Consider the following 127737-nt stretch of genomic DNA (forward strand, 5'->3'; position numbering starts at 1 on the left):
ACTCTGGTTCCTGTCAGCTGGTGACTCCCTGTGCACCACAAAGCTTTTAATGGTGCTTTAATGAAGAACAGCAGCTTAACAATGCAGAGGCCTCCTGCCAGAGAGTCAGGACAGCACCTTCTTGTAGGTCATGGAGTACAAACATGGTGAATGGACTGCATTTCTATAAGGCTGTCCCAGTCCGTACCCTCTCAGAGCAGCTCCAACCAGTTTACAGCCAATCACAGAGAGGCAGAGGCTCGGGGGGAAGACTCTTGCCCAAGTTTACATCAGGATCAAACCCCCAACCCTTCCATTGGTACACAACCACTCTACATCACAGCCCCAGTCGCCCAAACTGGTATCTGGACACACACACACACACACACACACACACACACACACACACACACACACACACACACACACACACACACACACACACACACACACACACACACACACACACACACACACACACACACACACACACACACACACACACACACACACACACACACACACACACACACACACACACACACACACACACACACACCATGTTCTGATCAGAAGACAAGAAGAGCGGGCTTTGAGGTCAGCCCCAACCCACAGATCAGCTGATAACCCTTCAGAGTGTCCACTGAAGAGGAGATAAAGAAGTCCCGTCTGTCCACCAATGAGACGCTGAGGCTGAGGGTTGATACAGATCTGATGAAGTGAGCGGTGTCAGTATTTGCTCAACACTCAGCAGGAAACCTCCGAGCAGAATGGCTGCAGTGGCAGAGCTCTCCGTCCTGCTGTTTGCTCTCCTCAGCAACATTCACTCTGAAGAACTCATCGTCATCAGACGGGAAAGAGGCTCTCACACCTTCCAGCTCCCAGAGGAGGCCGGCTCCTGCCTGATCTCCAGATCTGTTGGTGAGGAGAAGCTGGTTCTGTGGAACACCTCTGACCTCTGGCCCCAGAACTCCTCAGTACCTGAAGACCTGAAACAACGACTTGTCAGCACGGCCAATACTTCTTCCTACATGATCCAGGACCTGACCCATTCAGACTCCGGCCTGTACCAAGAGGAGTGCTGGACTGAGGGCAAAGTGACTCATGAGAGAAACACCACAGTTACTGTCTGTGGTTCAATACAGAGGACCAGATATGAATTAATGGAAGATGAAGAAACTAAAGAGCTGCCTTGTTATGAGCAGCTGAACACCTAGGACGTCCAGTGGCTCAAACGGGATTATCGATCTGGTCAAGAAAGATGGAGCAGAGTTTTTGGGGACAATACGGCATCAGTGATGGACAACGATAGAGGAAGATACCAAGTGGTGAAAACCACATCAGCTCTACGTATATCCGACGTCTCAACCACTGACCTCGGAGTGTTCACCTGTCTGAAGATGAACCAGCAGCAGTGTGTTAGCAGTCACCGTGTAGAGTATGGGCCGAACACAGAGTATATCTATCACTCAGTGGGAGACAGGGCTGTGTTGCAGTGTCCTGTCACTGGTTTCAGTGAAGACAAGCCTCCATATTGGGAGACTATATTATTTAACCGTATTCAACGCCTACAAAACCACACTGGGTCTTTAGTGGACCAGAACTTCTCTCTGGTGTTCACATCTGTAATGGTAAATCACTCAGGTCGGTACTTCTGTAATACCTTAACTACTGTGAAAATATATGTGCTGTTTGTGTGCCCTAAGCCCCCCCCCCATGCTGTAGAGCTCTTCTCAGTGGGAGAAGAAGTCGCTCTCAGATGCAAAGATTGGGAAAAGGGTCAGGGTCATTTTTGGTTATTTAAGTCGAACCGAACCAAAGGAAGAACCTTTGGTTCGGTTAATCAGATCAGTAACATTGTGCGCAGCGACTCTGATGGGAGATTGGTCATCTCTAATGTCTCTCTGCAAGACACAGGAGAGTACTGGTGTGCAGTTACTGACAGAAATCGTCAGTGTTTCTCTTCAACCAAAACCCTGGTGCAGCACAGAGACCCCTTTGGGGTTCACTCCACCTTCTACGCAGTGAGATGCTCAGTGCTCAGTGTTCTGCTGCTGGTGCTCTGTGTCGCTGTACTCACTGTGACCCTGAGGACCAGAGGACGGGACCCTTAATATGCAGATGTTCATTTCAGTTCCCTCTGTCCTCGTCCTCTCTAATGCAGCGGCTCAGAGACACGATCGAAACTCTGGGTGTTAGACATTCAAGCAGATAAACATCTGAGTTTGATCACAGGAGATAAAGACAGAGAGGGAGATTACAAAAACCAGCGGCTAAATGTTACATCATCATTATTCTAATTATTATTATCAGGGTTCATATTATCATCAGGATTATCATCAGGGTTCATATTATCATCAGGATTATCATCAGGGTTCATATTATCATCAGGATTATTATCAGTGTTCATATTATCATCAGGATTATCATCAGGATTATTATCAGGATTATCATCAGGGTTCATATTATCATCAGGATTATTATCAGGGTTCATATTATCATCAGAATTATTATCAGGGTTCATATTATCATCAGGATTATTATCAGGATTATTATCAGGATTATCATCAGGGTTCATATTATCATCAGGATTATCATCAGGATTATTATCAGGATTATCATCAGGGTTCATATTATCAGTGTTCATATTATCATCAGGATTATCATCAGGGTTCATATTATCATCAGGATTATCATCAGGGTTCATATTATCATCAGGATTATCATCAGGATTATCATCAGGATTATCATCAGGATTATTATCAGGATTATTATCAGTGTTCATATTATCATCAGGATTATCATCAGGATTATCATCAGGATTATCATCAGGGTTCATATTATCATCAGGATTATCATCAGGATTATCATCAGGATTATTATCAGTGTTCATATTATCATCAGGATTATCATCAGGATTATCATCAGGATTATTATCAGGGTTCATATTATCATCAGGATTATCATCAGGATTATCATCAGGATTATTATCAGTGTTCATATTATCATCAGGATTATCATCAGGATTATCATCAGGATTATCATCAGGATTATCATCAGGATTATTATTCTCAGGATTTTGATAGAAAAATGATTTGACGGTTTCAACATTATAAAAAGTGAAACTTAAGATAGCAAATAAAATATCTAAATACTCAATAGTAAAAACGTCTGAATGTTGACGGTTTATTATTTGCAGATGTTATGTTATATTGTAAATATATTTGTATATGTTTTGCAATTCTTGTAAATCAAGGTTATTATAGGGATCAGTGTTTAATTCAAATACATATTGTTAACATTCCAACCTTTAAACATCGCCTGTTTGTTGAATGTTTTTGAACTCATTTATTCTTTACTTTGAGTTTTCCTCATATTTTATTTCATGTAAAGAATTTTGATAATTTTCTGATTTTGTGCATTTATAAGAAGTGTCTCTGTGTGTTATAAAGTGTTCTCATACCTCGGATCTATCAGTAATCAATCATCTGTATAATAAAGCTTACAAATACCCAATAACACCTGGGAGCCCGTCCTTGTTTGATTGTGATTTCTGATTATAATAATTATAAATACACTATATTATTATTCAAAGACTATAATATTCCACATTTATATTCAGAAGTAACATCCACAGAGCTGAGGTACTGAAGAGATGTGTAATCTGGAGCAAACGGGATCCAACCCTCAGTTGGTTAAAGGTTCTAAAGGGTTTGTTCACTGAGGGACGTTTAGTGGCTTCATGGACATCTTTTGGGGATCCAAAACCTGTGAGGCCTGTCCTCAAACACAGATCACTGAGATATGGAAGCCTCACAGAGCGTATGACTGGTGACTCTGGTTCCTGTCAGCTGGTGACTCCCTGTGCACCACAAAGCTTTTAATGGTGCTTTAATGAAGAACAGCAGCTTAACAATGCAGAGGCCTCCTGCCAGAGAGTCAGGACAGCACCTTCTTGTAGGTCATGGAGTACAAACATGGTGAATGGACTGCATTTCTATAAGGCTGTCCCAGTCCGTACCCTCTCAGAGCAGCTCCAACCAGTTTACAGCCAATCACAGAGAGGCAGAGGCTCGGGGGGAAGACTCTTGCCCAAGTTTACATCAGGATCAAACCCCCAACCCTTCCATTGGTACACAACCACTCTACATCACAGCCCCAGTCGCCCAAACTGGTATCTGGACACACACACACACACACACACACACACACACACACACACACACACACACACACACACACACACACACACACACACACACACACACACACACACACACACACACACACACACACACACACACACACACACACACACACACACACACTCTACCCATCAGATCAGTCTCTGTGCAGCAAACTCCAGATATCACCATGTTCTGATCAGAAGACAAGAAGAGCGGGCAACCCACAGATCAGCTGATAACCCTTCAGAGTTTTCACTGAAGAGGAGATAAAGAAGTCCCGTCTGTCCACCAATGACACGCTGAGGCTGAGGGTTGATAAAGAAGTCCCGTCTGTCCACCAATGACACGCTGAGGCTGAGGGTTGATACAGATCTGATGAAGTGAGCGGTGTCAGTGTTTGCTCAACACTCAGCAGGAAACCTCCGAGCAGAATGGCTGCAGTGATCACCTACAATATTCAGCTGTCTGCAAAGTCTAAATGATTTGCCAGCAGCGGTGTAAAGTAACCAGTCAGCCAAGAATGCCCTGATCAGCGCAAAAACCATTTGGTTGGAAAAAAAGGCGTAAGAGGTTCAGCTGCTCCATCCGTGTCTGATTCATGCACTGAGAAACACTTGATGCAACATGTCAGATCTTTACAGTGCATCACTAAATTCATGGCAAAAATCAGTTGACTTCAGACATCAGCTGCTTTGGACTGATCCTTTCATAAGCTGTGCTCACAGTTTAGTGAGGAGCATGGGAGGCCACTGCACTACTACGCTTTTTTACACCTCTGTTTCTTTGCCTCCCAATTTTCTTTCCGTTTTGATTTTGTTTTCAAACTTCAGATTTTTCTCCAAATGCAGACTTTTCTGAATTTCAGATTCTTTCTAAGTTATCACTTTTTCCTAAAACAAAATCAGACTTTTTTTCAAAGTTATCACTTTTCATTTTCTTAATTACGACTTTTATTCTCATTATTCTCACTCCTTCATCGTGTGCCGCTCATCATCTTCTTTTGAACATTCACACTTTTAGTCTCCCAATTCCTTTTCCTTTTGATTTTTCTTTCCAAATTTCAAATATTTTTTCCAAATTAGATTTTCAAACTCTTTTTCAAATGTATCATTTTTTTCCGGAAGGATCTGATATTTTTTTTCAAATTCAACTTTTTGGGAAGCTAACACTCAAACACCGTTGGCCATCGGGAGCAACTCAGGGTTCAGTATCTTGCCCAAGGAGACATCCACATGCTGACTGCACGGGCTGGGATCAAACCAGCAACCTGCTGGTTCAAAGTAGCTAGTAACTCATCTCAGTCAAATAAATGAACTGAATGGGCCTTTAGGCAGGCAAAGGAAAACACAGATATTATGATATTTCTATTTATTAAAAAAGGTTTCAGAGAGAGAGAGACAGAGAGAGAGAGAGAGAGAGACAGTGTGTGAGAGAGAGAGAGAGACACTGAGAGAGAGAGAGGTACAGACAGTGAGAGAGACAGAGAGAGAGAGAGGTACAGATAGTGAGAGAGAGAGAGGTACAGACAGTGAGAGAGACAGAGAGAGAGAGAGGTAGAGACAGTGTGAGAGAGAGAGAGAGAGAGAGAGGTACAGACAGTGAGAGAGAGAGAGAGAGAGGTAGAGACAGTGTGAGAGAGAGAGAGAGAGAGAGAGAGAGGTACAGACAGCGAGAGAGACAGAGAGAGAGAGAGGTAGAGACAGTGTGAGAGAGAGAGAGAGAGAGAGAGAGAGGTACAGACAGTGAGAGAGAGAGAGAGAGGTACAGACAGTGAGAGAGACAGAGAGAGAGAGAGGTAGAGACAGTGTGAGAGAGAGACAGAGAGAGAGAGAGGTAGAGACAGTGAGAGAGACAGAGAGAGAGGTACAGACAGTGAGAGAGAGAGAGAGAGGTACAGACAGTGAGAGAGAGAGAGAGAGAGAGAGAGAGAGAGGTACAGACAGTGTGAGAGAGAGAGAGAGAGGGAGAGGTTCAGACAGTGAGAGAGAGCTAGAGACACTTAGAGAAACACAGAGAGAGAGAGTGGTAGAGACAGTGTGAGAGAGACACACAGAGAGAGAGAGAGAGAGAGACAGAGAGAGAGAGGGAGACACAGAGAGAGAGGGAGTAAATCACACATTAGAGGAATATTTCATAAAGCAGATTGTCTGGTGTTTTCATCACAGTGCAGTCCGTACAGATCAGTCTGAGGTTTCCTCTGGTCAGTCTACAGGTCTCTGCTCGCTGGACGGATTTATTCCACACACATCTGATTCACATTTGAGTTCATCTGGGCGGAACAAATATCCCATAATTCCACAGAATCCCATTTTTCCAGGAATGTGGCTACGATATCCTTCCAAAGGAGCCTGAGAACAGTTTACATTTATAGCAAAGGGTCAACATTTGGAGATTTAGATGACGTGGTGACAAACATGTTCCTGAACCTGCAAAACGTACTTCACTTTAAATACACACAAGGAGATATACAACTAGAGGGTGGCTGTGGCACAGTGGGGTAGTGCGCTGATCTTCAGAGGAGCTAACTAAGCTCAGCTAACCAGTCACTATCTGAAACTCGCCCCACCAACATGAGCGTTAAAGAAACTGAATGAACATCTTTCCCTTATTACTCCTCAACATTGGAGGTTTCAGTGTGTCATGTCAGGTGAAGGCCGCTCACCCTGCGATCTGCTGAGCATCTGCAGGTTGCGGCCCTCCTCCTGCACCTGCAGCTGCAACACCTGCTGCAGCAGCTCCTGCCGCAGCGTCTCCTGCACCAGACCCATCCTCTGCAGCTTCTCCCCGTTCAGACGCAGCAGCGCACGGCCTGCCACACAAACACATGCCGACTTTATAATAGTGTAGCGGTGTACGCCGCCCTCCTCTCCTGTATCTGTGTGATCAGTGGTCACCTGTGATGGCGTGCTGCGAGAACGCCTCCACGTAGGTCAGGTAGTTGTGCGGACAGTGCTTCTTCAGCCATTTACACACATCCTGCTGAGACCACATGACCACGGGCTGGATCAGGCTGGGCTGCGTCGGGCTCGTGTGATATATCCCATAATTATCACGGGAGCGGTACTGCAGACAGAAGAGCAAAGAAGAAGAACATGTATAGGGCTGCGCAGAACGTCTCAAAGCTTCTCCAGATGTTTTACTCATGAACTTTGAAATGTCTCGTCATGTTCTATGAGGATATTTCCCTAAAAATATCATGTGAAGCAGAATATTTCGTTAGATAAAATGATAGGAACACGTTATTTCTGACATGAATAACATCTATCTTTTTATAATGACCGTGAAGTTTAGAGTCAACACCGCTCTTATGTTTGGATCACACGAGTCTCAAACGGATTATTTGGAAAGACATTACATAAAGTTATTCGGACATTAAAGACGGAGCTATAGCCAGCAGCTGTTTAGCTTAGCTTAGCATAAAGACTGGAAACAGGGGGAAACTGCTAGCCTAGCTCTTACATATAAAACCTCCTCTACCTACACCTCTGAAGCTCACGTTAAAATGACAGGTTCAGATACATAAGAAGGGACCCGATCAGCCCTCTGTGAGACCAACAACAGGTTGATAAGTGATTGAAATACATGAGGAATGCGACCATAAGTGCATGCAGATCAAACACTGCATAGATGCTCAACATGCAGCAGCAGCAGAGATGAACAGTGCGGGTGGAGGAGCGGGAGGAGCAGGAGGGGACTGAGATCCAGCTCTTTATTCTTAAAAGACCCAGGATGTGAAACGGTGGAGGACCAATCAAACGGAGCCTTTGATCAGTCAATCAGAGTTTAAAGATTCAGCAGCCTCAGCGCTTCTCCTCCTGCAGGTTTCCTCAGAAGCAGGAAAGTGATGCTTCAAAAAAAACACTAAGAGGAAACTAAAAGCGGAGGTCGTCTTTTTACACTTTTAAAATTCAGCTGAGAAATGCTCTTAAATTACAGTCCCTTTAAGTGTTTTCCTCTATAACCTTTACTTGAATCATCCTTACATCTGCTAATTGTTTCTTGGACTAATTAACTAATTAATATTGTTGTCAATTAAATGTTAGAAAATAGTGAAAAATGTCACAGTTTGAATATTTCTTTGTCAGTTCAAAACACAAAGATATTCACTTGAATTTGATGTCAAACTGAGCCGTACATCTCCATATTTAGAGACTGAAATCACTCATTTATATAATTCTGTCAGAGCAGTTCTACAGCTTTGTGCAAAAAGTTTTAACATGTTTTTGTTTACATGTTGATGATAATCTGAGCACTTCCTCTTAGGGAGATATATCTGTGGTTTAAAATGTGATATACTGATGTACTCTTCAGTCCCTCAACAGCCACGCAGAGCGGAGCGTTTATAAACTGGGGATTTCATTTCCTGCAGAAGATGCCTGTCCTCCCAGCAACGGTCAGACTTTAAAACCAGCACGGCCACTGGTAGACCCACACACACACTCACACAACTGCAGACTAAGACACCACTGCTGTGCAATAACACGTATGTGCAGTGAGCAGATCTTCTTCAAATGGAACTTAAACTACTTCACATTTTTATTGTTATTTAATTCTTTGTGTGCATGCCGTTTTATATATTAGTGTTTATTTTGTTGTATTTTTGTATCTTCACTTTTCCTGTAGCAATTTAAATTGATTAAAACTGAACTGAGTCTCAAACTGTTAATTAAATATATTTGTTTGTTTGCTTGAGTTTCGCACAGGTGAGCACAACACTAGCCTCATCATCAGTATTTAACCCGTCCCCAGATTCCCTTTTAAACCCCCTCAGAGGTAGAGAGTGTTGTAATCCCCTGGCGTTCCTCTGGTCGCCCCCCGATGGGATCTTAAGCGTTATCTCAGGCTGAAGAGGAGCGGCCTCCTCTCCACTCTGCAGGTCACTTCTATTACTTCCAGGTCACTTTCATTATGCTAATTCCAAATCTCTGTTTGGAGAGCCGGGGCTGCAGAGGGGAGGGATGATAACGCACGAGAAATCAGAACCATAGGAAACTGCTTTGCTCTCATGTAGAATTAGTGTCGTGGTATTCTTTTTAAAGGTGTTTAATAATAGGTGTTTATTTAACTGCATTCAGGACGAGAATATCTGATATTGTTGGTGTAATCCCAGTGGCTTAATGGATCATTAAAAGTCTTAAGGAGGTTTCTGTTTCTGTTGTAGTTCATGTTATTGTTGAGCCTACATAAATATTCTCTGTGCAATAACTGCATTTTTATACTCCTGGTTGAGTACTTACTTAATTAAAAGGGTGCAAGGGCATCAGGTTTCCTGCTAAAGTCAGAGTCAATCAGTGCTCCTTATTGTGAATTTAGTCGATTTATTTGTCAACCAGAGTTTAGTCTAAACCAGTATCAGGGTGTCTGCGCCCTCTCTCAAACCAAAATGCAGATTCTCCCCGTAACATATTAAAGTGAGGCCAGGAAACAATCTCTCTGTCGGTCAGAAAGGGTTTACTGAGTCCAGAGATATGGAGATGGGGTCAGATGTCTGGTCAGACGGCAGAGACAGCTTACGGAGAATAAACAGGGGATGGATGTCCGGTGGGTCTGTGGGGGACGAGTGGCAGGCAGCAGGCTGACACTGAGACTGAGATTTCTGATCCTTTCTTTTACTCTCCTTTTTTCTGGAGAGGAAGTAAAGAAACCGGAGCTCTGGATCTATTTGTTGTTGGAGGTGCAATATATGACTCAGCAGCTTTAAGACATCAGAAACTCTGCGCAGCATTTTAGATGTTCATACATGCTGCAGAGGAGCTGCTGCTGTCACAACACACACAGATAATGAGGATCAAAACACACACACAGATAATGAGGATCAAAACACACACACAAACAATCAGAGCACAGAGCGTCCTGACTGCTGACTGCTCTGCCTTTATATTCAAGGTTTGGCTTTTATCGTAATACTTCCTGCTCTGCACTTCCCTCTCTCCTCTGAGTGACACTTATGTGCTGCCTGATTCCTGCCATCTGTGGGACAGTGTGTGAATTAAACCTCTGAATTGGGTCGTTGTGTGCATGCATGTGTTTCATTAACACACAAAGAGGAGCGGTGCTTCTCACACTGTGAAGTAAGTCATCATTGTTTTCACAAGGCAGTAACGTCTCCCAAAAATGCTATTCCTAAAACTGCAAGTCAGTACTTTCCGTATTAACCAATCTGCTTATTTCGAGGACAAAGGGATTCATTGTTTGAACACTAAATTTCATGATCACAATTTCCCTAAAGCCAAAGATAATGAGCAAACAATCCAATACGAGGAATAAAACATGCAGATCCTCATCATTCAGACCCTGGCATTAAAGGGGGCTTGGTATTCTGGCTGGAAACCTGACAAATGATCATTATTTTCTGCAACAATTACTGCATGTACTGCAGTTGAGGAGTAATGAGTGTTTGCTGTGTGCGATCCACACCAACATGCACTAGAATAAACATGCAGAGATCATCGTCTGACTCCGTAAAGTCCCTATTGTTTCATACTGGTGGGATTATTTTAAGAGCATCTTATCAAGTCAATACAAACCTGATCAGCTGTGCAGCCCTACATGCTGGGAGTGTTTTTAAAAGTATGAAACCGCTTCAGTAACATTTCATTTCACATATTGAACTGAAGGACAAACTAGTTTCCCTCCTAAAGATATAATAAAGATGTATTTGTTTAAACATGCAGACAGACAGACAGACAGACAGACAGACAGACAGACAGACAGACAGACAGACAGACAGACAGACAGACAGACAGACAGACAGACAGACAGACAGACAGACAGACAGACAGACAGACAGACAGACAGACAGACAGACAGACAGACAGACGACAGACAGACGTAATGTTCCTCCGACCCAAAACACCCGGCACTACGCTGTGCAGCGCCGAGGACTGAGGGAACAAACAGCGCATTGTGTTCCTGTGTTATCATCCCAGCCCAGCTCAGTCTGCAGCTCCGGCTTCAGCTCATTACTGCTTTAAAGAGGGGGGGGGGGGAGGCCCGAAGACAGAATCTCAGAATCTCACCTGACTCTGTCTCATATTAATGTTTAGCATACAGAGGGTCAGAGGGTCAGAGGGTCAGAGGGTCAGAGGGTCAGAGGGTCGGAGGATCGGAGGATCGGAGGATCGGAGGATCGGAGGATCGGAGGATCGGAGGATCGGAGGCTCGGAGGCTCGGAGTATCGGAGGGTCAGAGGATCGGAGTATCGGAGTATGAGAGGATCAGAGGGTCAAAGGATCAGACGATCAGAGGATCGGAGTATCGGAGGATCAGAGGATCAGAGTATCAGAGGGTCAGAGGCTCAGAGGATCGGAGGATCAGAGTATTGGGGTATCAGAGGATCAGAGGGTCAGAGGATCAGAGGATCAGAGGATCAGAGGGTCAGAGGATCAGAGGATCGGAGGATCAGAGTATCAGAGGATCAGAGGGTCAGAGGATCAGAGGGTCAGAGGATCAGAGGGTCAGAGGATCGGAGTATCGGGGTATCAGAGGATCAGAGGGTCAGAGGGTCAGAGGATCAGAGTATCAGAGGATCAGAGGGTCAGAGGATCGGAGTATCGGAGGATCAGAGTATCGGGGTATCAGAGGGTCAGAGGATCAGAGTATCAGAGGATCAGAGGATCGGAGTATCGGAGGATCAGAGTATCGGGGTATCAGAGGGTCAGAGGATCAGAGGATCAGAGGATCAGAGGATCGGAGTATCGGAGGATCAGAGTATCGGGGTATCGGAGGGTCAGAGGATCGGAGTATCAGAGGGTCAGAGGATCGGAGTATCGGAGGATCAGAGTATTGGGGTATCAGAGGGTCAGAGGATCAGAGGGTCAGAGGGTCCGAGGATCGGAGTATCGGAGTATCAGAGGATCAGAGGGTCAGAGGGTCAGAGGATCAGAGGGTCAGAGGATCGGAGTATCAGAGGGTCAGAGGATCAGAGGATCAGAGGATCAGAGTATCGGGGTATCAGAGGGTCAGAGGATCAGAGGGTCAGAGGATCAGAGGATCAGAGGATCGGAGTATCAGAGGATCAGAGGGTGAGAGAATCAGAGGGTCAGAGGATCAAACGATCAGAGGATCAGCGTATCGGAGCATCGGACTATCGGACTATCGGAATATCAGAGGGTCAGAGGGTCAGAGGATCAGAGTGTGGACCTTTACAGGAGATTCTGTTCTCCATGTTGCAGGACCGCTCTATTTAAAGCTAAAAGCCTGTTAGAGCCCAACCCCCTGCAGGCGGCGAGCGACTTCCTTTCTCTGCTAACAAAGTGTTCATCTGCCACAATGAGGGGAGCTTCTGCTTTCAGACCTTTCAGCCCAGAGAGGTCAGTGAACACCGGGGAGGGATGTTTGCATCGTGTTTATGAGGAATAAGAGAAGGATTCGTGTGTCGTGCATGTGCTCAGAGCTGCAAACAGGATCAATTGCTTTCATCTATTAAATTCATCACCACACTTTGAGTATTTTCTCAAAGCAAAAAAAGCTAATTCTGTGATTTCAGCTTCTTGAACGATACAATCTTCAGTTTCCTTTACTCCGCTATAAGTTGTGCACAAAACACGACAGTTAAGATCTGAATAAAAGTGTGGAGATGACTCGAGGATGAAAATAATAGTTAGTTGCAGCCCTAAGGACTTCCAGCTTTACTTGAGGAGCTTAATCTAGCAGGGATAAAGACGTCCTGCAGAACGAACAGCAGGGGTCATGCTCTCAGTACCTGCAGGGCCTCGGTGCCCGGCTGCTTCAGCAGCTTCACCGTCCGGCCTCCTGCTGACTTCTGCCCGCGGCCGTCGTGCCAGGTTAGATTCCCGCCTGTGCGTCGGCTCAGCTGGTGCTTGAAGTCCTCGGGCAGAGCTCGGTACTCCACGGCTGGCCTGCAGAAACTGAAACTGGATGCTGCTGGAGAGATGAAAGCAGGAGGGATAATGATTACACAGCTGGGTGTACATGCTACAACAATGAGAGCATGAAAGCATGAGACTCACTCCCTCAGCTCTACACGGGGTGAAAAACACGCCTGTTATTCAGGGGTGATGTCACTGTGAAACCTGCTCGGACCTGTTTTACTGAGCAGGTTTGAGGTAACCTTCACAGACACCTGAGCCTGCAGCAGCTGGGGCATTCATGGAGTCAGTGTTCTTTGTGCAGAGTTTGTTTGTGAGATGCCAGGTCCTGTGAGAGGAGAAACTTTTTGCTCATAACGAGGAGGCAGACTTCCAAACTCCTGCACAGCTGGGGTGGGGGGGCTTCAACATCCAGTAATTAAAGAAAGTGTGATCTACAGTAAACAAACTGTTACTGGCAGAAAGCCACGGGTCATTACTGATTCATGCGCCAGATTGGAAGAATGTTTGAAGCATGTTTGAAGCCATGTGTGCAGCTGTGTTTGTTAGCCCGCCTCGCTAGATCTCATAAACTGAGAAGAAGAGGATTTGAAAAGAGGACAACACGAGAGCAGGGGACAGGGAGATGAAAGAGTGTTTTCTCTCACTCCACATCCGAGGATCTCGACCCACTGAGAGCCGAGCCAAGTCCTGCAATCACCAAGGCAAACCAGCAGCATTATGAATAAAACCCTGAGTCCCATCTTTGGTTTCTCTGAGCTGAAACCCCCCCAGGCTGCTGCTGTACCCACAAACGTACCCTTTTCCCAGATTAAACACATTTAATTAACACCACTTGTCAGGCCCAGCTCTTTCCTTCCATGGGAGGAAAACAGTCCTCATTAGCTTGCACGCATATAAATTGCAAGCACCGAAAATAAAACCCTCCCCTGCTCAGAGACGCTGTGAGCAACCTCCCGCAGGCAACATGTTTCACTTGGTATTTTGGTGGAATCTGCTCTGTGGATCACTTTACATTTCACTCAGGCTTTTACCCAAAGTGACCTTAAATAAGTGCGATCAACCATGAGGCTCCACATTTAGAATCCTGTGAGTGCATTAGCTTCAAGTAAGCAGTCAGCTGTAAGTGCATTCAACAGGAGGCAGAGCATACCCTGCACCAGCTTTCACTAAGAGTAATGCATCCCTGATCCAGATCAAGATGCAGATCAGGGATGACTCGACCCATGTAGAGAAACTCAAATGGAGAAACTGACCACAACAGCAGTCAGCTCCTGACTGGGTCGCTGTCCGTTTCAGCACCCGGTCTCTTGACCACCAGCAGACCCCCCCCCCCCCCCCTGTCTAAACCTGATCTCTGTGCATACAGCTGAGTTTAAAGAGCTAGTTCTGGTTCCCTGGTGTAGAAGTATTGTCATGTGTTAACCTCACCCTGTGTCCTCGCTCCTGACAGCAGGCTTTTAGTCAACAGACCACTAACCCCCTGGGCTAACCGGTCTCACGAGGATCGAGTTAAACCAACAAGCTCGACGACGGACTTTCTCCCTTTCGAGGAGAATTTAGACCAATTTATTATAATTGAATATCCAGAGAGTAGCTTACCGTCCACAGCCATGACGGTGTTTCCGTGTCGGGTTCAGTGAGAGTCTGCCATGTCTCCGGTGACCCCGGGCAGCGGCTCGTGCTGCCCGCCTCTCCGCGCTTTGTTTACCGGGAAAAGTTTCAGAGGAGCGGCGGGAGGGACGACGCTCCCCGGACAGCCGGTGAAACGCGATAAAAATTAGCTCCCGTGTGTTTGTCGGTGTCTGTGTGTGGGGGGGAATGTTCCCGAGCAGCTGAACGACTGGTTCCACTGGCTCCCGGCGAGAACGCGCGCTCGTTCACGTGTAATTGTGCGTGCGTGTGTGTGTGTGTTGTGAGAATGGGACGCGCGGCTTCTTCTCAAGAGCAGCCCGGGCTCAGAGTGCAGCTCCGGGCCTGTAATTACAGCAGAGCGGAAGAAAAGGGCTTCTCATCACTGCACCATCAAGAAAGAGGGCTCTGTGTGTGTGTGTGTGTGTGTGTGTGTGTGTGTGTGTGTGTGTGTGTGTGTGTGTGTGTGTGTGTGTGTGTGTGTGTGTGTGTGTGTGTGTGTGTGTGTGTGTGTGTGTGTGTGTTGTGTGTTGCTCACAGCTGCACTTTTTATTTACCCACTTATTTGATCGCTTTCACTTCTAATGAACATGTGTTCTGTTTACTGCCTCCTGAACCACATGTGATTGGCCCAGCTGTTACCACGTGTTAAAGTAGCTTGCGGTAGATCACCCATCATATGTGTGTATTGATTCAACAGTAAAAAGGCACCACTGAAACTACAAAGCAATGGTTTTTGTCTTTTCCCTCGCTCCTCTTCTGTAATTGAGCCACTATGATCCTGATGGTAGAAAGACATGGCCATCACCAGCACACCACACTCCAGGCTGGTTTGGTTCAGAGACCCATAGTGGCAGGAAAGTACATCTTGTTCAAATGAGAAATGCTGCCATTAATCCAGCCTGAATTTTCAGCAACAGAAATTCACATTGGACATACAGTTAGGTCCATATATATTTGGACACTGACAGAAGTGTTGTTTGTTGTTCTACCTGTTTACTGAAACATATTCCAATTATAGTTATATAATACACACAAAGTGCAGACTCTCATCTTTCATCTGAGGGTATCCACATTCAAAGGCTATTTCATGGGCAGGTGAGGGCAATTCCTCGTTATGTCATCATCAATTAAGCCGATAAAAGGCCTGGAGTTGATTTGAGGTGTGGTGCTTGCATTTGGAAGATGTTGCTCAGAAGACAACATGCGGTCAAAGGATCTCTCATGCAGGTGCAACAAGCCATCCTGAAGCTGCGAAAAAAGGAAACACCCATCTGAGAAACTGCTGCAGTATTAGGAGTGGCAAAATGTGCAGTTTGGTACATCCTGAGAAAGAAAGAAAGCTCTGGTGAACTCAGCAGCGCACAAAGACCTGGAGGTCCACGGAAGACAACAGTGGGGGATGATGGCAGAATCATTTCCATGGTGAAGAGAACCCCCTTCACAGCCAACCAGGTGAAGAGCACTCTCCAGGAGGAAGGTGTATCAATGTCCAAGTCTACCAGAAAGAGAGGACTGCATGAAAGTAAACAGAGGGTTCACTGCCCGGTGCGAGCCACTCATAAGAGTCAAGAATAGAAAGGCTAGATTGGACTTTGCTAACAAACAGTGGCACCGGGTCACTAGTGTTTATTGATGATGTGACACCGGACAGAAGCAGCCGGATGAATTCTGAGGTATTCAGAGACATACTGTCTGCTCAAATCCAGCCAATTGATTGGGTGGCGTTTCATAATACAGATGGACAATGGGGGCAATGGAGAGGAAGGGAGAGGATGGGAGAGGAAGGAGAGGATGGAGAGGAAGGGAGAGGATGGAGAGGATGGGAGAGGATGGAGAGGATGGGAGAGGAAGGAGAGGATGGGAGAGGAAGGAGAGGATGGAGAGGAAGGGAGAGGATGGGAAAGGATGGAGAGGATGGGAGAGGAAGGAGAGGAAGGAGAGGAAGGGAGAGGATGGAGAGGATGGAGAGGATGGAGAGGATGGGAGAGGATGGAGAGGAAGGGAGAGGATGGGAGAGGATGGGAGAGGATGGAGAGGATGGGAGAGGAAGGGAGAGGATGGAGAGGAAGGGAGAGGATGGAGAGGATGGAGAGGATGGAGAGGATGGAGAGGAAGGAGAGGAAGGAGAGGATGGGAGAGGATGAAGAGGATGGAGAGGAAGGAGAGGATGGAGAGGGGGGGAGAGGATGGAGAGGATGGAGAGGAAGGAGAGGAAGGAGAGGATGGGAGAGGATGGAGATGGAGGAGAGGAAGGGAGGCGGAGCCCTGCTGTTTTTGGAGTTGCATCATGTGACTGATGTTTATTTGAACTGACTCTGATATTCTGCTGCATTCTCCCAGCATGAAGGCCTCCAACTGGTGATTACTGCCGTACTCGTTTTAAAAACAGCGGTCACAGAAAGCCATCGTAGTGTCTCCCAGTCCCACCACACAGTGACTGCTTTAATTACTGTGGCTGTGCAGACACACTGCAGCTCTGAGCTCCTGTTAAACTTTGAGCATGTTCACATTTGGCCTGGTTAGAGCGCCAGATGAAAGTGAGCGTTAAAATGAATAGTTTCCACAGGAGGGAACATCGAAGAGCCTCGGGTATTAACCCAACGAGGCTTATCTGAGCCTTGTTGTAAGGGTTCACAGAGGAGTTGTTGCTCAGCCGTTGTTTTTATGGTCACTCCATAAATCCATAAATCCTGCCCAGTGTTTTATTTTCAGTCCAAACAGGGAGCATGTAGTACTGCAACACTGCGACCACAGGGCAGAGCCAAGCGCTGTTTGTGCAGTGATAAATTATAACTATTTATGGAAGCATTTGGAAGACTAAACGCAGGTTATTTCTGAAGTGCTGTAGCCAGGAGTGAACACCAGAGGGCAGCGTCCATCTGTGAGTGACTATCACACCACAGGAGCTTAAAACATCCTATAATGTCAAAACCACGGTTTTATAAGATGTGCCGGTTTGTTTGGTATGCATGTTTTTCAAATGTACAGACGATAATAAAGAGTGACACTTCATGAGCATCATATTATAAAAAGTCATAACTTTTAGGATAAAGTGATTTTTGAAGAAATAGAAGAAAATTCCAAAAAGTCGAAATTTGGAGAAAAAAAAACATCTGAAGTTTGAAAAGAAATCAAAAGAAAAAAATTGGGACAAAAATTTAGAATTTTTAAAAGAAGAGGATTAGGGCCCCATGAAGAAGGAGTCAGAATAATGAGAAAACACAGAGGGATGTTTTTCAACGTCGACATTTGGAAAAAGGGCCGATTTTTGAGGACTAGTGATCATTTAAAAAAAGTAATCGGCCGTGTTTAAAATCGACATTAGAAATCAATCTGAAATTAAAAAAATAGAAATAGTCGGAAATTCAAGAAAGTAGAAATTTGGGATAAAATCTGAAGTTTGAAAAGGAAATCAAAAGGAAAAGAACTTCAGAGACAAAAAGTGTGCATTTTTAAAATTAGAGGATTAGGGCCACAGTGTCCAGCAGGGGCTCAGTCAGTAGGGGCTTGGACTGGGAATCGTAGGGTCGCCGGTTCAAGTCCCCGAACAGACTTGAAATATAGAAAGTGGACTGCTACTTGGAGAGGTCCCAGTTCACCTCCTAGGCCCTGCTGTGGGGTCCTTGAGCAAGGCACCCGACATCTCCAATCCCCCCTCCCCATTGCTGCACAATAGCTGCCCACTGCTCCTAGTACTAGGATGGGTTAAATGCAGAGGACCAATTTCACTGTGTGTGCTCTGCTGTGTGCATGTGTGTGACAATAAAGAGGGTTTCATCCTCCGATTCACAAAAAATTATTGGACATTTTTAAAAGTCAACAGGCATCCAAGGGGCTGCATTTACACTGTGTGTGTGTGTGTGTGTGTGTGTGTGTGTGTGTGTGTGTGTGTGTGTGTGTGTGTGTGTGTGTGTGTGTGTGTGTGTGTTTTGTCTCCAGATGTGCACACACTGCCCTCAGTCTGTGGACAGCATACACTCTGAACCTCTGTAAAGTGTGAAGTGTGCCGTGACCTCTGGCTCCCCATGTGCCGCCTAATGACGTTTGCTCCGGCCAACATTTGTCTAATTTGATGACTGAATTCTCAATGTGGTGACAGCTCAGGACGAAACACCAAAACAAAAACAAAATGACTCAAAACTTCAGCCTTAGAACCGCACAATCTTATAGAAAGAGGGAAGATACGAAGTGAAGTATGCAGCTGTGGCAGGGAGCTGTGTGTGCAGGAACCGGGTTTAGGTTTGAGACTAATTACTCCTGTTTGTTCTTTACCATGGCTGTGAACATCTACAGCGGATATAAGCCTCTTCGGACAAACAGACAGAGCTGCAAATTACATCCACACGTTCTGAACCTGCATGTCCTCTGCAGCGTTACAGTTAATGCAACAAAATAAAATCTGCATGGACTTTTTGCGTATGTCAGTTTGAAGCCATAAATAAATCACAGGTCTCATTCCTTCTTAATCCTCAAATTCATAGACTTTTCAAGGGTTTTCCAGGCCCAAACTCTTCATAATTAAATGGATCAACACGTTATATTTAAATGTTTAAAATGAGGACTAGTAGGCCTTACAGAAAATCTAAAATAATTCCTATTCTTGCACGAACATATGTTAACTCAAGCCCTGTCAATAGTCTATTCTTTAATACATTCAAGGCCTTGATTTTGTCTTCACATTCACAGACTTTCCAGGACTTCAATGACCCATGGATGTATTATGTTGCATAATATAGATAACTGCATACATTGGGTCATACTGTGTTCACATTACATCTCCTAGCCTCACGCTGCTGGTTCGGTTCACTTCAGCGCAGCTAATGTATGACCCTCTCCTCCGCTTTGGATCACGCTCCCACTCATCTTTAATCCACACAAGTTCAAACAAATGCTGGAAATGCAAATATTAAATGAGCCAGCACTGTTGGCAAAGCACCGCCAAAGCCCCACAGTCCAGGAACACACACACACACACACACACACACACACACACACACACACACACACACACACACACACACACACACACACACACACACACACACACACACACACACACACACACACACACACACACACACACACACACACACACACACACACACAGTGATGAAAACTAAAGACACACACAAGGAGATTTACAGGCCGGCTCAGAATTTGGACCTCTAGTGTTAAAACTAAACAGGGGAACACAGACGCCCCTCCCCATATGTCGCACAGACCTTCATAGATGGTGTTCTCCACTGTTTTTCATTAAGCTACATTAGCCTCACGCTGATCATAATGTGGAGAAATCCACACACAGCTTAAGTCTGATGTAAGCGTGGTGACGGGCAGGTGAGGCTAAAACAGCTGAGACTGTGTGATGCCATTGAAGGGAAACTCAGGGTGGAGCCGCCTCCGCCCACAGCATAAAGCTGCACTTGTTCCCTGGCAGCATCGAGCCCGAGCCTGTGCTCTGCAACATGTTCCAGCTGATACAATGAGAGCTTGTTTACAAAATCAGGAGGCTAAAAGAGAGCTCGGAGAACATGCAACACATTGAGCGGGGTGTTTCCAGGTATAAGAGGTGGGCCGCGGGACAAACAGGATACAGGAAATGGGCCTGCTTCTTAAAAAGGGTCAATCAAAAGATCCCTGCTACATTACACACACAGTGGGGGGGTTGTTCAGAATGAGGTCACAGCTACAATGGTCACAGCAAAACATCTTTCAAGAATGTGTGGCATTAATGGTCTGCATCAGGACTCCGAGCCAGCAGTAGAAGCGATCCATTCAAAGAGCATTGGTATAACCAGCACACGTACGTGACGGGTAGAGTGAGGCGGATGTTAAAGTGGGGTCTTACTGTCGTCTCTGCTTAAGGTGGAGCTGCTGTAGTTTCAACCGGAAAGATCTAAGTGGTCAGAGGATTATTAATGTGAAAGAACGTTCATTTTTACCTCTGACATGGGGCTGTTTTCTATGTTTCCTTGTCAGGTTGTCAGCAGGATTTCATAAAAACTGCGGACCCGATTCTCATGAAACTTAGTGGATCCAAATCAAGGAGCCTACAAACGCTTTTGGCCCTCAAACTGTTACTTAAATGAAATAATCAGGGAGAGTTGGGGATAATCTTCACATAATAAAGGAACATCTCTACATTATAATTGAATTACATGCGGCTCTGGATACTCAGAAGAGCAGACTGAAAATGAAAGCTAATATGATGAAGGAAAAAGGCCAAAAGGAAAGGCTTAGGGCTCACAAATCGGATGGATCACATGCATCTAACATGGGTCCAACCGTCCTCTAGGTGTAAGGTGCAGCAGTGCTGCAGTGGGAGGTGCAGCTATTGTACAAAGAGCGGTGTTGTGAATGAAAGTGTGTGTGTGTGTGGGGGGGTGCCGCCCCAGCCTTCAACACAGGGCGTTTGTTTTTATTTGTTCCCGCTCCTGGAGGTTTGCTGTTAGCTCTAAACTCAGTCCATGTGTGAAGGGAAAGAGACCAACATGTTCCACAGATTTCCCGTTAGACCAGAGAGCCATCCCATAACCTCAGTGATATATGTTGGGTATGCTACTTCAGTGAAGATGGTCTATATTATAATTGATTAATTGGACTTTATGAAACTAAAAGATCAAACAGACTGTAGTTCCCGCTTCTTAGATTTAGTTTGGACTTACTTATGTGAGGCCCTTGTTCTTCATGTACCACTCCACAATCCTTCTTACTTTCATACAATAGTAGTGAGGTAGTTAAAGTAGCCCCTTAACCTTAGCTAATTTGATAATATGTTGGTGATCATAATCAAATATAGTTAATATTGTCAAACGGGCCACTGAATTAGTCACCTTACTTAAAGTGTAACTTGTGTACCTTTCCTTACTTGACTTTTAAATGCAGGAAATAAGAGTGTGGTATTTCTACTTTTAAAGTAAATTAAAATAGGAATACGTATTCTACCATTACACCTCAGGTTCTGGAAACTGTGGAGCCATTATAAATATCTTAAATATATGTTTCTCTAAAAGAAATGACTTCATATTTATAACATCGACTGAAGGTCTTACATATTATGCTTAAAACGGTAAATCACATCTTCAAATATCCTGATCGCTTCATAACTTCAAAGTAGTTCAAAGGTAAGCGCTTTGTCTGAAGGCACACAGTGTCCACTTCTCATCTTGCATTATTACTTATTTCCACCATTACCCTAAACAAGGTTTTATTTTGGGCCTGGTGTTGTCCACTCTGGATGTGATGTGTTGTTTCCGCTCTGGTTTGCCGTGACGTCACCGTGGGAAAGCCTCTCGTAGGCCTCCGCTCTGACTGGTTGAGAGCGTCCTTCAGAGATGTCTAATAAAAAAATGGAGTTTTTATAAATGTTGAGCACTAGTAATAGCACAAAGTGTGAAGGTGAGGCTGTGTCCCTCCTCCGGTGTCACTCTGGTGTGACTTAGAGGAGGGTGAGTGGGAGGAGATATGCAGATGAGGCCGGCGGGGCCCTATTAGTGGCATCTGAAGTGCAGAGAGCTCACAGTGGACTGTTGTCACTCGAACAGAGCCCACCACACCCACAGCCAGCGCCAGGGTCAGACACACACAGGTTGTACTGCAGAGACTCTGGTCTTTTCATTCAGGAGTTTCTGTGTTTCTGAGGGCTGACAATCCCATAATATCCATTTGGAGTGAATGGAGTGATATATTTAGGGTACTGCTCGACCTTCCCTTGACGGAGGAGTACTTTTTTCTTCTGAGAGATCGTCTTTAGCTCGGTTTGACTCCTTTTACAAAGCTTTTGACAAGGATGCATTTTGTGAGTCCTCTCGTGTTGGTGACTTTATTTTTGTTGCTGATTGAAGCTAAGTTCTACAGACCTCTCCAGTTTAACCAGTACAAAGCTGGGCCCACTCCATACCATGAGCAGGGGAAACCCACCAGCAGACACAAGTAAGTTCAGTCTCCTTTCTCAGAAATCAAGTCTACAACAGTTAGGATGTTTCTTTTATTGAGGAAACTGGAAGTCTAAAACCACCTTTGGTCTCTTCTCTAAGGAACCACTGCGCCTATGTGGTTGAAAAGACGGTGTCCTTCACCGTGCAGGACGGGGCAGCTCCATATGTGAAGGCCGAGTACAACAAGTGTTCCTGGGGTCAAAAATGTCCAACTCTCCAGTGAGTAAACAACACTTCTTCTTGATATTTGTATATATTTGGGATTGACATTACTTCAGGGTGCCGGGGTGAGGTGTGTTTCTGATCGATGCTGGTTGGTCCCTCAGGTATCGTCTGATGTACAAACCGTTGTTCAAGGTGGCTCATAAGACCGTCACAGAGCTGGAGTGGCGTTGCTGTCCTGGATACTCCGGTTATGGCTGCATGGAGGGACATCCGGTTTACCAACAGCCCATGAAAATGATGCCACCGTTTAAGGGCCCACCAATGAAAGGCCCACAGTACAAGGGACCACCAATGAAAGGCCCGCAGTACACAGGTCCCATGTCTAAGGGTCCTATGTTCAAGGGTCCACCTATTAACACCGTCATGAAGGCTAACCCATGGAGTCAGAAAGGGCCTCCCACCGGCAGCTTTAACTACCAAATGCGGCAGTTTGGGCCTCCGAGGACCTCGTCCTACCCAGAAACCTCCTTCGAGCCAGAGTCCATGCCAGAGCACCAAGGGCCAAATCAACCAGAACACGAGGAACCACATCACACAGAACACGAGGAGCCATATCACACAGAACACGAGGAGCCATATCACACAGAACATGAGGAGCCACATCATACTGAGCACACCCAAGAACACGGTCAGGAACATGAGCTTGGCAGACCTGAGGATCACATCGCAGAAGAAGTCCCTGCTCCTCCCTCTGGGGGTGAACAGCCTGAAGGTGAGACCAAAGGCGTGCTCTTGTTCCTAAAAATATACCACAGATATTCTTAATCCTTAGAAAGATATAATGCAATTCTTCTTCTTCATTTATTTATTAAACAGTAAACTGTTGAGTCTGTCTAATGTTAACAGCTTTTCCTTCTCTCTTCAGGCCCGGCTGTAGACAGCGAGACCGAGGAGCGAATATATCGGATGGAGGAGGATGTGCAGCGTCTAGACCAGGGCCTGAAGACCCTGAGCGGGACTGTGAATGGACTGGAAGAAAGTCTCCGAGCCTCGCTGAGAGAGGACGCCAACAGGATGCTGTCGGCTCTGCTCTCCGCTGCCCCCGGTCCAGCTGGCGCCTCCGGTCCGTCCACTGTCGGGTTTGTAGAGATTCCTTTGGGAGGGCCTGAAGCAGAGGGTCTGGATGGCAAAACGGTGTTTCCAGGGCTGACAGAGCTGAACGGGAGGGTGGATGAACTGAGGACGGCACTGCAGGCCAAGACATTAGAGCTGCAGGAACTCAAAGCAACTGTGACAGGACATGACGGAGCCCTGAAGAAGATGTCAGCAGGAGTTATATCAGACTCCACTCCCAGTCTTGACGGAGGTCCGCAGATAGCTATAGAGAACCTGATGGATGGCAAACTGAGTGAAGCCAGGTCGGAAATTCTTGGAGGATTTGAGATACGTGTGAAGAGCGCAGAGGACCGATGTGAGAGAAAGCTGGGGATCTGCGTCGTCAGTGCCAGAGGGAGCAGAGCGAGAGGCAGGAGCAGATGGAGGACGCTCTGGAGGGAAGCAACACAGACCTGAGGTCAGAGCTCAGAAACCTCCACACGCAGATCCAAGGTCTGAAGGCTTCAGGGAACTGCTCCAGTAGAGTGGGTGGGCTGGTTGAACGGGTGCAGAGCCTGGAAACATCAGTGGCAGGCCTCAACCAGTCCCAGGGGCACCTGAGGGTGGAGCTGGGCGGACACAAAGACCACATAGAGGGGATGCTGGAGGGGCGTCTGGGGTATGTGGAGGCCAAGCTCAATGTGACCGGGCAGCTTAAAAACAACAGTTCTGCAAGGAGTGTGTTCCCTGACGCAGGAAAGGGTGTGGAGGCCAGGATGGAGGGTAAGCTGCTGGCTCTGGAGGGCCGTTTAGTGATGGCGTTAGAGGAGCTGGGTAACACCACGTCCCCCGCACAGCTGGAGGGTCATGCTGTTCCTACTCTGGAGACGGAGATGGACTCCATCAGAGAGAGACTGGAAGTGGATGTGGACAGACTGCAGAGGCAACTGAGCAGCCTTGAGATTCGCTGCACCTCTTCCTCTACTAAAACACCGTCTGGCATCCAAGGAGACTCTGCCTCCAATCTATCAGAGGAGCAGAACGTGAAGGAGGCACTGGACATGCAAGGAGACCGTTTAAAGAGGCTCAACGTCACCCTGCAGACCGTCCTGAAGCGTCTGCACCAGCAGGAACAAGCAGAGGGAGATTATCCTGTCCAGGGGGAGCTCACAATCCTCAAGTTCAATGTGCGCTCAGTCAACCACACCCTCAAAGACCTCCAGGACACTCTGGGGACAGTCGTCCATCAGGTGGGACAAGCCAACAGCTCCTGGCAACAGAGCGAAGCGAGTCTGGCCAAGCAGATAAAGGGCGTGGTGCAGCTGGTCGGACATCAGGCCTCCATGCTCGGTGCAGGCGAGCGCAGACTGACCCGGGTTAAAGGGGAGCTGCAGGGGATGAGGAGGCGGCTGGCTGAGGAGGTGCGGGGCTGCCGGAGCACAGCGATGGGGGTCAGGAAAGAGGTGACGGAGGTCGGAGGACGCGTTGCCAGTGTGGAGGACCAGTGTAAGGGCCTGAATTACCTGGCAGAGGACCTAGAGAGGATCAGGGAGGAGCTGGAGAAACAGTCGAGCGGTCTACTGGTGCAAGTCAACGGGACGCTCTCCAGCCACGCTCAGCAGCTGTTGGAGCTCAGGGGGGAAGTCAGAAACTGCACCGCCCAGCTGGAGCCAATGCAACACAGGTCAGAGCCGGAGCTGGTGCGAGGAGACACCTTCGCTTTGAATTAGCTCAGTTCATGCGGACAATATGCTTCAAAATGAATGAAAAAGGGGAAAATACTCTGCAGGTGTAGTGGGGGTCCACTAAAACTCCTTCATTTGAATTGTAAAATACAAAGGTTTTGAACCTGCACTGAAATGAGGACGGTTTTAGTTGATCACAGAATGAAATAAAGACAGAAATGGCAGCTGCACTAACAACACAACATCGTGGTGGATCACAAAGGTGCTAGACTTACCTCTCGTGTTGCTGTTCTGTTTGTTTGTATGACCGGTTGTTTACATGTTTAGGTTTTTGTATTGATTTTTCTTTGTATACACGATATTATGTTTTTATATGGTTTCAGTTCTTGAGTATTCTTTTCTATTCTGATTGTAATTCTGCACCAAATGTTGGTTTAATGTCCAGGAGTTTCAATACTGACAATCAAATAAACAAGTTTCTTTAAAACTCGTGTTTTCTTGGTGAACAGAAGTCCAGAAGAAGTGTTGAATACTTATAGAAAGTGTGTTAAGGACTTGAGAAACTATACGTGTTTAACTTCAGGGATTATGGGTTTTTAGGAGGAAATGATTGGCACAAACATCCTAGAGGTTTCCATTGAAACACATTTCCTAAGAGGTCTTCACCGCAGGAAACAAACACAAATCAATGGAAACAAACAAATGTCCCCATACTAGTCTCCCCTTTCAGAGCGTGGTTAAACTTCCTCCTGTAAAGCAAACCCTGCCCCCCAGGCACTGTACATATGGCAGCCCACTGCTCCTAACACCAGGATGGATCCGATGCAGAGGGTACATTTCCCCCCTGTGGGACCAGTAAGGGTTCCTTCTTCTTAACTTGCCCTCATTATCTATGCGGGGGAAGGCTGTTCCAAAAGGAAATCTTAGTATAGAAAACTTGAAACACTGCATGGTATAATGCACGCTCTTAAGCTGGCTTCCAACCATTTCAATTTGATATATTCTGGGTTCTTGTGAGTGATATTTAAGAAATGGTTGAGCTTTAGTTGATGCAGAGACGAGGAGAAACCACAAGATGGCAACAGAGAAGCATTAATCCGGTAAGGCAGCTTGACACAACTTTAACAATGATCAGGCAGAGTTTAAATTACAGTGAGTCTTCCAATTAGGTATATGGGAACAGCCCTCGCATGCCAGAGGAAATATTCAATTAGTCATAATTGCTAAGGTGAGAAAGACAGAGTAGCAGCAAGAGTAGCATTTAATCCCCCCTCTATAAATCTGCCAGCCCGGCCGACTGAGCTCCTCATTGGACCTAACAATAGGGCGATAGGTGACTTTGCTTATAACCCTCACCTGTCATTTCCCGCTCCCCTGACGGACAAACACCTATTAAAATGACAGCTCTGTGGGAGATGAGCCCACTGCTGCGTGAAAACGCTTTAACCCCAGACATATGGGGAATAACAACCACAGAGACACCAGGGAGGAAGGAGCAGGGCAGGCAGAAAGGAAGGAGACTGTAATGATGCGGGCTCCTGTACAGAAAGGGAGAGCAAGAGGCCTCCTGTGATGGGTGGCAGTCCTTCCATTTCCACAATGGGATTCCTGACTCTATTATCAATTGAAGACCTATTAAATGAAGGCAACGCATAAATATAAAAGCAGTTTCATTCCTCTGGGACTTCAACAGCTCAACTTGTACAAAAAATGTAAATACTGTGACATGATGATGAGCAACATGTGATTTTAAAAACATTGGTATTTAATGTGATTTTACTACAAATCTCCCAATAGTGCTTGACTTTGACTTTGTGTTTAGGGTTAAAATAAATATATTAAATTCCCTAATTTAAAGTTGAATTCATTTTCTAACAAAGCTTAGCTGATAAAGCCCAATAACTTATTTACACAGCCAGCGGGAAATGGACCCTTCATTTTCCCCCTCATCATCAGAAATCTGAGGCTCCTGTTTTTAGGGATGAGCTGCACAGAATACAGCCTCCAGAGAGCTGAGATTTAGACTGTTTTCTTAAAGCATATTCAATCATCAAGAATAATTAACGTACATTTGATTGATTTTGCTAACTTATAACTTAACTTGTGAGACCATATACCTTATGAAGACGGATAAAGACGTTGTGAACACATTCAGATCCCCATTCTACACACAGCCACACAGATAACCGACCACATTGTGTCCCCTCTGCATCCCCCCCGTATGTTCACACCTCAGTCGCGCTCAGACAGCAGCACATTAATCTTCTTTGTTTCCAGGAAGATACTTTAACAGGAAGGGCAGTCAGGGGAGGGGGGGGGGGGTTCTTTGGTAGATGTGTCTCCAGAGTCTCTTTCCTGCTCGATCATGTATCTGAGTCTGATTTGTGCTGCAGCTCACACACTGTCACCGGACCAGGTTTCCACCCCGATGACAGAAGGAGAAGCCGGCAGAGAGACAGAGGACGGAGGACGGAGTAAACAGAGGCTCTGGAAATGTGAATCATCCTATAATGTCCTCTGTGGAAAGTCTGGGGTGGAAGTTTGTCCTCATTACAGTGACGTCCGGACAGCAGACAGTGTGCATTACAGCGGAGGGAGCCCAGGAGACACGGACTTTAAATGAAAGTCTCTTAGGAACGACCTCCAGGATTCAACACTTCTCCAGAAGCAGAAGCTTTGTCCTCCAATCTGAACGAGGGGTTGGGGAAGTTGTACTCAAAACATTCACAAAACATCATGAAATGAACCATTAGGGGATAGTAGGCATTAAATCTTACCTCATCTTGCTGCCAATACCACGCTGCTTTGTGTTTGGAGACATCAGTGGTGAGGGTGCATGGTGCCAGAGCCGAATGATATGTATTGCAAACACTAACGCAGCACGATGCATTGTTGCCGGGTTGTTCTTGATCAAATCTGAAGCAGAATATTTATATTTATGTGTATATAAAAACCTTGATGTCTTTGCTGCGTGACGATCACAGATGGATTATTAAAGGAACTAAACTACAATTTATCTCAAAGTGGAGGGTAGAGTAAGACAAGGGTAGCCGAGAGAGGGGAAATCTTCCACAAAATCTAATGACACACATATCTCTGGACTCATTACACGCTGCGTTGATGTGGAGTGTGTAAGAACAATGTTTTGTCACCTAGCGTTCTAATTTGACCATCCACTCAGTAAATTACCAATGTTTATGTGAGTGATTCATGCAAATCTGCATCAGCATGCATCCCCAGCATCAGAGGGATAAACGCTGCTAGCTGTGGGCACTGGACGGCTGTTAGGAGCACGATGCTCTCAGATTTTCAGCAGGCACTCATTTCCTTCCTGCTGGTTTTAATCAGCGTGAATAAATACATAAAGAATACCTTTTTTGGTGTGCTATTTTCCTTTAAAACCCCTTTAAAACAGCAAAGGGAGAACCCCATTAGGTCGTCTATAACAGCTCTCTAGATGAATCCTGCAACGACAACACAGACCTTTTAGTGCTATTGATTTTCTTACCTCACGTTTGGCTTGGAAATCAATAGACACATTTAAATTGTCACCTCTTCATCTGCGTTTGTGATTGCATAAACGATGCCGCAGACAGGAAATATAACGTAGGGCCCTCTCACTTGTAAAGGCATCTTTTATTTAAGTTCAATTTGCATCCTCACTGGGCCTTTGACCAGTTAAGCTTCGATCCATATAGATGGAAGAAGAAGCTGAATAATCAGGACGTTGATGAGTCGATATATAAAGTCTTTGTGAGTCAGGGTTTCACTGAGGGACCGCTAATGGTGTCAACCAAGAACACAGCAAAGCTAGCATCAGGTTCATTAGTTCTCAGCCTCCGTAAGTGGCTGAAAAGCAGAACTAACAGACCTGTTCTCAGAAAGAGCAGTCGATCAATTTTCATTTGAGTTGAGTTGAATTAAAATGAACCACTCCGTGTTTCCTAAAACTCATCACGATATTCTGATGATTGCTTTCAGCTGGAGGACGGATTGAAGTGCTGGATTACAACTGTTTCCTCCAAACTGTGTCAGAGAGAGTCTAACATTTATACCAGGGCTTTTTTATAGTATAATACAGCATGAGGCGCTGACGCATGTCCGGTCTAAATGAAGCCACGCCCACTTCCAGGTGAACATCCTGCATTAAAATAATCGTCTTAAAGCTGTGAGTCATATATCGCTCCTCCAACAACAAATAGATCCAGAGCTCTGGTTCCTTTACTTCCTCTCCAGAAAAAAGGAGAGTAAAAGAAAGGATCAGAAATCTCAGTCTCAGTGTCAGCCTGCTGCCTGCCACTCGTCCCCCGGCAGACCCACCGGACATCCATCCCCTATTTACTCTCCGTAAGCTGTCTCTGCCGGCTGACCAGACATCTGACCCCATCTCCATATCTCTGGACTCAGTAAACCCTTTCTGACCAACAGAGATATTGTTTTCGGGCAGCACTTTAACATTTTACAGGGAGAATCTGCATTTTGGGGTTTGAGGGAGCAGAGACCCCAGTGAGGGAGCAGAGACCCCAGTGAGGGAGCAGAGACCCTGATACTGGTTTAAACTAAACCCTGATGTCATATAGCAAAAGTGGGTTTTAAGAAGACAGTAGGCCCAATTTGGTTTTTGATCCCATTTCACTTATCAAATGTGTCAGAATGTTGGAGTAGTTCATTAGAGCAACAGCTGCTTTAAAACCAGAGCAGTTTTACTTCACGTGTAAAAGACTCTCATTATTCTTCTTTCATATTATTCAGTGGCAAGAATCCAGCCGCAGCAGTGATTGATATGCAGGCAGATTCATTCTGTAGCCCGGTGACTTGAAACCCTCCCCTCAAAGGAAGGGCTCCGGTAACTGTAGTGTGCAGAATTTCAATTTCAGATCATATTATTCTTACTGGATGGTAGAAAAGCTGCACATACCCATTTATTCAGGCCTAGACCAAACCCTTTATGTGGAAATCAGCAACCATTTGTTAAACTGAACATCATCGTTCATTTGGAGTTGTGCTTTTGTCCATCTGATGAATCTTAGTGTAATGCTTCCTTCGTTTGAGCTCTGATTTTGGTCCCAATCAACTCCTGAGATACCATCTGTGTTTTTAGCTGCTTAATGCTCCAATCCGTCCACCCGTTACACCCTGACTGTGTGCAGTTTGCTGCCGTACAGTGCTTGTTAAGAGTTCTTGGTGCTGGAGGAGAACACACTGTAAGAGCAGTGAGGGTGAACCACAACAGTTGCTGGACTGACAGAAAAACAATGAGCTGATCTCATTATAAACCCCCACAACGCGCAGACATACAGCTCCCTCTTTGAGTCTTACGTGCACATTTGAGAGGGTGTGTTGATGCTTATTATACACGCATGACAACTCAACAAAAGCAGAATCTGCTTCTTCAGGAAATCCTATTGTTATCTGGATGCAGCGCGACATGATGTGGACACACAGCACCATAAATCTGCAGCCAGAGGCACCGTTTGTGCTTTTAACAGTTAATTAGTGCGATGATGACAGAGAACAAAGGTAGGAACAGCTCCAGGAGGCATTTTAAGTGACCACATTTATCCAACGCTATTTAAGTCTACAGTATTTCATGATGCAAGTGCTTACATCATATCTTTAGGGGGGTAAAGGAGCGTTGTATTCATCCCATTCACGAACAAAGCACGAAGCGATTCTTTCGAAGTTGGAGAGGAGGCTTTTGATTAACTGGCATAATATGTGTGTGTGTGTGTGTGTGTGTGTGTGTGTGTGTGTGTGTGTGTGTGTGTGTGTGTGTGTGTGTGTGTGTGTGTGTGTGTGTGTGTTTGTGTGCGTGTGTCCTGTAATGTAATGAATGGAAGTGGAGAGCTGTGTTTGATGTCTCTGAGCTCTGGTGGCACACAGACTAAATAACTCATTTTTCCGTTGTTTGGATGAACTGAAGGAAAGCTATATGCAGTCTAAAGCAGGCGTGATTATACACAATAACCAGGTGAATAAAGCTCCCATCTGTGCACTAAACATGACACTGACATGCAAGGCACATTTCAAGGGCATGGAAACCCCCCCCCCTCGGGTCTTTAACGAGGAAGAACCCTTGAACAGAACCAGCTCTGGGTCGATGATCTGCCTCAACTGGGACACAAAGTACAGCTCCAGTCCTGCAGGAATTTCATCATAAATCAAAGCAAGGTTTCATAAAAATTGAGCGGAAGAGGGCTCCTCTATATCAGAGGTTTAATAAAGCAGGACGGGGGGCTTCCAGCTACATGTATATCACGAACACTGTGACATTAGTTATTACATGAGTCATCAACAGAATATCACGGAGAGCAGACTCAGTGTACGTCTCGGTGTAATTGGATTTCTTATGTTTCTTCCCAAATCTCCCAGTCAGAAAATAACAAAAGCCTTAGGACACATCGTTCTTGTATTTGGAAAAGGAAGTTAAACAGCAAAAAGCTTTATTGGTTTAATTTCTAAAATATAATTATCCACCTACTGGCATCCTATAGGGGTTGAGGGCCGGGGGTTAGTCTCAACCTTTGACCTCCTCTATTTTAAAACTACCAAACAAATTGTTGAAGAGAAATATAATTTAAAGTCCTTACGATACAAATGATGTGCAAATGGATTGATTAGATGAGATTGTGCTGGTGAAATGGAAGGGTTGACCTTCTCTGGGCACTAAAGGAAAAGTCTCCACAGTCATTATTGGATATTTCAGTCTGAACCACGCTGACGGTCTTTGGGAACTGAGGGGAAATAATTGCGCTCATGCTCACGTTTCCTCCCGCTGTGACGACGTCCTTCCTGCTGCCGTCTCCCACTGGGGGGATTTCACACTCCAGCAGACCACTGGCTGTGTGAAGTGTTGGAGCGAGGGCCCTGTGAGGACCAGGCGCCGGTGCAGGGGTCTTCACATGACAGCGCTGCTCTTTGCAGCTTCCTGACAGCCCTGCAGCCCGCGCTCCCTAAAGCAGCTTTCCCTGACCGTCAGTCAGAGCGCGGCTCACTGCAGGGCCGGGACGATAAGGCACCATGACTCAGCGCTTCAGGAGCTGCTCGATGCTTCTTAACAACACGGCATTCACTGTGTGACCAAGGAGGACTCCTTATTTTCTTTAAGCTACTCAGGAAGTTTGAACTGGTTATGAAAAATTCTGAATGTAATACGGACGCCTTTACATAAGCAGACAGGACCTTCAACAGAAAGAGTGGCTATTTTGAGATATTTAAAATGCCTGCAGCTCGGTACATCCCCCCCCCCCACATCAGAGGAATTCATTTACAGCAGGAGGAGCCTAAACATCAGGCTGCATGAAGGAGGACATTATTAAACTCACACACTGTGGCTTTCTGCATCGAGGGTTCTCTGACCGACAACAGCGGTACAGTCTGGAGGTGGATGGTGTTGAAGCAGCGTGGGATTATTGGCGCTCCTTTGGTTAGGGTTCATTCAGTGCTCATGGTTCAGGAGGTTTTTATTGGTAAACGCCGTTCTGCAGGCGCTAACGTTAGCTCAGCTTGTTTCTGAGGACTTCCGATCACTGAAATACTTCATCTGGTGCTAAAAAGCACACAGAGGTAAAAAGTGTAGGTACAAATGTGGCTTGAAATTGGATTAAAAGTCCATTTATGACTTTAGTATTGCTCCAAACATTTCAGATGATGTTAGCCTTCACAGTGCCGGCGCTAAGGGGGGGCATTCGAGGGCCGTGCCCCCCCTAGCGGTCATTGATGCCCCTCCTACCAGCTGTGAAGCATATTCTCGATCTGTCACAATCGACTATAATTGACGCTGAGTTCGAAGTTGCTAAAGAGTTTTTAATGTCACAAAAGCAAGCCAGCTGCTATATCTCAACTGTTACAGGATGTGTATTTTGGGTATTTTGTAAATTGTGTCATTTTTAGTTTCATATCTTTAATATTTGTAATGCTTCTTGGGTAATATTAAGCTGTCTTTGTCTCTGTTCAGGCTGGAACAAAAGCAAATGTCCCCTCTGTGGGACGAATAAAGGTTCTGACTCTGATGGTGCTGTCTCCCATTTCGTCTCCCTGAGCTTTGGAGCTATATCAGGGTCAAAAGTTTTGATCATTCAAAAGAATACCATTTATTTGAAAGGATCGTTGACCCTGGAAACACGGCAGAGGGAGGGCTGTCACTCAGCATGCCACGCTACTCTATGGTAAGCCCCGCCCCCCAAGCAAGAACAGTGTCACAAGTGTGAAATCTAAAACAAAGGTTGCGGACCTGAACCAAAATAATATTCAAATATTTGTCCACATGGGGCGCGGTACAAAAGTAAAGTTCTGGTCGTTGCTTTAACTGGCTGTGGCATTCATTTTAGAATGAAGCACAGCAGAAATATCATTCCCCTGACAAACCATGCGTCAAACGATTTGTGGTTGTTATTGCACACTAACATCATCGTATATTAGCAGCAAGAGAAATCCCTGAGCAGAATAATGAACAAGCCGTTTGATATCCGAGTCCCACCATCACACATTTCATTATCACTTCCACACTGCGAGGTTTCATTTTTGAATCACACACTGCAATAATAATGTTCTCCAATCTAATTCACAGAGAACATCTTCACAATGTTAAAGCGGATCAATACCCCCCTGACAAAACACAGAAGCGTGTTCCCTGTGCTTCATGCTCTGAAGAGCGCCCTCTAATGTGTATTGCATTAATAAATAGATCTCGGCTTCTCTCAATCAGAAAACTGGACTAAGAACAGCCAGTCTTTGACGCTCTGTCTCCCTCCAACACAACCCACCCCTCAACGGCATCGTGCCTGGAAGAAAGAGGCCCTTACTTCCCAGCTCTGAATTAAAGTAAAAGCCAACGTCTCCAGATCAGGCTTTAATTCCGACACACTTTCATACATCTTCTCCACTCTCAAATGTTTACGTTTGTTGAGCTTCTCCGGCAGCAAACGCAAAGAGATTGTGGAGCTCTTCAGCTTCCACAGAGCCTAAAAAGGAGCATATAAAGAGCTGCAGTGATGCATATTTTTGAAGGTGAACACAGAAGTTAACATCACAAAGAATAGGACTTTTCTGTAGTGCAGCAAATTAGATGAGGCTCAAGCCTTGTCCTTCAGCTAATGATTTAAGGGATCAAAGATCCGGCATTGTGCACTGACTGTGAGACCGATCACTGCACCATAGTTAATTAGATATAAAGGGTCATTGTGTAGGTTACAATTTTATGACAGCCAACTCCACTACTGAGAATGGCAAGTTCAGTTTTAGAAACCTAAAGCTGGTTGCTCGTTAGATGATCATTTCAAGAAGACAATGATGAGCCGCGCTGCAGAGAGAAAGCTGCCTGTCAACGTGTTCGTTAAGATAACTGAACAACAGGCTAGTTCTAATAAAACCAGTCCCCTAAATAGACCTGTCCATAACCCTAAACCCATTCTTTAAATCGATGAGAGGGGATGTAATACACTGAGAACCCACTGGACAGAATGACTGGAGAGATTTTAATTGGTTGGACTCCAACAGATTGTCCCGATCAAATTGGGTTAACACCAGCTGATGGAAGCACTGGTTCAGGGGTCCCCCCCCCCCCCCCCCCAGGCATGACTCAATCATGTCATTCACCTTTAAAGGAGGCAACAAATCAAAGTGTAGGGATGGTGGGAAAGTAGTGATGGATAGAAAGGGGGGGAGTTTGATTCAGAGTGACACTCAGAGCTGGCCAGTATTACGCTGATCCCTCTCACTCTCCCTTTCTTCCTCCCTCCCTCTCCCTCTCTCTCCTGATGTTACAGTGGATATTGTTCAGTGCTTCTCCACGTAGATGATGAGTGCATGAGCCGTATTAGAGTCCACCTCTCTGGCTGTGTGCAAGTGTCTTTAGGAGGAGGATGATACCCTAAACCGGACTTTCTCCCCTTTTTCTCTCACTCTCTCTGTCTGTGTGTCTCCTCTCCGGTGTTTCCTGCTCTACACCTGGCCTCCATGAGTTTAACTAAGGACAATCAACCCCTCCCTGGAAGGTAAGTGGCACAGCAGGGGGACTTTTCTGTTTCCAGTAAGAGCTTGATGATGATGCTTTGGTATCATCATCAAGGTCTGATATTTCTTGTTGTATTTCCTGTGCGAAGGTATGGCAGTGTATTCTCACTCGAGTGTCCTTCTGACAGGATAACATCTGGAGTGTTTGCTGAGACTCAGTCAGGGTTCAGACACTGAGACTCTGAAGGGAGAGAGCGGATTGTCTGGCTGCTGATGAAATGAAGGCACAGAAAGCCACTGTGAGGGCTCTCTGTCACTTTAATGACTGTTTTTAGGACTGGATCTCCGGCTGCTTATCACGCTGGGTTTGTCTGCACGTGCGCCTGAATGCATGGACTCCCGTTTCTGTTTACCTATTATCTGTTTGTGACTCCCACCCCCCAACAGAGGATCATCACGTGTGATTATGATGCCAGATTGAGATATGTTTCTGTAGGATGAAACAGGAGGGAGAACGACCTTCATCTGGACCTCTGGGTCAGAGAAGGGATGAAAAACAGCTGTCCATGGGAACACGGTTACCCCTCAGTGACACACAGCTTTACCCCCACCCCCACACCCACACACACACACACACACACACACACACACACACACACACTGTGCTTATGTAATGCGTTGTGTCGGCGATGATAATACGACTTACTACGGTGGCAGTATTGTTTTTATTCATTTATTTTGCATTGTTTGCTGCCTACATCTGAAAGAAGGGTTTAAAACGGAGATATGGTTTGGCATCTTCTACACAATGTTCTGTTCTTTGAGAATCGGAGTGTGGATGGAGTCATGGAGCCTCAAGGACATGTGACGAGCTAATCTTTGTGCGGTTTGATCCAGAACTTTAATGACATATGATGGGAGTCTCAAGTCTCTGACTCAAATTGAGAGGTTTTTTCTAAATCCTGCAAAATCGAGTAAAGCTAGATGCTGATGGATAGCAAAACTACAAACCAAGTCATAGTTGTGTCAGGTTATATAGCTGGACAACTGTGAGAAATATAAAAGCAGATAGTATTAGTATTTAAGTATCGGACTGACTTCTTTGTGCGAGTTAAGCATAAGTACATGTGTTTCACAAATTCAGCTGATATAACCTTGAAGAATATAAAACCTCCATGATCCAATACACACTGCTTCCATACCAGCATTTAGATTCATTGGCACAGAGTGGAGTGGAATCCAGAATCGTTAGATAGTACAAGATTCACATCCCTTCCCCTAAGACTAAATCCTCCTCCATCTCCTTTTCTCTATTCTACTTGTTCTGATTTATTAAAGCTGAGAAAAAGAAGAAGAAGAAGAACCTTTCCTCATCTCCCTCTGGGAGATTCAGTTTCCCCTCACACGGTCAGTATAAAGATGCACATGAACATGCATTATTTGTTATACAAGACACAGTACAAATACACACACAAGCATTTTTGAGAGGCAGCCAGTCGGTGCCGGTGCCAGGGAGCAATTGGGGGTTTGGTGCCTTGCTCAAGGGCACCTTCAGTCCAAAGGCCAAGTCCCTGACTGAGGCAATGGAGCAACTCATCCGAATCCTATTTGGGAGTTGATCTGTCATTGTTTATTCTATTTTGATCCCAATTTGCTTCCAGCTTAAGCCTCATGTTGGAGAATATTAAGCAAGAAAAGCAGAAAAATATCTCCGTAAAACCTGAACAATTCATAAAATGATAACTCTCCGCGGTCATTATGTAAGATGTGTGACTGGAAGCGTGTCCTGCGATGTGTCAAACAGTCGCCACGGGCCACACTTTGTCATACCGCTAAGTCACGGTGTAAATATTGGACTGCGTGGCATTCACTTGTCCCTGTCAGACACTGTCAGACTCAGCGAGGACGAACACACTCCATTTTAATCCAACTAAAGATCTCACCACTCCCTCAGGGACGTGTGTTTTAACCTTTACTGTATGTGACTTATTTAAAATAACAAGCATTCAATCACAAGTCAAACAATGTACCGATGGCAGCCGACATATTATGCATTGCTGCCTCGTGTTGTTTGTGCACCTATAGTGGACAATAAATCTATAAGTGATGATGGCTTGAATAATAATGGTAAACATACAGTTTAAGTGCACAAATAATGAAGATGTTGTTCAATATTGCTTTCTAATGCACCGAGGAACAGATCAGCACCGCTATAGACAGACCTACAGGAAGCCATCATGGTATATGCACTTAGTAAGAAAAACAATCATCTCTGATTTGGTCTAGCTTCCATAAAAGCAACTTGATTACTCTGCTGATTACTTTCTAGATAATCAAAGTCCAAGGGGACGTCTTTAAATGTCATTTTCATCAGTCCAAAGCACGAGATATTCACTTCAATATGAAATAAGACAGAGAAAAGCAGGAAACCACAGAGTTGAGACGCTGAAACTCTGATAGTTTTGCCTGAAAATTACTTCAACAATTTATTGATTATTGATAATAATAGTTTCCTGGGAATCCACTTAGTGTTGCAGCTCCAATGAGACATTAAATTGGGGAAGTTAAAAACATGATTTATAAAAATACTAATAATGTTGAGATATCTTTTTAAAACTACAGTTTGATATTGCTTTGATTACAGAATCAAACACTAGATTCAGGTAAATTATTAAAAGCGATAATAAAATATTTGCTAACATGAAGGAAATGTTGATCTCGAACGATTTCTACCAAATTTTAAAGAGTGAGAAGATCAAACACCACAACACAGTTAAATTACATTTTATTTTCCATTTAACTTACAGCTGTATTCGGCCTAAAGTGAGGGATTCATTTCCCAAAACCACTGTTTGGAAAGATCCATGATAGGACAAAATAACCAAAATTGTTGCAGATATTTTGTCAACAAATCGATGCAACAATTTTATGATTTTCCCTCTGAGCTTCAGGAATGATACTTCAGGTTTCATTAATATGGGTCAGATTTACAGACTGAGGCTATAGATTATCTGCCAGCGGCTGCTTCTTCACACCGTGCCGACACAGTGAGTTTGTAAATGTCAGCGCTAATGAGCTCACGAAGACGTCCGGCCCGCCAGGCGGTAAATGGCTGATCATCTGCTCCGACTACAGCCCTCTCTGACTGACAGCCCTCCTCTCAGTGGCTTCACAGCTCAGTGTTTATGAAACGCTGCAGGGGAACCTGTCACACTGCCATTCGCTAAATACTGCGAAAAACACCTATTTACATTTCAGAAACGGAAGCGCGGCAGGAGGTCATGGCTGCTGGGGGTGAGGGGGATGAAACAATGATGACCGTGATGAGTTCATCACCAGCGGTGGAAAGTCAACAGTGTTATAGGCTGTCTCCCTCTTGCAACAGAAGGAGAGGAAGTTAAAACAAAAGCTGCCAAAAGAATTGTAAAAGAATCCCCAAACTGGGATCAGTAAAAGCGTTTTATACGCAGGCACATATTGAGGTACTTCGCTTTGGTATTTCTATGTTATGCTTCTTTATACTTCTACTCTATGAACATTTCGAAGCACAATATTTGAATATTTACTCACTAGATTTATTGAGCAGATTGTTTACTTTGAAACTATAGTATGAGGTGGTGCTGTGGCGCTGATCTCGTTTATAAGATAAATCAATTATCTCGAGAACATGACGCCCGCATACAAGATGGCGCCGTGGACGTAAACAACAACAATGTGACGTCGGAGCTGTCTCCGTCTGACCAGACATCTAACACCTTCTTCATATTTCTGAACTCATTAGACCCTTTCTGACCAACAGAGAGATTGTTTTCTGGCATCACTTTAACATTTCACGGGGAGAATCTGTATTTTGGTTTGAGGGCACACGCCCCCAGAGAGGGAGCAGAGACCTGATACTGGTTTACACTAAACCTAACATGTTATTATTGAGTAAGAGACCTTGAGAGTAAGAATACTTGTTCCCTTACTTTAATGCCAGGGTTTAACTTGTTTATCCACACTTTGGTATCATTACTTTTACTGAGGTTAAAGATCTGAGTATTTGTCCGCCTCTGTTTATCTACATCATCGTGAGGAGGTCCATGTCTCTGAAGTTGTTTCAAACGGTCCAATTCATCAGCGCAGAGGCTCAGAGACATGGGAGTCACAGATCAGCTCTCTCCTTTCACTCCAATCTGTCACAGTTAAGCTCTGCTCACACTCTGAGGGTCGCCTTCATTTGTTCCTCCGGTCACAGAAACACGCTCCAAACATCCATAGGGCTGCACAGTTAATCAAAATGTCATGGGAATTGGAATAGATTGGTGCAGGAATGAGTCCTCAACTTGAAATGATTCAGCATTTCAGCACCACATGTTCCCTCGTCTGGAAGTCATATGAGATGTCCAAGCCTTATCTTCCCCAACATTAGCCTCCTTTAGCTTAGCGGTGGTGATGTGAAGTCATGTGACTGTGCTGTAGTTCCTTTATAGCCCAACATTAGCCGCCTTTAGCTTAGCGGTGGTGATGTGAAGTCATGTGACCGTGCTGTAGTTCCTCTATAGCCCAACATTAGCCTCCTTTAGCTTAGCGGTGGTGACGTGAAGTCATGTGACCGTGCTGTAGTTCCTTTATAGCCCAACATTAGCCGCCTTTAGCTTAGCGGTGGTGACGTGAAGTCATGTGACCGTGCTGTAGTTCCTTTATAGCCCTACATTAGCCTCCTTTAGCTTAGCGGTGGTGATGTGAAGTCATGTGACCGTGCTGTAGTTCCTTTATAGCCCAACATTAGCCTCCTTTAGCTTAGCGGTGGTGACGTGAAGTCATGTGACTGTGCTGTAGTTCCTATATAGCCCAACATTAGCCGCCTTTAGCTTAGCGGTGGTGACGTGAAGTCATGTGACCGTGCTGCAGTTTCTTTAATGCCTAACGTTAGCTTGTTGATTCTGGAGATTGCATTTATGCTTCAAAAAGTATAAAAATCCGTCTGAACCAAAGTAATAAAGTCTATGTTCTGCATTTTTTCTAAATCACAATCACGCAGACCTAGATACATATTTTCCTTGTGTCGTCATGCATTGTGTCTCAGGCGTTTGTTTGTTAAATTAAACAATGCTGATTCGACCCAGTCTGCTCACTCAGGCTTGGTGGAAGCACTGGAGCTGAAAGGCCAGCGAACTTCAGAGAGAGAGAGCGTCAGTGTACACTGAGCTGAGCAAAACTTTTTCTGATTAATGCAAGCTTTAAATCTTCCAGGCGTGACGGATTCTGTCAAAGTGCTTGCATGAGATAAATACATCTTCTGCACAGATCTGAGTAGTGCAAATGTTTCATTCCTAGGTCTACTTGTGCAGCTATCAGTCTGGAAACATGCACCCAGAAAACTGTCTTCTGAGATCCGATTAAGAATACAGAATGGGCTTTTGCAATGAACTCCGTTGCTGGTTCATGAGATACAACTGGCTGAAACAATTGCAGTCTTTTTAACCCAACAGTTGTAACACATATGAAGATATAAGTAACTCCATAAAGGTCAGAGTTGTCTTTAAGAAAAGTAAAAGTAAGTTATGAAATCTCTGCAGAAACAACACCTAAAGTATTATTATATTCTTGCAGGAGTCGTAGCTTTACTACACTGCATTTGTTATAAATGGTTCCAAATAAACTGAGTGTACTGGGCTTTAGCAAATCTGACAGTAAATATGATTCATTGGTCCCAGAACTCTTCTTCATTGTGCTTACAGTGGAGTTTCTGGATTTGAGTGGCACTATAACGGGTCCTTTCCTGAGCCTCCTCCTCTCAGACTGACTGCTGTGCTGACTGCATAGCAACGAAGCCTCAACCTGACTGACTGAGTCCTTGAGAGTCCGTGCTGCCCAGCCTCTGTTTCTCATTTTACATCTGAATATGGTCCGTATTAACAGACTGTAATAATGTGTCAGGGTAATTTATGACCTCTCCGAAGTTATTAAGCACCTGTCAGCTCAGAATGAACTCCTCATCTCGGCTCATGATTTATTTCTTTCATGTGTCTATAGTGTTGGACGATAGGACTGGAAATACTAAGAACGGTAGAAATGTGTCCAAGGGTAGACATATAGACGGAGTGGTGCAGGAATGAGTCGGCATTAAAACACATCTGGTTCTCTTGTCTTGAGGCTAATTGGTTTTTGGAATAGGTTTTTGGTTAGATGCCTGAAAAAAGGTCTGTGGTTAACACAAGCTGCAGAGATACGGTGGTACCTTTAGTGTTGGCCTACACAAATATGTCCTCCCTGCACCACTCTTATCACTTCCAACGCCGTAATGATTCTCAAGTGAACTATGGATGACTTGAATGAAGCTGCTCTTCAAAGTGACTTGTTTGTGCAGACGAAAAATGAAGAAGAACAAGAAGAAGAAGCAGAAGAAGCAGAAGAAGAAGAACAAGAAGAAGAACAAGAACAAGAAGAAGAAGAAGAAGAAGCAGAAGACAAAGAAGAAGAAGAAGAAGAAGAAGAAGAGTTGTTTTTTATTGTGCTTTATATTACACTGACTCAGAAGTTAGGCTGGTATTTATTTATTAACCATGAAACCTGTAACACATGAAGAACAATAAGCCTTTTGATGGCATTACAAAGTAAATGTCATGAAGTCCAGTATGGTTATTCTAAAGCTGGTTCTATATAGCCTTCATCTTTTTCTTTTCATCAGATGTGAGTGCACGTTGTCTTGTTGTTCTCAAACCCTAAATCTCTCATTTCATTCTCCTGTTGTAAATCCTGAAAGGCACAATCCCTATAATGCTTTCCATCTGTCAATCCTGCTTTGTGTATTTCTACTCAATACGAATTGTCCTCATCTTGTGCTTGGGATTATTTTTCTGACAATTGAAGGATTTTCATTTCTACAGCTGCAGTAGTCTGGAAGACCACATGATGAATGCACTGCAGACAATAAATAACATTTAAGGTGCAATGACAACATGGAGATGTACTGATGTAGTTCAACCCTGCAGTGGGAAATAGCTTTTGCTTACTGTACTGTGACGAGCACTCTCAAACCCACAGAACCCCCCCAGTGAGGTTCACCCTCCAGTGAGGGCGGCTGGCGGTTAAATGTTGATGTTTACTGCCTTTCAGATGGGAAATGCTTCAGACACATCTGCTGTGTTTGCCTCCACCATCTCGAAGGAGCACGACATCATCATGGGCTCCCTCTACAGCGTGTTTTGTGAGTGCACACAACAGACAGGATCCCTCTCCTTCCCCCTGAACCCCCCAAGTGAACGCTCTCTCTCTGTTCACAGGTGTACTGTCCCTCATAGGAAACTGCGTCCTGCTGCTTGTTGCGTATCACAAGCGGTCCACCCTGAAGCCCGCTGAGTTCTTCATCATAAATCTCTCCATCAGTGACCTCGGGATGACGCTCTCTTTATTCCCGTTGGCAATACCATCAGCGTTCATACACAGGTACGCCCCTCCATTACTCTCTTCAAACAATTGTAATCAGCAACTATTTTACTATCAAATTCACCAAGCCTTCCCTGATTGCTTTGCTCTCCTTTTTAATTTCATCATCAAATGATCTGCATAGTTCAACATGGGTTAAAACAAACAAACAAACACAGTAATTGACCCCTTCTGCGGAGCATCCCAATCAACCATAATTGGGCTTCGTGAATCAAAACGAGGTAGAAAACAAAGTGATTACGAGAGGGGGAAATTATTAAATGATAGTAAAATGCAAAGATAGATGTTTGGTTTTATTTCCATAGCAATGATTTCCTGCCGGAGCACAGGAGACGTTTCACTGTGCCAGTAAAGAGGCTCTGGAGCTCTGGCTTTATGCATCCTTGCAGCTGCACATACAGTTTGTGTTTTATGGGATAAAGATTTAAGCCAATTCCAGGAAGAGAGAATGAAAAGGCTGCCAACAAAGGATCGAAAATGTTTTTCTGCCGTCAATCCAAATCCTAAAGAACAGTCTGTTGTTGTTTTGGAGGATGAATATATTTGAGATTTGGGGACCTTGGCGTTTAGGAAATCACTTTGTCCTGATTGGAGCCAAAATAAGATTATTTAGAGACTCCTTCATTTTTAATATTATCAATATTTGTTTATTTTGCACAGGTTTGTAATTGATTATCACCTCCGGCAATTATCATTTGGGTGTGCTTATTTGGTATTTAGTCAATGACAGTGACGGTGAGCTGGCTCAGATATTTGGTCTTGACCTTATGGTCGAGGTTTAGCTATGGTTAGTTTAATTAAACATCGTTAAACTCAACTTCAGCCCAGCTTCTTTCTTTGGAATGCATCACAGCAATGAGCCAAACTTAGGCTCATAGCGGCTTTATTTATTGGGAGCTCAGTCTTCCCTTAAATAATCAGCAGATTAATAAAAAAGGATGTTAGTTATAGTTTTTGTCTCCATTATCTGTCTCTTTTGTCCTCTGTGTACAGGTGGCTGTTTGGAGAGCTCACCTGTCAGCTCTATGCCATGTGTGGAGTTCTGTTTGGTCTCTGCAGCCTGACTAACCTCACGGCCCTCTCCCTGGTGTGCTGCCTTAAAGTCTGCTTCCCTAACCACGGTGAGGGGGTCAAGAGCTGCTCATCATGATACTACAACAGCAAGAGAAACCAAATGACGACAATAACTGCAAAGCTTGTTTTTGTATCTCCCGTCCCTCAGGTAACAAGTTCTCCTCGTCACACGCCCGCCTCCTGGTGGTGGGGGTCTGGTGCTACGCCTCAGTGTTTGCCGTGGGGCCCCTGGCGCAGTGGGGCCGTTACGGTCCTGAACCTTACGGCACAGCCTGCTGCATCGACTGGCGGGCTCCAAACTACGAGCTGTCAGCGCTGTCTTACATCGTCTGCCTCTTCCTGTTCTGCTACACTCTGCCCTGCACCGTCATCTTCCTCTCCTACACCTTCATCCTGCTGACGGTGCGGGGGTCCCGTCAGGCCGTGCAGCAGCATGTGTGTCCCCCTCAGACGAGGACCACCAACGCACACTCTCTCATTGTCAAGGTCAGAGGACGTGTGTGTGTGTCGCTTCAACATGACTGACTAGGTTCTGCAGCTGACATGATTGTAGCAGGATATCGGAGCTCCTTTACTGTGTGTGTGTGTGTGTGTGTGTGTGTGTGTGTGTGTGTGTTGGGCAATCATTTCTCCCATGTTCTCCAATCTCCACTATTTGAATAGGTTTAAACAAAGTACAAATGAACCTGAAAATGTGCACATTACGTCTCTAAGCTCTGTATGCGTCTCTCTGAACGACACACAAACCAACTCACACACAGTTAGAAACAGGTCAGAGGGCCTTGGTTTTACAGTGTCCACAGACAGCAGTTTCCTGGGTGATCCTTCTGACCTTAACTCCTCCCTACGGGGGTCTTTATACCGAATAACCTTCCACCTGTGCTCCCATTATAATGACTAGGACCAGAACTCGTTGCCTCCTGTGACCCGGCGCTGAGGTTGAACAGCATGAGTCCTCAGTAGGGAGGGGGGCTAATGAAAGCTGATAACGGCCCCTCACTCAGCTGATAACGAATGGTGCAGTGTGTGTCCATGAACTGAGTGTGTTTCCTCCCCACAGCTATCAGTAGCAGTGTGTATCGGCTTCCTGGGTGCCTGGACTCCGTATGCCATCGTGGCCATGTGGGCTGCTTTCGGAGATGCCACGCTGGTGCCTCCTGAGGCCTTCGCCATCGCCGCCGTGTGTGCCAAGTCCTCCACCATCTACAACCCTCTGGTCTACCTGCTGTGTAAACCTAACTTTCGGGAGTGTCTGTACAGAGACACGTCTATGATACGAAAGAGGATCTACAGGGGGAGTCCGATGTTAGAACCCAAAGAACGCTTCGCCTCGCAGCAGAAACAGGACGTGAGCCTCTCAACGCGCTTCTCAAACGGACAGCAGGAGAGCTACGGGGCGCTTCTGCACTGCACTGCAGCGCCGGGTCATGTGGACGCACCCCAAAGGACCGCCTGCATCCTGACTGCCTCCCCCTTCAGAGAGGTGTCTGCCAGCTCTCCACCAAACCACAGGCTGAATTCGTCAAGTGGAACTCCTTCTTTCATGAGGCAAACCGGAGAGGACAGGTGCTTGGAAAGATAGAGGGAGCACGGACAGCAGAACCACAAAGGGCCTTCACAGGTTACACTGCCCACAAGACTGTAAGAAGAACAAGACCACAGGCGGGCACGGACCTTTAGTGGAATACTTTTTTAAGGACAACAATAAAGAGCCCCTTTATGGAGGTTCAAGAAATCTGAGAATATTTAAATGTTAGTGTGAAATGTGTTTCCTGTTTGGTTTCAACGTGCAGTAAAGGAATAGAACTGGATGTTGCCGGAGCAAAGTGCGTGACATAACATTTCATTTGCTGATAAACCATGTATTATCCGGGCCAGGACTTCCTCCTCGCTGCGCAGCTTGTCCGATTAACAACTTGAGATGCAAGAGTGGAGTGGAAGTCTCAGCTCTATAAAAAGATGTCTACATACGGGGGCGGATAGATACATGTGAAGCGCATGAAAAGAGGGTTCCAGGATTATATTCATGACAAGAATTTCCTTCTCTTTTCACACGGACTGTTTACCTGCATGCAACCAAAGCCTGCTAGAATGTGATTGGTCTATACTGATCGGACTACAAAAGGACAAAACCAGGACTACAAATTCAATACCAAAACCCTGTCCTGTTGCCTAAAGACTTGGCAATTATTGTGGATATGTAGGTATTAAACCCCCGCCCCCACCCCACAAGCCTGAATATGGATTACGTAACCAGTGGATCCATCATCAGAGTGAAGTCAAACTGACAGCTGCGGTTTTGTGTGAGGAATAATTAGCTGCTTCTTTTGGTGGCTGCTTTAAGCCTCCAGGGGCCGATTATTTAATGCTATAAATAAAGCTTTAGACGGAGTCTTATTTTTACTTTGCTGTAGCCTGTGGCCCCCCCCCCGCCCACACTATTTCATGGAAAGAAGACATTTAAATGTGGACAATTAATTCACATATTTAGGCAAATATTGTGACTGAAAATGAGACTTGTTTGTTGAGAAAAACACATTTTCTTTTAGAATATTCCTTAGGATTCATCTGGATTAAATTAGGATTAATAATAAAGGGGCTTCGCTATACCAAGGTGATAAACCCTCTAATAAGACCAAGAAGAAACGGGGTGTCCAGGCGACTAACACCGAGCTGTGAGAATATTTAAAGCAAGTCAATATTTCCCTCATTGATAATTAAATCACTTCTTTAATGGTTGTGATTTGAATAATTGGACAGACGTTTAAACGCATATTGGATTAAAGTAAATAAATAGTAAAAAGTTATTGAATTAAAGAAACTTTGAAAGAAACGTTTTATTTCTAACTGTGTTTGATCCTTTAAAGGCTGACTGAGTTCCTCTATTTAATTATCTCTGAGTGAGTGTTTCTTTGAAGGCTCTAACTCCAGGGCACACCGGGTTTCAATTCAAAGCCAATCCAATTTTCTACAAAGGAGCGTGTTCACTTTATTGGCGACGCCTCTGTGTGGTCTTTAATTCAAATTCCTGAGAGGAACTTTAGATCACTTTTTGAAACAAAAGCTTTCATGTTTTAGGAGACAAGTCAAACAATAAACACTGCAGGACTTTACAACCTGCACTGAAGGGCAAAGTGTCGAGGTCAAAGTATGAAGGAAACGTAAGCTGATCACTATACTTCACTTTTAGTTTTTAGATATGGGATGCAAACTTACAGAGACCCCACAAAGAGATATTAACAACATACAAATCACACTATTAAGCGTCTTGGAATATGCTTATGACCGCGATATATAACATAAGCAAATTATGCAGTTAAACTCCATCTTTGTTCTGACTCTCTGCCAAACCCTCTGACTTCAGAAAATACAAATCAACACCAAATTGTAAAACGGAAAAGCAATTATAACAATTGTGTGTCGACACCTAATTTATACGCAAAATAATGAGATGTATGTATTGATTTTATTCCCAGTGAAGCTCAGCACAAGTTCCTTCAGAAGGACTGGGTGTATATTCACTCACCCCCCAGCTGCATTAAACAGCTCCTTATGGCTGTTCTCTTTCAACCAATTACATTTCACCACGATCTCCAGCAGCCAATCATCGTGCTGCAGTCAAACTTCAAAATGGTCCTCCTCTCTCCTGCAGTCAGCTGTGATGTCAGGTGTTTATGCTGTGGCCCCCCTCCACCCCACCCACCTCCATTCATCATATCCAGAGCCAGGAGAGCTAACCCAAAGTCCTCATCACATCTCCTCCTTACATCCAGATCTTCAACCTCCTCACCAGTGTCTAAACGCCAAGGGGTGGGGGGTTTCCTATGTACTCACGGCACCTCCTAAGATATACCATATCAGGATAGGGGTCTAATCGCCAAAGATAACTCTCTCCTGATTGAACTTTCCATGAATTCAATTCAATTTGTCTGAACTCAGGAACAAATCTGTTGTTCGGACCGTTCCCTTTTATTCATCCTCTGAATGAATGAGGTGTTTAGGTTGGAGACGTTAATGTGAGAAAGCACACTCTCTCCAGGACTCTTATTTAATGCACTGCTTCCACGCTGTGCAGCTTTTCCACATCGTTGTTCGGCCCCAGCATTGTACGAGGAGCACTTTGAGCAAAATCATGATGACAGCAAAGCTACAGCTGGGGGGGGGGGCAACAATTTGAAGATTATGTGCATGTGCATCTTCACAATGCACACATGAGAAGGAGAGAATCTAAGAACACAGAAATGTGTATTTCAAAGAGTGGACTTCTTATCAGATTCAGCGTAACTCTATCACTCCACACAGAGACGTTTGATGGTCCAGAGCATCAGGACACCATCAAGTGAAATAAAGGGCTGTCCAACTCGATTTAAGGAATTATAATGCAATTTTGTCGAATAAACAACAGACTGTTAAAGTGTATTCATCCAGAAACAATCATGAAAAAGCATCACTTTGAATCTTGTGTTTACCAGAGCCGGGCTCTTGTGTCTTGTAAATGAGTCATTCAGCCTGAAAAAAAGACAGATTGACTAAAGAAATCTTCATCAAAACAACTAATGAGTTTACTAATCAACAAAGAAGGGGCATGTTGGGACAGAATAAACAACCTACAATCTTACATTTTCATTACCCAGGTCAGGGAAACCTAAAATTGGAGTCAAGGTATTGGCAACCATGCTGTTAAATATTTCCAGAGCTAAATTAAATATATATCTGCCGTGCGAGCAGGGAGTCCGGACAAATGTGCATAAATTATTGACTAAAATGCAAAGTACATTTCTTTTTCCAAATGAAATAAGAAAATGTCTGAAGGATGAGCCTTTCACTCAAAAAAGAATTGAGGCTAGCGTTGAGAAGCAGCCAGAGAGAGAATGAAAACAAAACTAACTGATATACGACACACAATATAATCTGAGTTTCTCTAAACCCATAAATCTGAAACAGTGTTCTTTGCCCAGTCTGTGATCACTGGGACTTTTTTGTGTGTGTTTCTTCTGGAGAAAGAGGGCTTTTTTCCATCTGTCTCCCAACAGATGGAAACTTTACAGTCAACACGATTATCAATATTATCCAATGCATGTCTGCCGTCACAGATGGAGTTTATTTAGCACAACAGACAAATAAAGAAAGGCTTCAATTAGCAGCTGCTTCAAAAGATAATGCAGTATCCAGAACATTGCACATCCTCATCCTCATCCTTTAGCTCACTCTCTCTTTTGAAATCCAGACCATGACCTGCCACACCAGCTGTTCTTGTGCAGTCACACGACCCCGGGCTCACAGTTAACGCAGAACACAAATCGTTCTTGGCATAGTAACATTTATCGTCCTGACATCGCTGCCTCGACGGGGACTTCAGGACTATTTGTGTTCTGAAGTATTTTTGTGTGGGGGGTAGAAAGCAAGCAAGCGAAGAAAGTAAGATAGAAAAAGAAGTGTTGAGGCTTTTTCATCCTACCTCTCGGCTGAGAAGTCAGCAGTAAAGTCTGAAAGCTTCACCGTGACGTCGCCCTCCTCCCTGCAGACATCTAAATAGAAGTAGAAATAGAAAATATAGAAATGAATACTTAAACAGGTAATGTATGGGTATGATGCATGTGCTTGGAGTTTTAATGCTCTTGGTCTGGAACTATCAGTCCTAAATAAAAATACAATCAATAGATAAGATAATATTTAATTAATGGATTAATTGTTTTGTTTTTTTGCATGCAAAGTAATTTACAACAACTGCCCTTGGAGCCAAGTAGAAAGAGACAGGAAATCAAAGTCTCGGATACAGTATTTAACATATGTTGATATTATTCAAAGTCATTAGTCGATTATACATACTAGTGAAAGCAGTTACAAAGATTAAAGATTATAACTTGTGGAAAACCTGCCTTTTAGGAAGATTTGTTATTTGGTTGCAATAGATTGTTTACTTTGCGATTGTCTCTAAGCCTCTTCTATAGATTATCTATAAAAGAAGATGAAGGAAGGAAGGTGAAGCTAGGATTAAAACAGTCATTGTTTCTTCCTGATGTTGCTCTGTCTGCGTGTGTCAGTGTGTTCAGGTAGTCTTGCTGTACCAATACCGCCCTCTGCTGCTTACAAAAGGAAGAACATGCCGAACAACTATCAGCCAAACTATTGGAAGAATCGGAGGATGAAACCCTCTTTATTAGTCACACACATGCACACAGCAGAGCACACACAGTGAAATTGGTCCTCTGCATTTAACCCATCCTAGTACTAGGAGCAGTGGGCAGCTATCGTGCAGCGCCCGGGGAGCAACGGGGAGGGGGCATTGGAGATGTCGGATGCCTTGCTCAAGGGCACCACAGCAGGGCCTAGGAGGTGAACTGGGACCTCTCCAAGTAGCAGTCCACTTTCCATATTTCAAGTCTGTTTGGGGACTAGAAACCCTCCTTCCCCTTAAGGTTTGTTTTCATCAATAGGAAGGTTCTGAAAACTCCACTTTTAGATTAGTTGAAGCCCCAACACAACAATAGTATACCTTGTTGTTGCATGTCCATAATCATAATGGTAGCAGGCCACCCCAACTAGCCACTCTGATGTACAGTTTTAAAATAATAGTCAGTTTCAGGTGTTTTTGGAAGCAGTTTCAGCTCTTCCTCTTCTTGTTGTTACAGCTTCTTACAGTTAACGCTTGACCGTTCAGTTTATTTAAACTTTATCTTGGTCGCCTTCAACAATCAAAGCTACTAGGGAATATTGCACTACGGTCATTTATGCGGTTGCACGTAGTGAAACAGGAAGCGGAAGACCTCTGTTTAGATGTACACATACCAGCACTTTCAGCTGGTCATGGCATGTTCGATTATTGTCATTTCACTGCAGTCGTCCATTAAAGCAAGTGAACAAATGGAATGCTGTTCTTATTTAGCTACAAGACACGGTGAAGAGAAACACAACTTTAAACGTGGCTAGCCGTTAGCTACCGTTGGGATTTCACCAAGCCAACCGTCAGATTCAAAACCGTGGTGACGTCAACGGTTCGTTGAGGTGCATTATCTACACAAAATAAAATAATATATTTATTACTTTACCGATTAAAATGGGCGAGTTGTAACGTCTACTAGCCAAAATATGAACAATACAAATACAAACAAATCTCTTTCCGTGGCTTTTTCTGTTTGTTTAGCCGGAAGTGCTGCTTGATTACGTGAGAATTTATAAACTTTATTTACCTGACGTTCTCGCAGGACGTGCACGCTCCAAATGTCAAAACGCGGGCACCTTTAAGCATTGTCCTTAAAAATTAAAACTACATATTTATTGATTCCCACCATTTAATGATATAGAAAATACTCATCCGTAGCTAAAATCCTTCTTCATTTGAATTATTTTCCTTGTTTATGTATTTATTTTTCTGACCGGAAGTCGCTGCTTGGTTACGTGACGTCCTCGCGATGGTGTGCACGCTCCAAATGTCAAAACGCGGCAACTGTAAAGGTAAGGTAAGCTAAAGCTGAATTAACTCAAAAAACGAAATATTGAATATATAGACACGTTTTATTTTTGCCATATTGATTGTTAACTGTCTTTTTAAAATATTTCCAACATTACAACAGCTTTAAAACTAGCCTGCTCTCGCAATTTAGCTGCCACTGATAGCACATAGCTAACGAAATGCTAGCTATCGACTTTGACCGCAAAGTTAATGGCTTACCTTTACTCCAAAATAAAAATAGGACCGAAAGCCTAAAGTCTGACGACTCATTATACTAAAACAAAAGCCCAGTGACCCGACGCACCCTGAAGTTGAGGTTCAGGGACAACTCCAAACTACTACTACTATTTATTTATTAGCTAACGTATTACTGATGACGTCATTCACAACTTGAGGCTTTTGTATGATTCCTCTTTCTATTTAGGTCATCTGTGAAAGATAAAACAGAAGTGGGATTTTGATTTTGGGATAACTAATTGCACTAATTTTAGTCATCATTTACTCAAGTAGTTTTGAGATACTTGTACTTTACGTTTGTATTTCCATGTTATGTTACTCAGTACTTTTACTCCACTACATTTATCTAATACCTTTAGATAGGTACTTTATTGATCCCAATTTGGGACATTTTTGAAAGTTCCTTTACAGATTTGGATTACTGATGGTAAATATAATCTCCCTTAAATCAGACTTTAGTTCACCTGCAGTAAATCCAGCAGCTACCCTGCAGTATACAAAGCCATTCAAACTAGCTGCACCTTTACCAGCTCTGAGAACACTTTAATGATCAATCATTATAAAACATATCAGAGATATTATTCTGAAATGGACCAATCACACAATGACTACTTTTACTGTCGCTACTTTAAGTACATTTAGAGGAGAGTACTTTCTACTTTCACTGGAGGAACATTTAGAATACTTTTACTGTGACAGAGTATTCCTACACTCTGGTACTTCTTCGACCTCTGTTTTTTTGTATGATCCTAGAGTAAACACTTCCTTTTTCGGCTGATATTTACAGGTCATCTGTGATAAATAAAATAAACAGAATAACTGGTCATTGGACTGTGAGCTTTTTACATTGAATAAAAAGCTGACAGCTAATTTCACTTCTATAATTTCAACTATATTAACATTGAATCTATTACACACAATCATTGTGTTTGTCACAGGTGACAGCTGACTTCACTTCTCCATCATGATGTTCTACACTCAACTTTTCACCTCCAAGCGGGGACCCCTGGCCAAAATCTGGCTTGCTGCACATTGGGAAAAGAAGCTCACAAAGGCCCATATATTTGAGTGTAATTTAGAAACAACTATCAGTGACATAATCTCCCCACAGGTAAAAGAGAAAGTCAACAGTGCATCCTATATAATGTGAGTACTGTAATAAACCAATGAGTGCTATCTGAATCTGTTTGTGTTTGCAGATGAATATCGGTTTGCGGACCTCTGGTCACCTGCTCGTTGGTGTGGTCAAGATCTACTCCAGGAAAACCAAGTATCTCCTTGCGGACTGCAGTGATGCCCTGGTTAAAATCCGAATGGCATTCAGGCCAGGTAACACATCCTGCTTGTTTTGTCAGTCAGCAGTTGTTAAAGTTAAAGACACATTAAGGCTCCAAACGGTTTGAAAGGGTTGTGGCTGAATCTGAAATATGAATGGGGGAAAAGAAGTATTGATGAAAACAATCAGCAACACTTCTGATAATCTTTATTTGTTTGAACAATAAAACCTAAAAGAAGACCTAGAGGCTCATAGGATGATTTTAACCTTGATAAACTGCAAATACAAAGACGCAAACATGAAATATTTACTCATTAAAGCATTTTTTCATACAGAAAATGGCAGAAAAATAGCTTTTTAACCACTTGTTGTTCTCTCCACTCACCAGGTCAGACAGATTTGCCTGAGGAGGCGCTTGAGGCAACGGTGAAGGCAATCACTTTGAATGAAAATTTCTCCGAATTTAATACTCAGCTGCCACATCCGAGGTGCCAGGTTTTCCTCTTCCTGACATGTATACAGAGCGGATATGATTTATTTACACAGGATACAGAGTTATAAGGAGTGTATGATGGTGACAAACAGTGTTATTAATTATAGAAACAGGGCTACGCCTCTTGTTAAATATCTGGATCACCTTTTTGTTTTTAGCACTAATGGTTAAGTGTTCTGTTAACGCAATTCTATTTTCCTACTGGGACACCAGTAACATAGATGTTGATGACCACTTCTCACTGAACCAGTGTCGATCAGAGGACATCACGTTGAAAGAGGATTTGGGAAACAACTTTATGAATTTGGTAGATTTTGGTAAGAACGATTTGCCTTGGTTGTTTCGAGCCGAGAAAGTTAAAGCTGATTTTATTCTTTATGTGTTGTTTATTGTTGTATTGAAGCTAGATATATCTTATTCTCCCCTGCCAAAGAGCTCCGCTATCGTCCAAAAACTATTAAAAATGCATAAATCATTCACTGGTCTCATAATTAGGATGACAGTAAAATCTTTATCACACCAAATCCACAGCTGAAAATAGTCCCCAATGAATTGAGGTTACTCACCCTGACAGACTGACGTTAGGAAGCACTACAGTCGCCAGCTTTTCAAGAAAACCGTTTTCAAAATGAAATGATGTATTCATGAACCAGCAGCATTTAATATGCTCGAGGCTGGTTTCCTCAGACGGGATAGGAACGTTTGAACATATGAAGCGTAGTGGTAGTAGAGACCGAGTAGGTTATGGTTCTGTTTGGGATTTGTTGACAATAACGAAAATAAACAACATCATCTCTTACTGACTTCGCACTTCCCCCCCCCCCCCCCCCCCCCCCCCCCCCCCCCCCCTTTGTGTGCTCTGATGTGTAGGAGTAGAGTCCCAGTGCCACAACAGTGGACTGCTGGACATCAGCTTCCAGAGCTTCACTCAACAGGGAGATGCCTTTGGGGATGAGGACAGAGGAGGCGACTTACTCGGTAATGATTGTGAATCGATCAGGAGATATCATACTACAAACTTTTTACAGTATTAGATAAATATAGATAAAATGTCACTACTTATAGAAGACTGAAAAACAGCAGATTAGCCGAAAAGATAAAACAGTTAAATTAAATACAGCGCTCCGGGAGGGGTTATCTTCCAATAAAAAAATGAGACTTTACGAGAATTAAACTCAAAACAGTTTCGGAGATTTTGAAGTCTAAAATGTGCGAGAAAAAACGTGTTTGTTTGTTTTTCGTGTAATGGAGTTGATTCAATTTGCAAACTTAAGTGATGTGATTCCTTGACAACAAAGAAAAACACATTTTCTTGTTAATTTGTGACTTTTATCCCAAAGATAGTTGGGATTTTTCTCGTAGTTTTACTAATTTAAATGAAGTAAATCGGAGGTTTTCCACAGAATAGAATAATGTTTTACCTTCAACTGCCCTAAAACGCTGTCAAAAGACACCAGATCGCCTTTCCCAATTCAGGGACTTAATTCTCCAAGGTCAGCCTTTGAAGAGCAATTATGTCCTAACACGCTTAAAAGGATTTTCCCACAGTGTCCTTGTTAGGAGCCTGAATATGTCATGGATGAAAGAGCGTTGAAGGCAAATAAAATGAAATATATTTGCAGTTAATCTGGTAAAATGTAACGGTCAGCTATTATGTGTGAAATGTCTTCAAATGTGCTCTTTACTCATTTGAAGGCATCCTTACCCCAGTGGTTTTTTCTGCACTTTGTCAGCATTTTAGGAGCAGTAAACTGTGATGTATTAGACGTCACTATGGTAATTTCACAGCTCGCACCATCAGGATTAGTCTCTGTGAGGTCTCGTGTTTGGAGGAAGTAGAAATCCAACCTGCACTTCAGGTCTTTGGAAGATCCAGCCTCTGAATTGTGAAACAAACAATAAATAGCATCCGAGACACAGCCTCCCCTGACTGCTCATTATTTCATACAAATAAAAAGACTCTCTGTGCACTCAGAGTGCAAGAAAAACCAGTGCTGCTACAGATTATAATACTTAACCTATCAACTGTAGACATTTGCCTTTATGTTAACTGTGATTTTTCTTTTGCTATCAAATTGAAGACTTTCTGGCAAACTACAGTGACAACCCTGAGTCACTGGACCTCCTCCCAGAAGAGCCTCAGATCTCCACACTCAAGAATCAACAAGGTGATCATTATGTTGGTCTTCCATTAATGTTCATGGTAACATGGCTCCTACAGGTGCTTGACATCCTCAGAAGTTTGGGAATTTGATGGAAAAGATCGATCAAGGTCTTGAAAGTAGACTACAAGAAAGCTTGAGCCTTGGTTTGAACTACACCCTATTTAGTCCATAGTTTTGATGGAATTGGACCTGAAGTTTGATGTTTAAGAAAGAGTGGGAACCCTGTGATATTTAAAAGTTCAATAATTGTTAGTGCTATGTGTTGTGCAGTGCTTCTGCATTTGTGTAGTACTATGCTATTATTAGTGCTGCATTTATCAGCTGGGAATTGTTTAATGATAGAGCCGCCACATAAGTGGTGTCATTTTCAATCTCAAAACAAACCCGATGTGTTTCCCAGGTTCTGATATAACCGAGGTGGCAACCCCGACTCTGAACGAGATTACGCTGCTGGCTAACCAGGAGGAGGGCTTCGCTCTGGACCCTGTGACAGTAACTCGTAGGCACAACCACACACCTCTAAACTGTGTTCCTGCAACTCAAATACTTTATACAAACCCACCTAAAGCCACTTGCTATTATGCCCCTTTACCACAACGACAAAAAACCTTACTTTTATCTGTCTTTTATCTTCATTTTGAGAGGTTTAATTCAGTTTGTATTCCCGTATAGAGTACTCTTCAGTAGTCGTAGTATTTATCGTCGGAGACAATACACCCGGGTAGACACGCTAAATTTCACCCCTATCCAGTGAAAATATAATGACTACATCAATAAGGATTTAGACAATTACAAAAATGTATTTACTGAGAAACAAAATAATGGGTTCTCCTAAAAGGCTCCGGACTCTACTTACAGAAACAGACATTAGACTTCATGCTGATCGATGTAAAACACACTCTCGAACAAAACTCTAGTCTTTCAACTGTTCCAACTATCACCAACTCCTGTCTGAGGGTTTGAAATACACTGACCAGTTAGAGATATAAAAAAGAAGTGACCATCAAACATTTACCCCTGGTTCCTTTGTGCTGTGAATTTAGTAAAACACCAGAAACAGAGAAAAGTGAACTCTACTGGCAATAAGATGGCAAAGGAATAGAAGTATTAGGGGCTATTTTTTGCAGGTTTTCACCTTTGAAAAACCTGCACACACACACTAATGTGGGTGGAAGAGTGTTACATTTCTGAACACTGCAAGTCGATTCTTCCTCACAGAAACAGGCTTTTTAACTTGCAGAAAAACCAGCACTCTTTTGAGCTTCTGGTTTTTTTCCTTCCAGCAAACTCTGAGAAGAAGAGGGGCAAGAGGAAACGTAGGCTGGTGGTGGACCAGACCAAAGAACTGAGCAACGAGTCGCTGGGAGAGCAGCTCTCCAACAGCTCAGATCTGGTGGCTCCTCTGGACATGGCCCCCCCGACCCGGCAGCTCATGCAGTGGAAGGAGAGCGGGGGGGTGGACAAACTGTTTGAACTGCCGTGTTCCACCATAGCGGCGCCGCAGATAAAGAAGGTAAAAAAAAGAGGAAGAAACACCTGCAAACGTTGGTGTTTTGGCCTCAGACATCTGATCCATCCGGTCTAAATTAAGCCCCACCCACTTTCCGGTGAAGATCCTGGTTCAGAGCGAAGTGGAAATAATAGTGTCTTCACGTCTTAAAGCTGTGAGTCATATATCGCTCCTCCAACAACAAATAAATCCAGAGCTCCGGTTTCTTTACTTCCTCTCCAGAAAAAAAGAGAGTAAAAGAAAGGATCAGAAATCTCAGTCTCAGTGTCAGCCTGCTGCCTGCCACTCGTCCCCCGCAGACCCACCGGACATCCATCCCCTATTTACTCTCCGTAAGCTGTCTCTGCCGTCTGACCAGACATCTGACCCCATCTCCATATCTCTGGACTCGGTAAACCCTTTCTGACCGACAGAGAGATTGTTTCCTGGCAGCACTTTAACATTTTACAGGGAGAATCTGCACTTTGGTTTGAGGGCGCAGAGACCCTGATACTGGTTTATATAAAACCCTGATGTCAAGTAAGAAAGTAACAGAGTTACAGTAATGTATTAGTTTTGGCTGTAACGCAGTAATATAACGCATTACTTCTGAAATATAGGTAATATAATACCCGTTACAATTCTCAGTAACGCAGTTACAACAAATTTTAACCCGAAATGATGTGGTGTTCCGACACCAGAGAAATAATTGTGCCAGTAGAATAGTAACTCGGTAAGCCTGTTTACTATTGGTTAAGAGGGCTGCAGAAACACATTTGCGATTGAGAGCTGCGGGCTCACGATGCAGAGCTCGGATAAAAGGAAAGAGAAAGACAGGAGTGCGTGCAAGCCGAAGCAACAGAAGGTCACTTTCTCTGGGGCTGCATGTTCAGAGACTCGTGGCAGAGTGTTGAAGATCTGCAGCCTCTGTCCTCTGTGGAATCTCCGGCTTTTAGAAAGCTTGTCAGCCAAATCCCCGTTAACACACCAATGACCAGGTGAGCTAACGCTGCATAGAGACTGGTTCCTATCCAGCAGGTCACAGGGCCGTGCAGAGGCTCCACTAACATGTTATTAATGACACACAGAGACGTCATGGTACCGGTATCACATATTATTCAGCCCACTGAAACGGAACATACGTTTAATTTCAGCATACTGCCAGTAGATAGCTTTAATTAATGAGCTGCAGTAAACTACATGTTAGCATTTAAAGCCAAACTTTAGAGGTTATTTTGGTGACAGTAACGCAAAAGTAGTGTAACGCATTACAGTTCAGTGACAGTGATAATGTAATGTACCTTATTACTTTAAGAACACAGGAATAAGTAACATGTACTGGATTACATTTTGGAAGTAACTTGCCCAACACTGGTCATATAGCAATAGTGGGTTTTAAGAAGACAGGAGGCCCAATTAAACGTATAAATAGAAGAAGACGAGTCGGAGGATGAAACCCTCTTTATTGTCACATACAGTGGGGCAAAAAAGTATTTAGTCAGCCACCAATTGTGCAAGTTCTCCCATTTAAAAAGATGAGAGAGGCCTGTAATTTTCATCATAGGTATACCTCAACTATGAGAGACAGAATGAGGGAAAAAAAATCCAGGAAATCACATTGTAGGATTTTTAAAGAATTTATTGGTAAATTCCTCGGTAAAATAAGTATTTGGTCACCTACAAACAAGCAAGAGTTCTGGCTCTCACAGACCTGTAACTTCTTCTTTCAGAGGCTCCTCTGTCCTCCACTCGTTACCTGTATTAATGGCACCTTTTTGAACTCGTTATCAGTATAAAAGACATCTGTCCACAACCTCAAACAGTCATACTCCAAACTCCACTATGGCCAAGACCAAAGAGCTGTCAAAGGAGACCAGAGACAAAATTGTAGACCTGCACCAGGCTGGGAAAACTGAATCTGCAATAGGTAAGCAGCTTGGTGTGAAGAAATCAACTGTGGGAGCAATTATTAGAAAATGGAAGACATACAAGACCACTGCTAATCTCCCTCCATCTGGGGCTCCACGCAAGATCTCACCCCGTGGGGTCAAAATGATCACAAGAACGGTGAGCAAAAATCCCAGAACCACACGGGGGGACCTAGTGAATGACCTGCAGAGAGCTGGGACCAAAGTTACAGAGGCTACCATCAGTAACACACTACGCCGCCAGGGACTTAAATCCTGCAGTTCCAGACGTGTCCCCCTGCTTAAGCCAGTACATGTCCAGGCCCGTCTGAAGTTTGCTAGAGGGCATTTGGATGATCCAGAAGAGGATTGGGAGAATGTCATATGGTCAGATGAAACCAAAATAGAACTTTTTGGTAAAAACTCAACTCGTCGTGTTTGGAGGAGAAAGAATGCAGAGTTGCATCCAAAGAACACCATACCTACTGTGAAGCATGGGGGTGGAAACATCATGCTTTGGGGCTGTTTTTCTGCAAAGGGACCAGGACGACTGACCCGTGTAAAGGAAAGAATGAATGGGGCCATGTATCGTGAGATTTTGAGTGAAAACCTCCTTCCATCAGCAAGGGCACTGAAGATGAAGCGTGGCTGGGTCTTTCAGCATGACAATGATCCCAAACACACCGCCAGGGCAACGAAGGAGTGGCTTCGTAAGAAGCATTTCAAGGTCCTGGAGTGGCCTTGCCAGTCTCCAGATCTCAACCCCATAGAAAATCTTTGGAGGGAGTTGAAAGTCCGTGTTGCCCAGCGACAGCCCCAAAACATCACTGCTTTAGAGGAGATCTGCATGGAGGAATGGGCCAAAATACCAGCAACAGTGTGTGGAAACCTTGTGAAGACTTACATAAAACGTTTGACCTCTGTCATTGCCAACAAAGGGTAAATAACAAAGTATTGAGATGAACTTTTGTTATTGACCAAATACTTATTTTACAGAGGAATTTACCAATTAATTCATTAAATATCAGACAATGTGATTTCCTGGATTTTTTTTTCTCATTCTGTCTCTCATAGTTGAGGTATACCTATGATGAAAATTACAGGCCTCTCTCATCTTTTTAAATGGGAGAACTTGCACAATTGGTGGCTGACTAAATACTTTTTTGCCCCACTGTACATGAACACAACAGAGCACACACAGTGAAATGTGTCCTCTGCATTTAACCCATCCTAGTACTAGAAGCAGTGGGCAGCTATTGTGGAGCAATGGGGAGGGGGGATTGGAGGTGTCCGGTGCCTTGCTCAAGGGCACCACAGCAGGGCCTAGGAGGTGAACTGGGACCTCTCCAAGTAGCAGTCCACTTCCATATTTCAAGTCTGTTCGGGGACTAGAACCGGCGACCCTACGATTCCCAGTCCAAGCCCCTACTGACTGAGCCACTGCTGGAGAAATAGTAGACTACTGCCATCTAATGTAGTTTTTCTTTTGCAGCTCTTTGCCAGGACCATTTTCCAGATGAAACACGTTGTGCATCAGGACGTCGAGGTGATGCGCGAGGATGGACAAGAAGGTAGGAAGTTCAAATCTAATCTCGGTGTGTTTAACATATCATTGGTGTCCTCTGTTCTGCTTCTTTTTTTTAAATATGTGATCTGCTTTATTCTGTGACGTATAGCTCAGAGGGACATCACCACGGACGTCAGTGGCGTATATTCATCGATAGATTTGGAAACAACGCACAACAGGGATCTGACCGACCTCGATCACACGACTGAGAATTACTTGGAGCTCCATGAGGTAAGTAAGGTGACGGGAAGGATATGAACTAATGACATTTTACCGTTCTTTTTACGTTCGGTTTATCATGTGTTTCTTGTGTCTGTCAGGAAGGAAACATGTCAGAGTTCACTCATCCTGAACTTCCGTCAGAAGACTCCATGTTTGTCCATCCGTCCTACCTGCAGCTGGAGACTCAGTCCACCTCCTTCCAAACTCAGGTGCCTGTGAACACACACAGTGACAAAAACAGATGGATTAGATTGGACTTCAACGAAATGCATCCAACCAGAGAGTGCAAAGAAAGGGCATGAGGCTTCAGTCAGATATCAGATCAATGTACATACATGCCTTTTATAAGGTGCAGATTTAGAGCAGATATAAGTGAAATACCATGACTGTGAATGAGTCACAAAGAGTAAATATTACTGGCTTTACCTCTGAAAGTAAGCTAACAATGGCTGGTTATCTAGAGAAACTGCGAGTCTATCAGTGTGCCAGATGGCGAGGCTTGATTTCCCATGATGCCTTGCTAGATAGAATCGGAGGATGAAACCCTCTTTATTATCACATGCATGCACACAGCAGAGCACACACAGTGAAATGTCTCTGTATTTAACCCATCCTAGTACTAGGAGCAGTGGGCAGCTATCGTGCAGCGCCCGGGGAGCAATGGGGAGGGGGGATAGGAGGTGTCCGGTGCCTTGCTCAAGGGCACCACAGCAGTCCACTTCCATATTTCATGTGTGTTTGGGGACTTGAACCGGCGACCCTACGATTCCCAGTCCAAGCCCCTACTGACTGAGACACTGCTGGACTGAGCCACTGCTGCACAAAGGAGGGACTCTTGCTGGAGGTGTTCCCAGCTCCACTGACAGGAAGGTGTTCTTCTCTCTGTACCTGCAGTCTCTGCTGGACAGCCAGGACTTTGAGGAGAGGAAGATGATCAGACACACACAGAAACTCCTGGACACACTGAAAGTAAGGGCCTAAAAATACAGCTTGAGTTACAATTAGAAGCACGGTGTCAGCAACCGTCCCATAATGAGGGCTCCTGGGGATCTAAAAAGCATTCATCTACAAAGTAAGGCCTAACTGGTGTTAACATGTATTCAAACAGTCAATCCAAGCCTTAAAATGCTAAGACACGGAAAGTTTGATTTCTTCATATCTTCTTTTGTGAAGCAGCTATTTAAATATCACAACAGCTGTTTATTTGGATATTTTTAATAAAAAAGGAGGGTTTTTCTAGAGATTACAGTATGAGGGCGCTAACGTCACTTCTGGTCCAAATTCCAGCTACAGGATAGCATTTAAAACAAAAAGCAATCTGACAAAGTAAAGCCTTTGGGTTCCTAGACACATTTCCGCAGTTCTTTCTGGAAAAAGTATGACTTGATTGCAGAGAATATCGAGTTATTTTCTCGTAGCTTTGGAGCTTTTTAAAGTCACAAAATGTTAACGTTTTCTTTGGTTAATGCACAATTTAATTAGTTGTTCCAGATTAATCTCAGAGATTATTCAAATTATCTTCCTGGAAATTAAGGATTTATTATCTGAAAATATTCTAGGTTTTTGGGAAGTTTTTTTCTGAATATTACCCAACTTTCCCCTAGCTCCAATTTGTTATTTTTGACCTCTCATGGCCCCGATACCCGCTGTCCCTCCCCTGCTCTGTTCACCATTGAATGTCAGATACAAAATCTACAGTCACAGTGGACACGGATTAGCAGGTGAGAAGGGCAGAACAGGAAGGATTAGGGAGGATGCTGGGAAATGAAGTGTGTGTGTGTGTGTGTGTGTGTCAGACGCAGAGCAGCATGTCCTCCCGGTTCAGCCTGCAGGCGCTGTGTGAGGGAGGCTCTCGCTTTCAGGCCGCCACCACCTTCTTCTGCCTCCTGCTTCTGAAAAAACAGAAGGCCATCGTGCTGCAGCAGAGCGGGCCGTACCACGACATCATCGCCTCGCCCGGACCCGCTTTCTACGAGCAGTAGACAGAATAAGGTTTGGTAACGACAGAGTCACTGGTACGGTTATCCATCAGACATCCGTTTGTGACTCCTGTCAGTTCCAGGGGTTTACATCTCTCTCCTGGGTCTAAAAGGAAGATCTTGTTTTACCTTACCGTCACACACATCAGTTTGTGCCTCTTGTAAATATCTGTGTTCGTTCTCAGCACCTTTTGTCTGTGATAGATTATCAACTAAATGTGTATATATGGGTTTCACATCCCCAGTATCTTTAGTATTTTTTTATATTAATTTGTGATATTTTAGAATGGAAATGTCCTGCTAAATTTGGGTTTTACACAAGTTCCTCTTCTATTCATTATAAAGGAGTATGCAGGATCTGCTATGCCCCTTCACTCAAACCTCTGAGAGAGAAGACCGTTGGTCTCCATTCGGCGCGTGATCTTACTCCTCGTGAATCTGTTGTAAAATATATTGTATGAAATATTCTTGTTTTTGTTTTCTGCATCTCACTATACGTTCAGTATATTATAAATATGTGAATTGACAACTTATTGACATTGTTTATGGAGTTCATTTTTTACAGTCTTTTCACTTAAATGTTTTTCTGTATTGTAAATAAATTCTGGCCTCTCATTGTTGGACTTCATTGTGTATTTCCAGAGGAGGGAGACGTACTCAGATCTGGTACTCCAGTAAAAGTAGAAGTACTCAGATCTTGTACTTGAGTAAAAGTAGAAGTACTCAGATCTTGTACTCCAGTAAAAGTAGAAGTACTCAGATCTGGTACTTGAGTAAAAGTAGAAGTACTCAGATCTGGTACTTGAGTAAAGTAGAAGTACTCAGATCTTGTACTTGAGTAAAGTAGAAGTACTCAGGTCTTGTACTTGAGTAAAGTAGAAGTACTCAGATCTTGTACTTGAGTAAAGTAGAAGTACTCAGGTCTTGTACTTGAGTAAAGTAGAAGTACTCAGATCTTGTACTTGAGTAAAGTAGAAGTACTCAGGTCTTGTACTTGAGTAAAAGTAGAAGTACTCAGATCTTGTACTCCAGTAAAAGTAGAAGTACTCAGATCTTGTACTTGAGTAAAGTAGAAGTACTCAGATCTGGTACTCCAGTAAAAGTAGAAGTACTCAGATCTTGTACTTGAGTAAAGTAGAAGTAAAATTCTGAACTGTAAGACACAGGTCTGAAAGTACTTAAGTGGTTGTATCTTGTGCAAGAATAGGATTGTGTTTTGAAGTTGGCTCCTTGTATTTTAAAGATTTGGACGAGAACATTCCTTTTAAAGGTCCTCACATTTGAACAGAAAACGATGATTAATAGTCATTAGGACAACACTGAATGCCAAAGCTATTGCAAAATGGAATGACAGAAACATGGGTCTGCAGGTGAGTTCTCTGCAGGTGCCCCGGTAATGACCCTACGGATAAGGGAGAGTGTGCTTTAATGTGTGTGTGTTACATAAGTGAGGAGAAGCTGCTCTGCAGATGCATCAGCAGGAGGTGTCCCAGTTAACGTCCTGCAGGATCAACACATCTCTTACCTCCTCCCTGTCGGAGCACATTACCTCAGCGGTCACACAGACAGCAGTAATGCGTGGATGAAGCGTTATTCCCGGATGCTTGCTGCCCTGCTGTCGCTTTAAGAAGCAGCGGTGCAGCAGCGGTGCAGCAGCCGCATCGCCTCACTCCATCTCCGGCTCCATGGCTGCAGGATGGAGCCTCCTGCCCGGCAGCAGCGGAGCGGCTCCGGCCAGCAACTGTGGCAACTTCCACCTGCCCAGATGGTAAGATTTAATATAAATAAAATGCGTGTGTGATTGATATCCTTAACAACCTTATTCAGGACACGCAGCTCCAGTCAGCCTCTGATGAAAGTCTTGCTTCAGGTGTCTGTGTTATGATGACACTTTGTTATCCAGCCTGCTGTGCGACAGATGAGATCCAGCCTGTTATCTAACCGCAGAATGAAGCTCTCTGAAGGACATATTTACTGAAACACAGCATGCCTCTAAACGCAGCTTTAAGTAGTGTTTTTTATCCGCCTCCACATCCACACTGATACTCACATTACGTAAGGTGATTGCGTATTTCTCACCAATAACGTGATGCACACTTGTTGCGCAGACAGCAGAGGCGAGACTTCCGGTGTCCTAGAATAAGGAAAGAGGGTGAGAAATGAATAAAAAGCATCGGGTGTTTGTGGATGTTAAGAGATGTTTCTGCAGACACTCAGATTCATCCAGCAGCTGTGTGTCTGCAGGTAGAGCTGCATGAAGACTTTCAGGAAGGTGAGAACATTTTGTCCTCCTCTTCCATTGCTGCAAAATTAAAGTCCAATAGTCAAAAACTGTAGGGGTGACAGATTCAATTAAAATGTTCTTTACAGTATACAACCTAAAATGTGCACTTACTGGATGATTCACATGCTAATATCAGTGTACCCTTCAGTGTTGGTGTTGGCTGTACATTTACTCAAGTTCTGCACTTAAGAACAATGTTATGCTACTGTGTACTTTTACTGCACTTCATGTCTTTAAACCCCTTAGTTCCTGTGTAGAGTATTCCTACACTCTGGTACTTCTACTTTACTCAAGTACAAGATCTGAGTACTTCTACTTTACTCAACTACAAGACCTGAGTACTTCTACTTTACTCAAGTACAAGACCTGAGTACTTCTACTTTACTCAAGAACAAGACCTGAGTACTTATACTTTACTCAAGTACAAGACCTGAGTACTTCTACTTTACTCAAGTACAAGACCTGAGTACTTCTACTTTACTCAAGTACAAGACCTGAGTACTTCTACTTTACTCAAGAACAAGATCTGAGTACTTCTACTTTACTCAAGTACAAGACCTGAGTACTTCTACTTTACTCAAGTACAAGACCTGAGTACTTCTACTTTACTCAAGTACAAGATCTGAGTACTTCTACTTTACTCAAGTACAAGACCTGAGTACTTCTACTTTACTCAAGTACAAGACCTGAGTACTTCTACTTTACTCAAGTACAAGATCTGAGTACTTCTACTTTACTCAAGTACAAGACCTGAGTACTTCTACTTTACTCAAGAACAAGATCTGAGTACTTCTACTTTACTCAAGTACAAGACCTGAGTACTTCTACTTTACTCAAGAACAAGATCTGAGTACTTCTACTTTACTCAAGTACAAGACCTGAGTACTTCTACTTTACTCAAGTACAAGACCTGAGTACTTCTACTTTACTCAAGTACAAGATCTGAGTACTTCTACTTTACTCAAGTACAAGACCTGAGTACTTCTACTTTACTCAAGTACAAGACCTGAGTACTTCTACTTTACTCAAGTACAAGATCTGAGTACTTCTACTTTACTCAAGTACAAGACCTGAGTACTTCTACTTTACTCAAGAACAAGATCTGAGTACTTCTACTTTACTCAAGAACAAGACCTGAGTACTTCTACTTTACTCAAGTACAAGACCTGAGTACTTCTACTTTACTCAAGAACAAGATCTGAGTACTTCTACTTTACTCAAGTACAAGACCTGAGTACTTCTACTTTTACTCAAGATCTGAGTACTTCTACTTTTACTCAAGTACAAGATCTGAGTACTTCTACTTTACTCAAGTACAAGACCTGAGTACTTCTACTTTACTCAAGAACAAGATCTGAGTACTTCTACTTTACTCAAGTACAAGACCTGAGTACTTCTACTTTTACTCAAGATCTGAGTACTTCTACTTTTACTCAAGTACAAGATCTGAGTACTTCTACTTTACTCAAGTACAAGACCTGAGTACTTCTACTTTTACTCAAGATCTGAGTACTTCTACTTTTACTCAAGAACAAGATCTGAGTACTTCTACTTTTACTCAAGAACAAGATCTGAGTACTTCTACTTTTACTCAAGTACAAGATCTGAGTACTTCTACTTTACTCAAGTACAAGATCTGAGTACTTCTACTTTACTCAAGTACAAGATCTGAGTACTTCTACTTTTACTCAAGTACAAGATCTGAGTACTGTTCTGACCTCTGTACTTCAGTCTGACAAATAAAGCTCCGTTTCACTGAATCTATATATATATTTTTTCTTTAATCAAAAAGTTTCCTTTTGATATCTTTTCAACGCGGTATTAAAATCCACAAAATCCGTTTTAGTAAGATCAGTCAGAGAGGAAGGAGTTTAAGGCTGATGTTGAAGTACAAATGAAGTGAGAATGAAATAGTGTGAAGATAAGACGCCAAACTTTGGGTCTTTAAACATGTTTTGACCCTTTTTGTCAGCTAACTATATATATATATAAAACTGTGGGATTTAATAGAATAAAAGGATTTGCATTCATTTAATATTTATATAACACCTTTATTTTGAAAGGTCCAGTTAATGATACGTTAGGGTGCTTTGTTGGGACTGTCTACGCTCCTGTAGATATGAGATCTATAACAAAAAGAATCATGAAATCAACTTTGCTTTCTGAACAATAATGCTCCCGTTCAATACCAGCCCCCTCGTGTGTGTGTGTGTGTGTGTGTGTGTGTGTGTGTGTGTGTGTGTGTGTGCAGCTCTGCAGACGTAGCAGCTGCACTGACTGTCTCTTTGTGTCCCGCAGAAAGGACCCTTTATCTGCTGCTGGCCTACGTCTCTTTTTACTGGGTTTCATTATTGAGACTCACAGCAGAAGGACAGTGATGGTCTCACGCAGTGGACCACACGTTAAAGGAAGACAGTCATGATTTAGATCAGTGCTTCTCAAACCGGGGTATGTGAGCACTCTGGAGGTGGTTGAGGTGGTTCAGCAGTAAGGAGGAGGCCGAGGGGCAGACCCAGGACCAGCTGGAGGGGTTACATCTCCACGCTGGTCTAGGATTCCCTCAGTCAGAGCTGGCTGATGTGGGTCAGGAAAGGGAAGTTTGGGGCCCTCTGCTGGAACTACTTCCTCCCTGACCTGACTCTGGATGAGGGGTAGAAGATGGAGATAGTGCATGATGACCAAAAACTGTTCAATTCAGTGACGATCCAAACGGTACCAACGACTTGTTTTAGATTTAGAAACACAGATTTAGATTATCTTCTGATCTCTGACATGTTAAATGTCCTCTCTGCAGCTGTGAGGGCTCCTAGCGTCTCTGGAGACGTTGAAGGTCCTCTGAAGCTCAGCCATGTCTCTCACCCCGGGCAGGAAGTCGTCCTCAGGTCAGCGCAGGTACTGATCCTCCCCCTCCTCCAGAGACATTCAACACATCTGGTTTTGTAACATGCAAGCATTTTCCTGTATGGTGCGTGTTGAATCTGATTGTTGTTGGTCTGCTCCCTGCAGGCGCTCAGTGGGGACTGCAGGAGTGAACGGCAGGTACTCCCTCAGCGAGACGCCGAGCACACACACTCACCCGGCGAAGCTCAGGCTGGAGGTCAGCCCCGCAGCCCGGACTCACCCCAGCACACCCAGGTCTCACATTCAGCAGGAATATGTTGAAATATTCATGACTTCAGGATCTTTTATTTGAATTGCAGAATGATTTATTAAGTTCACAGCCTCTGAGACCCAGAGGAAAACATGATTTAATATGTTGGGACGTGAGATCATACACCGAGAGGTTTTTCTCATTATTATTAGAATTTTTTTAAACATGGGATTTGATAATATAATTCACAAACATTTTGTAAGAATGAAATACTTTTTTAAATAATATGTAAATGACCCTTTCCTGTCTGTGTGTTCAGGCGTCAGGTGAAACTCACCTGCAGTGACAACCATGGCATCAGACCACCCCCCCCGGAGCAGTACCTCACCCCCCTGCAGCAGAAGGAGGTCTGCATCAGACACCTGAGGGCCCGACTGAGGGACAACGTGGAGAGGCTGCAGCACAGGTGGGGCTTCAAACTAAACACTAAAAAATACATATTTAAGCGACTAAAATGTTGCAAATAATAAATATGGGAGTGAAAAAAGAATAGCGTTCTCCGCTTTATCGTCTGCTTTACTCCATAATTTACTAAATGAACATCATCATCTTGAAACTAGAGATCCAGACCATAATCTCACCAGGTTAATGGTTACTAAGGTAATAAATCCAGAGGGAAGTGGGCGATGCTCTCATAGACTTCTACGCATCCTGGCTGCTCCTTAAAGTGGAGCCGCCCCCTGGTGGACGTCTGAGAGAATGCACGCTCAGACACGCTTCACTTTCCAGACTCTGACTCTGTTTCATGTAAGAAACGTTAGCGAAACACCGTTAAAGTTTACACATTGTCACAAGAGGAGTGGATCCATCCCATCTTCTGCGGAGTGAGACAGATTACGGATGTAGTTCGGTTTAAAGAAAATAGTCCCTCCAAGAAGCTGCTCACAACACGGTCAGTGGATTATTTTGAGAAACCGGGTCATCATTTTCAAACAGGTCTGAGTGTTGGTGCTTTGTCCACCATCCACCGTCCTTTACTTCCATTAGAGACAGCAGGCTTCACCTGCAGGAGATACCCATCTTCTAGAGGGGGGGTTTCCGTAAGAGAGGAAGAGCTCAGTTCAGATTTGTTGGTGCACGATATCAACAGGAGGTCTTAAGAATATTCCAAAATTAAAACAAATCATGAACCGTTAATAATGCTATCAGTCCGGAAATAAATGAACAGAAAGTGATGCCCCCTCCGTCACTACTATTTCAAATGTACAAAGAAGGGTTAGAAATACTTCCATGCCTGACTCGCTTCGTCCTCCCCCCCAGGGACAGTGAGATCTCGGGGCTCCGGGCCCAGCTGCTCCGGATGCAGGAGGACTGGATCCAGGAGGAGGTCCAGAGGCTGGAGGCTCAGCTGGAGCTGCAGGAGGCCCGGAGGGAGATCCGGCTCCTGCAGGACGAGGTGAGGGCCAGCCCCCAGGAGCCCCCCCACCAACACCAGCTGCACCCGGGGGCCCGACCGGTTGGGCGACCCGGGGGGCGCTCTCGCTCCTGCGGCTGCTCCCCCGCTGGGACCCTGAGCCGCGGGGCCACCCTGCAGCCCGAGGGCCACCGGGGGCCCCGACAGACCCACCTGCTGCTGGAGGCCGCGTTGCTGTCGGAGCCCAGGGGCCACAGCACACAGGGGCCCCCCACTTCCTCCCCCTACAAGAGGCTGTGCAGCGGGGGGGCGGTGCTGCCCGTCTCACACTCCTGCAGCTGCATCGCACACACACCTCACACACACCTGTACCTGCACCTGCCACAGGAGGAGGCCCCGGGGCCCGCCTCCGACCCCCTGCCGATGCCCCCTCCTCCGGAGAGGAAGGTGGAGGTCCGCTCTCAGGGCTGCAGCCCCACCATCAGCTGGCTGTGGGAGGAGGCCCCACCACCCTCAGAGACACATATTGAGTCCCCTTTACCCGGCGGGGCCCCCCCTCACAATGCGGACCCGCCTGATAAACAGGAGGAGGCCCCAGGGCCCGCTGCCTCCGACCCCATCCCGACCCCCCCACCTCTGGAGAGGAAGGTGGAGGTCCGCTCTCAGGGCTGCAGTCCCACCATCAGCTGGCTGTGTGACGAGGCCCCCCCCCTCTCAGAGACACATCCCTCACCTTTACCCGGCGGGGCCCCCCCTCACATCGCGGAGCCGCCTGATAAACAGAAGGAGGTGAAGGGGCCTCTCACCTGTCAGCCCCCCCCCACGGCCCCCCTCCCTGAGAGACAGGACGCCGTGGAGGTGGAGATAGAGGGGGAGGAGGAAGGTGTGGCCCCCCCGCAGTGCCACTGGAGCCGATACTTCCTGGTGGACCTGCTGGCCCTGGCGATGCCGGTGGTCCCCACGGTGGCCTGGATGTGGGGGCCCCGGGGGGTCCTGCCCGGGTATCACATCGGCTCCCTGCTGAGGGGCTGCTGCGCCGTGGCCCTGACCTCGCTGAGGAGGCGGGGGGCAGGCAGGGGAGGCAGACCCCCCAACACGAACGGGACGACGCAGATATGAGACTTCCTGACCCCCCCCTCACCAGGAGAGCTGAGCTGCAGAGTGTGTGGGGTCTCTTTCCAGAAATCATGACCCCCCCCCCCCCCCCGTTATGAGCAGCATTATCATGGACAGTTTTAAGCAAACACTAAAAAATACACACTGACAGACCAGTGAAAAAAGAATAGCGTTCTCCGCTTTATCGTCTGCTTTACTCCATAATTTACTAAATGAACATCATCATCTTGAAACTAGAGATCCAGACCATAATCTCACCAGGTTAATGGTTACTAAGGTAATAAATCCAGAGGGAAGTGGGCGATGCTCTCATAGACTTCTACGCATCCTGACTGCTCCTTACAGTGGAGCCGCCCCCTGGTGGACGTCTGAGAGAATGCACGCTCAGACACGCTTCACTTTCCAGACTCTGACTCTGTTTCATGTAAGAAACGTTAGCGAAACACCGTTAAAGTTTACACATTGTCACAAGAGGAGTGGATCCATCCTATCTTCTGCGGAGTGAGACAGATTACGGATGTAGTTCGGTTTAAAGAAAATAGTCCCTCCAAGAAGCTGCTCACAACACGGTCAGTGGATTATTTTTGAGAAAACGGGTCATCATTTTCAAACAGGTCTGAGTGTTGGTGCTTTGTCCACCATCCACCGTCCTTTACTTCCATTAGAGACAGCAGACATGTCTCCCACCCTCTGAGGCTCACACCCAACCATCCGGACTGATGAACAGCTCAACAGGTGAGAGGCTGAATTGGGCGTACTGTCCCTTCAAGACAGCTGACTTCCCCACAGTTTGGGATTTTTCCTCCTCTTCTAAAATTTCTAGATTTGACATAAAGCCCTCGTGATGTCGTGCTCATGCCTCGGAGAACAGAGTAGCTTTCCTTTCTCCACCTGTACACCCTGACTGCTCCGCCTGCAGCTCCATGGTCTCTCCTGACTGGACTCTGCATGTCACCCACAGGTTCTACGGCTTCAATTTAAAAAAAAAATCCCAGTTCTGGATTTAGATTTAACCTCTGGGAGAAAATGTTTGCTTTATTTTATAGAAATGAATAGTTTGAAATGGAATGCTTCTGTATTTTCATCCTGTTTTTAAAAATTGGTAAAAGGGAAAAGAGTCGCGGTCTAAAAGCAGTCGTTCTTTATCTGACTTTAAAGGACTTTTCTTAAGAAAGCATGTGCATTGGAGGAGTTCCAATAAATGAAACACAACAGACTGTATTTATTGGACCCTGTTTGGAAATGTACCCTGAACTTTAAAACTGTTATTTTTCTCTAAAATCAGTAAAAAATAAGTCACTTTTTGGCGTAATTGCAATTTGACCCTCCAAATTCCACTAGAAGAAATATCTGTATTGTTTTGCGTTTTGCATCTTGCAGAAAAATGGGGCCATACCTGCATTTGGTGCACAATCCTATGTCCTACAATGACACTAAACTATGTCCAATCACAAATCCTATACCATACGTTTATAGGAATTGCAATATCAGTCAAAAATATCCAGTTTTCAAATCCTGAATTTACAAATGGGAGATAAAGCCAGCATCAGGATTGTGGATTTCCAGCTGGCCTTGATTGCACTTTGTGTCTAAAAATAAAGTGTTGATGTGAGAAGTGCATTAATATTTATACTGTGATTAAAATGCATTTCACTTCCTCTGAGACCCCCGTCTGCCCATCTGTCCACAGACTCATACTCATGCTTTTGGAGATGAGAGGGTCATTTTGTTGACTGAGTGTTTTAATACAGTGGTTTATTCTGTAACGTTACAGGAGCAGCTGCAGGACACCCCCCACCCCGCTCTCACTGAGCTGCAGCTATTATAATGATGGTCTGTTTGTGCAGCAACAAGTCCCTCTGTGTGTCCAATGAAATGCCTCCATTCTGACTACAGGTTCCCCCTTTATGTGCTGTGAGAGGAGGGTTTCCTGAAGCAGCTGAGGAAAGAAGAATATCTGCAAAAATGTAAAATAAAAAGTGTATTTTATTTACTGTTGAAGCAGCCCCTACAGTACTGTTTGAATCCTCCAGATTTTCAATTTGCTCCACGTCAGAGCGACTGCCCTCCCTTCATGTTCAAACAGCTGGATGTCATTTCATTTGCAAAAAACTCTGCTCTGTTATTATTGACTTATGTCCAGTTCAGGGAATATCAATCAAAAGGTGTTGGGTTATTTTTAAGATATCTCAAAAACATTTAGATTCTCCTCACAGTCTTACCTTACCTCACACCTTACTGACAACTGCATTTAAACTCCAACAGGCTGTCGATCAGCTGATCAAAAGTCTCAATCTGCCCCAAAACAAGGCTTTCATGTCCTTCTCATTCACACTGGTCTCTCGGTTCCTATTGGTTTTCCTGAATCTCGTCTTGTTTATGTCCAATCCAGAGAATATCCATCAAAATGTTTATTTATTGTGAACTTTTTTTTGACATAAAAATCACTTGTTCATTCCAGCATGTCCAATCTAGAAATGTTGACTTTTTGATGTTTCAAATAGAAATGAAGTGAAATATCTTTGGGTTGGGGGCCGAGAGGACAGTTCTAATCATAAATTAACCCCCGGAGGAATCGATAAAGACAGTATTTAATTGCAGCCCTAAATCTAATACATGTTGCTTTGTTATTTATCTGCCTCTTCACTTACCCGTCTCCGTGTGAAACTAGAGCTTTAATCAGGTTTTTCTCGACCTGAAAAAGCAATGATTAATAATAAGCAGAGTATTTCCTCTTCTGTCAGGACATAAGCTTCTGATTCCTTCGTGATTAAAGTGCATTCAGTGAGCACTAACGTCCTTTAATGTGCATTCTAAGGGTGAACAGTGAAGCACAGGGGACGGAGGAGGGGAGTTTGTGTTAAAATTACTCTTTTAATGTGTTTAGAGTAAAGACAGACCTTTACAACATCATCCACAGCGTACACACAACTCCTTCAAACAAAGATAACCACAAACCCAGAGACGTGCCGACAGGTCTCCGCGGGGAGCCCCCCATGCACCTTTATTTAAACCAGAGACCAAAACCTTCTGTTTATGCATCCAAAATAAGACGTTTCCCCGGGTGTTTTACGAGCCAGGACTGGATCCGTCCCGCTGTGAATATTAACTCTTATAAATTAAGAAACGATGCTGCAGGTCGGACAGAGACCTGCACGGCGATACTGTGCTTAATTCATAAACCCCTGGTTCACGACGTGTTCATTCTTTAGATTAAACCCAATAAAGTGATCACGCATCACAACGTTTCTTTTAAAAGTCCAAACCGGCGATCAATACAATTTGTAAAGGCCACGGAGCCACAGGAATGACACTGATTGAATATTTATGACACGTTTGATCTAAAACCTGCTCCTGGTGGCAGACACAATTTGTAAAGTCAGATAAAAAATAAAAAACATCACCATAAAAATACATAGCAGACAAAACACGGGGGTGGGGGGGTGGCCTATGACTTATTACTGAATGGAACCTAGAGAGGAGAACTGGAGGATAACGTTTTTAAAGCAAGTGACAGGAAACACGATGGCTTCTAGATGAGAGGAGAGTGAAGAGGTGAGGAGAGAGACACAGGTCCTATGCAGGGATCACGGGCAGGAATCATCCGCCCGCTTTCCTCCATGTTCCCGAGATAGGAGTCAACCTGCGGAGAGGAACGAGTGTCAGAGGAGACGGGAGGCACCAGAGAGCGAATATACGCAGGGAATGATCCAGAAGTCCAGAAAATAATATGTGTTTGTGCATTTACAAACGCATACAGAACAGGTGTCCTGTACAGAACTGCCCTGTGCCTCTCCTCAGGTCTCCTGCTGCTTTTATTTTCCCTGTGGTAAAAACCATATGGTGGTCTACTCCAACCACCACCTGTCTCCAATATATGCCATGACACCAGGTGCCCAAAGGCGCCTTCAAAATAAAAGCATGAAAAACTACTTTAAATAATAACGCATTTACTAGAAATGTATATATTTATTTGATACGTTATATTATATATTTTTGCACAGTTTTATTTCTCTTCTTAAGTTTACATTATACATCAAGTTATCATAATTTATCTATTACCTTTTTTAATGATCCTTTTTACAGCACATTTTTACCCAACTTCTTATTGTTTATATAATATTATATTCTATTTAGTTTGATCATTTTATTACTTTAGCTTCTTCTGTTCGGTTAGTTTTCTTTAAACTGTATTCAATTCTAAATGAAGCAACTGTCACAAAACCCACTTTGATAAAGAAAGTATTCTGGCTGTAATTTAAAGTTTTGTCTTCGCCGTATATGATGAACAGGAAGTAGGAACGATTCAAGCTAACTTACCCTGAAGATTTGAGTGGAATTAGACAAAATGAGAGCAGAGTTCAGGCTTCCAGGCCGATGAGCTCCACGTCGAAGGTGAGCGTGGCGTCGCCCGGGATGATGCCCGGGTGTCCTTTGCTGCCGTACGCAAAGTCCGGAGAGCAAATCAGCTTCGCCCGCTGACCCACACTCATCTGTGGAGGGGGGGGGGGATTATCAAGAGTTAATGTATTCCAATTACACATAAAAGCTTTTCCAAAACATTTAAAACAACACAAACTAATATTCTATTCAGCCAGCAACACACAGCTTTAACGACAATAACTCAAAATTGACTCAAATGAACAGCAGATTCATATTGAAAAAAGGACCTTGCCTTTTTGGTGCATAACAATGAACACAAGAAGATTAAATGAAAGGAGCTTTTTTTAGACAATACATGCAAGTCTGTTTAAAGATAAAGCTGCTGTTGCCAAATGAAGTTATGCCCACAGTAGCGAACATGACGTATGATTAACTGCACGATAAAGCATAAAACATATCCAGAAATACAGCTGTTTACAGTAAAAACCAGCTCCTTACCTGCGCTACTCCTTCCTCCCAGCCTCGGATCACCTCCTGGTGTCCAATCTTGAATTTGAACGGTTTCCCCCGGGTCCTCGAGGAGTCAAACACCTTCCCATCGGCCAGAGTGCCTGACAGAAAACACACATTTAATGCCATCAATTATCACCACTGGTGGCTTGAACTTTTACTCCACTATATTTATTTACTTTACAGATTAGGATTAATGAAGTTAAATATAATCTCCCTTTAAATCAGACTGTAGTTCACCTGCAGTAAATCCAGCAGCTACCCTGCAGTATACAAAGCATTCAAACTAGCTGCACCTTTACCAGCTCTGAGAACACTTTAATGATCAATCATTATAAAACATATCAGAGATATTATTCTGAAATGGACCAATCAGACAATGACTACTTTTACTGTCGCTACTTTAAGTACATTTAGAGGAGAGTACTTTCTACTTTCACTGGAGGAACATTTAGAATACTTTCACTGTGACAGAGTATTCCTACACTCTGGTACTTCTACTTTACTCAAGTACAAGACCTGAGTACTTCTACTTTACTCAAGTACAAGACCTGAGTACTTCTACTTTACTCAAGTACAAGACCTGAGTACTTCTACTTTACTCAAGTACAAGACCTGAGTACTTCTACTTTACTAAAGTACAATACCTGAGTACTTCTACTTTTACCCAAGTACAAGATCTGAGTACTTCTACTTTTACTGGAGTACAAGATCTGAGTACTTCTACTTTTACTCAAGTACAAGACTGAGTACTTCTACTTTACTCAAGTACAAGACCTGAGTACTTCTACTTTACTCAAGTACAAGATCTGAGTACTTCTACTTTACTCAAGTACAAGACCTGAGTACTTCTACTTTACTCAAGTACAAGACCTGAGTACTTGTACTTTACCCAAGTACAAGATCTGAGTACTTCTACTTTACTCGAGTACAAGACTGAGTACTTTACTTTTACTCAAGTACAAGATCTGAGTACTTGTAATTTACTCAAGTACAAGATCTGAGTACTTCTACTTTTACTCAAGTACAAGACCTGAGTACTTCTACTTTACTCAAGTACAAGACCTGAGTACTTCTACTTTACTCCAAGTACAAGATCTGAGTACTTCTACTTTTACTGAGTACAAGATCCTGAGTACTTCTACTTTACTCAGTACAAGACTGAGTATTGTATTACTCAAGTAAGATCTGAGTACTTCTACTTTACTCAAGTACAAGATCTGAGTACTTGTACTTTTACTCAAGAACAAGATCTAAGTACTTCTACTTTACTCAAGTACAAGACCTGAGTACTTCTACTTTACTCAAGTACAAGACCTGAGTACTTCTACTTTACTCAAGTACAAGATCTGAGTACTTCTACTTTACTCAAGAACAAGACCTGAGTAGTTCTACTTTACTCAAGTACAAGACCTGAGTACTTCTACTTTACCCAAGTACAAGATCTGAGTACTTCTACTTTTACTGGAGTACAAGATCTGAGTACTTCTACTTTTACTCAAGTACAAGATCTGAGTACTTCTACTTTACTCAAGTACAAGATCTGAGTACTTCTACTTTTACTCAAGTACAAGATCTGAGTACTTCTACTTTTACTCAAGTACAAGATCTGAGTACTTCTACTTTACTCAAGTACAAGACCTGAGTACTTGTACTTTCTCTGGAAAAGAAGTAGCTTAATAACGGTCACTGGGAGCTAGCGTTAGCGGGGTAGCATCATGGGGAGGGTTAGCTTCACGTTATAGGGGCTGACGGACAGCAGCTAACAGTTAGTCCACTAATGCTCCGGCCTTAAATAATAAAAGTACAATTATTTAAATGATTTAAATGTAAATTGTGAAATTCATGCACCAAGGCCCATCGATAGCATCAAGTTAGCTATCGTTAGCCTAACTGACAACAAGCAGTCTCTTAAACATGGTATTTAGCGTTAGCATCAATGCTAAGTAGCGTAAACCCAACTGACACAACAAGCAATGTTTCACATGGAATTCAGCTTCAGCATCGATGCTAGGTAGCCCAACTGACACAACACGCTGTTGGTTAAGATTGCATTTAGCGTTTGTGCCAATGCTAGCTTGCGTTAGCCCAACTGACACAACAAGCAATCTGCAAACATGGAATTGAGCGTTAGCGTCTATGCTAGGTAGCCCAACAGACACAACAAGCGGTTGGTTGAAATGGTATTCAGCGTTAGCATCAATGCTAACCAGCAAAAGCAAGCAGCTAGTTAGCTTTAATTGTTCCATACTTGTTCCTGAATTTAGCGCAATAAAACCAGACTTTCTGACCACTAAATATGAGCTTTTAACGTGCTCTCCTTTATCCTAAAAGCCCCGACATGTAGCGTGTTTCTCAGGTTTCTCACCGACGTAATGAACCACGACGCGCTGCCCCTTCTTCGGGAAGGTCCGTCCTGTAAATAAAGCACAATCAAAATAAAGCGAGTGAAATAATGCCAACACTCTGAGGGTGTATTATTATTGGTGGTAAACTGTAGACTATTCCCACCATCTCCCGGAGTTATGGTCTCAATCTCTACTCCCATGTTGGCTCTTCAATCTCTTCCCTTCCTCTTGACCTACAGGAAGCAGGAGGCAGGGGGGGGGGGTCCAATTCATGGAGAGATGTCATGTTGGAAATGAATAGTTTTATTAGTGTGCAGATGTTTTTGTATATTTTAGTTTTCCTTTTATATTTTTGGACATTTCTAGTTATTTGTTTAACTCTATGTATTGATAATATATGAGACAGTGTTCTTTTAACTTCTTATAGAATAGAATGACTTTATTGATTCTATTCTATAAGAAGCTGAAAGAATCTTAATAACTCGTTCTTATACACTTTGTATTCTCTCTGTTTTCTGTTTTTGGACATTTATACCTGATTCTTTAGTTTATATATTTGTATTCTATGTTCTTACATTTTCCCCACATTTTTACACAACTTGTTTATATATATGTTTTATTTATTATTTAGTAGACATTTTTCGTTTAACTTCTTATGTGTATATACATTTTATTATCTTTCTGATATTTTTATGGAAATGTTAATCTAACTTCTTTAGTTTATATAGTATGTTATTATATTTTCTTACATGTTTTGCACACTTTAACTGAAATCTCATCCAATTTCAATCACAACACTGCACATATTTTATTTTAATTTGATTATTTTAAGTACGTGGGAATAATATACTGCTTAAACCACTGGCTGTTGCAGGCTCACCTGTAAGGGACTCAACAATACAGAATTTACTGAATACATTTAGTTGATAAACACATTAATGCATCAATAATTACAATGAAAACATACCATAGATATTATTCTGAAATGGACCCATCTGCACAATGACTACTTTCCTGTCGCTACTTTAAGAAGATTTGAATGCCAATAGTTTTTTGTTTTACCTGAGTAACATTTTGAATGCACGTATTCTTACACTCTGCTACTTCTAGTTTTGCTCAAGATCCGAGTACTTTTTCCACCTCTAAAAATAAATACTTATATATAGGCTCTTATCTTTTTGTGTTATATGTTCTTTTATATTCGCACTGTGGGACTGCCAGAAACGGTACTTCAATGTTCTGTATGTATAACACATGTGGAGACTTTGACAGTAAAGTGTCTGTTTATCTGCCTGTCTGTCTGCCTGCCTGTCTGCCTGCCTGCCTGCCTGCCTGCCTGCCTGCCTGCCTGCCTGCCTGCCTGTTTATCTATCTGCCTGTCTGTCTGCCTGCCTGCCTGCCTGCCTGCCTGCCTGCCTCCTGTCTGTCTGTCTGTCTGCCTGCCTGCCTGCCTGCCTGCCTGCCTGCCTCCTGTCTGCCTGCCTGCCTGTCTGCCTGCCTGCCTGCCTGCCTGCCTCCTGCCTGCTGCCTGCCTGCCTGCCTGCCTGCCTGCCTGCCTGCCTGCCTGTTTATCTATCTGCCTGTCTGCCTGCCTGCCTGCCTGCCTGCCTGCCTGCCTGCCTGTCTGCCTGCCTGTCTGCCTGCCTGCCTGCCTGCCTGCCTGCCTGCCTGCCTGCCTGCCTGCCTGCCTGCCTGTCTGTCTGCCTGCCTGCCTGTTTATCTATCCATCTATCTATCGGCAGGGTGCGCTCGCGGTTATAAAACAGCGCGTTACGTCACACCAAAGATACAGAACGTGCTTACGTCACCACTTCCACAACAACAAGAAGAAGCTGAAAAACAAGGAAGTGAAGGAAAGAAGCAGCCGTAAGGTTTTTAAAGGCCGTGACAGATATATATGAACGCGGAGCTCCTCCTTTAATTCTGATATTCCTCCAGCCTCCGGATCATCACAGAACAATGAACAACAAAGGTATGTGTTCCACACCTCGTGTTGATATGTATAGTCCGTTTTCCGTTTGTTTCGGCCTGAAGATATTTACCGGAGATGGAGCTAATGTGGCTAACGGACATTAGCTCCGTTCTAATGACAATAAACGGACATTTTCCGGATAAATATAAAGCACACGGGTCGATTGCGGGCGTCTAATTTGCTATAAAATGCTGTGTATGCTTATAATACACGGATAGATTCACTGTCACCGTTTTATCACCATAGTAATGGTGGCCAGGTCACATATTTTCAGTTAGCTTAGCATCACGAGCTATCATGATTTTTACTGTTGAAAGAGCGCTGGCTGTTGAAGCAGATTTATAAAAAAGACCGTAGTGGCCACGCGGCGCTACTGCAGCTGCCGTGACGTCATTTTGGCCCAAAAACTGGAATTCTCTTCCAAGTACAAACAGAAACTAAGTAGGGGCAGGTTAGACAAACATAATGACTATTTAGCATTAATGAAGAATACGTATTTTGTTTTCAGACAAGATTTAAATATACAAAATAACAATACAAAGAAGTTCACATTAGAGGTAGAAGAAAAGAGTGAATAAATAATATAAAAGTACATAGTCATATTTCCCATTTAAATATGTGTAAAAACCACACATTATATTATTTTAGATTGCTTTTTTAATGGCATTTTTGTTACTATCCCATTATATTGGTTTAATTATTGGTAAACATGTTAAGCATTTGGCTTGGAATCAGCCCATTTCTTTTTATGGATATACGATTTCCCTAAAAATAAAAAACTGTAAATCTGCGTCCATAATATCATCTTTTAAAGTCAAAATGTCCCTATCCCTGTACTTTTTTATTCTAAAAAACCAAACAAAATTCTCTCTCAGTGCGCATGCTCAGTAAGCAAAAGGCCCAGGATCATCCGGGTACTTTCTGTATCTACAGTCGCTCTAATTTGGGCTTCATGCGCTTCTGAGCAGCTCTCGTAGGAATGAACGGAGGATCCACTTCTCTTTATACATCCATGGTTTAGATGCATGGGAATCTAGCTAATCCGTGTCCATCATTTTAATAACACTCCGTTATTTTGGTGCAGCTGCCCAAACGGTGTGTGTCTGAATGCATGGCTCTGCTCATCGCACCGCCGGCTCACTCTTTGTCTGCGGGTATTTTCTGCTCGGATCTTTTGTTGCCGTTGGTTTCCAAGCGGCTCCTGTAGGCCTGAAACTAACGATTATTCTCCCTATCGATTGTTTCCTTGAATAATGCTTTGTTTAGCTAATGTCAGCAAATACCACAACATGCTCATCGGTGGAGCTCATCGTGCTGCCTTCAAGGTCTGTTTTTGTCCGATAGAAATACAAAGGAAATTACAGACACTTTTGGGAAAACGAAACCAAATCATTTTTGCGTTTCTGCTGAAAAACATTTCACCTATAGCGTTAGTATGTGATTAATTCGGCTGCACTCAGGTGTGTTCATGTTTTCCATGATGCATGTATGTGTGTTTCAGTGGATTCTTAACCACAGGCCCTGATATAAACACTATTGCTGTACTTTGTTCGGACATTTGTTATGTCATTATAGCAGAGCCGCAACTAAATCCTGATTGGTCGATTCATCTGCACGTATTTTGATCATATATGAATCATTTTACTTTTAGCTAAAAAAACCCAATATTAGCTGTTTAAATCTTCTGCTTTTCGTTATCCTAAATGATTATACACTCAATATTTAGGGATTTTAAACAACATATAATATAGGATATTTTACAAAACATGTATATAATTAATTGGCTGCAATACTACATTATATTTTGGTGTCTCAAACATCACCCAGGGCCCTTTTAATCTCTTGAGTATAACATTAATTTGACTTTCTTGTGGCATTTGAATTAACACTATCAGCCCACAATCACTACTGTACTCTCTACGTGTCACTGCCCCCGACATTTTAATATCAAGATAGCTTAATTACGCCTGGATCTGTGGTAATACTCTTTGTTTCTCCTCAGAAAGATTAGAATAACTGTCCCAACATATACGACGGAGGATATTCTGAGAAACATTTAACCTAAATTCTTCTTTTGTTTTGTCACAATTTCCCAACACAGCACCATACAACACAGCCACTCACCCAGGGGTGTGTGTGTGTGTGTGTCAATCACCCAGGGGTGTGTGTGTGTCAATCACCCAGGGGTGTGTGTGTCAGACCCTGTTGAACTCTAACCTGTATCTAATGTTGTTTGCAGGTTCATATCCTCAGCAGTCTGTGTACCCTCAGCAGAGCTCTGCACCTGTATACCCTCCTGCTATGCAAATGTCTCCTCAGGCTCCTCCTTACACAGACACCCCCCCTGCATATTCTGAGGTAATATTACACATGTATCCCATCATAACACACTACATTCTGTGCTCAGTTCTTCTAATCCATTTCTCTGGTCTGCCTGCAGATATACCAGCCCAGATATGTGCTTCCACATCAGGTGCCCGGCCAGGTGGCGCAGATGTCCTCTCACTACCCCGGCGCTCAGATGTTTATGCCCATGCAGCCACATATGCAGGTCGGGCAGATGGGCCAGAACGTCCCCATGGCTTACTACCCTATGGGAGCCATGTACCCCCCTGGCTCTACAGTGATGGTGGAGGGAGGCTATGATGCTGGTGCTCGATTCACAGCAAGCAGTGGTGTCTCCATCCCAGTGAGTAACACACAGCTCTGTTATTTAAAGTAACCCTGATGCACTCTCACTTTTCCTGATGACATTTACCTGAGACACCTATATCCCTCACAGATTCCCTCAGTAATGTAAAACTGAAATATCTTATTTATATTCCACAATATGATGATTAGTGTTGTGTCAAAAAAACTGATTTAAAAGCTCAAGACCTTCAGCCTTTAGAGGAGACGGCCTTTCCCTGAGCTCTGAACAGTTTGTTCTCCTGGATGAGGGAGGCGTCTCGTAGTTTGCTTTCTGAGGTTGAGCAATAGTTTATAACTGTCTTCACATTGTTCCTAAAGGTCACTGTGCAACCACTTTAAGGACTTAGGAACACTAGAACAGCGAGGCTAACGTGGCGATCAGTCCCTCCAAAACCTTTTACCTTTCTTTATCTTCCTCACGGACTCTTCTGTTTACTTCCCAACAGAGTGACATCCCTATGGCTCCTATTGGCTAGCACTCCACACATATTGTACGTGATAGGCTTAAGGGGTGGGACATCTCTAGGCGGTTGACCAATCAGAGCTGAGAAGAGCCCAGCCACCAAACGACTGCAGATAGGTTCTTATTGATATGTGTTTCCCAATAATGATGTCTGTTCTCCCCCCCCCCTCTCCAGCCCCCCCCTCCTGGACACCCCCCCAATGCCGCTCAGCTGGCTGCCATGCAGGGGGCCAACGTCGTAATGACACAGCGCAAGAACAACTTCTTCCTGGGTGGATCCAGTGGAGGTTATACCATCTGGTAACACCGACTCCTACATGCCTAAACCGAGCCTCCCCCCCGACCCAATTGATGCCCCCGTTCTCTCCCCAACCCCCAACCCCCCCCCCCCCCCCATATGCCTCCCTCTTCAGGCTGCTTGGCCATGCCACAATACTGATATCACCTAACGGAATGTAATATGTAGAGCCCTCAGAAAGGTACAGTACTCCACTTCACCGAGAGACCACCGACAGCCGGGGGACGACTGCCGCTCGATTCCAACGCCGTAGATTTCATTCCATGATGCTCGTGAGTCCGCCCCCCCCCCCTCCCCCTCGTTCCAGAGCGGACTCTCTCAGGCGTCTGTTTCCTCCGGTCGAACGGATCCCAAATCACAGCGAGGTGTCCGTGTGTTCCAGACACTGAAATATCAGACGTCACATAGTTTAGCTGCTTTATGGTGAAAGTGAAATGCAGTTACAGAGTTGCACTTAATGCACAAAAAAAATCCATTTGTCTTTTTTTTGAAAACTTCTAGTGTAGTTTAATGAATAAATGTGTAATAGTTACATGTAAATACCAGTCTGAGGAAAATACATCTCTACTATACCACAAAAAAACCCAGCGTCCGGGATGCTGTTAGCTAGAATCGTGTTGTCTTCGCACAATATCCAAAACATCTCCGCTAAATTTTTCCTCCATCTGATGGACTGTAAGGGTTAGTCCCTTGTAAATTATTTAAATTAAGCAACAGATTAAAGCTAAAGATTTCATGCAATATCCAAAGTGGTTTACTGTACCTTGTTGGGCGATTTGTAGATGACCATAGTCGAGTGCCAAAGAGCACCGGGGATAGCCCCACATTAACTTCAGTAAACTTAAAGGAAAGAAATTCAAAGTCAATCCAAGAGAAGACGAGCGGGACGGCTGGTTGGTGTAACATGTTAGCTTTTCTTTGTCTCCTGTTTCTATTTCACAGTCGGATACCCAGAGTTTATACACTAAATGTTTTTATTGTACAGACTTCAACACCCTCCCCCCCCCACTGTTGTTTCTCATTTTAAAGTATTTATTCACGTGTGATAGCATTAGTTTCTTGTCAAAGCTCGAGGAGACTTTAATAAATATTTCAATGTTTCTTTTATTTCCTTCTTTACATTTCCATTAATGTTTAGCCGCCGGACATCTGACTGACGTTTGGTTGTGATTAAAAATTTAGAAAACGTCACAATTTAAAAGCAAACGTATCGTAGAGTCAGCAGCACTGAGACCCTCAGACGGGCCCTCAGGCGGACCCCCTAGGCGGCCGCTGTGTGACCTCACTCTAAGTGAATGAATCACTCCTTAAGTTGTGTACTTTTTGCACCTTGCTATGTAAACCCTTTGTATCTGAGACGCTCTGCAGAGTAATCGGAGAGGCTGCAGATGAGGGGCGACTCTCTTTTTTTAATCCATGACTTTTTAAAGAAAGCTGTGATTTCTGAGCACCTGTCGACTCGAGTCCATCAGTGTGTTAGACGGCATCTTCTCCGAGACATTTCTGTGCTGCTAATTAAACTCCTAGACTCTTTGCGTGCTGCTGCAGAACTTCAGTCTCTGAGATGCGTTCAGGAATCTTGATTTTGGTGTGTGCTAGCGTCTGTGTCACTGGGTATCCGACACAGTGGATCAGGTTTTAACAGCTGTGGCCGCCAGGAAACAAAGTCTGCACGGCGACAGCTCCGAGATTTGGGTGCTCAGTGAGAGCGAGCAGCTGTCTGCACACGTGCTCCATCCTCTGAAATCACACACACCTCCACACGTGTGTTTTGGATGAAAGGCCGCAGCTGCTAAAACTGAGAGGTTGTTCCCTGCTCTGATTGTGTGTACAGCAGCAATATGAAGTCCTGTGAAGCCAACAGTAGAACCAGCCAGCAGACGGGTTCCTCTCTGTCCAAGGACGATGGGCCTTTAGAAGTTCAGGGATTCCTCTTTACAACATTTTGTAGACGTGTGTACCAAAGTGACCCGTGACACTCTGGTACACATTCTATCTTTTAAGATTACTAAAGGAGAGACGAGCGTCAAGAGGTGGAAATACTTTGAGGAACAAAAAAGATCTTAGGTGCACTTAACTTTTTTATACTAAACTTCAAATCTAAAAGTTTAGAATAAAGGTTATTTTGGAAATTTGAAATGCTGCATGTTTGTTTTGATTTTATTTACATATATATAAATATATATACACGCCGCTGTGTCAGAAGGGCCGTGTGAACCCGAGAACACCTGCAGGGTTACTCTGCTGTGGTTCTAGTTTGAGGGTCTCCGGGCGAAGCATCCCCCGTTTCAGAGGAAGCTTCCCCCCCGGCCCGGCCTTCAAACCAAAATCCCTGCAGATCTTTGTCATAAATACCTTAGTTTAGTCAACTGTATGAAAGAATCAATAACCACAGTACTGTCACTTTGATATAAAAGGTATTGAGTCAAATATGGATGTGTATTTTTGTCAAACCACAATTATTTTACACTCTGTTATAAAATAGTGAGAGGTGTCCTCAAAGGGCGGGTGATGGGTTTAAAGTGTCCAAAGTCACTTTGATGAGATCTAGAGAAGCTGGAATCCAGATCTGAGGCTGAAACATCATCAGAAGTTCTGAATAGATTTTGAAAACAGCAGGTTTTTCCTCTGCAGATGCTTTTGAAAGTGTTTGCCAGGAGTCTACAACATGCTGTCAGCTAAACGACTCAAAAGACGATTGACGGTAAACGGACTGTACTTATACATCTTTCTCAGGTCTCCTCGACCCCTCAAAGCTCCAAGAGTCATTCACCTCTCAGTCAAGCAGAGCAGCACCACTTGCTCAAGGGAAGCTAACACTCACACACACTCACACACTGTTGGTCATCTGGAGCATCTCAGGGTTCAGTATCTTTCCCAAGGATGCAATTTAAAGTCCTAGCGTTCGTCGTTGCTTCAGAGTTAGGATTGTGTGTTCATGATATATTTTGCTGACCTTTCCAAAGGCTTTATTTGGTAAAATGAGACATGTGTTCTGATTGGTCTAGAGCAGGGGACCCCGTGCAAACTACATTTTTATAACTCTGAGATGCATATTAAATTTGGCCTCCAGGCGAATAATCTTAGGACGGCTCAACGCGCCGTACTTTGTTCTGGTTCATACAGATCTATAGATATATGTGGAGGTTGCTCATTTCCAGTGATGTGTAGAAAGGGATCAATGCTGTGTGAATGAAATGGGGTTGTGTTTTTACCTCATATGCCAATTCATCTCTAATAAGAAACTGGATTCGTGTTAGTGAGTTAATTCTCCGTAAAAAAAACCTTTCAAAACAAAACCACCAAAAGATCCTTCGAGGACCCTCTGCAGGAACCCTGAAGACCCCCGCAGGAGCCGCAGACTGATGACCCGTCGTCCTAATTTTGAAATCCGGTACGGACAATCTTTGGGCAGGTACCTAACACATCAGACTTGTTTTGAATCACAAAATATCACATTTATATCAACCGTCTAAGTCAGGATTTTGGGGGAAAATTTGAAAGGGGAGCTTTTTTTTTCATCCTGAAATATATTTAAAACTGGGTGCAAATCTGACATTTTCAGCTGATGATTTCACAACTAAATAATAAAAGGATGTGGAGGCGCCTTTCACAACACTGAGGACACCGCGGATTCATTAAATCGTCTTAAATATGTTTTTGTAGGTTTGGACTTCATTGAGCTGCTTCTTCCATTTGAAACCGTGATGTTGATGTGTTGTGCTGCAGAGACAGAGAGGTGGAAACATCACACGGTAAATGTCTCTCGTCCAAAACACGTTTTATTGTCTTCCTTTTTTATCTCCAAAGAGGGAAGCCGTCAGTAACGCAGAATAATACTAAACCAGTGTCTGTCCTGATCCCAGAGGAGCACGTTGTTTTAATAAGAGGACAGCATAGAAGAAGTACACATTTAAAAGCAGGTAAAACAGCTTCATAACACGCCTTGTTGGGGAGGAATAGAAAAACCGTTGCATATACCGGAGGAAGCTGATAAATAATGTTGACTGTTGCAGAGAGTTTAAGACCCACCACCCGATCCATGAAGACCCTCTCCTTCCGTCTCATCTTTGGTTTACTGTGCTTTACTTCCTGCTGTCGATGAAGAGTCTGCCGTCTCTCCCAACACAGAATCAGTCCCATTTCCTATCCTGCTCGTCTTCAGATGAAGTACTCCTTCTTCTCTCCGGCCGCCTGCTTGTTGTTGAACTCGTCCTCGGGGTCTTCGCCCGGCGCCGGCTCCCCGGTCGTCCGGTACGCCCCCTTATTGTGGCACAGGTACCGGTAGAGCAGGAAGCCCAGCACCGCTACCGTCAGCAGGATGAGGACTATCACCACTGTGGAAACGCGGCAGAAATATGACATTTAAATGATGTTTTAAAGAGGATTTTATGAGGAAAAGTTGAGGATGAAGGGGTTAAAGTCACCTGCTATCACTGCGGAGTCTGTGCCGCTGGGGGCTGCTGTTGTGAAAACTGAGGAGGGATACAATCCACATTAAAACCATTAATTATCCTTTATTTTATCAAAAGATAAAATACAAATAATGGTATCTAAACATTAGGGGAGGAAAAAGAATGAATACAAATGTGCAATAAATATAAACTATTTAGACAGTTTTTGTAACATTTGAAATAAGAGACTAAATAATCCTCCTAAACGTGGATATTTTAAGACCTGAATTACAGTATGTTATCTCAATGGTGTTCTATTCTATTCTAATACTACTTTAAAGGTATTTAACTGCCTGTTGATCAAAGGTCACAGCATCGTGCACCGGAGGAGTGCATCGTGCACCAGAGGAGTGCATCGTGCACCAAGAGAGGAAGTAAAGTTTGCAGCAGGAGGGTCGGGGGGGGGGTTTATATTTACCCTGAGGGATGATGTGCTGTGCTGACGTTAGAGCCTTCATGTCTGAAGCGGCGGCTGGAAACAGGAAGCAGGAAGGAGATAAAACAGAACAAAAAAACAGTTTCATTATCAAGCTCTCAGCAAGTCAACAGATCTGACGCCACGTGATCACACGCATGACCAAAAACACGCAGCACTCACCCTCTGTCGGGCTGGAGGTCACGGCTGTGGAGAGGGTCGACGCCATCGTCTCTGAAACTGGAAGAAGGTTAGATATGTGACAGAGCTGCAGGCTGGGAATAATACACAGTAAACTGATTACTGAAGTCTCCAACAAACCTCTTAATTATTTCAGAATCTGTGTGAGGCAACGGCTTAATACTGAACAAGCACAGAGGGCTTTGAATTTGGATAAAAAAATAGCATTTTACACAAACAGCTGATTATGAGGAGAGCTGCTACTGTGAAGAGATATAAATAATAAACATCACAAAAACAAATAAATTATAATAAACAAGTAAAAAAATAAATCAATACAAACATTACGGCAGAGAGTATTGCACCTGATTCACGGTTTCTTTAAAACATATCTACAAAAACACGTGTGTGGTAGTCGTGCAAAACCAGGAAGACATGCATGTAAACACTTAATTAAAATAGGGACTCACCATTCATGGTTAGTGCTGGATAATTACACCTGAAGCAAACAAACAAAACTGCTTATTGTCAGCATCTATAAGAGTCCATAATAAAGAGGGTTAAAACTCTGAACTGGTTGTTCAAATGAACAATAATATTAATATTGTTAAATATATTTTATTGCAGTTTTTATTATTCTTATGTTCGGAAACATTTTCATTGAATATCGAAAATATATTTCATTATATACTTTATTTTTTCATCAAAAAAAGAAAAATAAAGAGTTATTATCAGCACTATCGTTAAAAGATTAGATCAATTAAACTTAAACATTTGATTCTATTTTTCTTTCTTTAATAAAAATGGTGACTTTATAAACTAAATGTGATTTTAAGAGTTGAAACTGTTAAAAGGAAATACATATGGTAGTTATATCAGCACTGATGGTTAAAAGATCAGACAAAATAAACAGTAATATTAATATTTTTGAATAAATAAAACTCTTATGTTCATTCAAATATTTTATTCCGTTTTTTAATTTATATTTTAATTTAATTACAGTTGAGCAACTATGAAGTATTAGTAATTCTGAATATATAAATAGGTTTTTCTTTAAAAAGCAAACTGTGACTTTATAAAACAGTGTCATGTTATTATCAGGCCTGGTGGATTACATAGTGTGTAACAATAACTGGATTTGTCTAACTTTTCAAAGTGTGACTCAGAGTTTAAGTGACCTGGAAAGGAACGTCAACACCTTCCCCTCCATTGTTTCCGACACACTCCCTCCTCTCTTTGTCCCACCGTAACATTTCTAACAGGAAAACTTCACTTTTCCTCTGTTTTCACTCACTTTAACTCTAAATCCTCACTAAATAATTAAAAACACAACATTTAAAGTTCATTTCCAGGGTTTCCTCCTCATTAGTCAACACAATCAGACATCGCTGCTCTCAGCTGTTGCTCTTCTTACCTGAAGCGTCACAAAACAAACAGCTGCTCCGGATCCGGCTCTTCCCTCCTCACGGTGGCGAAAACAAGCGCCCCCCTGCTGACTGTAGTTCTGATGTAAAGTGTGTGTGAGAGTGTGTGTGAGGGTAAATCAGAAATAAAGTAAAGATGATCTACTTCTCCTCTCAGAAACTCTCGTGAGTCTTGCAGCAGCAGGGTACGCTCTCCATTTCCGCCCCTCCCTTTTCTCCACCCTTCCTCCCTCCCTCCCTCCCGCTCGCTCTACGACAAAGATCGTCTATTAGCAAGATGTATCCCTCCGCAGGTAAAGTGGAGTAGAGTAAAGAAGTAGAACTAATTACCTAAAAACCTTGTTTCTATGTTTCTTTCCGAACCAAATCAGTTAATTAATTTATGAATATTGTCATACTTGTGTTTTTTTTTTTAAATTGTTTTGAAAATGTTTACTTTAATGTTTTACACACTTGCTCTGCCTCTTATTCTTATTTTTTTCAAATTTTATTTATTTCTAATTGCAAAAAGATTGTCCGATTTTCTTTTCTTGTATATTTTATTCCACATCTTTACTTTGACTTCTTATGTTTGCATAACTCGTTTTATTCTATTTTATTGTATTATTTAATTCCACACTTTCACTTATTTTGTTTGTCTAAATACTTTCATTTTATTTCTATTATTAACATATTAATCATTTGCCTATCCATTTTTTAATTCATGGTTTGAACCTAACATGATCATAAATCACATGATACAAAAACGTACAATTGGTTGAGGAGTAATGTAGGTAAACCCAAATTAGTTGTTTTATCCAACCAATTGTCCTCGAACATTAAAGATATTCAACTATTCTAACCCAGAAACCTTCATTATAAAAGTTTGAGAAGCTGCAACCAGTGGATATTTGATCACTTCAAATTTCAACCATCTGTTTAAAACTATTCACAGTTGCAGATTAATCCTTTAGGCTCAACTGGACTACAGAAAACAAACAGTATGGAAATGTGAGCAGAGTGAGAGCTCTCTCCTCGTGTCTCTATCTTTGAACCCCAGAGGAACAGGAGCAGCTGCTACACTTTCATTAAATAAATCAAATTAAGACAGGAAGCTTTATTGTGCACACCTTGCATAATCATTCCATACATTTATAGATGCATATTTAACACATTTAACGTGGAAACATCATAATTCAGAATAACATCAGGGGTTCTCTTCTGCTCGCCTCTCTAACAGATTCAGGTTTTGTGAAAAATGAAATACATAATTGAAATAGCTTGCAGTACAGTACAGGTGGTGAGAATGTCTTCTAACAGTTTAAATCTATGTTTGCAGAACATTACACAGAATATAATCTGTCCTGCAGAGAAGACCCTTCCTTCTGAGAGGTTATTATTATGGCTTTTACACAAATACGAAGTGACCCGTACCGTGTGTGATTTGAATAAAAGATAAATAAGAAAACCAGTCCGCCTCTCCTCGGACTGCGGGTGGTTCAGAGCGGCTGTCGCACATTTCTCTGTCTGCAGCTGCTCCCTTCACTCTCACCTCCAACCTGCACACACACGAACACACACACACGCACGCACGCACACACACACACGCACACACACACACACACACACACACACACGAGAAACTCAGCACAGTAGAAGAGATAAGGAAATAATGATGTCAGATATTTAAAAACCTACAGACCTAAAGTCTTTAAACGTCTGTGCTCTTTGAGTCCGCAGACGTTGGTTTCTCTGCAGGAGCCTCCTGTACGGGAACACACAGAAAGTCATGTTTAACATAACTTTAAAACAGTGTACGAGTTAAAGTTCTGCACTCAAGATCTTTCTTTAAAACATATTTATGTGTTTTTATTTTCACTTATTTATATCTCTTTCTTATTTGAACTGTTAATGTCTTGTGTTTATATAAATATCTTGAATTTAATTGTATTTGTTTTATTTTATTAGCCTATCACGTAGAATGTGTTGAAGCGCCAGCCACTAGGAGTGTGAGTGTTCCATAGTGATGTCACGATGTCTCTGGAGGGAACGCAGGGAGTCCAGCCCCTGCAGACCGTTAACATGCACTAACACAATCTCTCCACCTCTGAGACACTGACAGGAAATATTGCCTCACTTATTTAAAGTATTTCTCACCCTCACCTTGTTCTTGACCTCCTGGTCGACAGCGAGGACCGCAGCTCCGTCTCCGTTCGGCAGCCCGTTCTCTCTGGGACCTCCTCCTCCTCTCTCCTCCTCCCCCTCTTCCTCCTGGATGTGCAGCGTCTCCTCGACGGCACTGAGCTGCAGCTCCAGACTCTCAGAGTCACAGGAGGGGTTTCCCTCAGAGCTGCTGTCCTTCTCCCCCTCTTTCTCCCCCTTTTTCTCCCCCTCTTTCTCCCCATTTTTCTCCTCCTCTTTCTCCTCCTCTTTCTCCTCCTCTTTCACCTCCTTTTCAGAATCAGAATAAAATCATAAAAAACATATTTGAAAGGTTAATTATCATCATCATCATCATCATCATCATCATTATATTTGTTATTATTATTTGTATATTATACAGGTGTTGTTGTTGTTGTTGTTGTTGTTGTTGTTGTTGTTGTTGCACATGTCAGGTGTCAGGATGATTCCTTTATAATTTGGGACTTTTAAAAAAGTGAAAATGAAAGTGAGGAATCACCTGAGGCTCTGCAGGAGGCTCCTCTGGCTTCACCTCCTCCTGGTGGATCTCCTCTGCAGCTGCAGCCGCCCCCTCTCTAGGAGGACTGAGGGTCTCGCTGAGGGAGTCGCTGTGGTTGGATACAGCGTCGAGGTCATCCTCCAGGGGGGAGTGGGGGGAGATGGGAAGGGAGGCGCTGCTTTCCCGGGACAGGGTGCCGTGGCGGGGTTTGTCCGGAGACCTGAAGCTGAAGCGGGAGGGTTTGGGGCTGTAGCCCTTATGGAACTCGGAGAAGCTGGACTTCCAGGCTTTAGGGGACATCAGGGTCCGCCTCTTCAGGGACCCGTACCTGAGATCCAGAGACGACAGAGAGAAAGGTGTTCCATGACTCGGTCTTTAACCGGGCACCACAGAGAGGGTCCTGACCCCCTACAGGTGCCCCATAGAGAGGGTCCTGACCCCCTACAGGTGCACCACAGAGAGGGTCCTGACCCCCTACAGGTGCACCACAGAGAGGGTCCTGACCCCCTACAGGTGCCCCATAGAGAGGATCCTGACCCCCTACAGGTGCACCACAGAGAGAGTCCTGACCCCCTATAGCTGCATCACAGAGAGAGTCCTGACCCCCTACAGGTGCACCACAGAGAGGGTCCTGACCCCCTATAGGTGCATCACAGAGAGGGTCCTGAACCCCTACAGGTGCACCATAGAGAGGGTCCTGACCCCCTACAGGTGCACCATAGAGAGGGTCCTGACCCCCTACAGGTGCACCATAGAGAGGGTCCTGACCCCCTACAGGTGCCCCACAGAGAGGGTCCTGACCCCCTACAGGTGCCCCACAGAGTCATGAGAATTGTGTATAATTCTGTGAGCAATGACCTCTGCAGACCCTTCACTGCGAACACTTTCTCCGGGTGCTGAGCCTGCAGCTCCTTTATCACGCTCTGCAGATCCAGGTTCAGCTGCAAGAGAACAACACGGGTTAACAAACAAACAAACAAACAAACAAACAAACAACAATAAAATGTGCTATAGAGATAAACACTGAAGCCCTAGAGGAAACGTACCACGCTCATCTCCTTGTAGAAGGTGTTTCTTAGATGTGAGACAGCAGAGAAGACCGACACGAAGCATCCGACACGGCTGCAGGAACACAGATACAAACATCATCCAGTGTCATTTATTCACACGCTCTCCTCTGCTGAGAGAACCCTGAGTCAGACCTGTCGTAGATCACAGGCAGCTCGTCCTTCAACTCGGAGTTGATGCTCTCATAAACACTCCTGGCTGCATGCATCTCCTCTTCGGCCTGCAGGGAACACGTGGAATAGGTCATTATAAATACACCTTGCACTCAGTACCAGAAACTATGGCTCCTCTCCTCAAAATATAAACCTCTCTTCTCATAAATGCACGCAGCTTTAATGTGAATATCTCTTGCAGAGCACCAATACAAACTCAGATGCATGTAAGTGAGTTCCTCTTTTCCACTTTTCATGAAGCGTTTTGTATGATTATGGTGCGCGTCGTATAAAGAGGGTTGCCCTGCTCTTCTGTGAATCTGTGGTATGAACTGTATGTTGCATCAGCGGGGGACACAATGCACCATCATCTCTAAAACTCTGGAGTCTTGTTGCTGATTCCTGAGCTTCAGGTCTTCAGATGTGTGTGCAGATTTGTGTTTGTGTGAGCAGGTATGGTATGAGTGTGTCCTCACCTTGCTGATCTTGACGTCGTCCCTCTTCTTGCTGCTCTGCAGAGCCTCCAGGTGGTGCAGGGTGGAGTCGTAGTCCACCAGCTTCCTGCCTCGCTTCGCCACCTTCTCCTGCAGAGGGAAGGACACACAAGCTCCAGATATAGTGTGTGTGTGTGTGTGTGTGTGTGTGTGTGTGTGTGTGTGTGTGTGTGTGTGTGTGTGTGTGTGTGTGTGTGTGTTGTGCTCCCCTCACCCTGATATCGGGGAACTGTCCCACGTAGGACTCCATGGTGCGGACGGCCTGGTCCAGCAGCTTCACCTCGAAGTCGTTCCACAGCAGGTCCTCTCCCTGAACACACAGGGTAAACAGTGGTCAGATGCGTTATAGATTATAGATGAGATATAACAGATGAAATACATTGATATAAATTAAATAAATGATACAAATGTGCAAGTATTATAAGAACTTATATGAATCTATTCTAATTAAATGAGAGACTCCTGCAGCGTTGGTTGAGTTTTCCTCCCACTGACCTCCACGATGCCTCCCAGGTCCTCCTCTCCGGCCCAGTCCGCCTCGTACGAGTCGAACAGAGACTGAGAGAGACGCCGCGAGGCTTCACGCATGTCTGCAAACAAACATATTCTGTATCTGAGTACTTCTACTTTACTCTGTATGTTAGTGTGGCAGCGGGGTGTGGTTAGGGCGCCGGCTGCTGGAGTGGTAGGAGTGGCTCAGCCGGAGGCCAGACAGCTGATCGGGATCAGGTAATTAAAGTCATGGTCGTAACCTGGTTCTGTCGCAGTAGACTGGTTCCTGAGGGAGAACTGTCTCCACCTCCCACGCCAGACGAGAGCGACTAGCCAGCAAGAACGTCGTTAACGGGCTGTTCGGACATAAATATATTTCGTCTCAAAGTCCCAGTGGTCCTTCCATCATTGGGAGCCCAGGTGTGAGCCCGGACGCTCAGTTAGATATAAAAGGTTGTTGTTTTTTAATATGCTAAATAAATGTTTTCATTGGAATAAAAGAAACAAACAGAAAATATTAAAGAACTCTTTGTGAAATAAGCACAGACACACAGCTGAAGCCTCTACAGGACACCCATCAGGAGACAGGAAAAGGGTGGAAGAAAAATACAGTGGAATATAAAACATGTAAAAACAATCCTTAGATTAAATTAAGACAAGATAAAGATACATAAGTACATTATAATAGAATGAAATGTCTAAAGAATATATTAAAACGAGGAACAACAAACAATATCAATCAATATTGAACTGATATCAACCTCTGACGGCGTTGATGTAGTTCCTCAGGTCTTTGTAGATCCGGTTCCCGTCGGTCTGCAGACACAGGTTTACTCTCCTCAGATTCATCATGTCTGACTCTCACAGAGGAGTCAATCAATCACGTTTTTACAAAATCATTTTATATTTTAATGATCTGTATTTTATTATTTTTCTGAGTCTTTTTTTACATTTATTTCTTTTGATATTTTTATCTTCTATTTAATAGTATGTGATTTGCCTTCTGTGTGATTTGCCTTCTGTGTGATTTGCCTTCTGTGTGATTTGCCTTCTATGTGATTTGCCTTCTGTGTGATTTGCCTTCTGTGTGATTTGCCTTCTATGTGATTTGCCTTCTATGTGATTTGCCTTCTATGTGATTTGCCTTCTATGTGATTTGCCTTCTATGTGATTTGCCTTCTGTGTGATTTGCCTTCTATGTGACTTGCTTACATATTTTAAAAACAATCATCTATATTTTCTTTCTTTCTGCTTCTTGATTTTTATTTCTGATATATTTTTATATTATTTCTGAGTATTCGATTATTTATGTTTTTCCATACGACGGTTTCATGATATGAAAATCTGTAATAAGGGTGGTTGTGTTTCTCAGGGAGGGACGGATCATTTTCTGACCTGTTGATCGTTGAACTGCAGCAGTGAATACTCAAACTGCTCGTCTCTGCTCTCCGTCGTCTTCCCGAGCCTCTGCAGAACCTGAAGCAGAAAACCCACCAACGTTAAGTTCATAAGCAGAACGTTGAAAGTGATTTTAGTCTCCTGCAGATTATTCTCTACCTTCTCTTTGCCTCGGCTCAGACGACGCTGGAACTTCTTAGCGAATTCTCCAGAGCTGCCTTTTGGATTCTCTGCCATCTTTCAATCCTGATTAAGTTTAATCTGAAGAGGAGGAAGAAGAATTAAACAAGATGAAATAAACGTCTACACGCATAGACACACTACACACATACATAAACCACAACAGAACACGTTGGAGCGTAAAAAAGATCAACACAACGGAGGATTTAAAACAAAAGCACCATGTCAGGAGAGCATAGTGAAAGGAACAGATCTTACATTTAGTTTGCTCTTTATTGCTTCAATCAGCACAAACTATAGATGTGCTTATTTATAAAATCCCAACAACATTAAAGTGATGAAGACGTGCAGCTATGGTTATTATATTATCAATATCATTTGGCAAAATACAAAAATTAAATAAAAAGTAAATACCTTTTTTAAATAATAAAAAGTAAATAAATAATAAAAAGTACATAAATAATAAAAAGTTAATAAATAATAAAAAGTAAATAATAATAAAAAGTAAATAAATAATAAAAAGTAAATAAATAATAAAAAGTAAATAAATAATAAAAAGTAAATAAATAATAAAAAGTAAATAAATAATAAAGTTAATAAATAATAAATAAGTAAATAATAATAAAAAGTAAATAAATAATAAAAAGTAAATAAATAATAAAGTTAATAAATAATAAATAAGTAAATAATAATAAAAAGTAAATAAATAATAAAAAGTAAATAAATAATAAAAAGTAAATAATAATAAAAAGTAAATAAATAATAAAAAGTACATAAATAATAAAAAGTAAGTAAATAATAAAAAGTAAATAAATAATAAAAAGTAAATAAATAATAAAAAGTAAATAAATAATAAAAAGTAAATAATAATAATACATTTTTTTAAATCACACAAATACTACAAATTAAATCAAACAATCAAATAAATAATAAAAAGTTAACAAAATAGAAAATAAAAATATATATAAATATTAATAAATATGTGAATATTTTATTCAGATCCACTTCTTTAAATATTCATTTGATTCTTTTACCTCAGTAACTTTGTGTCTGCAGGAGTATCATTTCTTTATTTTTACTCTGAAGGATCTGCAGACTTCTGCCTCCACTGATCCTCTAATCACTACACTACCCAGAGTTCCCTGCGGCTCAGCTCCTCCCATCCTCACAATGGTAGGTGTGAACTTTAGCCAGAGAGGTAACATTCCTGCAGGAGGAGGAGGAGGAAGAACAGGAGGTGTGGTACTACTTCCATGATCTCCCCCGGTCAGATTTACTCTCTCCTGGCCGCCCTGCAGCACCTCATCATGGGCAGCGTCCTGCTGAAGTGCGCCGCCGCAGACCTCGCCATCCAGTGGGGGGGCTGGGCTGTGGCTTCGGCCCTCAAGACGGAAAAGTTCTACGACCTGGCAGGTAATCCTATTCGCTTTGGAGACCACCTGTAGCCATGTGCTGTTCACTTTGCGTTGCAACCTATCCTGCACCCTGATTGGTGCTCAGATGAATCCAATTAGGCTTTAATGAGTTCCCGGAGCTACACCTCAGCTGTGTGAGTTTTTACTTTATAACAGAGTGGGTTTTCTCCGCTGTCACCGTTATGAAACTTGTTATCTGAAGCAGCTTTGTTGTGAAACAGGCAGAGAGCTCCTCCTTCAGGGTAAGGAGCAGCGTCACATGATCCAATCAGATTACACGCTGGTGTGTGCAGGGCCGCAGAGAGGGGTTCTGGGACCTCTTAACCAAGTAGAAAGAGGCCCCCCAATGAGGAAAAACACAGCTTTGCTGCTTGGTCTCATTTTGCATTTGTGAATTAATGAATCAACTCGATAATTAATCGGATAGGCATGGGCTCAGATTGTCCATGTTTTTTACTAAATGACATATTGATTTGTTATTGGCTTTTAAATAATAATCCTCTGTATTAATATCTACCTAATCTAGGCTAAATATTTCTAGTTGAGTTAACCTTTACAGTTTAAAAATAAAATGTTCAAATCAAACATCTTAAAACATTTAGGATTTTTATTTATTTTAAATTATTATTATTTATTTATTTAATTTAATTAATTTGTGTTTTTTTATTTATTCATGACATTATTTATTATTCAGTTTTCAATTTCTATTAAAAAAAATTGACTTGAAAGAAAATCATCCAGCTGTTTGTAATCTAGACACACAAGTCCCGCCCAATCGGAACGCCCGAGGACTGTCTGTTCAGATTTAATTATAATTAATTGATGTCCTACTAGAGCTGAAGTGACTAATTGATTTATTAATTAGCTCATCAACACAGTCATTTTTCAGAGGGGTCGAAGACACTGATACAGAGCTGTAAGAACATCCCGTTAGCATTTATTAAAGTCTGTCCAGCTGAAGTTTCTAGATGATGGATTAATTTGCCGATTGTACGAAATTATTTTAAAGACTTTAAAGCATTTCAGGCCAAAATCAATCGTAGCTTCTCACTTTTAATTAGCATTATTAATTCATTAAAGCCTCCAGAGCTGAAATGACTAGTTGAATTATTAATTAGCCAATCAACAGAATTTAATTTAGGTAATTTTTCATTCTGAAATCAGTCCTGGCTTCTCGTTTGTGAGGTTTATTTTAGTTTCATGTGGTCATAAAGAGAGTTTCCCTTTGGTTTTGAGCAGCTCGCAGCGCTGGGAAGGTGTGACCCTGAGCGTCGGGAAACCTTTTACAACATTCTTTAAATCATTTATAGAGTGCAGCAGATTAATGGGTAATGGGCGTACTGACTGATATAATCTTTTAGACTGAGAGATTTTTAAAGGTAAATCACAGAAAGTTTACAAAGTATACGAGGAATATCGAAGTCTAGGTGCTTTAGGATTAAATCCAGGTAAAGAAGGGCAGCTTACCTGTCAGATTCCTTTCTAATTCCTCCGACGGTCGCTCCGTCTCGTCCGCTCTGGTTCTGCCTCCTCGGTGGTTTTTACCCTTGAACTTTGGACCCGATGTCTGCAGGATCCTGGGTAAAAGATTTATTGAACACGCCTTACTGTGCAGCCATCCTCCATGCTCTGCCTCTATCTCTCTTTTATTTCCTCCAGGATCCGGAACCTTTATACTGCTGGCCCACCTGAGCCGGCTGTGGGGAGGAGCCGCTCACCTCCGGCAGAATGTGCAGACCGGGCTAGTCACAGCGTGGGGGCTCAGGTACAACACACAGAGCATCCAGCTGAGGCTTTATCCAGAGCGACGGACCATAAAACTAAGGACCAACCTTAAATCAGACTGTAGTTCACCTGCAGTAAATCCAGCAGCTACCCTGCAGTATACAAAGCCATTCAAACTAGCTGTACCTTTACCAGCTCTGAGAACACTTTAATGATCAATCATTATAAAACATATCAGAGATATTATTCTGAAATGGACCAATCAGACAATGAGTACTTTTACTGTCACTACTTTAAGTACATTTAGAGGAGAGTACTTTCTACTTTCACTGGAGGAACATTTAGAATACTTCACTGTGACAGAGTATTCCTACACTCTGGTACTTCTACTTTACTCAAGTACAAGATCTGAGTACTTCTACTTTACTCAAGTACAAGACCTGAGTACTTCTACTTTACTCAAGAACAAGACCTGAGTACTTCTACTTTACTCAAGAACAAGACCTGAGTACTTCTACTTTACTCAAGTACAAGACCTGAGTACTTCTACTTTCAAGATCTGAGTACTTCTACTTTACTCAAGTACAAGACCTGAGTACTTCTACTTTACTCAAGAACAAGACCTGAGTACTTCTACTTTACTCAAGTACAAGACCTGAGTACTTCTACTTTACTCAAGAACAAGATCTGAGTACTTCTACTTTACTCAAGTACAAGACCTGAGTACTTCTACTTTACTCAAGTACAAGACCTGAGTACTTCTACTTTACTCAAGTACAAGACCTGAGTACTTCTACTTTATATATTTTTGTATTTCCCGACCCTGCAGAGGTCAGAGCTGGAGGTCAGAGCTGGAGGTCGGCGCCTCGGTGAATGAATGTGGAAGTTTTTGCTGTTAATGAATAATTCTCCGGGTAATGTCGTGCTCTGCAGACTCGGGACATTCCTCTTCATGCGGATCTTGAAGGACGGCCACGACCGCAGGTTCAACAACGTCAGAGACAGCCCGGGGACGTTCTTCGTGTACTGGACCATCCAAGGTGCAAACACACACCTTCCTGCTGCGGTCCTTGAACGCATCATCCTTAACTAACGGAGGCATTCGTCTCTGTCTGGTTTCTGTCTCTCGGCATGGATTTATTCTGCTGAGTTGAATTCATTTAGTCCCCGTTGAAGATGAGTAATCCTGTTTCCTCTCAGCGCTGTGGGTGTTTGTGACGCTGCTGCCCACCCTGATGCTGAACAGCGAGAAGAGGGACGTTCCTCTGGGGCCGAGGGACTACATCGGGTGGGCCGTCTGGGGCCTCGGCTTCGCCACCGAAGCTATCGCCGACCAGCAGAAGTGGATCTTCAAGAGGGAGCCGGGGAACGCTGTAAGTCTTAGAGATGGTTGCTCCAGAAAAACACAGCTTCTACCTTTACCTGTGGAGACATTCATCAGTGTAGAGCGGCACAGTGAGGATCCAAGTATTTCTGGAGAGAAATAGAAAGGCGTAAAATAAATTGGATTAGATTTCATTAAGTTTCATGTTTGCATCGAGTACATTTTACACAGTTATTAGTTAAAATATCTAAAGGTAAGCGAAGTACAACAATGCATCACACACGTCTTAGCTGAATACTCGATTCTGATTGGTCCAGTTTGAAATTTTAGAGGTTATTAATACTCGATAACACGCCGCTGCTGAGCCAAATAATGACCGTTGCTGGGGAGGATCACGAGAGAGAAAGAAGGACAGGAAGTCAACCCCTGTGTAATAACTGAGCCCTTATGTAATAGGTCAGCTGTAGGAGGATTTGTGGAAAGAGATTTTGCCCTTGAGTTTTTAAAGTAGATTCTTGGCACCAAAGCTGAATGTCATCAAGTTTCTTTACATTGAAGAGAAGACGAGGCAGTTCAAAGTGCTTTACAGAGACGAAGGACATTAAGAAACAGCAGAAACACATTAAAGTAAAAGCTGAGGGAATAAAATAAGTTAGTGTAGAATAACACGGGTTCAAAATACGAGTGAAGGTTAGTCTAATGTGAGATATGAATATTTGACTTGATCTAACGGACCTGCAGGATTCTGAGGTCTGTTCCACGGAGTCTAACTCTGGTCACTGTCTCTCAGGGGAAGTTCATCCAGAGCGGACTCTGGGCGTACAGCCGGCACCCCAACTACTTCGGGGAGATCCTGCAGTGGGGGGGTCTGTGGCTGACGGCCTCCTCGGTGATGGCGGGCCCTCAGCTGCTGAGCGCCGCCTCGCCGCTCTTCGTCTGGTTCCTGCTGCGCCACGTCAGCGGCATCCCCATCCTGGAGAAACAGGCACTGAAGAAGTGGGGGTCCGACCCCGCCTTCCAGGACTACGTCAGGAACACCCCCCTGCTCTGGCCCAGGTGCTTCTGAGCTGCTGGATTTACACTGACGATAAACACCTGCTCCTCTTCTGTCGTTCTGTTGAATAAATTCCTTTATGTCACGTTTCTTTTCTGGGAGATCTGCCGTACAGTAAACTGATGAGTACTTTAATATCAAATGAGCCTTTTGAACGACGCTCACCGTGTGATCATGTGCGACGTTATGCTGGTTTGAGTTCAAGCATTTTAATATCCATTATGCATATTCCAAACCCGACGGGCGGACACACTCTGTGCAAGACGTTAAACAGATAAAACAATAATGTATAGAGCACGAGTAAACACGTACTCTAAATATATAAACCTCAGCATTCATTACAGATCTGAACATGGTGAGGTCGGCGAAGGCTCGGTCCCCCCCCCCAGGCTCGGAGCAGAGGCTGTTGATGGAGCCGTTTCATTTTAGGGAATTTAAAGCGTTGTTAAATAACCCAATCATCTTTAATTTCCACGGAGAAAACTCAATTAAATATAATAAATACCATTTATTCTGAAAGTTGTCGCTCTGCTGCCCGGATCTTCTTAACGAGGCTTTTGGAAAATAATTAACAAAAGAAAACCAAACATTTTTAGACATTACATCGGAATTAAATTATTTAACTCAATCTCACTTTCTAGGACTTCTATAAGACGCTTTAAATTAGAAATGTAAATTTGAGGATGACACCCGCTTTATGTCACAGTGAAATGGGACCTCTGCATTTAACCCACCCTAACACTCGGAGCAGTGCCCAGGAGGTGAACTGGGACCTCTCCAAGAACCAGTCCACCGGTTCCCAGGCCAAGCCCCTACTGACTCAAACAATGCAACATAAGTGAAGGACATTTTGAGAAGAATCAAAATCAATGCAATCTTTGCGTCAAACTCAAAGGTATGCAGAAAACTCTCAAAGCATTCCACAATAAAAAGCACAGGAGACACTTTTGGTTAGAAATGTATTTTATAACTTACAGGACTTTTACAGCAAGTGTACAAAATGTTGTGCTAAATATTAAAATAATGCCACAGCAACTTAAACTGGCTACTCTTACAAAGTAATGGCCGTTAGCATAGCGTGCTAATGAGCGTCCTCCCACAGAGCTGCCTGAAGATCACTGGCAGGGCAGATATTTTGATTTAGAGCCCCGGTTCTCTGAGGTTAATGCCAATTATCAAACAGAGGAGGGCCTGAGAGCGCGTAAACAATTACAGCAACATTTACTGGAGCAAGAAGACGATCAAAACTATGGAGGCCGACGGGTGCCAACGAGCTCCAGCAGAGAATGTGCTGCAGCTTCAGGAACATCTGCAGCAGCTCTTCAACACATGCAGCATCTAGAGAACATTTAGAGGAAACATGAGCAGTTTACTGAAAGCTGCAGAAACCAAACGCTGCAAGAAGCTCCAACACAACGGAGACCAGGGGACACTAAAGAGAGACGCACACAGCTGGAGACAAGGGGACACTGGTCTCCGTTGTGTTGGAGCTTCTTGCAGCGTTTGGTTTCTGCAGCTTTTAGTAAACTGCTCATGTTTCCTCTAAATGTTCTCTAGATGCTGCATGTGTTGAAGAGCTGCTGCAGATGTTCCTGAACCTGCAGCACGTCCTCCGGATGGAAGCGTAGCTCATTAGCAGCTTTCGGCCTCCGTATAAACTCAATAGAAATACAAACACTGAATAAAAGAGAGAAGTTAACGATACTAGCCACCACACGTTTGATTACAACCTGCAACGAAATGCCTTAGGAAAAAAAATCTGTTCTTCAACTTCTGAGTGACACATGAGTTGAATCTAAAGCAGGTCCCAATCAAAGCGTGCTCATACAGTACAGATTTGCAAAAAGAGGAATATATAAAACACGTGTTAGAGGAGTCAAACGTCTCCTCAGCGGAAGCTCTAAAAGACACACGTGTGCATAAATCTATTTGGTTTATAAAAAAGCATCCTTTACAAACATGTAAAATCATCGTATATTAAACGGTTAAAAAGCAAACGAAGAGGCTTCTTTTTTTTGGAGCGCGTTATGCGTTATGCCTGGATGGAGATGGGTTATTGCAGAGTGAAAGAAGTGAATCTGCGTGGGATTACTTCAGGGATGGAGACGAAAAGAACTTTGTCGTCGACTTGCTCTTGCTCCCGAATCTGCAACACAGAGTGCATTGTGGGATTTAATGGAGTAAGCAATAAAACAGAGTCATCGGAGGAAACGAGATCTCGTACAGGAGGTTAACGAGTCAGCGTTTCCCAACGCCTTTTCTCTTTGAATCAGCAGCACCTAGGAGTCGTTAAGAAGGGACAGTTTGGAGGATTTGAGTGAGGAGATCGTCCTCTGAAGCAGGGGACAGGTTGTAGAGACAGACAGGAGCATGAAGGTGTGTGTGTGTGTGTGTGTGTGTGTGTGTGTGTGTGTGTGTGTGTTTACCTGGGAGTCAGAGAGGACTTCATGCGTTGCCCCAGTGAGCTGGAGGACGGGGTTTTACTGAGCTGGTGCTCCGGGGTGGTCAGAGGTCCCAGCATGCTCACTGCAACAAACACACACATTAAACAATTAATCAAAACACACACACACACACACACACACACACACACACAGACACACTGCAGACACACTGCAGACACACACACACACACACACACACACACACACACACACACACTGTTGATCACGTACTTCTCTCGGGGGTGGCGTAGCAGTTTGCGTTCTCGATGATCAGGTGATGCAGGTTCGGGTTTTCGTTTCCCGCTGACACAAACTGAGCCCAGTAACTAACTGGGAGAGAGAGGAGACGCTCCACCACCTGGGGGAGGGGGGGGGAGAGAGAGGAGGGAGGATTATTTCAGAGTGTTGCCTCATCCTCTTATGTTGGAGCCTTCAGTAAAACAGGGAGAATTACTACTAAATCTTCAGTAAAGTCAATATTTGTATTCCGCTTTACAGATGTTTGTCTGCCACAAAGAATTCTGGGAACTGTAGTTCAGAACCACATGTTTAAAGTTTACAACACAGGGGAGTTAAATGACTGATCTTGCTGGAGAACCCCCCCTACCTTGGGCTGTCTCTTGGTGTCCTGCAGGATGGTCATGGGGTCGGGGTTCGGGACGGCGTGACCCACGATGGTCGGACCGAAGACTCGAGCCAGATTAGTGATGTCCATCCTCGTGTCCAAGCTGTCTGCGACTCTGGAGACATTTCAAAGAGTCAAGAGTCTTAATAAAAACACAGTGTGTGTCTCTGCGGCGGCGTATAGAAGGACGTCGTGTTTATAAGCATGTGTAATCCCCGTTGCAGCGGAACAGGAATAGAATGCTGGGTTTCTGCAGAGTGACTTGAAGCATGCTTTATAAATCAGCTGCTTCAAGACGTGCGCGGCTCTGATTGGTTCATCAGTGTTACCTCTGCAGGTGCAGGACCAGGAAGGCCAGCGTGTCTCTGTTGGCCGGCGGCAGATCTCCCACCGTCTGGTACATCAGAGCGACGCTGTTATCATCGTCGGACACCTCTGAGGAGACACGGAGAAATAACGTACGTAACTCCAGCTGCTCGGCCTTAACACACCGCTGCATCCGCTACGAAAACACCCTTTCACAAATTCATTCTAGTTTTACGTCGTCCACATTTTCCCCTTTAACGTCTTGTGTTCATATATTTGATGGGCTGTTTTATTTCACATTTTATTAAAAATATCAGTATTTTATTTTTTACTTTCATTTATTATGTTTAATAAATATTGTTTCACATTTCTACTTTAACACATTGTATTCTAATTAATTAGCTCTTCTCTTTGAGTTTACATAAATGTGTTTTTCAATTATTCTGCTCATGTTTTTATAAATATATCCGATGTTCTCTTATTACACATGTTAACTGGTCTCCTCTCCTCCTGTGGTTTCCATCACTGCTCAAAACAAATTGCAAAGAAATAACTTATAAAACCTGCTTTTAGTCTGGGGTCTGGCATCCATTAAAAAGCTGGAAGTTATTCCTTTATTTAACAAGTGTTAGATTGTTTTTATGCATTTTCTGAATGACTGTGTGTCCCTGTGGAGCAACAGCATCTTCCAAAGTTAAAACCCTGCAGCGTAGAGGCTCAGAGCACAGCAGGGCATCAACCCTCATCTTTAAAGAGTTCTGTATGTGGCTTATCTTCTGGTATTTGCTGGTTTCTAGTTCACACACACACACACACACTCTGTCTCTCTCTCTCACCGGCAGCGTCCATGAAGGGCCGGTTGAGGCGGAAGGTGAGCAGCGGCTCCTTCAGGTTCCTCAGGAAGTCCTTGAGGAGGCCGGTAATGGCGTTGATGTCGTCCACCCTGCTGAGCACCGGGACCGTCTTGCTGCGCAGGAACTTCTCCTTCAGGTCCTTCACGGTGCGGTCGGCGCCGGACAGACGGTACAGACCCGCCTGGGGGGGGGGGGGGGGGGGGGGGGGGAGAGGAGGGGGTTCACTATTGTTTTATTACCTGAAGTAATCGTGCACGGGACACTGAAGCGTTATGGCTCAGTGTTGCAGATACTGCGGTGGAAACATCTGATTTCTTTCCAATTGAATGCAATACTTAAGAGGCAAAAGTACATCTTAAACTCGACAGCAACGTCAGTTTCCAGAAATCCAAATCTGAGTCTGTTGATAGATGCCATGAAAACACGAGTAAAGCCTGCAGTTCAGTCAATGAATCTAAGAATACTTTGGAAAGAAGGACCCTCAGAAGCGCACTCACCTCATGCAGACCCCTCTGCTCGATCTCACTGATGCAGTGCACGACCAGAGGAGGGATCATGGGAGACGTGTCGGGGACGTAGTCTGCGAGGACACCCTGGAACAAACCACACACCCGTCAGCACTGGGAGATCACTTCTAAGCGGGAACACATTACGCTTACTGCTCTCATACACACACCTCTCCGATCTTGACCGGTGTGGCCCCAAGGTTGGGGATGCACGGCAGGGGGCAGCGCTCCCGACACTCGAGGTGAGAGACCACCCTGCAGTCACGACACTTCAGAGAAATCTTCCCGAACTTGATCCTCTTCCCGCAGGGGACGCACGACTCCGGCTTTATGACCTGGAGACGTTCAGCAGGAGTCAGGAGGGGAACACTGGGGGTCAAACTGAATTTAAAAGGCCCTCGTCAGGTTGAAAGACTTTCTTACAGTTTTGGAGACAAACTCGTGCGCCCGGACCCCCCCGTGGCTCTGAGGGGTTCCTGGTGCCGCTCTCCTCTCCACCTCGCGGACCTCCGGCTGCTTGAAGACGTCCTCAGACCTCACAGACTCAGAGTCCCACTCCATGGCGGCTGGACGGGAGAAAACAAATGAATAAAAACAGAACGCTAACACCACCGCCGCTCTAACAGCAACAGGTACTGTCCATCCTTTCTGCTGCATATTCAGATCCTTTCAGATGAAAGGTAGATGTGTCGTCTCCCTAAATAACAGAGGAACATCTCGTCTCCATTTCAAAATAAAAGCACGGTTTTAAAGGAATTCATCCTCCATAAAAGGATAACTTCAGGCAGTGATTACACTTGAACTCTTTTACTTTAACAGCATTAAGCACAACATATCACCCCTAAAATACTTTAAAACCATGAGTCTACTAATCAAATAAGTTGGAGGGGAATAACCGAGATAATTCAAACTTAGTTGAGGATGTGGGAAGGGTCCTCTGCACCCCGAGGAAGATAAACAAACGCTGCATGATAAATATAAAGTCTCACAGGTCTTCCTGCGGCTGCGGGTCCAGTAGGGAATCGTCTCGATGGTGGAGACGGCCTCCACTGGTCCTCCATTAGCGGGGACCGTCACCGTGGTCTTCGTCACCAGAGTCTCGTTTCCCTGCAAAACAACAAAAGCTGTCAGAATAATCACAAAAAACATCGACCCGACAGGAAGTGTCCGGAGCAACTAAACATCCCCTTTCTGTTGCCAGAGCTGATTTGATTTAGGATGCCTAGTTTGGACACCCCTTGTTTAAATGAAGGGGATTTTATGCATTTTATTTAAATCAACGAATATAGGTGCATGCCTGCCTTACTGTGCATCAAGAGGGACACGAGGACAGGTTCAGCAGAACCTTCCTGCCCTCTGCAGTAACTCTACAATCACTCCCCTCTGGCTGCAGAACTCTCTGCTCCATAGCCTCTCTGCGAACTGGACTTAACATGCGCTCCTTCACACTGAACATTTACAGTATACTGATTTACAGTATTGCCTTTTTGTACATTTGTATGTTTCTCACTTTTTTTTGTTCTAATTATCTGTTTTGCTTCCTTTTGTTTTTCGCTGCTGCAACGAAAACATGTTCCAGTCTGGGATAAATAAAGTACTTCTGATTCTGATGCATATAGTTTTCCTAGTGCAGTAAACAAATGATTAATAACTAAACACCCAAAAAATAGTTTAGAATAACAAAAGATTTAGTTTGAACGTTTTGTGCGTTTTTGCAAATGATGCCATCTAAATGTGTTAACTCTTGGAGCAGGAAACATGTGGACTCAGAATCTTTATGAATGAGGGTTAGAACTATAGTGTGTAGGTTGTGTGCGTGTTATTAAAAACCAACCCCTACCCTCTCTGCATTCCTGCCCGTTGATCGGGGGCGCTTGGAGGCGACCGGAGGACCCTCGATGTGATTCCTCGAGGAGCGCTGGAATAAAAACCATCATGAGATCAACGATTCCACATGAAGCCGAACACACACGCTTAAAGAGGACAGTTTGTCGTGTCCTGGTCTCACCCGCTTCTCTCTCTTCTTCAGGCGCAGCGTCCTCACAGCGGAGGAGTCCCAGTCCTGCAACAGAGCGACAGCACAGTCAGATTTTCAAAATAAAAGCACACGATTCTCCACTGAGGGAAGTGAACAGGGGGAGCGCTCACCAGAGAGTCGTCCGTTTTGTCGTAGCTGATGTCCGACAGGATGGAGGCGGACTCATCGATCGTGGTCAGTCTGTCAGGAGCAGTTTAAGACAGTTTACTTACACTAACCTACAACAACCACACTGGGGAATTGTTTATATAGTATAGTATATATAAATGGTAATGAATTTAGAAAAAGGAAGATTTTTAGTTGGAATTTCTAAAATATACAAATATTAGTTAAGTGTAAATACAGAAAAACACTTATTTGTTAGAGTTAGAAAAGCTCCTGGAACTTGGAGCATTGCAGAAATTAAAGTGATTTAATAGTCAATGCATTTCCAATAAAACACTCAAAACTAATTCTAAGTGTTGGTTTGTGTTCAGTGACTGCTCCGGCAAAAACACTATGTGCAAGTTTATTGAAAAGGTAAAAAAGTAAAGTGGTTTTTCCTAAAGTAACATAGTTTAACATTTCTACTTCTTGCATTATCTGAAAGTGTGCAGGAATGGTGCATCCAACGAGCATGTGAATACACTTCTGTTTGCATTACAGTCTAAAGTGTCAGCTGTTCCCACAGCAGGAACACTGACCTCTGTATTAAACCACGCAGCAGCAGCCCTGATAAGGAGGTTTACGGGAGGCTGGAGCTGTAAACACACTATAAACCCGTCTGTGTGATATACTCTCTGTCTGTGTGTGTGTGTGTGTGTGTGTGTGTGTGTGTGTGTGTGTGTGTGTGTGTGTGTGTGTGTGTGTGTGTGTGTGTGTGTGTGTGTGTGTTATACCTGCGGCTGGTGTTCAGGGCGGCGGGTGGCTGGCAGTTTGTGTTGAGGAAGGCGAGGGCGGAGCGCTGCTCTGCACTCAGCTGGATGCTGTTGGAGGATCCCTCGCTGGTCAGCAGGTCCCGGATCAGCTGGATCTGACGGTCCTGGTAGAGAGGGAACACACGAATGAGAAACTGCCTGAACCAGATCAAAATACAGAGAAGACTGAAACAAAGTCAGGGGTTTTAAACACTAGAATCTTCTGAAAACCGGAAATGAACTCCTTCCCCATTGTGAGCGAACAGTAAACCCTTCGGACTATTTTACTGTCGTGTTCAAGGTTTAGAAAGCGGGGTTAGCAAATGTTTGAAATATAACTTTATGTTCCTAAAGCTTAAAGCAAAGTGTTGAATTCAGTTTGACACGAACAATAAACTAAACGTTATTAAAAGAAGTCCAGAAAGACTGACCCCCATCCTCTCACATCTCGTTGCTGAAAACAACAACATATGACTGTTGTTGTTTTCCTTTGACTGAGAGACATTTGGTAATCTCTTATTTTGAGGAAAAATCAATTAGTAGAGTTTTTAAATTCGGACATTTTAATATCAATTAAGACCGTAGATTTAGAAAATGTTCTCCATTGCTCTAACGGGTTTTTAGTAGGGATGCCCCGATACATCGCTGAGACATCGGCCGATGTTAGTGCTATTTACCACCATCGGCACATCGGTAAATACGGAGACATCCCCGATGTTTATGTTTTGCTACGTGACCGGGAGAAGTCGTGTTAGCGTCGTTGTTTTTAAATCTAACGGACCAAATTTGAAGTCAGGGCATTATTTTGAAGGATTAGAACAGTGACTGTAGGTCTGCCGTAACTTTAAAGTCATTTGGGGGGGGGGGGGGGGGGGTGCAGGGCTTCCGCCCCGTGTACCAGGTGTCTGCAGGATCGGTAAATTAAATCCATCCTTCAGTGTTCTTGGGAGGCCGTCGTATATATGTGTGACTTCGTTATACTTGCTGCTACTCCCGTTAACTTCCAGGATCTCATTATGGCTCGCTGAACCTCTCTCTCGCTCTTACACATGCACTCAGCTACCCCCCCGCCACCTCTCTTAAAGGGATAGGCTGCATTATGCTACTACTACAGTTTAAATAGTAAAACATCGGCCATATTGTTTCAATCGGTGCATCCCTAGTTTTTAGGGATCAGCTGGAAATCTGCATCTCATTCAGTGACTGTCAGAGCTGAAGATAACACAGACACTATTGATGAGTCAGGTTTAAGAGAGCATACTATTTGGATGTTTGTAGGTCAATAAATTCCAATAAGTATCCCAATTCCTGATTTAAGTTCAGATACATCCACTTAAAGTGCACCTGTGTTTCCATCCCTGCAGGTAAACTGAGACCCCCGCAGAGCCATCAGCTCCTGCAGTGACTCCTGATTGGAGGACGCTTTAATAATCCTTCCAGCCTACCAGCTTCTCGCAGTCCGCCTCGGCCCTCTGTCTGCGTCTGATCTCCACGTCCACCTGGTTGCGGGCGTGTTTCAGTTTGACCTCCAGCGCCCCCCGCTCCGTTTCAGCCTTGGTGAGAACCTCCTGGCAGGAACCCAGATCCAGCTCCGCTCGCTGCCACCGGCGCCGGCAGTCCTCAAAGTTCTGAGCCATCTGGATGAAGTCTGGGATGAGAGGAGGAGGAGGAGGACCGTTAATAATGTGGCAGGCATCTGTGCAGGAGTGTAAGGAGGCATGTGTTTCGCATTAAAGAGTAAGAGATGAAGGCAATACTCACTGGGTTCGATGTTGTCATTGAGGAGGTCAACCTGCGACCTCAGCTTATCATACAAGCTCTGCAGGTTCAGCACCGCAGTCTGCATCATGGCCTCTATCTGAAGACCCTGGAAGTGCATTTAATTGATAGGAGAACAAGTTCTGTGTTATATTGACCATGGCTGCTGGTCACTGCTTCTCAGTTAGACGTCTGGCAATAATTATTTCTGTGTCATCAAGACTGTTTCTGAGTTTGTGTCCGGTTGTTTATTTAAAGCCTCAGAGACCTGGGCGCCTATTAGTGGAAAAATGCAGTCATACTCAAGAAGATTAACATATGAACAGAGTAGAAGAGAAAGGAAACTGTTACATGAGGCTGCAAATGGATCACATTTGAATATTTAGGATGTTATTATTCACGGACCTCTTTATTCTATTTGTGTTATGCCTTTTCATCTTTGGAAAAAAAATCTGACTTTTATTTCATTGTTTTTTATGCATTATTCATATATTTTTTAAATGTATTTGGACTTTTATGATTTATTCTAAATATCCCATGTATTTGGCATTCTATCCCCGTTTCATTTTGTAGTTTAAAAGCAGCTTTTCTGAGGTACTTTACTTGAAGTACATCAGAAATGGTACAGTACTTGAGTAAATCTACTACAAGAATAAAAAAAGGTTATGGTTCTTATAGATAGCGGAAATGTAATGCATGTTTTAATTGTAGTTGGTGTTAAATGAGGACATCTGGCAAATAAGAGGAAGTGGAGATGATCTGAACACTCAATGTAAACGGAAAAAATGCATCAAAATCTCAATTAGCCTCATTAAACCACATGCTCTCTTAAATACCTACCTAACCTCGTTTGGTTCAGCTGTTTTCTTTTGTTTATATCCAAACTAATGCTCATGAAGTAACGTTACCTACAGGGAATTCCGTTCAACCGAGTTAAGCTGGGACTGTTTAGAACTGAACAACGGCGGATAAAGTAGCTGCTAACTGTTGAGTCACTAAACTAGCAAGTATTAGCAAACAAAAGTAACTTACGGTTTACAGGACAAATGTAGGACAGTATAATCCTCCCGGTGAAGTTCAACCCACAGCTTTTCCCGTTTCTTTTCTTTTTTTATCGAGCACCTGGCTGTTACTCGGTCCGCATCTTTCCACATTGAGCGCGTTGCATTTCAAATTTCGCCGCTAGCCAATCAGCGACGACCACTGTGAATATGACTACCGAGTGCGGGTTTTTCAAAATAAAAGCACACTAAGTCAGTTGACGTATCAGACGTATTTTATCAACGATAAATCATTATTTATATATTTTCATTTCATTACAATGTTATTCGTATTTCATTGCTTTTAATTATATCATATAAAAACAATTGGATTGGATTTGATTTGATTACACTTCCGGACAAAACCTTAAAAAATAAAAGCACTTCAACAGGAGTCTCTTATCTGCTTCCACAAAAAACACAAACCAACAGAAACGAGAACATCATTACATTTTAAACGTCAATTTTATTAAATGACATGTTATAGAATATCTTAAAAGCAAAGAAAACAAACAGTGAGAGTAAAAACGAATGAGTGAATAAAAACACAATCGTTATACTTCCGGTCTAAACTTTCAAAATAAAACCCAGTCTGCAACTAGTGAGTAAACGGTTATTTCTTGGAGTATCTCGGTGGAAAAATAACGACAACATGAAGTTTAGCTGACAGTGCTAGTATTCTGTGGCTGTGAAGTAATGTCCTGCACCCGTAGCACTGAAGGAGTGCAAAATGTCTGTTAGATAAACACCAACAATCAGACCCAATTAACGGGTCAAATAAGCCCGGATTTAACTCGCAAAGACTGCTACTAATTTCCTAAAACAAATGCTAGTATATTAAAAACACTGGTATTGACTAAATGGACAAAACATAACTTTAAAGCAAAAAACAACAACGAGTGAAATATGTATGGGTTGGTATGTAACTCGTGTCAGCTAATCAACTAAACTAATCAATCAACTAGTGTATGATTATTCATCAAAAAGCTCATTGTGGTAATATTTATGACATAACCAATATCGTTGCAATGTCGAAATGTAGGCGAACATATTTGGATGTTAGATTTTTTAAAGCATGTAATTAATACTTTTATGTTAAGGTCTATATTCTTTATGTATTTTATATAATAATATGTTCGCTTTATAGCCTCCTATGTTATGCACCAAGGCACCGAGGGAACAATACCTCCTGGATAAATCCTGAGGATGGTTTTGTAATGATGATATCATTTGATTTAATACACTACACAAGTGTTGTTAATTTACACAAAATAGGTGTCATGATGATTAATGTGTTAGCCAATCAATAGCCAATAAGCGCGCACACACACACACACACACACACACACACACACACACACACACACACACACACACACACACACACACACACACACACGAGAGAGAGAGAGAGAGAGAGAGAGAGAGAGAGAGAGAGAGAGAGAGAGAGAGAGAGAGAGAGAGAGAGAGAGAGAGAGAGAGAGAGAGAGAGAGAGAGAGAGAGAGAGAGAGGAGCCTGCAGACCCAGCTCCGCAGCCTCAGTTAGTCAGCTCTGCTCCGCCGGCTTTGAAGCGTCTTTGGCGGTCAGGATCAGGAAGAGGATCAGGATCAGGACCAAGATCTGGAGCTGGATTTTGATTTCGTTACGGATTACAATGATTGCCACAACTCAACAGAACATGACCACGGACCTGGTACGTGTGTGTTTTATTATTTTATCCTCACTTTCAATGCAGTGTGTGTGTGTGTGCATGCATGCAGTGGGGACTCCCTCGTGCACGATACGATGATTATCGATCAGAGTTCTCCGTCAATATCCATCTCCTGCAAGCCTGTGCACTGCGATGCTCTGTTAAACCATTGCCTCTCACTCTTCATTGTCCTCGTGTCCCATGCAGACTTTAATAGCTCAGTCTCTGCATCAATAACTGTATTCTCCCCGCTGTATAATCAGATGTTCTGTCCGTGCAGATAAACGTCCCTCCAGCCCGCTGCTCAGTGACATGCAGGCTGAGTGATTGATTATCTGCAGGTGCATGGACAAAGGGAATAAATCCTTTATGTGTTGCTCTGTTAACTCAATGCTGATGAAAATGCACATAAGTAACGTTTTAATGCAACACTTTTTCTGATTTATTCCCTGCTCATGTCAGAGGCAACTTGTGCAACTTCTTTAATTTGTTGGTGTAGCTGTGCATTAGAAACCACCATATATCTATGCAAAAATGTGGGTTATTTTTGGATAAACTTCCCTTTCAGCCTGCACCAGTCCAACATTGTAATCTGTTTCTCTTGCTGTGCAACACTTTAGCCCTTTGCAGAGTGAACATGTGTAATCACAGAACTCATGAAACTGTCATTCCTCCTGAGGAAGAATTAGTGCATCATGCTGACGGAAGAAGTGTCTAAGTGAGTGTGTGAGCAGCTTAATGGTGTCTAATTGGTTGGCATAATGAGCGCAGTTTGACATTCAGTGAGACATTAACCTTTGGTTTGTTTCATTCACATGTTGGTGTGATGAAGAGTCTGAGTGATAATCCTGCAGCATCATTGTCTCCTTCAGAGGGCCACACAGGGCTTAAAGACAATCCATTACCCACAAAACCCTCATGGGCTGTACTCTGAAATTAATGAGGCAGACCAGCGTCATGTTGGTGAGAATGCAATGAGTTAAGGGTTCTTGTGGGCTGCCGTTGGTGTCATATCGGCAAAAAAAGCATTAGAATTCAATCCAACCGCATACGATTAAACACTGCTCTGTTTTCCAGCCAACCTGAGTGGAAGTAGTGTTTTTTTTTGTCAAATGTGTAAAGCATTGGATTTAAGGAATGTATATCTGACAGTGGGATGATATTTAAGTCTACCACCGGAAAGACTGGGTTGCAATTAAGTGGAAAGAAATATATACATAAATTGGAAAATATCGGTTTGTCTGAGTATCCAATATTGTGCATGGGAGTGAAACTCAGGGGTAGGGGACACAGTGATTTCAGCCTTTGCAGACCATGCACAAAAACCTTTCGACCATACTACAGGGAAACCCAAAAGCAGAATGGCTCTCTTTAACGATGCAATTATTTCTGAATGAGTTGGAAAATATCTGATGTTTCCCCGATGTCGTGCATCATGTGTCATAGCATTGGACAGAAGCAAAGAGAAATGAAGCAATACTTATCATATTTAATGTTAATAAAGAATGCTTTATCCTAAAAGAGTGTTTTTCCAAGACAATATCTACCGCCCCCCCCCCCCCCCCCCCCCCATGCTGATGGTGTGACAGCATGACACAGTGGGCTCCTGTAGAGAGCGTGTTATTGCTGATGGAGTGTTTCTGCAGAGTGAGAAATGACACTCTGAGCCTCATCTTTCAGCAGCTCTCCCACGTGTTCCTCTGGTTTCCTAAAGGCAGGAACTTGTGAGTGGCTGTCCGTGCTAAGGGAGCGCTTTTGTCCGGTCATTCCCTCATGCATGATGGGAAAGAAGAAGACAGTCCTGCAGCACTGGAGGCCAAAGCGGCAGGTCTTGTATTTCACAAAGGCCTGTGCTGCATTGTGTGGCATCCAGCCTCCAGGGCAAAGAATGAGCCCAATTCGTCCCATACGGTTTCTTTACCACCTACTGCTTTTGTTTTTAAACGGGGGTGGCACCGAGTTTCCTCTGGATGTGATAACAGATCAAGGTGCTGCTTCATCACTACTACTGGTTTCCATTACAGCCACCCTAAAGTTAAAGCTTTGATGATGACCTTTATTTTAAGGATGCACAGTGAGGTATTGACAGGGTAATACCTGCGTGGGTTATTGTTAATCCCAGAGCTTTCCCCGGTGAGCAATTACAGCGTATCATCCACACACAGAGCGTGTTACAGCGAGGCCTGCCAATACATCCAGCCCTCCTTTATGGAGGTGGATATTTCATTGATGCATCTGCCAATGTCATGTCAGCAATAAACATCCCGGCCGGCGTCAGAGGGGCTTTATGGGGATGCAGATCCAGCGCCTGCAGTGCATGTGATTCCCCGCTGATCCTCCACGCCTCGGAGAAGGGGGAGAAGGAGCTAAGGACGTTTCCAGAGCCTCATTTATGAATTCCTAGCACCGCTTGGATCCTGCAACGCCTGGTTATGTTGCACCCTGTGTAGATTTAGTAATTGTGTTCTTAACTGTGTGTGTGTGTGTGTGTGTGTGTGTGTGTGTGTGTGTGTGTGTGTGTGTGTGTGTGTGTGTGTGTGTGTGTGTGTGTGTGTGTGTGTGTGTGTGTGTGTGTGTGTGTGTGTGCAAACTCAATAAATGCAGATGGGATTGGTTGTTTCTGTGTGCAGCGCTGTGAGAAAAACAAGATATTTGTGCAGCTATAACTGCTCTCAGTTCAGTGAGATGTGTTGAGATGAAGAAAGAGTGGGACGAGGTTTGGGTGTAGCACGTGGAGGGGTAGAACCGCAATGATTAGGCAGTAATTATGGTTATTAGAAAGTGCAGAAATGCTGTTATTTTGAACATAAATCCTATTGCAATTATTCCGACTCGTATTGAAATTGCAATAATGGGTCACAGTATTTGATGTATTGACTGATTTCGCATTGTTTGAATTTTTATTGACAAATGCATACAAATAATAATGTTGTTATTTATTTTGTATCTATTGAAAATAACCCTCTTTTTTTCATGATATTTTGGGATATTTTTCGTTAGACAAATGTTGTACGTCTGCAAAGTGGATATTGCATGAGTCCACATTTCGATTAAACAACATCTTTTATCCAAACTCTAATATATTGGCAATTATTTTGATAAACGAGTTATGGTTGGACTCCTTTGTTTACTTCCTGAACGCAGTGACATCACTGTGGAACACTTGTGCTCCTATTGGCTAGCGCTCCAACACATTGCACGTGATAAGCTAAGGAGCGGGACATCTCCAGGCGGTTAACTAATCACAACAGGGCCGACTGGGCCATAGTTTCCAGTTTCTCAGATATGGAGATTTTTGAATGTTTCTTAGTTTTTAATACAACATATTAAAGAGAATATTTTGGGGTTTGGACGGACAGAACAACACATTCAAAGACATCTCGTTGGACTTTAATAACCTGCAGTATATTAACGTTTTCTGCAGCTCTCCTCTACGACTGTACCCCCACCATTAATTGTTTCCCTCTGGACCTTGTGCAGCTGGACTTCCTATCGATTCTCTCATTTGGTTGAGTGAAAATCCCCGAGCGCCGCCGGCAATCACAACTCTCTCTCCTCTAATGCAGTTCTGCTTGGTTTGCCAAAAAAAGGAAAAGAGAAATAATCCTCCCCAGGGATTCCTGCAGGAGAGTTCTCCGTTAACATAACAGCCTCTCATTTGCATTCCCGCACCCTTTGGTGTTTGACGGACACATCATCCGGGCTGCTGCTCCTGTGGGGTTTCACAGGCGGAGTGAAATAGATGGCTCACTTAAAGAGGACGGTGTGTGAAGCATTTTGATCCGGCTCAGCAGAAATACCTCAGATAGAGACGCGCATGTCCATCAGGGTGCTGACAGAGAAGAAGAATCCTACAAAGAAAAGCAGAAAGACTTTTAAACCTTGCAACCTCCTCTGTGTATTTGGCACAATTCTCTATAGAGTGATGTGGTGTTTCTGTTGGACCCTGAAGGCAGCATCTCCCTGGTCCAGTGGGATCTCTTCATGTTAGTTAGCTATCAAATACAGTTAAATGTTGCGGCGTGTTTCAGATTCAGCAATGCGTCATCCAATATTGGATTGAAGGGTCGCCGTGTCACAACCCGATCGAACCAAAAATATGAAGTGTGGACTGGTAGCTGAAGAGGTGCCCTTGAGCAAGGCAGTGAATCCCCTGCTCCCGGCGAGACTGGCAGCTTCTTCACTCCTCACCAGATGCATGAGCATGTGTGCAACCTACCTGTGTGCAGTGTGGTTAAACTGTGTAAAAATGTGTGAAATAAATGTAGTGGTGGAAAAACGATAATATTTTCCTCTGAAATCAAATAAATTAGAAGTAGAGAGGAGCACAGAATGGTGAAATCCAAATACTTACAACATATAAAAGAACAATACTTAGTAAATGTACTTTTATAAGCCCCTCTGCAGCTCCTCCTGTCCCCTGCAGGTTGTTTAGCATCAGACTCCCTCCAGCTTTGTGATCAGACACCAGCAGCTTCTCCTCTTACTTTGCAAGCGTGACAAAATTCCTCATTGGCTCCGATTGTTGGGATTATCCCGGTCTGTTTGTTCAACCTTAATTGGAAGTTGGGTGTAATGTCCGGACTCTGGGGAACGATACGAGGCCTCAGCTCTCAGAGCGCAGAAAGTAATTAGATGGAGGACATGGAAATGAAACTGGTGAGAGATGGAGTCAGTCAGGCGGAGGAGTTTAATTTAAAACGTCTCTTTAAGCCAGGAGATCCCGGAGTCCCTATCTCTACATGTTTTATGATCTGGAACCAGGCTACATTCACCCAGTGTGTGATGTTAAACACACAACATGTCCTTTTCTATGGTCTTTTTGCTTGGTTGTGCAGCGTTGCATCATGGGAGTTGTAGTCTTCAGCTGCTCCTGGTTAGGACTCCATCAGTGTTGCTGACTCAGGTGAACCAGATGCAACATTAGACATGTTTACCTAATATACCTGCATAATGATTACTTATACTTTTGGTGCTTTAAATACATTTGCTTATACGTGTACGGTACTACTTGAACCCCTGGTGACCCGTTACAAGAAACAGGGTTAAGAAACTCAATATTTTCGCAAAAAGGCCTTCAATGCAAAATCTAATTTGTGGGCTTTGACTTGGTTTGTTCTTGGGACTTGTTTCTCTGATAAAATGTGGGCGTGTTTGGTAAAAATGGGAGTTAAAACTTCATAAAAAGTCAATTTATGGCAGCTAACGTATGACGACATCACAGGAGTCCAGAGGAAACTACAGCTGGAAGTATAGCAGAGCGTGGGGGTGGTATTTAGAGAAAACTCATGTATTCTCTGATTATAAAGTGGTAAATATGTGAGGAAGAGATATGGTTCCTTCACTACAGAAAACACAGTCTTTCCTCTCATTAATCTGTGAATTTAATCTTGGAAACGTACCACTTTAATGTCGTAAATTCTGAGTTTTTCATTAAAACGACTCCCCTCCTCAGACTCTGTGGTTTATTGAACTAATGCACAGCTCTCTAAAACATTTGGGATAACTCAACTGAATACAAAACATAATAGTAGTTCTTACACATTTTAATGCAGACATTCTACCTGTTTTACCTCAAACAGAGGGTGCAGCATTAACTGAATATCCCTCAGAAGGTTTCTCTACCTGATGGAAGGACGGTGGTGGTTCAGATGGTTGGCAGTGAGATAAAACAGTCCGATGGATCGATTTCTAGCTGTGAACATCAATCACCTGCACGGACAGTTCAAACACAACCTAAAAGTCGTCCCTGCAGGCGCAACCGGTAGTGTTTTTAAAAAACGCAGTAAAAGAGCAGTTCCTTACAAAAAAGGGTGAAGGGGAAATTTAAAGCCTGTTTCCGGGAAATTTATATCTAAAAAAGGGTTTAATGTTTGCATTAAAAGAAACGTCCGCTTCTGCCCCAAATGCCCTTTTCCCTCTCCATTTTCTGCAGACCCTCGCCCTGAACGCTCCCCTAAAATTTGGGTTTTTGAGAGGGCCTTTTATGTAAGGCCCCCTTTCCCCCTTTTCAGTTTTTCCCAATTCACTGTGGCCAGCGGCTGTCGGTCTTTTTGGTTTAAAAAGATTTTTTAAAAAAAGATTAATGGGTATTTTTTGGGATGGGAAAATTTAATAAAACCCAAAAATTCGGGGACACTCCCCTCCACTTTTTGAGTGCGGGGAGCTGCAATCTGGTGACCATGAGACCCCCCAAGGGAAGGGTTTTTCCTTTTTTTTTTCCGCCCCACACCTCGCCCAAAAACCCCTTAAAGGGGAGGTGAAAGGAAAAAAAGCGTGGGGTTGGAAGAGAAAGTGTTTAGGGGGACCCTAAAGTTCGCCCTTGGGGGAAAGTTACAAAGGGTGGTACAGGAAGCCAAAAAAATCCAACTTTTAAAATAAAATTGGGATTTTTACTGATCTTTTGCAGCCAGGAACCCAATTCCCAAACCCGGGCTTTAAACCCCAAACATTAGCCCCTTGCAGCGGTGGTGGGGTGAAGTCATGTGCCCGGGTGCCTGTGTTTTTTCCTCTATGCCCAAAAATTAGCCTCCTTTACTTCCCCCGGTGGTGATGTGAAGTCATGGCCCGGTGTAGTTCCTCTATAGCCCAACTTTAGCCTCCTTTACCCCTTAGCGGTGGGGGGTGAATTCATGTGCCGTGCTGTAGTTCCTTTATCCCCCCAACATTAGCCTCCTTTAGCCTTTACCCCGGTGGTGGACGTAAAAGTCATGTGCCCCGTGTTGAAAAGTTCCTATCCCCCCAACATTACCCCACTTTTTAGTTTTGGGGCGGGTGACGTGAAGCATGTGACCGGCTGTATTTCCCTTTATAGCCCAACTTACCCCACTTTTTTTACCTTACCCCTGGGGTTTGCCGTGAATATTAAACCCGTCTGTATTTCCCTCAAATTAACCCAACATTAGCCTCCCTTTTCCCCCTTAGCGGGGAGTGACCTGAAGTCAGTGCCCCCTGGCTGAAATTCCCTTTTTATACCCCAAATGTTACCCCCACCCTTACCCTTACCCCGGGTTGGGGGGACGTGAAGTCATGTGCCCGTGCTGAGCCACTATGCCCAACTTACCCTCCTTTCCCTTAGGGGGTTGGGCCCTGAAGCCTTACAGCCCGTGGTAGTTCCAAAAAGGGGAAATGATGGCCCTCCATCAGTCCCCGACCCTAAACCCCAAAAAGACTCACAAAACCCCTTTTTTCCCTCCTGAAGCTTTGTCCTAAAATTTTTATTGTGTAGTTTTACAGCCTCTTCTAATTTTCTCACTTTTTTCCCCTTTTTTAAAAAAATTCACCCAGAGCGCTGAAAAAAATCCCTTCAACTCGCAGAGGAAATAAGAACCCAGCTTCTAAGCTCTTAAAATGTTTAATGCAGCAGAAGGCACACGCAGTAAAAGTACAAAAAACAAACAAAATTTAACCCCCAAAAACAATTTGAAACCCCCTTATTCAAAGTTAAAGTTTTATATTGTAAGAAGGATTCCCCTTAAACTAAAAGTATTTTTTTGGTTGCATATCCCAAAAATGTTTTGTATTAGACCAATTTTTCGGATTTTCTGCTGTTTTTTTTTTTCCCCCTCCTTTGTATGTTGGGTTTTTTCATTTGCGCAGGGGCCCCCCCATATTCTATACGTTTTTATTTTTGGGTTTTTTTTTTAATGTCCATTTTCTGCATTTTCCCTTTCAAAAACTTTTATTAAAATTTTTTCCCCCTTTTTTTTGGTTTTTTTTAAACGTTTTTACCGAAAAATTTCCCCATTTTTTGGATATTTTTTCACTTTTTCCCCCAAAAAATTTCTTTTTGAATTTCAAATTTTTTGGGTCAAATTTTTTTTCCCCGGGAATTTTCCGACTTTTTTTCTTTTTTTGTGTTTTTGTTTCCCCAAACCCAAAAAAATGCCAAATTTTTTAAAAAAGTTGGGAATTTTTGAGACATTTTTCCAAAAATTGCATGTTTAATATATTTTCTGGGACAATTTTTTTTAAAATTTTTAAATTTAAATTTTTCCCCCGAGGTGAAATTAAAAATTGGGTTAGGGAAAAAAATGTAGGAAGTCCGATTATCATTTTTTTTATTTTTAAAAAAATTTAAAAAATTGGGTAATTTTTTAAAAGGACCCAACCCCGTTGGGAAAATAAAAACCCCCCCTGGGGTTTAAAAAAAATAACTTTTCAAATAGTTTTTTCCACTTCCCCCGCCCAAATTTACCCCCCCCCCCCAAAAAAAAGGGTTTCCTCAGTCAGGTAACAGGTAAAAATGGGCGATTATAAAGGAAATGACGGTGGCAAAAACCCCCGCTGCTTAAATTCCTGTCTGTTTCCCCCCCTATTGAAACACTTTTATGCAGTTTTCCCTAGGGAAAAAATTATACGGGGCCCTTGGGGGTCAATCCCATGGAGTAATAAACCCCCGCCTGTTTCCCCGTGTGTGTTTTTGGTTTTGTGTGTGTTGTGTGTGGTGTGTGTTGAGGGGGTGTTTTGGGGGTTGTTGTGGGGGTTTGTGGTGTGTGTGTTCTTTCACTTTCAGGACCGGGGAGTTCGGAACCGGCCCCTCCAGAAACGGGAAAGGCATCGGGCCCCCGATGGTGGTGTCCCCCCCGTGATGCCCGGGTTTGATTCTCTCCGTATGGGTCCCCCCCCCGGGTGAGACAAAAACCGAGAGAGGGAGAAAAGGGCAGGGGGAGGGGGGGGGGGTTGTAATTTTGGGGAGAAAAACCCGGTACATGCAAAATGCCCCCCGACTTGACTCCATTTTTGATTTCAAAATGATCGTTTTTTCTCTGCGTCCCAAACCCGCTGGACCCTGCTTGGACCCTAAAGTCGCCCTTTACCCTTGGTTTACTTCCATTCTGTTTTCCCCGTTGTTTTCTGCTTCATTTTTTTTAAAAATTTGTAAGTTTTAGAAAGTGTAAACCGGGTTTTTCTTGTTTTAAAATGGGGGCCCCATGATTTTGGGAAAAGCCTTTTGCAAATGTTCCCAAACAGATCACCGCCTTCATTAGTTTCCGATCTGTTTGCAGGAATAAAGGCCAGCACCTCGTCACTTTTAAACCCGACCCCATTTCCTGAGGCCCTCTTTCCCCTGCTTTCTCCTCTGCAAAACCGAGCCCCCACCTTTGCTGGGGGTTCCCCTTCAAAATCACGTGGAGGTTTCTGGAGAGTGCCCAAGTTAAAAGGGGGGCAAAACCCCTGTTTTGGCCCCCGGGCCCCTCAAGGGGGGACCCTCTGAAGGATTTTTCCCCCCTGTCTCCCACAAAAAATCCCAACAGTAAATCCCCACTGGTGGTTTTAAAAAAACCCCTGTTTAACAGTTTTAAAAAAGAGACGCCCTAAACCCCCACAATTTCCCCCCTTAGCCTCCTTTTCCCTTAACCCTGCCCGTGCCTGTAGACCCTTTATACCCCAACCCTTTAGCCGCCTTTACCCTTACCCGGTGGTGCCCCGGGGGCCCTCATTCTGACCGTGCTATAGTTCCCCTTTAAAACCCCAAACCTTTAAAGCCCCTTTTTAAGTTACCCGGTTTTGGTAAAGGTGAAGTCATGGGGCCCGTGCTGTATTTCCCCTTTTTACCCCAACATTACCTCCTTTAGCTTACCCCGGGTGGTGACCTGAAGTCATGTGCCCGTCCCGTATTTCCAAAAAAATAGCCCCCCCTTTTACCCCCCTTTTTGCTTAGCGGGGTTGCCCTAAAGTAAACTGACCGTGTATATTTTCCCTTTCCCCCCAACATTTAGCCGGCCCCCTTTAAATTTAGCGGTGGTGGGGGGAAGTCATGTAAACCGTGCTGTATTTCCCCTTTTATAGCCCAACTTTTAGCCTCCTTTACTTAGCCGGGGGTGCCAAAGTCATGTGACCCCTGCTTTTTTTTTCCCCTTTATACCCCCAACATTCCCCCCCCTTTAGAACCCGGTTTGGAAACTGAAGTCATGTGACCGCCCCCTGTGCCCCTTTAAAACCCCAACTTACCCCCCTTTAGCAAACCCCAAAGCCATCATTTCCCCCCCCCAAAAAAATTTACGAAAACCCCCTTGATCTCCAGACCCCCCAAGAAATTGGAAAAATTTGGGGCCCCCTCATTTTGAGTTTTGGGAAACTTTTTTTCTAAAACGAAATTTTGTCCCCCCCCTTTCTAAACACCCAAACTGCTGTGTTTTTTCTCCCCGGGAATCTGAGCCTGGTGCTGTCTCTGGGGGTTTTTATCATGTAATAAGTCCGCACTCTCCCCCTTCATCAGAAAACGAGGAAAAAATTCTCCCGGCCCCGAGGGGGCCCAACACCCGGTGTTCAGCCTCACAACAACCGACCTCCCCCCTGCGGGAAAACCCCCCTCCCGGGGGAGTGCCCACACCTCTGGGCCCAGGTTTCCCCAACACCAAACCCCCTCTCGGACTCCCCGAGGGAGAACCCCTTGCTCCACAACCAACACAGACACCCCAACACATTTGGATTTGAGGTCAGTGTGAGCTCTTTTTCCCCCTAAAAAGCTTCCTCCCCCGGGAAATTTTTTTTCCGCCCGTTTTCCCAAAAAAAATTTTCCAAGGGAAAAAAAAAATCCCCGATGGGACCCCCGCCTCCTCCCCCGACGCAAAACCAGGTTTTGGGGGGTCATCGGGGAAAGGCCCAAAGGGCTGTGCTTTTCGCTTTCAGAAAACATTCGGGGGGTTTTTTATTCCCTGCTAAATCCAGAAACTTTTTGATTTTCCCCTGCATAAAGCGTGGGGTTTCCCAAAAATAGTGAGTGAAAGGGGCCCTTTTTAGCTATAGGGTCACTTTGTTTTAAAAAAACCCTTTTTAAGTGGCAAAAAATAATCCCCAGAGATGTGACTTCTGATGGGGCACCCATTTTTCCCCAAGCCCAAAATGTCAGGGTTTTTTTCAGGGATTTCCCAAACCCTTTCACCAAAGCCCCGAAAAATTTGGGGATTTTGGTTCTTTCTTTCAGTTTCCCCAACATGCGGGTCAAACCACTTTCCCCAGTAAGTTTAAAAAAACAAAAGAAAAATGAAACATAACTGGGGCAAGGGTCCCCGGAGGGCTCCCAATGTGTGTGTTTTTTAAAACCTCTGAGGGAATTTTAGTTTAATTTTTCCCTCCTCCCCCTCCTTCATCCCCCACAGGCCCGCCCCTCCCTAAACCCCCAGGTCCTGCAACAACCCTTTTCGTCCTCACGGGAATCAACAAACCCCCCGGAAAGTTTTCCCAAAAACCCCAAAAGTTTATTAAAATTTTACTTAAAAAACCCCCCACTCCCCAGCTTTTTAGCTTCTGAAGAAAATTAACGGTCAAAAATTCCCCACAAAAGAAAAACCCTTACACAAGACACACGACATGAAACCCTGATCAGAGCCGGGAGAAAAAGTTTGTGTGTGTTTTGTGTGTGTGTGTTGTGTGTGTTGTTTGTGTGTTTTGTGTGGTGTGTGTTGGTTGTTTTGTTGTGTGTTTGGGGTGTGTGTGGTGTTGGTGTGGTGTGTGTGTTTGTGTGTGTGTGTGTGTGTGTGTGTGTCTGGGGTGGTGTGTTTCCTGCATGACCTCTTGCATGCCCCCCCCCCCCTCCCAGAATGAGTGTTTTTTAAAATATGGGGGAGTAGAATATTTAAAGGGCTGGGGATTTAGTGTGGGGGGGGGGGGGGGGGGCCGGGAGTGAGGGGTATTTTTATGGGGGAAAGGGAAGCGTGGGGGGGGGGGGGTGAAGCTGGAGCCCCCTAATCCCAAAACCGGCCCCTGTGAGGTTCCAAAAGAGTCAGAGGGGGCGGTGTTTAGGTCTTTGGGGTTTTGATTCCCCACGCTCCGACCCCCCCCCCCCCCCCCCCCCCAAACTCACCCAACAGCATTAATACAGGGGTTCCCAGCCCTTTCCCCCCCGGGCCCGGGGCCCCCCTTTGTCAAAATGTCCCAAGGGAGGAAAACCAAAGGAGGGGGGAAAAAGGAAAGGGGGCCCTCCCAGCACACGTCCCCCCACGTTTTTTAATTAAAATCCTGAGGGTTTGTTTTTCTAAAGGCCCCCGGTTTGGGGCTAAACCCTCCCCCCAGGGGACCCCCTCACATGCAGTTTCCTCTGCGATAAACAAGAAGAAAACGGGGGGGGGGGTTTAAATGGGGCCAACAGCAGGTTTAAAAAAACCCCTGCCCCCCTTAATCAATGCGTTATATTCTGTGTGGGTGACCCTGTTGCTGCGTTCCCGGAACCCACACACACAAAAAAACCACACACACACACACAACAAAAACACATTTCCCCAACCCATAAAATTAAAATTTGAGCTTCCAAAACCCCCTAAACTTTTCCCGGGATTTCTGCAGAAAAGGGGTCACAGATAAGCCCAAAATCTTGATTTCATTTCCTCCCTTCCTCGGGATGTTTTTCTTTTTCCCTGAGTGCCCCCCAAACAAAACCAAGGGGGGGGGGGGGGGGGGGGGGGGGGGGGGGGGCATGGATAAATTGTGTTTTTATTGGGTTTCTTTCCGGAAAGGGGGGAAGGGGGGGGAAATTTCCCTTTCCCCCGTTTCTATCCCCCTCCCCCTTCATTTTTTTCCCCCGTTCTACCCTAGATTTGTGCGGGACTAAAGAAAGTTTGCTTTCCCCCGGGCTTTCCCGGGGGGGAGGGAAAGGAAGGAAAGGGAGGACGTAGGGGGGGGGAGGAGGAGGGGGAGGGGGGGGGAGCGGGGGGGGGGGTGAAGAGTATATCCCCAAACATTTGCCCCAGATCCCCCGGGCCCGATTTGGAAATCAATAAAGAGCCGGTTAGAGAGAGGAAAGAGAAGGAGAAAAACCTTTTGGATTCGTGTTCGCTCTGCAGGCTGGGGGGGGGGGGGGGGGGGGGAAAGGACGGAAAATTTTTTGTTTAAGGGGGGGTAAAAAAAGCAAAAGAGGACCCAAGGGGAATTTTTCCTCAAAGGTGGGGGGTGTTTTGTGGTGTATGTGTGGTGTTGTTGTTTTGTGTGTGTTTGTGTGTGTGTTTTGGGTGTGTGTGGGTGTTTGTGTGTGTTTTTGTAAAAACAGGGGTTTTCAACCGGGGGCCGCGGACCCCTGGGGTCCCCCGGCCGGCCCTGCTGTGGCCCGTGAAAAACCCCTATGTTGATCAGTTCACCATTTTTTTTTAATTTTTAAAAAATTCCCCTTTGGGGAATTTTTCAACAAAATTTCCAGAAAAACCTTTAAACATATGTAAAAAATTTTTAAAACAAAATAAAAAGGGTTAAAGCTGCCCGAATGTAGCCTTGCGCCAAACCCCCATCTATGGTAGCCGGGTGATTGGGTTTAATGGTAATGAGTTGCGTCCCCTAACCTCCCAAAATTCTTTAAAGTACAGTTTTGCGGCAAGTTGACACACATTTATAACTAGCCCCGGGAGTATTAAAGATAGGTTGTACCCCCGCAAACATTTTTTCCCAATTTTGTCCTAGTTACCCTATATATCTAGCACCAATGGATGGGTTTTGTAGGGGAAAGTCCCCAAAAGGGACAGGTGCCAAAATGGGGGGGGGGGACAGATGGGCCCACAAAAGGGGAAAAAGGCCGCCACAAATGGGGTCAAGAAGGCCCTTCCAAAAGCGTCAATTTCCCCAAAAAAGCCGAAAAAAAATTTCCCCAATGAGGAAAAATTTTTAAATATGGTTAACAGTTGCCGAAGCCCGAGCAGGGGGGAGGGGGTACCCCTTTTGTTCGAAGTAAACAATTCCCTGTAATAAAACCTATAACCCCGTCCCCCCCCAAACGCGGCAAAATGGAGCCTCACTTTCCCACTTGGGGCCCAAAACCCCCGTTGAGTCCTCCCCCCCGATGTTGCGTAACCCCCAAAGGACACCGGCAAAAAAGAGAAGAGGCC

The 127737-nt window shown here is 43.8% G+C and overlaps 10 protein-coding genes and 1 long non-coding RNA gene across 19 annotated transcripts; 7 read left to right on the plus strand and 4 right to left on the minus strand.

Annotated features, from left to right (window-relative positions):
* Positions 1 to 5519: 5519 nt before the first annotated feature.
* On the minus strand, positions 5520 to 14915 carry samd10a (sterile alpha motif domain containing 10a). Its single transcript, XM_063904785.1, has 5 exons — positions 14600 to 14915; positions 12871 to 13052; positions 7061 to 7229; positions 6829 to 6975; positions 5520 to 6514 (listed from the first exon to the last, which is right to left on the minus strand). The coding sequence occupies exons 1-5, from the start codon at positions 14610 to 14612 to the stop codon at positions 6492 to 6494; spliced, it is 534 nt and encodes a 177-aa protein (XP_063760855.1). The 5' UTR covers positions 14613 to 14915; the 3' UTR covers positions 5520 to 6491.
* A 7506-nt stretch (positions 14916 to 22421) lies between these two features.
* On the plus strand, positions 22422 to 25954 carry emilin3a (elastin microfibril interfacer 3a). The gene is given in 5 exon segments (XM_063880657.1): positions 22422 to 22564; positions 22669 to 22788; positions 22896 to 23506; positions 23660 to 24205; positions 24208 to 25954. Coding segments are annotated over 5 exon segments (2772 nt in total). The 3' UTR covers positions 25560 to 25954.
* A 9335-nt stretch (positions 25955 to 35289) lies between these two features.
* On the plus strand, positions 35290 to 46739 carry LOC134878458 (opsin-5-like). The gene is given in 7 exon segments (XM_063904535.1): positions 35290 to 35509; positions 42570 to 42660; positions 42737 to 42899; positions 43893 to 44020; positions 44122 to 44459; positions 45034 to 45454; positions 45457 to 46739. Coding segments are annotated over 6 exon segments (1338 nt in total). The 5' UTR covers positions 35290 to 35509; the 3' UTR covers positions 45654 to 46739.
* A 3698-nt stretch (positions 46740 to 50437) lies between these two features.
* rad21l1 (RAD21 cohesin complex component like 1) lies at positions 50438 to 63362 on the plus strand. 4 transcript variants are annotated; one of them, XM_063903761.1, is made up of 15 exons: positions 50438 to 50978; positions 51357 to 51433; positions 52602 to 52774; positions 52863 to 52992; positions 53328 to 53427; positions 53646 to 53749; positions 54303 to 54410; positions 55514 to 55600; positions 55998 to 56096; positions 56881 to 57110; positions 60486 to 60564; positions 60670 to 60791; positions 60881 to 60991; positions 61677 to 61751; positions 62579 to 63362. In XM_063903761.1, the coding sequence occupies exons 3-15, from the start codon at positions 52628 to 52630 to the stop codon at positions 62762 to 62764; spliced, it is 1578 nt and encodes a 525-aa protein (XP_063759831.1). In that variant the 5' UTR covers positions 50438 to 50978; positions 51357 to 51433; positions 52602 to 52627; the 3' UTR covers positions 62765 to 63362. The 4 variants fall into 4 exon arrangements, with proteins under 4 accessions (XP_063759831.1, XP_063759762.1, XP_063759909.1 ...); XM_063903692.1 differs by having other exon boundaries at positions 51357 to 51428; XM_063903839.1 differs by lacking the exon at positions 54303 to 54410 and having other exon boundaries at positions 51357 to 51428.
* A 1061-nt stretch (positions 63363 to 64423) lies between these two features.
* On the plus strand, positions 64424 to 70669 carry LOC134879123 (syntaphilin). The gene is made up of 5 exons (XM_063905491.1): positions 64424 to 64529; positions 67840 to 67937; positions 68052 to 68180; positions 68456 to 68602; positions 69457 to 70669. Exons 2-5 carry the CDS (start codon positions 67894 to 67896, stop codon positions 70667 to 70669), a joined length of 1533 nt encoding a protein of 510 aa, XP_063761561.1. The 5' UTR covers positions 64424 to 64529; positions 67840 to 67893.
* A 2851-nt stretch (positions 70670 to 73520) lies between these two features.
* Positions 73521 to 78254, minus strand: fkbp1aa (FKBP prolyl isomerase 1Aa). Its single transcript, XM_063905242.1, has 5 exons — positions 78071 to 78254; positions 77928 to 77975; positions 75548 to 75660; positions 74987 to 75159; positions 73521 to 74309 (listed from the first exon to the last, which is right to left on the minus strand). The coding sequence occupies exons 1-4, from the start codon at positions 78105 to 78107 to the stop codon at positions 75028 to 75030; spliced, it is 330 nt and encodes a 109-aa protein (XP_063761312.1). The 5' UTR covers positions 78108 to 78254; the 3' UTR covers positions 73521 to 74309; positions 74987 to 75027.
* A 1427-nt stretch (positions 78255 to 79681) lies between these two features.
* Positions 79682 to 85470, plus strand: dazap2 (DAZ associated protein 2). The gene is made up of 4 exons (XM_063904899.1): positions 79682 to 79879; positions 82119 to 82237; positions 82320 to 82568; positions 83209 to 85470. Exons 1-4 carry the CDS (start codon positions 79867 to 79869, stop codon positions 83335 to 83337), a joined length of 510 nt encoding a protein of 169 aa, XP_063760969.1. The 5' UTR covers positions 79682 to 79866; the 3' UTR covers positions 83338 to 85470.
* Positions 85471 to 90885: 5415 nt separating this feature from the next.
* bin2a (bridging integrator 2a) lies at positions 90886 to 99404 on the minus strand. Of its 4 annotated transcripts, none has more exons than XM_063904051.1 (14): positions 99130 to 99404; positions 96227 to 96328; positions 96065 to 96145; positions 95431 to 95485; positions 94673 to 94767; positions 94392 to 94487; positions 94160 to 94267; positions 93666 to 93751; positions 93510 to 93585; positions 93322 to 93404; positions 92464 to 92791; positions 91941 to 92234; positions 91486 to 91548; positions 90886 to 91342 (listed from the first exon to the last, which is right to left on the minus strand). In XM_063904051.1, the coding sequence occupies exons 2-13, from the start codon at positions 96302 to 96304 to the stop codon at positions 91495 to 91497; spliced, it is 1434 nt and encodes a 477-aa protein (XP_063760121.1). In that variant the 5' UTR covers positions 96305 to 96328; positions 99130 to 99404; the 3' UTR covers positions 90886 to 91342; positions 91486 to 91494. The 4 variants fall into 4 exon arrangements, with proteins under 4 accessions (XP_063760121.1, XP_063760373.1, XP_063760291.1 ...); XM_063904303.1 differs by having other exon boundaries at positions 91941 to 92222; positions 99130 to 99401; XM_063904221.1 differs by having other exon boundaries at positions 91947 to 92234; positions 99130 to 99389.
* On the plus strand, positions 97417 to 101850 carry si:ch211-210c8.6 (uncharacterized). Its single transcript, XM_063904659.1, has 5 exons — positions 97417 to 97660; positions 99322 to 99427; positions 100321 to 100427; positions 100588 to 100760; positions 101502 to 101850. The coding sequence occupies exons 1-5, from the start codon at positions 97501 to 97503 to the stop codon at positions 101775 to 101777; spliced, it is 822 nt and encodes a 273-aa protein (XP_063760729.1). The 5' UTR covers positions 97417 to 97500; the 3' UTR covers positions 101778 to 101850.
* An 860-nt stretch (positions 101851 to 102710) lies between these two features.
* Positions 102711 to 112363, minus strand: racgap1 (Rac GTPase activating protein 1). Of its 2 annotated transcripts, XR_010167630.1 has the most exons (18): positions 112225 to 112363; positions 111196 to 111301; positions 110880 to 111082; positions 109417 to 109559; positions 108649 to 108718; positions 108509 to 108562; positions 108341 to 108418; positions 107490 to 107607; positions 106924 to 107066; positions 106671 to 106835; positions 106492 to 106587; positions 105977 to 106175; positions 105164 to 105269; positions 104817 to 104949; positions 104441 to 104567; positions 104192 to 104291; positions 103364 to 103911; positions 102711 to 103074 (listed from the first exon to the last, which is right to left on the minus strand). XR_010167630.1 is itself a non-coding variant. In XM_063903532.1 (17 exons), the coding sequence occupies exons 2-17, from the start codon at positions 111281 to 111283 to the stop codon at positions 103854 to 103856; spliced, it is 1881 nt and encodes a 626-aa protein (XP_063759602.1). In that variant the 5' UTR covers positions 111284 to 111301; positions 112225 to 112363; the 3' UTR covers positions 102711 to 103853. The 2 variants fall into 2 exon arrangements, 1 of the variants encoding a protein (XP_063759602.1); XM_063903532.1 differs by having other exon boundaries at positions 102711 to 103911.
* Positions 104485 to 112087, plus strand: LOC134879205 (uncharacterized). 2 transcript variants are annotated; one of them, XR_010167815.1, is made up of 5 exons: positions 104485 to 105292; positions 105983 to 106163; positions 108530 to 108712; positions 109434 to 109688; positions 110799 to 112087. It is a non-coding gene; the product is annotated as an uncharacterized LOC134879205 (long non-coding RNA). The 2 variants fall into 2 exon arrangements; XR_010167810.1 differs by lacking the exon at positions 110799 to 112087 and having other exon boundaries at positions 109434 to 110300.
* Positions 112364 to 127737: the final 15374 nt, after the last annotated feature.

The sequence above is a fragment of the Eleginops maclovinus genome, chromosome 1, assembly GCF_036324505.1.
Source record: "Eleginops maclovinus isolate JMC-PN-2008 ecotype Puerto Natales chromosome 1, JC_Emac_rtc_rv5, whole genome shotgun sequence".
In the NCBI taxonomy this organism is placed as follows: Eukaryota; Metazoa; Chordata; class Actinopteri; order Perciformes; family Eleginopidae; genus Eleginops; species Eleginops maclovinus.

Coding starts and splice junctions, on each gene's coding strand:
- samd10a (XM_063904785.1), bottom strand. Junction 7,230..12,870: donor CGGGCACCGAGGCCCTGCAG/GTACTGAGAGCA, acceptor TTCTGTCTGCAG/TACCGCTCCCGTGATAATTA. Junction 6,976..7,060: donor CTCGCAGCACGCCATCACAG/GTGACCACTGAT, acceptor TTTGTGTGGCAG/GCCGTGCGCTGCTGCGTCTG.
- rad21l1 (XM_063903761.1), top strand. CDS start 52,628: ATGATGTTCTACACTCAACTTTTCACCTCCAAGCGGGGACCCCTGGCC. Junction 53,750..54,302: donor TATGAATTTGGTAGATTTTG/GTAAGAACGATT, acceptor TCTGATGTGTAG/GAGTAGAGTCCCAGTGCCAC. Junction 57,111..60,485: donor CGGCGCCGCAGATAAAGAAG/GTAAAAAAAAGA, acceptor TTTCTTTTGCAG/CTCTTTGCCAGGACCATTTT.
- LOC134879123 (XM_063905491.1), top strand. CDS start 67,894: ATGTCTCTCACCCCGGGCAGGAAGTCGTCCTCAGGTCAGCGCAG. Junction 68,181..68,455: donor ACTCACCCCAGCACACCCAG/GTCTCACATTCA, acceptor CTGTGTGTTCAG/GCGTCAGGTGAAACTCACCT. Junction 68,603..69,456: donor GTGGAGAGGCTGCAGCACAG/GTGGGGCTTCAA, acceptor CCTCCCCCCCAG/GGACAGTGAGATCTCGGGGC.
- fkbp1aa (XM_063905242.1), bottom strand. CDS start 78,107: ATGGGAGTAGAGATTGAGACCATAACTCCGGGAGATG. Junction 77,976..78,070: donor GACCATAACTCCGGGAGATG/GTGGGAATAGTC, acceptor CTTTATTTACAG/GACGGACCTTCCCGAAGAAG. Junction 75,661..77,927: donor CGTCGTGGTTCATTACGTCG/GTGAGAAACCTG, acceptor GTTTTCTGTCAG/GCACTCTGGCCGATGGGAAG.
- dazap2 (XM_063904899.1), top strand. Junction 82,238..82,319: donor CCCCCCCTGCATATTCTGAG/GTAATATTACAC, acceptor GTCTGCCTGCAG/ATATACCAGCCCAGATATGT. Junction 82,569..83,208: donor GCAGTGGTGTCTCCATCCCA/GTGAGTAACACA, acceptor CCCCCTCTCCAG/CCCCCCCCTCCTGGACACCC.
- bin2a (XM_063904051.1), bottom strand. CDS start 96,304: ATGGCAGAGAATCCAAAAGGCAGCTCTGGAGAATTCGCTAAGAAGTTC. Junction 95,486..96,064: donor TGCAGTTCAACGATCAACAG/GTCAGAAAATGA, acceptor CTGTGTCTGCAG/ACCGACGGGAACCGGATCTA. Junction 94,488..94,672: donor ACCTGGGAGGCATCGTGGAG/GTCAGTGGGAGG, acceptor CTGTGTGTTCAG/GGAGAGGACCTGCTGTGGAA.
- si:ch211-210c8.6 (XM_063904659.1), top strand. CDS start 97,501: ATGATCTCCCCCGGTCAGATTTACTCTCTCCTGGCCGCCCTGCAGCAC. Junction 99,428..100,320: donor GTCACAGCGTGGGGGCTCAG/GTACAACACACA, acceptor CGTGCTCTGCAG/ACTCGGGACATTCCTCTTCA. Junction 100,428..100,587: donor CGTGTACTGGACCATCCAAG/GTGCAAACACAC, acceptor GTTTCCTCTCAG/CGCTGTGGGTGTTTGTGACG.
- racgap1 (XM_063903532.1), bottom strand. CDS start 111,283: ATGATGCAGACTGCGGTGCTGAACCTGCAGAGCTTGTATGATAAGCTG. Junction 109,560..110,879: donor AGGCGGACTGCGAGAAGCTG/GTAGGCTGGAAG, acceptor CCTCTCTACCAG/GACCGTCAGATCCAGCTGAT. Junction 107,608..108,340: donor CGGGCAGGAATGCAGAGAGG/GTAGGGGTTGGT, acceptor GTTGTTTTGCAG/GGAAACGAGACTCTGGTGAC.